The 144,179-nt window shown below is 31.7% G+C and overlaps 3 protein-coding genes and 6 long non-coding RNA genes across 10 annotated transcripts; 3 read left to right on the top strand and 6 right to left on the bottom strand.

The window, feature by feature from the left end:
• Positions 1–25,269: 25,269 nt before the first annotated feature.
• On the bottom strand, positions 25,270–29,279 carry LOC117691132 (uncharacterized). The gene is made up of 4 exons (XR_010709802.1): positions 29,058–29,279; positions 28,920–28,975; positions 27,427–27,567; positions 25,270–26,217 (listed from the first exon to the last, which is right to left on the bottom strand). It is a non-coding gene; the product is annotated as an uncharacterized lncRNA (long non-coding RNA).
• Positions 29,280–48,014: 18,735 nt separating this feature from the next.
• Positions 48,015–48,679, bottom strand: LOC136271596 (uncharacterized). The gene is made up of 3 exons (XR_010709537.1): positions 48,633–48,679; positions 48,349–48,425; positions 48,015–48,111 (listed from the first exon to the last, which is right to left on the bottom strand). It is a non-coding gene; the product is annotated as an uncharacterized lncRNA (long non-coding RNA).
• Positions 48,680–55,403: 6,724 nt separating this feature from the next.
• Positions 55,404–56,570, bottom strand: LOC117687178 (uncharacterized). Its single transcript, XR_010709476.1, has 3 exons — positions 56,524–56,570; positions 56,240–56,316; positions 55,404–56,002 (listed from the first exon to the last, which is right to left on the bottom strand). It is a non-coding gene; the product is annotated as an uncharacterized lncRNA (long non-coding RNA).
• A 5,140-nt stretch (positions 56,571–61,710) lies between these two features.
• On the top strand, positions 61,711–69,990 carry LOC105326776 (uncharacterized). 2 transcript variants are annotated; one of them, XR_010709383.1, is made up of 6 exons: positions 61,711–61,774; positions 66,859–67,096; positions 67,180–67,296; positions 67,767–67,839; positions 68,600–68,660; positions 69,257–69,990. XR_010709383.1 is itself a non-coding variant. In XM_066071625.1 (6 exons), the coding sequence occupies exons 1-5, from the start codon at positions 61,965–61,967 to the stop codon at positions 68,655–68,657; spliced, it is 558 nt and encodes a 185-aa protein (XP_065927697.1). In that variant the 5' UTR covers positions 61,945–61,964; the 3' UTR covers positions 68,658–68,660; positions 69,257–69,990. The 2 variants fall into 2 exon arrangements, 1 of the variants encoding a protein (XP_065927697.1); XM_066071625.1 differs by lacking the exon at positions 61,711–61,774 and adding an exon at positions 61,945–62,036.
• A 425-nt stretch (positions 69,991–70,415) lies between these two features.
• LOC105326775 (uncharacterized) lies at positions 70,416–83,521 on the bottom strand. Its single transcript, XM_066071624.1, has 5 exons — positions 83,088–83,521; positions 80,343–80,480; positions 79,142–79,265; positions 72,490–72,684; positions 70,416–71,059 (listed from the first exon to the last, which is right to left on the bottom strand). The coding sequence occupies exons 1-5, from the start codon at positions 83,477–83,479 to the stop codon at positions 70,826–70,828; spliced, it is 1,083 nt and encodes a 360-aa protein (XP_065927696.1). The 5' UTR covers positions 83,480–83,521; the 3' UTR covers positions 70,416–70,825.
• LOC136271522 (uncharacterized) lies at positions 74,214–77,126 on the bottom strand. The gene is made up of 3 exons (XR_010709427.1): positions 75,995–77,126; positions 75,524–75,623; positions 74,214–75,218 (listed from the first exon to the last, which is right to left on the bottom strand). It is a non-coding gene; the product is annotated as an uncharacterized lncRNA (long non-coding RNA).
• A 6,543-nt stretch (positions 83,522–90,064) lies between the features above and the next one.
• LOC109618567 (uncharacterized) lies at positions 90,065–92,382 on the bottom strand. Its single transcript, XR_002199429.3, has 4 exons — positions 92,109–92,382; positions 91,382–91,469; positions 91,016–91,189; positions 90,065–90,144 (listed from the first exon to the last, which is right to left on the bottom strand). It is a non-coding gene; the product is annotated as an uncharacterized lncRNA (long non-coding RNA).
• A 16,025-nt stretch (positions 92,383–108,407) lies between these two features.
• Positions 108,408–110,855, top strand: LOC117692316 (uncharacterized). The gene is made up of 4 exons (XR_010709668.1): positions 108,408–108,458; positions 109,101–109,164; positions 110,573–110,733; positions 110,842–110,855. It is a non-coding gene; the product is annotated as an uncharacterized lncRNA (long non-coding RNA).
• Positions 110,856–110,857: 2 nt separating this feature from the next.
• LOC105326774 (deoxynucleoside triphosphate triphosphohydrolase SAMHD1) lies at positions 110,858–119,525 on the top strand. The gene is made up of 16 exons (XM_066072152.1): positions 110,858–110,971; positions 111,049–111,128; positions 111,774–111,878; positions 112,114–112,155; positions 112,292–112,333; positions 112,646–112,687; positions 112,814–112,978; positions 113,462–113,553; positions 113,699–113,764; positions 114,100–114,304; positions 114,435–114,506; positions 114,702–114,782; positions 114,878–114,964; positions 116,707–116,830; positions 118,866–118,929; positions 119,293–119,525. Coding segments are annotated over exons 1-16 (1,350 nt in total). The 5' UTR covers positions 110,858–110,889; the 3' UTR covers positions 119,294–119,525.
• The last annotated feature ends 24,654 nt before the right edge of the window (positions 119,526–144,179 follow it).

Raw genomic sequence — 144,179 nt, forward strand, 5'->3', positions numbered from 1 at the left:
TATTATACAAGCATATCTAAATTGAAAAATTAAATTAAAAAATTAATAATAATAATAAAGAGTAGCAAACACATTTGATAGCAAGTTCAAAATTTATTAGAATAATCTTTATCACTTTGTTTAACAATGTTTGATGAAAAAATAGCAATTTGATAAAATGATTTTAAAATGGAAATTAAAGTTTTATTAAGAGCATTGGATTTGTAGATTTGTGAATTTTCTTTTAAATAAAGTGGCAATATATGGTAAAAATTAATGAATTAGCACAAAGTTACAATATCTCTATCAATTATTAAATTTTTCCACAAAGTAAATACAATTTTCTAATTAATGTAGGTGTAAGAAATGCAAGATCCACCACTGCAACTTTGTTAGAGTTGTCCCCCTTGCAGCTATTAGAAAAGTGCATTCAATTCTTTATATTTACATTCTACTGTGTTTTTCCATTAAATTTCGTGATGTTTAAATGCCTCTAAATGCAACAAGTAGTCAAAGGTCAAATTGACGAGTATTATTATGACGTCACAAACGTTGAACGCTGTAAACTGCAACGTCACAAGCGAAAATCAAAGTTCACGCTTGTGGCTGTTACTGTGGCTCTTCCATTAATATTAACTTACCCCTAGGATAAGATAGGAATTTTAAGGTATGAATCACATTTGCAGACAAGGCAAGAAGTTAAAAAAAATGTAAATATAAGCATTAAATCATGATTTTTTGAAGTATACACTCTCATAACTGCAGCGGTGTGTGCATACAAATTTTCATAACGCGCTAACGCGCGTTAATCAATTTGTATACACACACCGCTGCAGTTATGAGAGTGTATACTTCAAAAAATCATGATTCAATGCTATAATGTACGACATTTATTTATAATAACTAGCTGAAATTATTTAACAACAATGACTATTGATAATATTAAATCACCTTTCAAAATATTAAAACTACCTATATGTTCTCAACGTAGTTTTATTCTACGTGTTTCAACTACATATTCCTTAAACACCAAATGACAGACTTTCAAGTCGAATTCTCCGATTGTAAACAAACTGTGTACGATGTACAAATTCTATCTATGAAAGTAAAAAACACCTTTGTTTAATGAGCACGTATTTTTTTTTTATCATTTACTCGTTTTATATGCTTACTGTACATCAGAAAAGTCAAACAGTTGCAGTGCCCTTGACATTTTCTCATTAACTACTATAGGCCCCTATGCACTTGTTTGCATGGTTGTTAAAAAATTGGCGTTTTAAAACTTTAGAAAAAGAGATACAAGAGTGAAAAAGATGTTTAAACTAAAGTTTTGTATATACTTACACATGATATTATAGCGATATGATATCAGGATATATCATATGCAGACATCAACACTCATCATGCTGATCAGTTCATCACATGCTGACAGACGACAATTTCTCCTCTTCCTGCGATAAGTCAAACGGTACTATTTCGATGACAGCGCATTCCTCGCTGATAATTTTTTTCGTTGGAAAAATTTTCTTTTGACTTTTTCTTTTAATTACACTTAAAATATTTATCAGCGAGGAAAGCGCTGTATAAGAAAAAATGCCTCTAATGTTGAAAAAAGCCGAAATTTCCGGAAAAACTACAAACATGTATAGGTTTGACTTTTGTTATGTACGTCTAATGTCCGGTTTGACCAAAAGTTAATTCACGTGCGATTAGGGTAAGTGTCAGAGTTGATAATGGGTGGTAGATTTTTGTAATAAAATGTACTTCATTTTTCACCCACTGAATAGGCCATATTTGGTAGAAAGTGGTTTAAGTTCTTTGCTGGGTACATATGTATGTACTGTTTACATTGACGTTCGGAAATAAAGTCTAAATCTTGACAATGTTACCAAGGCTATTAAGGTAAACATCTTTTGCAGTATAATCAAACGCTGTGCTCAATACTTTTAGAACGTCATAATCATATGCAAGTTCCCGCTATATATTTAAAATGAAATATGTTTATCGTAAATATGCAGTAAAGTGTTTAGTTTGGAATCTTGTCAGAAAAAAACCCACCGAATATTGAATCAAACATCAATGAAATATCATATTTTGGTAAATAATAAAATATTCCCAATGTTATTGCAACAATAATCTTAGTCACCTGGAAGCGGGCATCCTTTTATGTGATTGCACAAACTCTGTCTGCAAACACATATCTCTTTACAGCGAAGGCCAAATGTTGGGTATCTGCATGACTCTTGACACTGATATCCATAGTATCCAGGGAAACAAATTCCAGAACTGAAATGTTTAACATTAAAACAAACGATTTTAAATGTCCTTGTAGGCATTACTTTGTTTTGATTTGTTAATTTTTTTTTTAATACTAGAATAGTCCTATTTAATTCATTATATTTTTTATGTGTAAAGGATTGATAATTTTCCTTTTCTCTTTTTTATCTGTTAATTAATATAATTTATAACTCGTTTACTTTTGTATTGTTATTGCTCACGGGATACGTTTTAGAGGTCAGAATGTTCCACACATAGATTGATATATGCAAAACGAAAATGTGTTATCCTTCTTTTTGAATGTGAATAGATTCAATTGCAAATAAATAGACCAATGAACCAATTTTTACTCCATTGTTGTCTAAAAGTTTCTAATAAAAACAACCCTTATTTTATACAGAAAAAAATATATCTTAATTTTAAACACATTAAATATAATCCCGAACAAAATATCGAAAATGTCAGTTATTTCGTAACTGGCAAGATACTGCATCTTTATTTTACTTCTTTTTTACATATATTTGTGTGCTCAAGTCTAGTATTGGTCGGAACATTTTGGCGAACCCTTTGTTGCATTGTAAAATGTTTTAAATATGCATTTAAAAAACAACATACTGTTGAAACGCTTCTCAGATTAGTACCAGTGTGGTAACGCACTTTGAAATAATTACGCACTTTGAAAAATTTTTTCAAAGTGCGTTAAATTTTGAAAAAAAATCAACGCACTTTGAATTTTTTTTTCAAAGTGCGTTAAATTTTGGACCATGTTAACCCACTTTGAAATAAATTTCAAAGTGCGTTATGAAGGTACATCAACATTTTTTTAGTATCGACAATATTAACGCACTTTGAAAAAATATTTCTATATCACAAATTCTGGAACTGAATTTCTAATTTGTTGATAGTATGATGATTTGTTAACGCTCGTTAATCTAATTTACCGTATTTTAAACGGGAATGGGGGTGGGAGGTTAACCAACGATACAGGTCAAATACCAATGGATCATTTAACTGATTACAAGAAGAAGGTCCCCTACCTCTCATTTTTTCTTCCAAAACATATGATCTTCAGAAACTTTGGGTAAACATTTAGATCGGAAAAAGCAATATGTTCTGTATAAGTATATGCAGTGTTATTGAATAACAATCTGGCCGAACAATAATTTCTCCATTGGTATCTTAAAGATTCTATGTGTTTCAACAGTAACCCTCTTTTCGTATTCTAATCAAATAAATCACTTCAATAAAAGAATGCATGTATTAACATTAACGAGCACTAAATTATTATAAACTTAAAAACAAGCATTAGGATGTGGGTTAATTTTCTCGCACTCATCTTCCAAAAGATCATATTGTTTTTGATAAACAGAACTACGGTATCATTTTTCACATCATATTTGCAAAAAGCCAGTTGAAATATATTATACAACGATCTCCATTATTCATTTATATATAAATTCGTTCGGGCATAGCCCGATATACCAGATAAGAGGTAAATTTGCTGCATATTCAAAACAAAAAAAAAAACCAAAAAACAAAAAAAGGAAAATGCAGTTGCTAAGCGATGAAGTTAATGTCATATTTGGATAATTCAAACCTCCCAATTTTTTTTCTGTGTAAATCGTCGATATTGTCTTATGAGAAAAGAAAAATTTCTCATCTAGAAACTGTTTATCAAATTAGCTGAGAATGCAATTACTTCTTTTTTAAATATATCACATTAAGCTAAACAAGGTTAAAACAATCATTTAAGGTATATAAAACTACCAACTATTTTCACTAAACCATGAATTTTTTTTTTTTCAAAGTGCGTTAATATCGACGATATCAACGCACTTTGGAAAAAAAAATATTTTTTTCAAAGTGCGTTGACTTGGTCCCAAAATTAACGCACTTTGATTTTTTTTTTCAAACTGCGTAATTTTTCAAAGTGCGTTGTAATATACCAGTATTTTTTTACATGGGGAATTTTTACATAGGAACGTATCGAGGATATTTTAAATCTTATCGTCAAGAACCATTTGTCGGAAAGGTTGACACTTATTTCACATTTTTAGGTATTCAAGTACTGTAAGCCAAAATTATGATCCCTAGCACAATGGTGTTGGTGATCAATTTTTACATAGGAATATATAAAGAGGAAAATCTTTAAAAAATCTTCTTCTCAAAAACAATTCTGCGAGAATTTTTTAAAACTATGAGGGATCTTTCTCGTGTACTGTAGGTTCATATTTGTTCAAATCATGATCCCTTGGGTAGAGTGTGGACACAATTGGAGAGTCAGTTTTTTACATAGAAATATAAAATGAGAATCTTTATAATCTCTTTCCTTCAAAACCAATGGAAGCATTCTTAAATGGTGTAGTGCTACTTTTTAAAATTAGTATTCATGGAGGGAAAGTGGAGTCACAATGCCATAATTTTTACGTAGAAAAATATAGAGGAAAATCATTATCTTTATAGGGGACTCAATGTCAAAACATGTGCAAAAATAATAACTAGACACGATCTCGTTGCGAGCAACGAGGAGGTCTTCCGTCCGATTTTTAGAAAAGAAAATGACCTTGTCTTTTATCTTCATCAACAAAACTTATCAGGAAATGCACATGTGATCTAAAAGATCGATGGATGAAGGATTATACACCCCATTGGATCCCTAGTTTTAAGGACCAGCCACATTTTATTTCATATTAAATAAGAGGTCTTTTGACCTTAGAACAGGTCTAATAACCTGTAATAAAAAGAAACCGTAGAAAAAAAAGAGGGTCTTCCTTTGTAAACGGAAGACCCTAATAACAATAAGAATAGAAGGGTCGTCCGCTGAAGACGGAAGACCCTAATAATAAATGACCGTTTTTGTCTAAATCGTATTTGAAGAGTGTTGTTCAACTTGTACTACAGTCCAGCAACCCTTTTTTGTTGAATATTTTAGCTAGAAAATTAAATAAAAAGGAGAGAAGAAATAGAGAGAAAGAAGAAATCTTGGCTCCGGCGAGATTAGAACACACAGCCTTTGCAGGTGTCTCAAAACATGGTTGACGCGAAATAATTCCCGAATTTGTCTTTGAATTTGGGGCGTTTCCGCCCGGGAGAGGAGCTGAGTTTTTGTATGAGATAAACAACAACGTGTAAGATGACTGACTATTTAGGTTTGGTAACAGTGCGAGGCCATTTGAAATATTGATGCGTGTTTGTGTCTGGAGGGGGGGGGGGGGGTGAAAAGACCCGAACTTGATTTTCGTCTTAAATAAAATCAAAAATAGAATTTTGAGGTGTGGATTTCGGATTCGGTTAACAACAATTAGGGGATATCCTAAAACAATGACTGATGCATTTTACCCATGTATTTCAGTGTTGAGAATATTTTTTCGTGTCGTTTACTATTATGTTTGACTGTTTTATTTCAGCAGGATTGATAAAATCTTTTTAAATGTAGAAATAACGAAATCAGTAACACGTAAATTTATTCGGTAAAAATTTGATGACAGTAATTTCCCGTTCTAACATTCATAAGTAGTTCACACGCTATCGTAGATACAGACTAAACGGAAAACAAGAAATGCAACAGAAATATTACGCGGCTGCTTACATCCCTTGTACTGTGTAAATGTTAAGTCCCCGTACAGGCTATACTCGCCGTTTGATCTCAGGAATTTCTCCTTAATTGTTCAATCCGCTGCATATTTGGCAAACAATAAGAATGGGGTCCGAGGTACATTTACACAACATTTCATTAGGATTGAGTAAGGGGCTCGGGAGTAAGAATTTTTTTCTACAGTACATGTCAAGCACGCCAATCTAAACTCGAATGCCCAAACATTCATATCTCTCTTAAAAATCACAGGGACCAAGCCCGTTTTAACATTAATTTCAATGTAACCATAAATAAAGAAAGGGGTCGAACTCTGACACAGATAAAAAACTACCAGCTCGCTTCAAAAGCCTAATAAATCAATTATTTTTTACAACACTTGCAATATGCGTGTATTTTTCAGAAAAATAATGTCTAAGATACACTCATGCCGAATTTCAAGTTGATGGGTCTTAAAATAGCGGAGATATACGTCATTATTCTCTCGAATTCGCCAGTTTATTTTTACTCGGACCATTACCGGTCCAGGGCTCACGATGGGATTTTGCCTCTGACAACAGCAGTATTGCAACAAGTCGAGAAATATTCGCACTAATCTTTTAAAATCTCACATCAAACGCACGCTACTTACATCCTTAAATTCCGATAAAATTCCGTAAATACTCTCCAAACTGAACTTTTATTCTGCAGCCACATTGACTTCTGACAGGCCCAGCCATTTTGACGTCTTCGAGAAATACTGATTCTGATTGGACCATCAGGAATATTAACCAATGAAATTGAGTTTAACATTTTATATCACAATGGCCGGTCTGGTCAAAAGATGTGGCTGCAGAATAAAAGTTCAGTTTGGAGAGTATTTACGGAATTTTATCGGAATTTAAGGAAGTAAGTAGCGTGCATTTGATGTGAGATTTTAAAAGATTAGTGCGAATGTTTCTCGACTTGTTGCAATACTGCTGTTGTCAGAGGCAAAATCCCATCGTGTGCCCTGGACCGGTAAATGTCCTAGTAAAAATAAACTGGCGAATTCGAGAGAATAATGACGTATATCTCCGCTATTTTAAGACCCATCAACTTGAAATTTGGCATGAGTGTATCTTAGACATTATTTTTCTGACAAATACACGCATATTGCAAGTGTTGTAAAAAATAATTGATTTATTAGGCTTTTGAAGCGAGCTGGTAGTTTTTTATCTGGGTCAGAGTTCGACCCCTTTCTTTATTTATGGTTACATTGAAATTAATGTTAAAACGGGCTTGGCCCCTGTGTTAAAAATGAACGAATAGGTCTGCATGGTCATTAATACATAAATCTAGACTTGAACTAGGTTGAAAATAAAGGTTCAAGATGAAAGATCCAGTAAAATCAGGCCAGAAAAACTAAATGATTTTGTGAATAGGAAGGGGGGGGGGGTCGGTGGGTGTACTGTGTAAATTTAATTTCCACGTATAGGCAATAAGCGCCGTTTAATCTCAGGAATTTCGTCTTAATTGTGCAATCCGCTGCATATTTCACAGACAATAAGAATGGGGTCCGAGGTTTATGTTCACGAATTTTCATTAGGATTGAGTGAAGGGCTTGGGAGTTAGATTTTTTTTATAATACATGTCAAACACGACAATTGAAACTCAAATGCCAAAAACTTCATAACTCTGTTATTAATGAACGAATTGGTCTGGTAATTAGTACAGTTATCTAGAATGGTAATTAGTTGAAATTAAAGGCCCAAGATCAAAGATCAAGTAAAATCGGGCAAGAAAAACTAAATGATTTTATAAATTGGGAAGGGGGGAGGTCGGTCGGTGACTTCTATATTAAACGTAGAATATTAAATTCTAAATATCACATATTACACAATTTCTAAATAAAATACATATGTTAGAAAAATGTATAAGCGTTGTTTGAAAGATGTAACTCTTGATTTTTTTTTTTACATCTGTTTATTCTTAGGCTCAGACACTCATAAACGGTGGTCAGTTTTTAAACCTTGTCGCAGTCACCCGTTCGTTTGTTTAGTTACGTGTATAAACTTCGGAGGTTTTTCTTAATCCCAAACAGGCAACAGATTTGTATCAGTATATAGACATGCACAAAAAAGGAAAAAGTACACCATCTTTAATAAAAGTGACTTTTAAGCGTTGACTTCCAATCAGTAAGAAGACAATCATTAAACAATGAATTTCAAATTATTTGAATCCATAGACATTATCCCGTAACTTGATATAGAATATGTATAATTTTGGACGCCAATGTACATTTAGCTTCTATCCAGTTTAATCCATGTTACCTGTACTAGTTCTTATTCAAATGCTCAAACATTTGTACTTGAGAGAGAGAGAGAGAGAGAGAGAGAGAGAGAGAGAGAGAGAGAGATATTACATAGTGTTTTATAATGTTCAGGAAATCAATATATAAGCAACCTATGTCAATAAACGCATGTATACATGCATGTGTGTATCTATATATGGGATTAAATACAAAGCAGACCTCCTTTTTAAGCCAAGTAGAATAACGCGGGTGCATTGCTAAATGTTGTGTGCATACAGTCATTGAGATGGCGGCATTTCTTTGATGCCGGTGTAATGAAGAATGATGACCCCCGTAGAATAATGACCGGGGGTCATTTTTCTACGTAGAATAATGACCCCCTAGCTGAAGAATAATTGGATTTTTCTGAAGAAAAAAGACCCAGGGGTTATTTTTCTTCATGTTAAACATGAAGAAAAATGACCCCCATAAAAAAATGACCCACCCCACCCCCCCCCCCTCACCCTCCCGTAAACATGAATAGAAATTGGTTACCCCGTATCCAAGATATCACTTTGAAATTACTTAATTTTTCACTCTGTTCAACTGATTTTTAAGTTATAAACACTGAACTTGTAAATAAATCGCTGTATATAGTTTTTCATATCCGTAGCAAGTACGCGCAAAACACTCTGACATTGCCACAAATTGATTGTTAACAGTTACGTTACTTCTCTCGTTGACATACGGCGGGAAATGACGCAAATAAAGAAAAATTCATGCACAATGAGGATATTGTGTGATAATTACCGAACAATAATCATGAAAGAATAATTGTTGTAATGATATAAGCAATATTCATTGGTGGGTGAATTGTCAATCGAAGAATGATACATGTATATATCTTTATGGAAAAAGACTAAGGGGGTAGGTAACGTAGGAATATGAATATATACTTCTTATTTACATTTCTTGGGGAAAGTGATTTTTAAAAAAATCATTCTGCGTTAGTTTTGTTTTCTTCTACGTAATACATGAACATCAATATTCTAAACATTTGTTGTAATGTTGTTTTGTGATCACGAATAAATTTTATTCTTTTAGAGCAAATTTGTGAAGAGTACCTGACTATAGTAAATCTTAATAGATAATAAACACTGATCGATTATAATAAGAAAATATTGTTTCTAAAAGCGTTGATAAGAGATTAGGGCCCATGTTAGGGGTTTATATCCCGCTTGATTTTGATCACACGATCTTTGTTGTATCCAAAGTTACCAATGCTCATACAAACTATTGAAGCATTAATCATCTTGATATTAACTTAACTTACTAAAGTATGCCGAGGATAAAGTCAAATATATTTTTTATACGAGTACTCTCAGTACTTATACGATTTTCCTTATTCGCCATTAACCTTTACTGGCGTAATGGCTGCTGTCAGTGCCTACTACATGTAACTTCAGCTTGGTTATTATGCATAATAGTGGAGTAAACTTTTCATAATTTTGGTTTCGTCATTAATTCTGGGTGATGAACTAGTATACCCAGCAGTTTGTATTGTGGAAATCCTCAATGCAAATATAATTCATGAACAATATGAAGAATATAGAAGATACGACGGCGAAGCGCGAAGATGCGAAGACGAAAGTGCTAAGTAGCGAAGGCGAAGACGTGATACTACTATCGCTTCTTCGCCTTTGCAACTTCGCACTCTCGCCTTCGAATCTTCGCGCTTTCGCCTTTTTAGCTCACCGAGACGAAGTCAATGGGATCATATGCTATACCCCCGGTGTCGGCGTCCGGAGCTGGTTAAAGTTTTAGTTGCAGCTCCTGTATCTAAGCTATTACTTGTCCTCTCTTCAACAAAATTACATGGATGATGCATCTGGACCTACTGAATCTGGTTCCTAACTTTCAGATGCTGGAGGAGGTTAAGGTTTTTGGAGCAGGTTAAAGTTTTTGTTGCAAGTGCCCTTTAATAGCGATATCTAAGTTACTGCTGGACCGTACTTCACCAAACTTGCATGAATGGCGTGTCTTATGATACTGATGCACTAGACAGGCTTGAGTGCTGAATCTGAGTTATAGGTTTCGGATCCTGGAGGAGGTTAAGGTTTTTGGAGCTGGTTAAAGATTTTATTGCAGGTGCCCTCTAATGATTATATCTTAGTTACTACTGGTCCTAAATTTATTAAACTTGTATGAATGGTGCGTCTTGTGATAGTGATGCACCTGACAGACCTAAATGCTGAATCTGAGCCACAGGTTTCGGATACTGGAGGAGGTTAAGAATTTAAGAGCTGGTTAAAGTTTTTGAAACAGGTGCCCTCTGATGATGATATCTTAGTTATTACTTGTCCTTACTTCACCAGACTTCCATGGATTATGATACTGATGCACCTGACAGGCTTGAATGCTGAGTCTGAGCCATAGGTTTCGGATGTTGGATAATGTTAAGTTTTTTTGGAACAGGTAACATGTTTAATAGATAATAGAACTATTTCAAACTTGCATAGCTGATTAAACTGTATTATGAATGAATCGCAGATGTAACTTCAGATGCAGAGTTTGATCTCCATGATTAAGGATGTTCAAAATATATATCTTAGTTATTTCAGGTCCTAACTTCACCTAACTTGAATGGATGGTGTGTCTTATGAAACAGATGCACGTGACAGGCATGGATGCTGAATCAGAGCCATAGGTTGGAGATGCTGGTAAAAGAGGTAAAAGTTTTAATTGCTGGTGCCCTCTGATGATGATATCTTAGTTATTACATGTCCTAACTTCACCAATCTTGCATGGATGGTGCATCTTATGATACTGATGCACCTGACAGGCCTGAATGCTGAATCAGAGCCATAGGTTTATGATTCTTGATGAGGTTTATTTTTCTTTGGAAAAGGTCACATGTTTTATAGATGATAGCTTGCATAGTTGATTTAACTATAGTATAAATGAAACGCAGAGGTTCCTTTAGATGCAGAGCCTGATCTCCATTATCAAGGATGCTAAAGAAATCTCCTACCTCACTCAAACCTGCTTGATAGATAGATGTGGTTGTTGTTTAATGACGTAACATGATTCCTATGATATAGTATTGTATGATTTGAAACACTATTGTTTAATAAGATACAATATAATAACATATGTTATATTGTAAAACATTATATGATACGATAAAATATTGTATCAATTTTGTTGATATTTTATGATATGATGTTGTATCATGATATTGTTATGTATAGTATTGATTATTATGATACAACATTGTATAATATTATATTGTATTATTTATTAATTATTTAATCACATGATACTATTACATATGATATTGCAATATATAATATTGCATCCTATGATATGATATTGTATATTTTATGATATTGTATCATACAGTTTTGTATAATATGATATTGGTTTCTGTAATATAGAATTATATAGCATGAAATTGTACACATGATATTGAAATATTAATAAATGTCGTATCATACGATATTGTATAATATGATATTGGTTTATATGATATATTATCATATCACATAAAATTGTATAATATGATATTCAAAAATATATTATTGTATCATATGATACAATATGTATAATATGATTGTATTATATAATATTTTAATTTATCCCATGATATTGTATCATTTATGTGATACAATGTTGTATCAAATTATATTGTATAATATAATACAATATCATATTATGTATCAAATATGAAACAGTATCATACAATACTATATCATACTATAATATTTACATTCACTTTTGTTCCCTTTATTAAATTGCATTGGTTGATTTTAGTGATATTTACGCACAACACAGAAGACCCAATCACCAAATCTGGTGCGTATGAATACATTTAGTACTCCTTCAGTATTTCTCGAAGAACAAGAACTGACTCTTCTCGCGACTTCAAACCGGATAACGACCTGATATTATACTTACGATGATAAATATTTCATTGATGTAATTATATTTTGACATTTAAATGAATTCAATTGATTATTTTCTTAGTTTACCAAGAGTAAATTCATTACATTACAGAGAGAAAACTAAAATTGTGTTTTTAGAATTTAAAATGCTGTGCACTATTTTTGTCAGCATATTTCGGCTGTTCAGTGGCCATTCCGTTAATTTCGCATTATTCGTTGAGTAAGACAGAGCTTTTTAAAAAAATAATATTTGCGGGAAGGAAATACATGTTTAAAAAACGTAAATATAAGCATTGATTCATTATTTTTTGAAAGATGAGGTCTTATAACTGCAACGATGAGTGCAAACCAATTTTCATTACGCGCTAGCGCGCGTTATACAATTTGTATGCACACACCGTTGCAGTTATAAGACCACATCTTTCAAAAAATAATGATTCAATGCTTAATTATACAATATAATAGCATATGTTTTAATGTTATAATGTATTATTGCAATATGATATTGTTTCATATAATACTATATTGTATTATGTTTTATGATATTCTATTATTTGATCAAATACAATTATAATGTATAACACATTACAATGCCATATCATACGTTACAATTTCATATCACAATTTTTTACGGTATTTTATGGTAATATTATGATATATATTGTAAGTTTGATAGGATGCAATTTTAATTTTATATTATTGTATTGATAAACATATGAACATATGATTATCATACAATTTTTTAACAGATAATATACGATATTGTTTTAAAACACAATCCATGAATATCCAAGATCATAAAGGATGGTTTTCATATAATACGATAAAGGTGGTCTCATAAAGGTGATGCCTCATAAAGGTGATGCCTCGTCTCGGTGAGCTTTGTAATCTGTGATTACCTATGTTTTATAATTGCGGAGCTCTCCATCGTTTAAAGGGTTTCGGGGCATATTTTGGATTTTTTTTTTTATAAAATTAATAAAAATAAATTATCCAGGGGGTTAGGGTCCGGACTCCCTCCCCGTTTTGCTGCGTAAAATTAATAATATTGATTTTTCCGGGGGCGGACCCCCTCTCTCCCTCTAGATCCATGCATGAGCAAGGGGTGTCGCATAATGAAATTAGAATATTACTGTGTCGGTCCACGGTAAACAGACGGCTGGTAAGTGACAGGAATCTAGAAGTGCATATGTACACATTGTGGCGGACATTAAATTTTGTGTGGAGTAGATAATGATTAGTCATAGCCAGCACTGGTAAACATATATGTTACATGTACACATTAAAATATTTATAAATATTCATAGTAAGCGCGATGGCCTAGCGCATGCGTACCAATAATAGCATGGATTAATCGGAAAACCTTGGTGAGTACGGTGCCTGTATTAAAATCTATGAAATCGACCGAGACTTGTTGAATACAATCAAAAAAGGCGAAGGCGAAAGTGCGAAGATGCGAAGGCCAGAGTGCAAGTTGGGAAGGAACGATAGTAGTATCACTCCTACGCCTTCGCACATTCGCACTTTCGGCGTCACATTTTCGCGCTTAATCGTCGCATCTTCGCACTTTTGCTCCTTCGCCTTCGCATTATCGCCTTTGCAACTTAGGTCGAAGTGGCCCTATCGGAACACCCTAGATATATGTAAATGTAATTGTCAAGATGACAACCATACCCCGATGCAATACGTCAAAATCTTGTTATAACGGAAGGATTTTTAATTTCTAAGATATACCCCTTCTTTCACTTAAACTTTTCTGAATATGAATTATAATTTCTGTTACTTTCTGTAAACTGCAGAGGAAAAATTACAATAGTGTAAAGACTATTTCACAAATAATAAACAAAATATACTAAATAACTTTAATCTACAAGGGGGTCATTGTTCTACAGGGGTCACTTTTTTTCATGTGGAGTGTGCTCATTTTTATGAAAATGACACTTATTCTTCAGGCAAAGGGGTCATTTTTCTACGTAGAATAATGACCGGGGGTCATTTTTCGGCGTAGAATAATGACCGGGGGGTCATTATTCTACGTAAAAAATGACCCCCGGTCATTATTCTACGGGGGTCATTATTCTTCATTACACCGGCAAGCGACCCAGCGAACTCTAATGCGTTCGAACTGCAGGGGCACTTCGGCGGCATGTCTTTGATGTCGGCGATGCGACGAGCGTCGGAATTTAGCGCGCTGCTGACAGAAAAGAGCTCTATATTAGTACTGAAAAGCCGCTATTATTTTTATTTATGACAAAAAGAAGATGGAAAACATTCAAATCCATCATTATAAATATAAAATCGTTAAACAAAACACAATTAAGAAAGAAAAAATAATCAAGTTGAAAAAAATGAAAAATTAAGGTTTTTCATTTCATTATATGCGAAGGGCACTGCGGCCGTTCACTCTCTATCATCTCTGAAAATTTGAAGGTTCTATCGTAAATACTTTTTGAGAAAAATCGTGAACAAGCAAATACATAAAATCTTAAATATCTCGATACCGGAAGTGACGACCAAAAAAAGCCCGTGTAATTTTCTTACAGATTGTGTCATGAACAAGACCTGAAAATTTCATGAAAATCGGCTAAAGCATTTTTGAGAAAACGTGACAGAAAAAAAAACAATAAAAATAATAGTGAAAAAGAAACAAAGCAATAACAAGAAGGTCTTCCGTTGGAAACGGAAGACCTTAATGATAATAATTAAACAGAAACAAAACTAAGAAAGAAAAACCTTCAGTGAATTATTCAGATGTATTTGATTTATCTTAGCTGTTTGAATAAGAGTTAGATCAGTTTGCTATTGTTGCTAAAATAAACGGTGTTTGCATTGGGCCTCTTCAAGTTGTCATTTGAGAAAAAAAAAACTATCCGTGATTGTACAGTTTGTTATATATTATTCCTGTTTTACATAATTTTTCATAAGATATCATGAAATTATTTTAATACAGATTGTGTTTATTAAACAATTAACTTACAGTCTGAGAACCACATCTTCAAATAATGTTAACAATCCAAAAGTTATATAAAATCCAGTTTTCATGGCACATATTCTCATAACGCTATTTTTAAAATGATATTTATTCTAAAGTCTGCACATTGCGTTCTACAAGAATTTGTTTTTTTTTTGCAAGTGTGTTGATTATCTGCAGCTACATATAAATAGAATGGCAGTATACGTTTGAGCTCTCAGTTCACTTCCTTATTATGTTTCATTTTTCTGTGAAAAAGACAAACAAAATAAAGTGTAGTCGGAAGGACAGGGCTTGTTATACCCTAAACATATAATATGATTTTATTTCGATCAATTCATGAATCAATAAAATGAATAGTTGTAATAGGCACGTATTTTTTAATGTGTGAGCAAAACCAAGAATACATCTGTTAAGTACCGTTAAGCAGGAAATAAACTCATTATGTTTTTGCTGTATTCATAAAAATAAAACCCTCGGGAAATTGAAACTAAATGTGATCTTTTTCTCTGAGAATCTCTCCTAAACTACTCATTTCATTAATTATTTCAATTACTATGTCTCTCTTCTATAATAAGTTTTATGTCTATTAGAAATTGTTGTTGTTAATCAAATTCACCAAAAAGTAAAACTTTCAAAACGTTTCAGTGGATGTGGGCGAACCTACAACAATTTTGCTTTAAGTAAAAATTATTAAATATATTAAGTTCAATTTGTCATGGAATACTTAGATACGGCTCGAGCGCTGATATACCGTTACCTAGAGAAATAGAGGATGCAACATTGAAAAAAGAAGTTCCCACACCATGAATTTTATATCATATACTTATAGATATGTCAAATGTAAAATATATAACATCGTATGGTGAATTCTTCTTGTCAACAAATTGATCGGTGTTCTTAATATATTCTTTTATCTTCCTTACTTATGTAGCAATATACTTTCATCACCTGCATATGGTGTTTTTGTCTCTCAGTTGATTCGATAGGCAAGGGCATGCTCTTCGTATGAACAGTTTCTAAGACGAAGCATGCTACTGACAAACAAGTTGATAAAACAGGACTATCAACAATCTCGCTTGAAGTCTTCTTTAAGTAAGTTCTATGGTCCATACAACGACCTTGTCAGCAAATACAATCTTCCACTGGATCGCATGCTGACTGACGTTTTTCATACTAATTGTTCTACTATAAAGAATCACCTTATTGTCTACGGACTTTTCCGATTTTCCCCAAATTACGACAAAGAGCACACGGTGGGTGTGACCGATCAGCAGAGGATGCTCAGTCCTCCTAGGCACCTGATCCTACCTCTATCTATTTGGAGGTCCATGTTGCTCTGCTTTGAATTTCTATTTCGTTTCATGGATTTTTGTTATGGTTAACGGTTTGTTATTGTCAATTTTTTCATCTTACAATGCGGAAATATATGGGCAATGTATCGATTTATTTTGACTTTAATATACACAATTATCGTAATATTAAAGTACTGTGTTTGATTAGACCAAAAACTTAATTTTCCATCAATTATAAATGTCAATGCAATAAAATCAGGTAGTATGTGTACCTTACTACCATTTCGGTGTATTTTCACTCAAAAACTATGATTAGTTTATTTACATTATCTAATATAGAATAGTATAAAACAAGACTATCCCTCAGTTTCCACAATACATTAAACATACCAAGAAAAACCAAACACATCAACATTATAAAAAAAATTCTCCTAGAACCCTATGTTCTTTTCAATTAAACAGTTATATGTCCGTTTCTCATTAAAACATCCCAACTTTTATACAGTTTGCACGAAAAACGATATGTTGTATCAAAACAAAACGATTCTAGCAGCATTTTTCATGTTAAGCATTGGTTAAGCTATTAATACGTGTTAAATATAAGGTTCAAAATATACAGGGTAGTGTTGTTTTACTCGGAAATGAATTTCTTAAACAACGACCAAGGATAGCCTGACAGAGAAATAGAAGCATGATTGCATATCTTTTAGAAAATATTTGATAAAGTTAAAGGGTACCTGCAGCCCAGCCCATGTGAAACTTATGTCATATAATTTATTTACTAGAATTCAATGCAAAGAATAAAAAAACTCGCATCAAAATCGATGCAAACATTACGGAGTCAAAGTGGCTATGTTTATCTGTTTTGAGAAATCCAATTAAGAGAAAATAGAATTTGGCGATAACGAGGCTTCAGCGGAAGTGACGTCTAAAGGTCAACAGAAATTTCCTAATAAAGCTATACAAAATAAATTCGATTTTACAGCCAAAATGATTGATTTAGGACTTATGTTTTGCCGTGTCTATTTTTTTAAGTACTGTAGATTAAGAAATTTGTATCTGTATACAATTTGTTAAAGTCAGATTTCTTTTTGAAGGATTTAAAAATTTACTATTCTCTTTTTACCAAGAATAACGATATATATAATATACATTAAACGAAGATATAAATATATCGTAGATAAGATCAACTTCATTTGAAAAAAAAAAAACGAGGAAAATATGTACATAAAACTGTATACGTACATGTACAAATGTCCTTTACAGGTCGGTATTACCGAGATATTATGCTAGACAAATTCAAGAAATCTTATCATAAACGACAGTTTATGTCAGGATTTAGGCATGTTCAACTACTTCATGATAATCTCCAGCGCATACCTCTCAACTTGTAAAGACATTTTTGAAGTCGGAGAAGGTTACCATTATGCCACTCCCAACATACTCTCCAGATCTGGACCCATGCAACGTTTTCCTATTTCCAAAACTTAAAAAGTTCTTGTCGTGCCGTCGTTAAATTCACTATTTGGGGCGAATGGTTATGAGATATCGTTAAACTCATATTAAATATCGAACAACCCTCGTGGGCCTTGTACACTAAAATGTCGATGCTATGTGTAAGGCATCTTAAACCATGCAGATTGCTGCTGAACGTCATTGGCATGTTTCTAGACCGCTATTAATGCAAAGGGTAATTTTGTCGTTTGTTAGTGAAGTTTAATTTCAATGTTAAACTTTGTATTATTTCAAAATTATTTATTTAGAAATGTTTCATATTAAATTTCTTGAAATTATTAAAAGTCTGTAACCTAAAGGCGGATATCCATTTGAAATGGCACAACGTCTGTTTGCAATCGCACATCCCTTTACATTGTGGGCCAACATTTGGATATTGGCGTGTTTGTTGACAACGATCACCAGAATAACCAAGAAGACACATTCTTTTTTAAATTTAAGTCTTTTGAACAAATAAAAATATTTTACATCAAATATGAATGTTCAAACCTAAAATAACCTAAGTCTATTTCTATTTTCGTTAAATAAATGTATTGTAACAATTATAGGCTACATGTATTTTTTGTACCATATATATCAGGGGAAGCTAATTTATAGATGTTTCAAATCTATTCATGTGAGAACCCGAATTTGAAGAGTGGAGTCATGTTGTTTAAAATCAACATATAAATCACTCTGAGTAAATGAAGGATTTTTTTTATTTAATAAAAGGCAAGCATCAACACAATATATCCATATTTTGTTATACCAACACATCGGAGATAAGCATGATTTATATAAACAAAAGCCACAACTCTTGGTAAACAACAGCAAATAACATATTTGGATTACATTCTTTTTTCAAACGGAATTGTATGTCATAATCTCTCTAGCCGAGAGCGTTTGCACGACAAGCCCCTAGCCTTACAATTTACATATACTTGAATGAAGCAGTACTGCAGAAGGGGTGTGGTAGGACATCCATGTATATTGAGGCATTGTTGCAACCACTTTTGAAATAAAACCACAATTGAAATAAGCGACAAATGGCTGCAAACAATGATCCCATTCCTCAACTCATTTTTTTTTCAGTTATGTATGCATGCGATTTCAAAGACACTCGCTGTTAATTATATTCTTGCAACCAAAAGAGAAATTGTACTTTGTTTCGGAACAGGAGCAAGTTTGGCAAGCGTCTCCATAGTATGGGAATTGACACTTTTTGTCACAACATCGTCCAATGAATCCTAATGGACAGTGGGTAAAATGATGATATAATTAACATTATTTATCTTTTGATTTAAAATCTCAAGACATAAATGCTGCGATTAAATGTTGTTTTTTTCTTTCAAATCCTTTGGTTTTTAATACTAAAAAGTGACCCTCTGGTTTAAAAAACAAGTTGTTTTGTGTTGTAAACTGAGTACGCTAAATAAGCAATCTTATTTGTTAGAAAAAATCCAATTTGTTTGAGTATACAATGTATATGACGATTGAAAAAAACATTTTTGTTTATTAATGCTAAAACAAAGATATCGTCATTGAACTAAATGTACAAGAAAAAAAAGACCATATTCTAAAAGTTTAAAAATTACCATATTTAATTTCAAATGCCAGAAAATCACGCTCGTTTAACTTGCTTCAAATCGTTATATTTTTTTCAAAATATATACGCAAAAAATAGAGTGTATAACGTGTTTTAAATTAACACGACTAATAATAAATATTGTTTATTTAATTTTTATGACATTGAGATACCTAGAGATAGGCAACCAAATATGTGATGAAACAAGGTTGAACTACATTTACGTTTCCATTTGCACCGATTTCCGAAGAAAGGAGACGGCCGAAATTCTCGATAACCATTTCTATGATAACCCGAAGTACACTCTTTTAACTTAAAGTCACTGAAAAAAATGTTTTTTGAAAGCAACAAATTATAAGTTGACACTCTTCGGTTATTTGTTCATAAAGAAAATAATATACAATATTTTTCAATTGGTTTTTGTGCTTCTTATCTACGTGTGTTAATAAAAGGTAAAATATGTGTATTTAATAATATTGTTTTGCATCAAAATAATTTTTGAATGATTCACTTAAAAAATATTCACAGAGTTATCGCTTATAATTTAACAAAATGTTTGTTCAAACAAAATTTAGAAATGTATATAGTTACACGTTTTAAAGTTGTAAAAGTTCATACAATAAAATCGACGGAAAACAGAGATCAACTTTGGCCCAATACCAGTTTTCATAATAATCGAGTTTTATTGTATGATTTACTTACATGTTATACTTTGGATTAATGGCTACAATAATTGAAACCAATCATAAAGCAAATTCAATTGCAATAAATCTTCCAATTATCATATCAGAATATTGGTTATATAGACAAATGTGTCGATTAATTTTCAAATATATATTACTTTGCATTCAACGATTTCTCCTTACTTCCTTCAGTTTTTACCAAATCGTTTAAACATAGATTATATTACAGATTTAAGGAATACTCTGCAAATCAAAGAAATCAATGATTGATTTACATGCATTTCCATAGAGTTTTCCTGAGAGAAAACATTATAAAGCTTAAGCCAATAAGCTGATAATACCCAAAGATGTTACTAATTGGTACAAGAAAATGTCCCTTATTCTAAACTCGTAAAAAGGGATAAATTCTGGAAACCGAAGATCAAGTATTTTTGGAAATTTCACGTTCCAGAATCTGTTAACACGATACATCTTAAAGGTCGCACTAACAGGACATCACTGAAAACAAATAAATACATATCAATATATAAATATAAAAACAACTCTCTTTGTCAAAGAAAAGCATGTTGAATTTTACACAATAGTTTATTTAAGTATTCAGCAATTATGAAACATTGATATCGATGTATCGACTATTTTTAAAATGTATGTGTTTACATATCTCACATACGAATAATAAAAAACAACAACAGCAGAAAAAACAACAAACAACTAAACAAAAAAATACCAATAAAACCCAAATAAAAAACAAAAAAAAAACCAAAAAAAAAAGAAAAAAAAGAAAAAAACAAAAGAAAACAAATAAAAGAAAAAGAGAAAAAAAAAAGAAAGAAAAAACAAAACAAAACGACTCCCCCCCCCCCCCTAAAAAAAAAAAAAAAAAAAAATCAAAACGAAAGCAATCTTAATTGATTCGATAGATCAATTTTGTTGGAGTTATTTAGCTTTTTTCTGTTCAAGTCAAATTATGTTTGCTTACATGTAGATGGCGTATATTAGCGGAAATGCACTTGAAACTTTCAGCTTTAATGACCTAGTAAGTCCAGAGACATTAATTTTTGAATTTCCACACCATCCTTATTCAGACTTTATCAGAAAATATTTTTTTTAAATTCGATCTTTTTTTCATAGGAGAATATGATGTCTTCTATTTTAAATAGGTACATGTATGTATATAAACAGTCGTACATGTACGTTATTTGTGATTTATGCTTATAAACTTAAAAAAATAGTTTTTATACTTGTTCATTACTTATATATTATTTAATTCAAGCCATATTTAGAATGCATGTCCACACAAAGCTATATTTTGGTTTTTATTCCTATCAAACGAGAGAACACACTGTGTTAAAAAAACCTAACAAACATATAGTTGTACTGCTTTAGTGAAAACACCTTTTCTGTTACTTAAATATGCAGGAATATATTCTATCTAAAAACGTACAGTGCTTTTTTTTACATAAAATAATATACGGATAGTTCCAGTGAATACGTGTAAACTTTAAAGACAAAAAACAGATAACTGCGTGTAAAAGATTCATTTAAAATTTTTAAAAAAATCACAACTGAAAAGAGTTGGGGTGAAAATATGGCATATTTTGACGTGAGTATGATTTAACTCACAACTTGAAAAAACAATAATAATTTCCGTTTATTATTTCTTCCTATTTCGTTAGGCTAATTATTTCCTCTGAGAAAAAAGAGAAAAAATATTTCCTGAATAAAATATCATCTCTACAATATAACCAAAAATGGATTTAAACAAAATCAAAATATTACAAACAATTGCATACAATAACTCAACTGCAATGAACCAAATGTATTCGAAGTATTGAGCCTCAATGCACGTTACTTACATGTGTGTATTATGAAATATATTGTGAATTTCATTGCACATTCAAAAATGTAGAACTTTTAAGAAATACATTTTTATTTTGTTTTTGATTAAAACAAACTGATTGTTATATGTTGTTTATAATATTATTTATGATTAGCCCATAAGTAAACATACATATACTCGATTTGACATTATTTTTGCAATCATGTTAACTTAAAACATGAATGCATAGATTAAGCCTGGTATGTTATAGATGAATAAGAAACTAGCAATAATTCAATTATATATGATGTTCCTAAACGTGATTTTCACTTTATATATACTATTATTTATTAGAAAATTTAAAATCAAGTTCATTTCCAGGGGACTGGTGTACGTTAACATTATGTTAAAAAGATCATCATGTCATATGACAGAAATATTGCACCAGTAAAGTGATATGATTGACAGAATCAATACAATTTACGTGTACGTTTTTCTTCCATATGTGTTGCCTAACTATAATTTGCTCTTAACTGATTCCCTTTTGGTTTTTTGGTACCTGTAATATTCATACAGTAAAACGAAGCGTGATTTATTCTTCCGCAATTATTTCTGCAAAACATTACTTTGCAGCTGCAATCAAAATAAAATCTAAGTACTTCCTTAAATTTATTTTTTTTATTTCTGAGTATCGTTATAGTTTTTGGAAATATGTTTCAAAAATTAATCCTTCAAACCTCGACGAATTATGCGAATTTTACAAAATCTACCCTATAATTCCTCAAGGAAAAGCATGTTAATTGAATCTTGATTTTTCATTATCACATGCATGCTGATGACGTCAAAATGCTTGATAAAAAAAGAATAAGGATATCTATAGAGCTTCAAAAATGTAGTTTTTATGAAAACTTGATACGTTCTCGTTTTTAGAAATTAAGATAGCTTTTACCTGCATTATAAAACAGCTATGTAAGTTACAGTATTCTTTATGAATTCTGAAGAATTATGAAAATTTTAAAAACTTGCATTTTTTTAACGATATAAAATCTCTATTCATGTTTATGTATGCGTACGATTGCCTACAGTGCTAATATTTTCACTGTCACTCTATAACCTGTAGATGTCACAATCCCCATTTCTGTCAAATCAGTTTTTTGTATGTGTTCCGATCACATATCAATTCTTTGAAAACGGTAAAACATTCAATCTTGTATGACGCCACGTACGACCCCGGTATATATTATGGCACCTAAACATAAAAGAATAAAGATGGAAAGTTCAATCGGTGCGGCATTGTTTTCAGTTGTTGTACTGATCGGTAATTTTTTGTCATTGTAATTATTTGTGTCATTCCGAAGGGAGGATGAATTTAGTTTCCGGAAATTATCGTATCCTGCATTGCCCGTAATCATGGAAGTTTATACTCTTTCTGTATGTAATTTTAGACATTTGTTTGTTTCTGCAAAAAGCTGATAAAGAAATAAAACTTAGAGGTCATTATGTGAGATCCTGAATTTGCAATCGATTTTGTATGGGTTTGTTTTCCGCGCATCCTCGATTCACATTATAAAGTTGATATTACCGGAACTTCTTTGTTAGGCGCAACCCTTAGCGACGTCACATTCATCTTTTGTACACTTACAGGTATTTTGAAGAAAAAAATTGCAAATACGGACATTTTTTTTTCATTGGCACAAAAAATTCTTTTGGGACACTCTGAAATACAAATAAAAACAAGAACAAAAAATGATAACTAGTTCTTTTCCGTACAGTTAATGTTTCAATTGCGGGTCTCAATATTTTTACCATAGATGTTTAGGTCATATGTCCAGGGACACCAAAAATTTAAAAAGACGGTCTTGTTTTTTGTTTGTTTTTGTCTTTTTTTGTGTTCTTTATAATAGTTTAAATCTATAGCAAAACTTTTTATCATATATTGAATTATAAGACTTGGCTTGGTCAAGAACATCATTTCATGACAAAAACATGGGTCTATCAATAAAGGAAAGTAGAGCTAAAATTTTTTTTTTTTTTTTTTTTTTTTTTTTTTTTACAAATGATAGGCACGTTTTATGAACTACATGTATGTTTTGAGGAAATGATAGGTGTCCCCTTTTTATTGATACAAGAAATGCTTTATTAAACCTGAACCCGCCACACGCAAACCTTTAACAACATGAGCCTGCATGTAACTACATGCAGGTGAACTACAACCTTAGTATATAGATACATGATATATTTCTGAGGATTGTAGGAAATAGAGTTCACACTGTAAACATACAATATAGTGATTTAAAACCAATTTAAGCAGTTACTTCCAAAAAAATGCTTAGAATATTTACTTACTTAAAAATATATCAACTTTAGAAATATATTTTAAAGGTTAAGTAAACAGGTCACTTACCAACACATATTTCTCTACTACTGTAAAATCTAAAACCTGCACAGCATGAACTTTTTTCTGCACAAAGAATTAATTTCTCAAAATCGATGTAAAGCTAAAGTTTAATAATAATTTATGCAAGAATTACAAATTATATTCCATCACGATAATAAAGTTATAAATCATACCTTCCATTGTAAAAAGCCGTGTTTGACAAAATTGATTTATAATAAAGAAATTAAACCAGAATCATTTTCATCATTATGCAGGTCAACGTTTGATATGATATGATATTAGATAAATAAAAGCTGAAACTTTCGTAACTTTCTACATGTAAAGGCTCTAAGTAGAAAAAGAGCTATTTTTCTTAATAAAGGAAACATAACCTGAAGTTAAATGACGATGAATAATAATGACAATAAAATTATACATGTTTGTTTGAAATGTTTTTGATATAAATGTAAGTGAAACGTGACATTGTTTTCCTCTTTTTATAAATCATAATCAAAATGTACCAATAAATCAATTATCGTTTACTTAGTTTTTGACTTACCTGAAACAATTGTTTAAGTGAACTTTTCCGATCACCTGCTATTAATTGTCCGTCAGTCAGTCTGTTAAACCAAATTTTAGAAGTAAATTTCATATTTACAAATTTCAAAAGAGATGCCATAACTTATTCTTAGGTGAGTGATGTCATCACTGCGCCCCTTATTAAATGATCATTTCATAGATTCATGTTGGTGGTAAAAATTAGTAAGTATTAACGTTTTTTTTAATGAAATAATCTACAGTTAGTAGATAAATAGCCAATTTAGGCTTCAGTTATATCAGCAATAAATTAAGTTCGGAAATTTGAAGAATAAAACTCATTGTTTGGATTTATCATGGGAATAAAAATGTTGAGGTCGAACATGCATCAGAAGATATGGTGATTTTGTTATAATCAGGTTTCAATAATCTTCATTTCTAGTTATCACAATCCTGTGCATGGTTGTTAACTTACTTGATAAATAAGGAGTAAGGTCATTTCAAGGACGTCTTAAATTGTGATTTTGAAATAGCGGAAAAAATACGTTTAAATAAAGGTAATATTTACTTGCATTAACAGAAGCACGTAAGTTAATCATAAAGTTTTAATTATGACATTTTATATTGATATTATTCTTTTTCAAGGGCAAGGGAAACATACGTTCGTCATGTTGCTGGTTTTGTTATAAACCCCTTTAAATCATAAGAAATTAAATACTCAACACGATGTAATGTACATGTATTTGTTACATATTTTTGTAATATGTATTAGATGTATCCACAATTCCAAACAATTAAAGAACAGGCTACATCGTCAAAAAAAATTTCAAATGCCTCAACTCTTTCCTCAACTCATTTCCTATAAAGAAAAGTACATAAATCTGAAACTCAAACCTCTGATTTGAGGCTGAGTATTGGCATGAGGAAAGTTGGTAACGGCGGGGCCAGAAGGGAGTTATTATATGCATTTACGAACTAGCATTCCTTAAAAAAAAACGTTTAATTTTATTCATAGTTGTGTGCATACGAATGCATAGAGTGGAACCATTTCCATTGACACTGTATGGATTTCAGATGTCACAACTTCCATTTCTGTCAAACGGGTTTCTATTGTTTTTATTCCGATCACATATTAATTCTTGAAAACGGTAAAATAGTGAATCTTATATGATGCTACATACAACACCAGTATGATGGTGCCTAAACATACAAGAACCATGATTGAAAGTTTAATCGGTGCTGCACTGTTTTCTGTTGTTGAATCTATCGATAATTTCTTGTCATGGTTATTCTCTGTGTTATGTTGAAGGAAAGATGTATTTAATTTCTGTAAAGTATCGTATCCTACATTACCAGCAGCCATTAAAGCTGTGACTCTTGCTGTATGCACTTCCACGCTGAAGAAATTATTTACTGCAACACATAAATGACATAAAATCAAACAGTTATATGAACATCTTTGTCAATTGTCAATATACATAGGACCCTTAAATACAAAGACAAAATATTAAATGATAAATGTTATATATCTTAATCTATATATTTGTATATTATTATACTTTCATGTTAAATACTGAAATCTGATTGGTTTAGACGCAATTGGTAATCCATTCTATTACCCTCAGTGTTAGCAACACATTTGGCAATGGGTAACACAACGAAATGTTACATGCGCTAAAATTATGCGTGTAGGGTTCGCCGTAGAATTCACTCTTTTCTATATAAAAGCTTACAGTAAAATTTTCTTTAAAATTAAGACATTCAGTATAATAAAATAAATAGTGCCTACTTGGGCGGGTAACTGTTGAAATTGACACCAATCGAAAACCATTGTCAACCTCCGCTTCGCGTCGGTTGACAATGGTTGTCTCAGGGTGTCAATTTCAACAGTTACCCCCCCCCCCCAACAGGCACTATTTATATATTGATATATTGTGGGTTGCGATATTTTATCGTTTCCTAGTGTGTCACGGTGTTGTTCTGACAGGCATTAGTAACAAATGTTCTTAATAAAATAACAAGCAAGTATTAGAGAGCAAGGTAGATGGGTTTCAATGACCTTTCTGATAATTTCAAGGTAAGATATTTATCTTCTCTCACAGTACATGTTATCTCCATGGAGGTACGTTTGCTCTATCTTCTCACCCAAATAGCAATGGATTTGCACACAGATTGACTTGAGACTTAATTAGTATTAAAATACATTATTGTTACTAATACATACATAAGTTTTGTATTTATGGCGGATTTAAGCTAGTTTTTGTTTAATATTGATCATCTTTAAGTTGTTGAGAACGACTTTACAGAACAAAATGATCAAAATATTATTTCATACGTAACTGTAAATACATGCATCATAAACTGATTACGGTAGTTGTTTGTTAAGAACAGCTAAATACAATCATTAAATCATTTTTTCCCTTGATTTATTGTTTGGAATTTGAATTCATATAATATCAATTTACAGTTTATCAAAAGAAATTTTACACAAAAATCGTTCTTGGTAGTATCTAAGAAAGGAGAACAGATTTGTTATTGTACCGGGGTATACAATTCACAGCTTATAGATAAATTTACGTATGCTTCAAAATTCACAGTGAAAGATGTTCGTGTAACTTTTACCTGTACTTTCCCATTGAACACACCCGTTGGCACTGTTGCATTCATCTTTTGTACAATTGCATCTATGTCGACAATTACTCCCAAAGAGAGGATATGGGCATTGTTTCTCGCAATTGTCGCCAACATATCCAGTTGGACACTCTGAAATTTGAAAAAATGCAAATATTATACAGGGGAGATGCAAAAGTTAAGGCATTACAGCAGTAATATCGAATTTGATTTTAAAACCACTGTTTTTTCACTTAATGGTTTACATTTTGTTCAGTCTAGCATTCTTTCGATTTTGATCAAATGGACATGTTTGAATGTGTAGTTGGCACTAAGACTATTTAAAACCAGGCAAGCCTTTTTTAAATTCAGGAGTGTAGAATGATTACGTTGAAACTGTTGTGTAAGAATAGAAGCCATCCAGTACGATTTTGAAAGTTATTATTTACATTTAATATATTTTAGCATGTAAAACGTGTAAAAAGCTACTGCAGTGATAACACTGTAACACACAAAGGGTACTGAAAGATTAAAATGACAAGTTTTATTATGACATTACAAACTTCAAACGCTGTAACATGCAAAATTACAAGCAAAAACCAGAGTTCACGCTTGTGGCTGTTACAGTGGCTCTTCCATTCACCTGAACTTACCATTTGTATAAACTGGGATTTTTAAGATATAAATCACAGTTGCAGAAAAGGCAAGAAGTTAAAAAATGTACATATAAGCATTAAATCATTATTTTCTTAATTTGCAGTTATGAGGCTATATCTTTCAAAAAATAATTAGTTAATGCTATTAGGTTGTCTTTATGCATTAAATCCTTATTTATGCATTAAATCATGATTCAATGCATAAATATAACCTAATAGCATCTGTCGAATAGTCAAACCTATTCATAGTCGCCAACCAATGTTCATCAATGTAAATAACAATTCAGATAATTTCGTAAAAAGTACAGTTTTATAGTCGTTCATATATCTCCATACCCTTAGTAATGATAAATCAACTATTTACCTAATATTTACTGAACTACTAACCGGTCATACAAAAAGTATCTGGCGTTGAGCATGTACATATTGTACTTTTCAGAAAAAAACTAGACCATGTCTTAAGCTATTTTATTCAAACAAAATAATGCATAGATATATTTAAAAAAACAATGGAGACAATGTTGAGATCATCTAAAGGTAAAGAATTTTTTTTTTGTTTACATTAAATCATACCTTACAATATGACAGAAATACCAGATAGATACTAGATTTTAAGAGAAGACATGAGTTTATTTGGTGTCCACTGTGTTCTCATTCGAAGCAAATTTGAAACATTTAGTTTACAGTTAAGTGAATTTTTATTTCAAATCACAGTTTAAAGGACGACGCATACTATATAGATACAATAAAATATGACTATGAAATAACCCTGCGATTTAATCGAAAAGTTCACGAAAACAATACGAATATTTTTTGAATTTAAATATATTTCTAAAAAATAAAACTTACCAACACAAATCTGCCTTCGACTGTCAAATCTAAAACCCGCACAGCAACCACCTAATCTATAGCAATGGAAATATAATTGAATAATTTATAAACAATAATTAACCAATTACACTTGATCTTATGTTCACCGTTTCATACCTTCCATTGCAATACGAATTGTTTTCTTGGACAAGTTGGAAAGTCCTTTGTATCAAAATGAAAAACATAACAAGTTTAATCATGATGCAAACTTGGTTAGAAATCCAGTTCTGGTAGATTCGGCACATGATAGAAACAAATACTAATTGTTGTAATTTACTAAATCACCTGTTACAATAATTTCTCTGAAAAGTCACGATCGCTTATATGCAGTGCAAAATTATACGCGGAAGTTTTACATTTTAAGTTTATATTTGAATTGCATTTCGTTCAGTATATTTTTATACTATTAAATTACGTTTTATAATATCATCATACACTCATGACGATATCAAATTATGCATTAACACTAGTAAATTTAAATTCTAAAAAATGACATTGTGGCACGGAGTATTTCTGTAAATGATTTGTAATAAACAATAAAAGTCAAGCACCATAATTTCAACAGGAATAAATTATAAAAAAAAAAATGAACACGTAAAAAATACATTATTTCAGACAAACAAACCCATTGATTCCTAGCAGAATTATGTTAAAATGAAAGGTTTGCTCAAAGTGTATGTACATAGGAGCTGAGCAGCACAGGCTTTTCACTAGTGGTCATGCATGTAGTTCGAGTTTAGGTAGTTTTGTTTATTTTGTTTTTTACTTAAAAAAGTGAAAAACGTAACTAGAAACTCTTTTCAGATATGTCCATTTCTGATATACAAATTGAAACCGAATGACGTTAGAGATTTACTAAGAAAAAATACCTGTTTTAAAATCGAAAAATAAATGTTATATTATACAACGTGACTGCATATTATTCAATAACTTATCGCGATGAATAGTAAAAACAGAATTCTATTGTTTCGGATGATGACCAAATTATGAATACAGATAAAGGGACAAAGACATAAAAAAGTTTTATATAAAGAAAAAAAAAGACATCAACATGTAATAACAAAGTAAAAAGAAACCTAAGGGACCAGGCAAAATCTATCACATTGATGGGATCGCTACAAACAGGCACGGAACAATGACTTTTTTCATATAAAAAAGAATAGGACAAAAACATTTTTTAAGTATTAAGGACTCATTGGTCGAACACTTTTTTATGAGTTACAGTTCTCAACTCAAGAGAAACATTTATTATTTTTTAACATATTTTATTTTTTTAACACAAAAAATTCTTTTAAAAATTCCGTTAAGAAGGAAATACAATGTACTATTACATGTACTCCCCTTGTTATCCGAAACTGTCCCTTCCAACCTTTAACTCGCATAACATTGTATGAAAAGATATCCTGCAATAAAATTTGAAAGCTTGTGCAATTTGGATAAAAGGTAATAATGCTTCATATTGCAAATTTCATTGAGGTTTAAGAAAATAATGCCATTTAAGTGAACCAACCATCTACAATTTCCTCTATTCAACACAGATTCATAGGGCTCTCCTTCAGTAAAACAGATTGATTTAATATTCTTTCAGAGGTCAATTGTTGTTCAACCTCCTTTAAAATGAAACCTTACTCAAAATAACATACATCTACATGATATTACCAAGCATAATCAAGCATATTAAAAACATTGCATCACTGAACTATACATGTATACCCTCCCTCTTTATTTTGGTTTTCATAAAAAAGCATTAGTTTGAAATATTTAACATAATATTATGAAACTTGTGTCAATTTTCTTGAGTTATTTCTTCGACGGGGAAATTAAATACTATTTCCTAAAAATAGGTAAACACGACGCGTGACCTAAATCCAGACAATCTAAATATTCAACCCTGAAGAACTTTGAGTGTAAACAGAAAGTGCAAATCATCACACGTATTTCTGTTGTGCTGGCTCTCGGAATAATACAAGTACAATATAATAGTGCTAGTAACTTTATCTAAAACAATCACGAGTACTTTTCTGGAAAACAAAGTCTATTTCTAAACAAGTTCTTTTAAAATGCACTACAATACAGACGTTTTTAATAGTGTGCTACGCGATCAGCTTTAGAGATTTAAAAATCCACAGTGTAATGATCTTGAAAAATCAGCCCCACTCTGTAATATTAACATTATCAAGAGGTATATTATTAAAAAGGCAAGACACAATTTTTCTTATTAAGCTTTTTAAGGACAAAAATATATAAATGGAGGAATATTGGAAAGAGATTTAGTGAAAGTATGATTTAATAAAAATAACATTAAACAGCTGTAAATTGCACTACCTTTACACTACATAAACTATTAATATGAAGATCGTACATTAGATGCAAGTTAATGCACGATCGAGAGGATAACATTTTCATCTACTACAAATTTAATAAATGTTTTTCTTTTGTTGAAGTAATTCTTTACATCATTTAGCTGACTTCAGGTGTGAAATACGTAACATGTATATATATATATATATTCATTCCACATTTTAAATAATTCTATTTGTAGTCTGTCTAAAAGCTACGCATTCAAATGATAAAAAACAAAAACATTAACTTTTTTAAGCCACAAGCGTTGAGCGCTGTTAAAGTGCAACATCACGAACGAAAAAATCAAAAATTACGGCTGTGGCTTTCACAGCGACTCTTTCGTTATAAGTTTGCAAATTATCCAACGATAAAACAGAGATTATTGAAAGATAAATCACAGTACATCAAAATGTTCAAAAATGTTAGTTTATTTTTATATAAAGCATTTAATCATTAATGTTTTTTCATAACGCGTGTTTATATACATTTGCAGTTATCAGCTAATATTATATTCCACTTAGTATCTTCTCTTATTTTATAGTTTATATATACACGACGAGACAGTAATTAATACGATCAGGTAAAACGACCTAGCTGTTGGCGTAAGAATATACGCATTTTTAACTGCTTTTAGATGCATTGTATAGCTTTTTAAATGACAACTGTAAATAATTCTTCAAGCTATAAAAAAAAAATACTTTCAATTTATATCCGTGATATATTTTTGTACTTTTGCTGTTAACTGTGCATCCATGGATTATTTCTTGAATAGACTGTAAGTAACGCTACACTGAGAAGAAACTTGTGGGCCTTGCACGGACTGACCTCGGACTTCTAGGTAGCTGTAGAGCAGTTACCATTGTACATGTATAATTTTCACATTGATGAAAAATTGACCGTTAATTCTACAGATTTCTTTTTAAAACGATAAATACCTTTATACCAGCATGAAGCACTAAAAGAAAGAATTTTATTTTTTAAAGATGCTTTGTCGGATTGTTTGACTTTAACGGTATCAAATAATTGTCCATGCACACCAGTTATCTAGTATGAAAATCATTAACTTTCACCCATGTACTCTAAAAGAATCGGTCTCCTTTCAAACATATTTTTTTTGTATTATTATTATTATTTATTTTCCTTTTTGTGATTTGCCAAATCATTTTGGAAATCGTACAACTTTTATTTTTAGCAACCCAATGTCAAAGTAGTATCATAATCATAACCGCTCTGATTTCGGTGGAAAATCTTTCATGTAATTGAGAGCGATATAATGGGAAACCTTTTTATTTCAGGTTTTTTTATTAGACAAATGCTGTATATAATGTTTGGATGCAAAATGGCTTAAAGGACCTGACAACGTCCTGCAATGTCTATTATTATACACATTCTTAGCAAAACCATTCTTTATAAGCGTACATAAAATTTGATATAAAATTATAAACCCTTCAATATATCTTAGAATTATATAGATATGTCTAGACATGTCTGGCAATCCTTATTTAATCCCTAATTATAAAACCATGCAAAATGACACCCAGACCGAAAGTAAGGTGACGTCACACTCGAACAGCAATCTTTCATGAACTTTTTGATCCCTCGCAGTGAAATTCCGAAACTAAGAACGAAAGTATTTTTACATATTTCCGGGTTTCGGTTTCAAAGTCGATAAAATAAATGAGCAATTTGTTTTTACTCTTTAACATAGACATGACTAAACTTGGACTTGCTTTTTTGCCTATTACGGACTACATATGTAAGACAAACTTAAGCAGAACTTAAGCTGGTCTTATGATTCCACAGAAGTCCTACTTATGACCCTACTTAAGTCAAAATCTTAGTATGTTTAATGTTATACGAGTCCCTGGTATAAAATGATCACTTAAAAAATATAAACCCAAGTTCAATTTTCTTTCCTAGAAAAACTATATTGGCAAAGAATTCCCCCCAAAATGACAGTACGCACCCCCGTTTTTACTTCATTTTATACTTAACATTTTAATGGTCTAGCGGTTTGTTTAAAAAAAAATTAATTTTTCAGATTGAATTCATTTTAAATTTTTAATAAAAAAAATTTCAAATCACCATATCTTAATTCAGAAGACATCAGACACAAGTTATGTGCCTTTATATAACGCTATCCAAAATGTTTAAAAAATGCTTTTCAGCTAACGGGGATTCTACCTTAGTTTTTAAATGATTGATCTTCCCTCAAAAGTAGTGTGTTACTTTTTTTTGGAAATAAATAAGTGTGCAATTTGTTCATTCCTTCTAACAATTTAAGGACATATCTTTATTGAATTAATATTACTTGAACATGTTAACCGAACTTGGCACAAAACATTTTAGCTGAAGGGAATTATTCATTATTTATAAAGGAAGATCTGTTGGCATAATGAAGGGTTGACCTTCGTTTTTACAAAACATTTTCTCAGATTTTTTTTTTAATTTGTGATAAGTATTTCTAAATCATCATCTCAAAATCCATTGGGGAGAAAGGCTTAAACTTATGTAAAAGCATTAAGACCGCGGAATATTAACTGGCAAGATTGAAAATATACAGCTTACGTCATTTTCACCTGTTACCGTCAAACCATTTGAAATGGGCGGGGACAAATTGACGCGGACGTCTGAGAAACATTGGATTGAAACTTTTAATCCACATCAGCAATTCTAACTCGCTACAGTACCGATCAGACCCAACCTAACAGAAAGTAAACCCCAACTGAACCTTTGGTTTACTTTCTGGGTTTACTCTGGGTTTACTTCGGGCTGAAATAGTAAAACTTTTTTTTAATAATTTTATCTAAGTATTTGTTTAAATTCAATATGCTTTAAATTTTATTCATCAGCACACACACACACACACACACACACACACACACACACATACTTGTATAATGTCGAAACTCACTACACCAGACTTTACACCTGAAATTCGCTACACCATGTTCTAATTATGCTATTCAATATATATTTACATTTTTGTGTAAAATAGGGATTCTATTTACTATTCTGCTACTTGAAACAAGGAAAATCTAACTCTATAAGTTCATGATTTTACACCTTATAATCACTACATTAGGTCACATGACTCACTGTGATTACACACTGGAAATTCACTACAGTGTGTAAATCAACTCAATTTACCTGAAAGTCACTACATTTAATTATGTTGCCGATTGTGGATGCAAAAAAAGAAAGGACAGGGGCGTAAAAGGCGCTGTATAACAACAACAACAACCCCCCCCCCCATGTGGAGCAATGAAGACGAACGATTTTCAATTTCAGTAAAAATATAATTTTTTGGCTTATAAGCATTGTTTATAGTATGAATGTTATGGTGTGAGTCAAAAAAATGTTTTCATTCTGTAAACATGACAAATATGGGTTTCCAAATTAATCTGCACGGTGTTTTATGCAAAAATATTGATCATATACTGTATGAACGGATTTTGACTCCATCCTAAAAGTGCTTTTAAAGGATAAGTTTTTGTAGAATAAGGGTGTTCGAATCTTAGCCGACTTTTTAAAAAAAAATTATGTTGTTTCACACAAGACATTCTTTTAATATTAGATTTATTGAAAAAATATTTAATACGCTCTAGATAACGATAAAAAAATGCGTAATGTTCATGTTCTGTACACACAATGTCGCATAATAATAGCGCTAGCACAGATGTGAGACCATGATATTCATGTTCAGAAAATAAACTAATAAAACAAATAAGATAAGTACAAAGTATAAATATATATTTGTTAATTTGTCAGAGAATGATGTTTTATACTATACATGTACTTATGTTCATTTTCAAATGTAAATTTCTTTTTATATGACTGTATATATCCCATTTCAACATTCTTGGTGCGGGGGATTTGTCGGGCATTGTACACTCTTGTCCTTTAAAACAATAATCATCCATTACTGAACACAGAGAGAGAGAGAGAGAGAGAAAGAGAGAGAGAGAGAGAGAGAGAGAGAGAGAGAGACGCATAATTTCATTTTATTACATTTCAAATATTTTTTTTCTTTACATAGATAAATAAATCAACGTTATTTACACCTGTCAATTAAAATTAATATATTCAGATCAGACCTGGAGATTCATCACGTCCTGTTCATCAAAATACTATAATTTTGCTTGAACAAAATAGGAATGTTGTATATGTTTGCTATTTTTCAGTATACAAACAACATCATTAAACAAAGGAGAGAGAGAGAGAGAGAGAGAGAGAGAGAGAGAGAGAGAGAGAGAGAGAGAGTTAAAACAGACATGCATGCAACAAGACAAAGAAAGATATGTATCATTATTAGACACACACCACAACAAGTCATTACACTTTTGATACTACATTGTTGACACACACAACATAGTCACTACATTGCTGATACACACAGCAATTTCACTACATTGTTTATGTACACACAGCAATGTCACTACATTGTTGATACACACAGCATAGTCACTACATTACTGATACACACAATAATGTCACTACATTGTTTATGTACACACAGCATAGTCACTACATTACTGATACACCCAGAAATGTCACTACATTGTTTATGTACACACATCATAGTCACTACATTGTTGATACACACAAAAAAGTCACTACGTTGTTGACACACACTATAGTCACTACATTGTTGATGCACACAGCAAAGTCACTACATTGTTGATACCGACATCAAGTCACAACACTGTCGATACATATTATAAAGAAAAAGTATTTACTTTAACTGCCTTTGTTGTGTGTGTTAAATGCTACACGCAGCTGATATAAACTTAATAAACTACCAACTTGTCCTACTTCTTAAAATAGCAAAAGTGTAATTAGTGTACTGAGAGCTTTAATCACGTCAGCAAATATTCCCATACATGAGCATACTCTTGATACACCTCAGTCCTGTTTTGGGCCAATCTTATGTACATCCATTTTTCAAGTTATACTCAATATGCATTTATTGTCAAAATTGTTGAGAACTATATATGCATGATAGTAAGTAAATTCCAGATTAGCAAGGCGGGACAGAATTTTAAACATTTCTTCGCGTATGCATGTTTTCTATATTAAAAATTATCATAGATATATTATAATAATATTAATCTATTATTTCCAATTTAACGTACATGTATATATCATTAAATACGTACGACTTAATCTAAATAAAACAGTGATTGATATTTTATTTTTCCAAGAAGCACTTTGAATGTTTTAGGAAAAAAAAATTCTATCCTTCTGACTATGCGGGGCCACTAGGCTATCTGCCCACTTTGCACCAGCTTTCTGGTCCATTATGCCTAGGGTGGGAATCGAACCCACATACATAGTCAAGAATTCATTATAAACAAGCAAGGTGATAATATTCAATAATGTAAGAAAGAATAAATTAGAGTGAAAATATTATTAAAAAAAGATTAAAGGTTTATTTGAGTGTGTTATTATACTGACTTTTAAACGTTAAAATGAAAATTATGGGTTTACTCATTGGGGTGTAAATTTTTTATTAATGAAGATTTCTTATAACTAATGATTGTAATATCATTGTAATACTGTCATTAAGGAGGAATAAGGATGCAAACATTGATCCTAAAAGATTTAGGAGTTTCATAAGTGATTAACTATACTGATTTTGTAACTTTGAAATGAAAATTATGGGTTTCCTCCTGGGGTCTAACTTAATAATTAAAGGATTTTTTTTTTAATAAACGGTGACATTTCCTTTGCAATAATGTAAGAAAGAATAAAATTAGAGTGTAAATATTATTCAAAAAAGATTAAAGGTTAACGTTTATTTAAGTGAGTAATAAACTGACATTTTAACTTTAAAATGAAAATTAATGGTTTCCTTGTGGGAGTGTAAATTTTTTATTAATGAAGATTTCCTATAACTAATGACTGTTATATTATTGTAATACTGTGATTAAGGAGGAATAAGGATGCAAACATTGATCCTAAAAGATTTAGGAGTTTCATAACTGATTAACAATACTGATTTTGTAACTTTGAAATAAACATTATGGGTTTCCTCATGGGGGTCAAACTTAATAATTATTGGATTTCTTCTTTAATAAATGGTGACATTTAGTTTGCAATAATGTAAAAAAGAAAAAATTAGAGTGCAAATATTAATCAAAAAAGATTAAAGGTTTATTTGAGTGAGTTACTATACTGACTTTTTAACGTTAAATTGAAAATTATGGGTTTCCACGTCGGGGTGTAAATTTTTTTTTTATGAAGATTTCCTATAACTAATGATTGTTATATCATTGAAATACTGTCGTTAAGGAGGAATAAGGATGCAAACATTGATCCTAAAAGTTTTAGGAGTTTCATAACTGTTTAACTATACTGATTTTGTAACTTTGAAATAAAATTATGGGTTTCCTCATGATGGTCAAACATCATAATTATAGGATTTTTTTTAAATAATGGTGACATTTTCTTTACAATAATGTAAGAAAGAATAAATTAGAGTGCAAATATTAATCAAAAAAGATTTTAGATTTGTTTGAGTGATTTACTATACTGACTTTTTAACGTTAAAATGAAAATTATGGGTTTCCTTGTGGGGGTGTAGAGTTTTTACTAATGAAGATTTCCTATAACTAATGATTGTTATATCATTGTAATACTGTCATTAAGGATGAATAAGGATGCAAACATTGATCCTAAAAGATTTAGGAGTTTCATAACTGTTTAACTAAACTGATTTTGTAACTTTGAAATGAAAATTATGGGTTTCCTCATGATGGTCAAACATCTAAATTGAAGGATTTTTTCTTTAAATAATGGTGGTATTTCCTTTGCAGTAATGTAAGAAAGAATAAATTAGAGTGAAAATGTTAATAAAAAAAAGATTAAAGGTTTATTTGAGTGAGTTACTATACTGACTTTTTAACGTTAAAATGAAAATTATGGGTTTCCACGTGGGGGTGTACATTTTTTATTAATGAAGATTTCCTATAACTAATGATTGTTATATTATTGTAATACTGTCGTTAAGGAGGAATTAGGATGCAAACATTGATCCTAAAAGATTTAGGAGTTTCATAACTGTTTAACTATACTGATTTTGTAACTTTGAAATGAAAATTATGGGTTTTCCTCATGGGGGTCAAACTTAATAATTATGGGATTTTTTCTTTAAATAATGGTGACATTTTCTTTGCAATACTGTAAGAAAGAATAAATTAGAGTGCAAATATTAATCAAAAAAGATTTTAGATTTATTTGAGTGATTTACTATACTGACTTTTTAACGTTAAAATGAAAATTATGGGTTTCCACCTGGGGGTGTAAATTTTTTATTAATGAAGATTTCCTATAACTAATGATTGTTATATCATTGTAATACTGTCATTAAGAAGGAATAAGGATGTAAACATTGATCCTAAAAGATTTAGGAGTTTCATAACTGTTTAACTATACTGATTTTGTAACTTTGAAATGAAAATTATGGGTTTCCTCATGGGGGTCAAACTTAATAATTATGGGATTTTTTCTTTAAATAATGGTGACATTGCCTTTGCAATACTGTAAGAAAGAATAAATTAGAGTGAAAATATTAATCAAAAAAGATTTAAGATTTATTTGAGTGAGTTACTATACTGACTTTTTAACGTTAAAATGAAAATTATGGGTTTCCTCGTGGGGGTGTAAATTTTTTATTAATGAAGATTTCTTATAACTAATGATTGTTATATCATTGTAATACTGTCATTAAGGAGGAATTAGGATGCAAACATTGATCTTAAGAGATTTAGGAGTTTCATAACTGTTTAACTATACTGATTTTTAACTTTGAAATGAAAAATATGGGTTTCCTCATGGGGGTCAAACTTAATAAATATGGGATTTCTTCTTTAAAAAATGGTCACATTTTCTTTGCAATATTGTAAGAAAGAATAAATTAGAGTGCAAATATTAATCAAAAAAGATTTTAGATTGATTTGAGTGATTTACTATACTGACTTTTTAACATTAAAATGAAAATTATGGGTTTCCTCATGGGGGTCAAACTTAATAATTATGGGATTTTTTCTTTAAATAATGGTGACATTTCCTGTGCAATAATGTAAGAAAGAATAAATTAGAGTGCAAATATTAATCAAAAAAGATTTTAGATTTATTTGAGTGATTTACTATACTGACTTTTTAACGTTAAAATGAAAATTATGGGTTTCCACGTGGGGGTGTAAATTTTTTATTAAGGAAGATTTCCTATAACTAATGATTGTTATATCATTGTAATACTGTCATTAAGAAGGAATAAGGATGCAAACATTGATCCTAAAAGATTTAGGAGTTTCATAACTGTTTAACTATACTGATTTTGTAACTTTGAAATGAAAATTATGGGTTTCCTCATGGGGGTCAAACATCATAATTATAGGATTTTTTCTTTAAATAATGGTATCATTTTCTTTGCAATACTGTAAGAAAGAATAAATTAGAGTGCAAATATTATCAAAAAAAGATTTTAGATTTATTTGAGTGATTTACTATACTGACTTTTTAACGTTAAAATAAAAATTAAGAGTTTCAACGTGGGGGTGTAAATTTTTTATTAATGAAGATTTCTTATAACTAATGATTGTTATATCATTGTAATACTGTCATTAAGGAGGAATTAGGATGCAAACATTGATCCTAAAAGATTTAGGAGTTTCATAACAGTTTAACTATACTGATTTTGTAACTTTGAAATGCAAATTATGGGTTTCCTCATGGGGGTCAAACTTCAAAATTATAGGATTTTTTCTTTAAATAATGGTGACATTTTCTTTGCAATACTGTAAGAAAGAATAAATTAGAGTGCAAATATTAATCAAAAAAGATTTTAGATTTATTTGAGTGATTTACTATACTGACTTTTTAAAGTTAAAATGAAAATTATGGGTTTCCATGTGGGGATGTTATTTTTTTATTAATGAAGATTTCCTATAACTAATGATTGTTATATCATTGTAATACTGTCATTAAGGAGGAATTAGGATGCAAACATTGATCCTAACAGATTTAGGAGTTTCATAAGTGTTTAACTACACTGATTTTATAACATTAAATGAAAGTTATGGGTGTACTCAGGAGAGTCAAACTTCATAATTTTAGGATTTTCCCCAAGGAATGGATGTTGATATTTTCTTTGTTTTTTGTGCAGTGAATAAATAAACGAGGGTGTAAATATTAATCAAAACATGTATGGGGTTTATACTAAGTGATTTACTATACTAATGCTTTATTGATAAGTTGAAAATTATGGATTTTTTTATAAGGATTTAAGGTTTTGATAAAAGAATTAGGGAAATATAAAGAAAAGGTACATACTATATAAACAATATGATAAACAATTTGCTGATTTCTTTTTGAATATTACAAAGTTACTCTACAATGAAAACCGCGAAAAATATATACTCAATTTTAAATGAAATGAAAGCGCATACTGTGCAGGGTGTAAATTTGAAAATAAGCAAATAAGTGTTTATTTTTTAATGATGGGGTGTTCTTTGTAAAGCATTAAGAGAGTATAATTAAAAGAATTTGCAGTTAAAGCCTTACTTTAGAAATATTGTGTATGCCCGTATTCTTTTGCTTTCGATTAATTCATATGGTCTAGATTTGTATTGATCAAAGTTAATGTTAATTTCGTTTAATTTCTTCTTTAAATACAAGTATTTAAAGCATACAACACAAAAATTGTACAATTTAATCCTTTAAATTGTTCAAGAAACTCTAAAGGAGACGTATTTTTTAATTGAGCTGCATGCAATTTGTTGAAAAGTTTAGAGGAAATTCTAACTGTTCGCGATTTTATTAAAATTTTAATGATCTACCAAAACTATAACAAAATGAGTGTTTAATTAAAACACAAACGTTAATAAAAACGCTCACTGTATGATTACTCGAAGCTTAGCCTTGTAAAAATCTAAAATAAATACATCTCAACCAACAGATTTCAAGATCAGATTGAGCAAAAGCATTTTTTCTTTACATACCAAAGGGATATATTGCTTTAACAGATATTCATAATATACACAAGTAATAATACGTTTGAAAACCTATCAAAAGTGTCAACAGAATAATAAAACACATCATTTTTAACAAAAAACACTTACATTTTCATTTCCTTCAACCCGACCTTGTTTTGAGAGGAAGTTGAATTCGCGCATGCGCGAATAAGATCCAGGGGAAAGTGTGTAACTACCCCATTTTGACACGGTAAGTGTGTAACAAAAATCATGTGTAAACCGGAAAGTCACACTAAGCTATGTTTTATATTTTCTGGGTAAAGCACGTCGAAAAATCCCGATTTACGGCGTTTTCAAACTCACTACACGGGTGCAAGTAGTGAGTTTTGAAAATATAGTAAGTCGCACGTGTGTAACCTAGTACATGTAGTGAGTATCGGGATTATGCAAACGCACACACACGCACACACACACACACACACACACACACACACTCATACATGTGATAGTTTGGTGAATTAGGGTAGATTAAACAGTGTGTGTTTTGATAATAAAAGCGTGTTACAAGTTATATGCACCAAAATTTCAAAAGTTGATAATTATAAAATGCTTTGTAATGACTAAAATTGGTTGTTGGTATTTTAAAATAATATCTCATTCCAGTAAAATTAAAATATCTACCATATTAATATTGTTCTTATTTACATTTATATGATCATGATATTGACTGATGTATTTATTCATATATATTGATTTTATATGAGGCGATTTCTAAATGTATTTTCTGAAATGGATACTAGTATACAAAAAATAAATTCCATTTTTTTTCTTCCGGATATTATTCCGCGAAAAAGTCATGTATTAATAAACAAACCACAATAAACGAAATTCAAGAACATACTTCCTCGAGTGTTACATGGAAACAAAGAGTATTTTAACAATGTGTGTAAAAATGTTATTATGTGAGTATATACTATACTTGAAATAGCAATCGTTTATATATTGAGGGTTATTACATTACAGTCAAGAGAGATACCACCGAGTATATCAATATATATTTGAATTGAAAATGTAACAAGTTACATTGCCAAAACTGTAAAGCATTTCTGTCAATATAAAAAGCGTATGTCGATTTCCATGCATGGGTACTTTTTTTCAATGCCAAACTTTCCATTTCTGTCAAATCTATTTCTAGATCATGCATTCCTGTTGCCGATAAGGACCTCTTTCAACATATTGTTATAACTACGTGAATATATATGACTCTGCGTACAAAACTTATGTCTAGGTCTCATTTAAGCCAATGTTCCGGCGAACCAATTGTTATTGTATCGTCGGCTTAAGAAACATGACTGCCCGACACTGGTATCCAACAATGCGGAGCAATCACATTAATTTCTACGAACACCGATATCAAAAGTTTGAATATTTATAAGTCGATGAATCGTCGTTTAATCATCGAACTTTGAGCCACAGTCTAATTTTTACGGTCGGCCGATCATATAAATAAGTTTGCAATTGCTGAATATTCACCTGTAACCACAACATCTTTGCTTCAATTTACTGACAAAAAAGTCTTTATCATATCGTCGTCCGTCTGGCCGCCACTTTTCGACCGATAGATGGTAGACGTTTAACGTAGTCTGTATACGGTCGTTCGTCCATCAGCCGATTTGTCAAAATTACCAGATAAACCAGTCGACCCTCGGTTGATTTTCGGTCGTCAATCGACGTATATCGGCCGACATTTAAGTAAATTCCAACTGCCTAAATGTCGACCGACCAACGATAGACATACCAAATTATTTGCCGATGGTCGGACGATGATCGAGGGCTGTTTGACGGACAATTCAACGACTGTTTCAACTGAAGAATTCGGCCACCGACGCAGGAAAAAATATAACTTGGCCCGACAAATACAAAATGTGTCGGCCAACAAAAAAATAGGTCGATGTCGGCCAAACTGCCGACTGTAGCTCGAATATTCCCATTTTGACTCAAAAACAGTCGGCCATTGGTCGTTTTTGGAATGTGACTGGAGTTTATACGAAAACACTTAACCATAAAATACTAATGAATGTGATAGATTTGTGCTATACAGTTTATTTGAATTATAGCGAGCGCAGCTCGCCGGCGCGAAGGAAGCGAGCTCTACCGGCAAGGCGTGTGTGAATAGAAAATTCGGACTAGTTGCACATTCATTCAACGGATTTTTTTGGCGTCAGTAAATCGGACCAGTAAATAAATGCCTTGTTTTAATCGTCCCAGTAATTCCCTGTAAATATGGTTTCCCATTTCACACTCTCACGAGAACAAAGTAAAAGACTATGTACATCATGCATTGTAAATAAAATAATTCCATTACATAAGACTAACAGAGTTGTCGTTCCTTCGAGTGACGTTACAATGGATTTCTTGCACATTGATCCCACAGAATTTTTCGGCGTCAGTAAATTTCGACCCACAATGCAATTTATCAATGTCGGACGATCTCACTAGACTTGATTCCTTCTCGCGAGAATCAAAGTAAAACTTTTGAGAAACAGATAAATTGTGTAATTTCAAGAATATCATGCTTTTTAAGTAAACAAAACAGTATATTTCACTTAGTTTTTTTTTTCAGGGTTTTTTCAAAGAGACAGACGACATTTGACCGACGTGAACTTTGACGTCACAATAAGGGGAAAGTACTCTAAGTAGTTATTGTAAATCTGCTGAAATTTAAATACTAAAATCTTCTTAAAATCTTGCAAAGCTAACGAATGGGGACATCTTTTTTTTTTAAATAGGAAACAGTTGTAACTTGCTCTCATTTGGATGAATGCTCACATTTATTTTATTCACTATATATTTACAGTAATTAATTTCAAGGAACGTTTTTTAAAAGGGGGCGCGGCAGCATCATTCAAAAAATATTTACAAGCAAAATGAAAAAGAAATTCTCAAAATCAGGGAAATTCTAATCCGGGTGAGGAATGGTGAGTGCGTAGTATGCATTTAGCTCTTTAACTGCTCAATGGTATCTTTATTTTCACATTTATGACATCCTCCCGGGAAGGGGGGGGGGGGGGGGGTCCAGAACCGTTTATCTTATATGATCAACAATTTTTTTAATACGGTAATTTTTTTTTTAAACGGGGGGGGGGGGGGGGGGGGGCTATATGATAAGTCAATTTTTATATGTAAGTTTAAGAAAAATGTCTGCTGCAAGAAAAGAGGAAATAAACTGCAATAAACATTATGTTAAAATCTTTATTATTCAACAACATTGTATCTGAGATAAATTCTATTTAAATAAATAAACAATCTTATAAATTATGAATAATGAAAATTTTATGGAAAAAATAGGCATGTTTATATTTCATTTTGCATTCAAATTCATTGACGTTACGTTGATACTTTTAATTTTAATGATTTATCATAATTCATTATATGATCACATGCTGCGCTCGCCCCAACGGTCGCACCGTAAAACATATTATCATTGTTAGTTTCTTGATCTTTGTTTCGTCTAGTAAAAAACGTTTATCAAAATGTTTGTTTTTCTTATAAATTACCATGTTGGGGATATGCTTATGATCCTTCTTTTTAATGTTATGTTTACCTGTTACTGTAGTTTTTCCTTGAACACACCCGTCGGCTATGTGACATTCATTATGCGATCAATCGCATGCATTCCGACAAGCATTTCCAAGAAGTGGATACTGGCATAGTTTCTCGCAAGAATATTCGAATTATCTTTAAAAATATGTTATTTTAAATTAAGAAAAAACAACAACAACAACATTTCTATTATGAAATTTTTAACTTAACAATGCATATATTTCTTTGACTGTCATATCTAAAACCCGCACAGCAATCAACCAATATTAACAATTTATTACTTTTATACTTCATAATTTGGTAATAATCAGGTAATTGTACCTTCCACTGCAAAATGTTTTGACTTCTTTTCTGTATCATAACAGAAAACACCACAGTAACTAGTTTTATCATAATGCAGACTTCAGGTTTGTTTGTTTTTTTTTTGTTTTTTTTTTTGTTTTTTATTTTTTTTTTTTTTTTTTTGGTGGGCTTTTTTGTATTGCTCTGAACATGATAGCAAAATAAATTGTCGTAATCTACTGTATTAAGTTTTAACATTTATCATTTCGCTGAAAAAGCAGACCCCTAACGTGAAAAGAAAATGAAACCAGGAAGTTGGCAATTAAAAATAGTTTGAAGTTTAATTACCTTTCATTTTATTTCTAAACTTTATCAATCTAATGCACGCCGTATAAATGATTTTAAAAATTTAAAACATTCATGATGACATTGCACACTATATCCATGTATAGAGAACCCCTATATAAATTATAAAGAGGAACACCGTTACATTGAATATGTTTTACCATATATAAGCATCTCATTTTTGCTTACAATTTGCTTTTTTGAATAACGTTAACATCGTAATACAACATGTAAGCATTTTTGCATATTGTGTTGTATATTGCTCAGGCTTACAAATATTCACTTATGCACGATAGATCATATGGATTTTTAAAGAAAAAATAATTAGTACTGCAAACGTCAATGCACAATAAAAACTAAAACTTTATTATTGAAAGAAAGTTTCATTAAAATTTACACATGAATTCAAACCTCTTTTAGATGGCAATCAAATGAAAAGAACGAATCTAAATTTAAAGCAAAGCAATTATTATATCTTTAACATCTCATAATTTTGTAAACATATCTTATCAGAACATTGAATTTAGATACAAATACGATGCTTCTTTAGGGTATTTCAAATTGTAAACACATATGTGCATAGGCGTCGGAACCCGGGGGGCTGAACATTAGGCACATAGCATCATAGATGGTTCAGCCCCCCCCCCCCCCCCCACTTTTTCTCGCAGGAAATATAATTATTCCTAATAAGGCTGAAATATGGAGAAGTTGTGGTCATAGGCATACTACCCCCCCCCCCCCCCTTTCCCGCAAGGATTAGGAATTTCATGATTTTGGGGAAAAAAATTTGGTGGGTAAGATATTTTTTTGGGACTATAGGTATACCCCTCCCCCCTCCCCCCTCCCCGGATTAGGATTTTCATGATTTTGGGAATTAGTTGTTTTTTTAAATATTTCTGAGGATTAGTCACCCCCTCCTCCCCCCCCCCCCCCCCCCCCACACACACACACTTTCAATTTGCTTCCGACGCCAGTGATGTGAGTGTCATTCATTGAATGATACGCGATAAACAATTTTTAATTGTAAGAAATGGTACGTAGGTCGTTATTTTGTTTACATATTTACTGCAGAAAATGGGGATCTCCATAATGAGTCATACGCCAAATTAAAGGTACAATGTCATGTAGTTTCGTTTTCAGCTGATACGCACGAAGATATTATGGCATTATAATTAAAACCGAAAACAAAAGAAACAGAAGAAAATTAGCAATTTAAAAGTATTTCTTTATATCAAAAGACAAAAAACGTAACTAAGAGTGTCATATTGACAGTCACGAGCATTTATAATGTACTGTAATAAAGTGAAACTGTGAGTTATCAGAGATCGTGCACTATTTTTATGTTTTTTCTGCCTACTGCAATGACTAAACACAACACACCATTCATTGAAAACACATCTGAAACACTCTGAAAAGATCTGAAACTAAGAAATCAAAGTAGGCCCAATGGCCATAAACTGGTTTACATGTATTTCTTTGTGGCAAGAATTTAGGACAACAAAACGGTGAATATTTTTTTAAAGATTTAATATCTATTGTTGAAATCATGCATCTTATGCATTTAGGTAGATCTATGTACCATATAGCATTTATATCATGAATAATTTATAAGAAAATTCCCAAATAACATATAATCAAATTGACTAAAAACAAACTTATATGAAGTTATATTGAAAAATAAGAATCTAAACGGCTTTGTAAAAAAAAATATACATATTTTAAAGCTCTAAGGCTCGTGTAATGTATTATTTTATCAAAATGTTAGTTGATTACTTGTACTTTATTTCAGGTTTTTGAAGTTATGAAAATTCTTTTGTTTAATATAACAACGGGGGAATCATAAAAGTAAAATGACAGGTATATTTTGCAGGTTCAAATATTAAACGGCAGAAAAGCAGTGAAAAGTAGCCCATTGATGTGATTGTCTGAATGTATGGTGCTCTACCCTGTACTGTTATGCTTTAAAACAGTTCAACAACAGAGCAGTTGTAAATTACACACAACAAACCCGATTTTGATGCGAACCTTATTACACAGAAACATTGGACGTTTATACATTTTACTCATAATTTCAATGATACGTATTTAGTTCATGTACATGTACAAAGAAATGTAAATAATCTATCCTTACGGGATCGGTGTGATGCATCACAAATCATCATACAGAAGTAATGTTGTCTTCCTATGGGATTTATTTTCCCTTAATATTCATGATGAATTTGTTATGTATTGCTACGGAACTTGTGATCATTTAATGGTTACATAAACTCTTGTTTTCCATGTAGCAAATGTATCTAGAAGCATAAGAGATAGTTTACCTGCCCTTTTCGGATGCGTCTTAACAGTTCTTTAAATGGCCCTGCTCTTCGACTAAAGATAATCTAGCTATCAAGAAGATTGCTGGTTTATCGGTTCTGTTGACGTACACATGTTTGCATTATCCCAGGAGCCATTAAACGTTGTTTCAACATAGAAATAATGCCGTACCTTTACTCTGAAATGAGTTTGAGATTTGGTTGAACATATGTAACCGTTCTTGGACGAATAAAACAAAACACCAAGACGATTGTAGGGTTCTATATTATATATTCTGAGCGTTACGTCGCATTAATCGTTTCACCCTAAAACAATACATAAAACATATAAGCACACCACTATAACAACACAACATTATAGACATCACAAACATGTATAACATACATTTACTTATAGGTCAATTATATCGCTTTACATTTAATCGCAATACACGATAAATCTGAATTTTATGTTAAATAATATTTCCCACTCTTAGAAACATCACTCTAATATATAGATTATATGAAAACTATTTACAATAATGAATTTCAACAAATAGTTACCAATTTATGGAACTAGGTGCACGACACTGCATATACGTAGTATCAATCAGCGGATCAGGCTCATTATATGACTTGACCTATTTATAATTTATACAATATATAAGATCTTGTCTACTATACAATCAAATATTTAAGACGTATACTGCTCACTGATATTTACATTGCACTGTAATCAAAACGTTCACTCTACACACTCATGCTTATATATTAACTTTATTTATTTATTTTAATCTAGTTTAGAATTGTATTTACTTAAAGAATTATGTTTTAAAAGAATAACTTACAGGTCTGAGTCTGTATGCTTTGTCTCAGTCTGAAACACACCTGTCTGATGGCTAGAAGTCTTGGTTGCAATTAAAGAATTACAGAACCAGAATACAAAAGAATATCTCCCGCCAAACTCTATCAGTAGTGACCAATACTGACCAATCACAAACCGTAAATATAAAAATACCTATCTTCAAATGGAATAATCCAAACCACTGAAATAAATAACCTCAACGGACTATACCATTATTTATAATAGGGGTGTTTAAGTTTACACACACTTGTTAGTATTAGTGCAGCGCAAAGAGTGAAAGATGGAAAAAATGAATGAATGAATAACTAAATAATGCTAAAAATAAAACTAAGTCAAACTATCACAAACTCCCCCCAGTTGTGAAATGACGTCCTCGTCATTTCAAACTGAGAACTGAAATAGCTATGATCATAAAAAACAATATATCTACAATTTGCTAATAATGTCTGAAATGCAACCTAATAAAATATTTCTTTCCTCTGACCGATTTGTGTTTTCTAAAATTTGCTTCAAAATACTCAACTCTTCTCTTCGCCTGTCGCAAATCTGATACAGCTGGTAATCGGCAAATCTCTTTGGCGGTCGTCTAGTTCTTGCAGATCTCCTTAACCCCATCTCATCACCAGGTTCAGAGCCATCACCCTCCTCATCTTGGGGTGCAGGGTCTTCCGCGGCTTCCCTTTCTGGCTGTGTAACCTCTTCTTCTACAACTCTAACTGGTTCCTTAGAAATCTCTATAGGAGTTCTTTGTACAGGTACCTTTACAACTTGGATCTCATATTCTGAGTCACTATCACTGATATCTAGATCTGCCACATCATTTTGCTGCTTCAACTCTGTTTCTTCTTCATTCTGTGTTGTGTCCTTCTGTTTATTGGCTCTTGGTTTGGGAATTGGTTTCTCCTGAAACTCTTGGTCTATGCATCCTATTGGCAATAGGAGGTTCCGATGAAGAGTTCGCTTCTTTCCGGTTCCATCCTCTCTCTGTACTACATAGACTGGTACTTCTTTGTTTGGCTGGCGCAATACGATGTATGCTTCCTCCTCCCACTTATCAGCTATCTTGTGCTTACCATCGAAAGCAACAACCTTGACAAGAACTCTATCTCCTTCATGAAGATCTATACCTCTTACCTTTAAATCATAATACTTACCCTGTTTCACTCTTGACCTATCAGCTGATTTCCTCGCCAGATGGTACGCTGTCTTCATTCTTGTTCTGAGGTCTTCTATGTACTTGGTAAGTGATTTTTTTTCTTGGTTGTTGATTCCGAAAGCAACATCAACTGGCAAAAGTGGTTCACGGCCAAACATCAATCTGTACGGTGATTGTCCTGTACTCTCATGCCTGGTACTGTTGTATGCCTGCACCAGGGGAGAAAGGTACTTCTTCCAGTTGGTCTTTTGGGCTGGATGGAGAGTTCCAAGCATGTTGAGTAGCGTCCTGTTGAATCTCTCACACATCCCGTTGCCCATGGGATGATAGGGAGTGGTCCTTGATTTCTTCATCCCTGTAATCAGACATAGTTCCTTGATGATATTTCCATCAAAATTTGCACCCTGATCACTATGTATTCTGACTGGAATGCCATAATTGGTAATGAAATTGTTGTAGAAAGCCTCTGCTGTGGTTTTAGCTGTAAAGTTCTTCGTGGGCACAGCCACAGCAAACCTGGAAAAATGATCTGTAATGATCAGTATATGCTGGAAGCCTCCTTTAGATGGTTCAAGTGTCAGGAAATCCATGCACACCAATTCAAGGGGGTATGATGTCTGGATTGGCATGAGAGGGGCTCGCTGGTTAGTTGGAACCTTCCTACGTAGACACCTATGGCAATTCTTGATCCATCTATCAATATCACAATTCATACCGTTCCAGTAGAATCTGTCGCGGATCAGTGATGTTACACGGTCACGTCCTTGATGTCCAAAATCATTGTGAAGATTTTTCAACACCACTGGAATCATATCCCTTGGAACTACTATCTGTTTTATGCATGCATCATCTATGGTAACTTTCCTCTTTAAGATTCCTTCTTCCATAATTAATAGATGAAAATTCCTAATAAGTGCTAGAGAATGAGCAGAGGTTGGTAGATCACTCATTCGGGGTCTCTTACCTGATTTGACATAATGCATCCACTTCTGTAATACTGGGTCTTTGTTTTGAGCTTCTTTCCAGTCAACCTGTTGAAATTGGGAAATTTCAGAATTTAACTGATTAACTAATTCTGAATCTACAGATAAATTCTCTACAAAAGGAATCTCTAACTGAATAGATTGACATAATGCTTTCATACATTCATCTGAAATAGAAGACATATCATTAGTTTGTTCAGTTAGTCTTGATAGTCCGTCTGCGTCTGAGTTCTTAACTCCAGGTCTGTATTGAATATCTAAATCAAAATTAGCTAAAGAAGCCAACCATCGATGACCTGCAGAGTCTAACTTGGCTGAGGTCAATACGTAAGTAAGTGGGTTATTATCTGTCAAGACTTTAGTCTTACTCCCTAGTAAATAATCCTTAAATTTGTCGCATACTGCCCACTTCAGTCCTAAAAATTCAAGTTTGTGAGCGGGGTAGTTTTGTTCTGGTTTAGTGAGGCTCCTACTGGCATAGCTGATGACTCTCTTCACATCTCCTTGTTTCTGATATAGAACTGCGCCGAGAGCAATCTTACTTGCATCTATGTGCAGTTCAAATGGCAGGCTGTAATCAGCATAACCGAGTATAGGTGGAGTTGCTAATGCTTCCTTCAATCTGTCAAAAGCATTCTGTTCCTCACTTCCCCACTTCCAGACTTTTCCTCTCTTCTTGCTTGATCTCTTACTATCTGTTGGTATGGGCATCAACTCTGATAAAGGTCTTGCTATCTTGCTGAAGTTTCTGATAAATTTGCGGTAATAACCGACAAAACCTAAAAATTTCCTAACTTCTTCTGGAGTTGTAGGTATGGGCCAGTTAAGAACTTTGTTCGTTTTCTCTGGGTCTGTGTCAATACCTTGATTAGAAACTATATGACCTACATACCTGACTCTTTCCTGAAAGAAATTACATTTCTTAGGGGAAAGCTTCAATCCTGCTGCCCTTAACTTGTCAAATACTTGTTGAAGTCTATCTAGATGTTCTTCATATGTTCTTGAGAAGATGATAATGTCATCAAGAAAAATAAAACAGATGTTAAGGTTCAATTCTCCAAGACAGTCTTCCATAAGTCTTTGGTATGTAGCCGGGCTGTTCGAAAGGCCAAAGGGCATCCTATTATACTCAAAGAAGCCTAAGGGGCCAACAGTAAAGGCTGTGCGCTCTTTGTGGCTCTCCTCAATTTCTATTTGATGGTATCCAGATTTGGCATCTAGAACTGTGAAGTAGGAATTGCCTGATAAACTGTCTAGGATCTCCTCAATTCTTGGAAGGGCATAGGCATCTTTCTTGGTCTTGTTGTTCAACTGTCGGTAATCCACACACATCCTTAAATCTCCGTTTTTCTTCCTCACCAAGACAACGTTGCTGGAAAATGGCGACTTGGATTTCCGGATGATTCCTGCTGTCAGTAGCTGTTGTATGTGATCTCTGACTTCCTTAAACATGGATGGGGGTATTCGCCTGTGACGCTGTCTAAAAGGTGTATTATCCGTCATCTCTATCCTGTGTTTGACTGTGGTGACGTGGCCAATATCTGTCTCACCCCAGGAGAAAATGTCCCTATTTCTCTCTATCACCTCTTTGGCCATGGCAAATTCCTCCTTTGTCAGGTTGTCTTGGGCAATATTAAAGTCTACTGCCTGGGACGTGTTGTCTCCTGCAGGAAATTCTGGTATGTCCTCCACAGTGACAGGCTGAATTTCTGCAATAATCGCTCTAGGTGGTACCCTGACAGTCCTTGTTGTCACATTGCTTACAGTCACCCACACTGTCTCTCTCTTCTGGGGATTATAGTCCACTAAGTTTGGGATGATGTCTAAATCTGCAGGAATTGCTGATTTCTCTGTTGTCTGAATAATTGCCATAGTCTGTTTATAAGGAAACATTTTGTCTGCATATCCTTCTATTGTCACTTCAGAATTTGGTTGGATAGTAATGGGATTTCTTTCCGCAGACTTGATTACTGCCAATCTGTATTTATTCTTCACTAACTCTCTTTCCCTTAATGCTAAACATCGAAATGTCCAATACCAGGGCTCATGCAGTCTTGATATCTGTAAGAATCTTTCTCCATGACATTCCTTTATTCCTCCCATTATGGAATTAAGAATGTTTGTCCCTAGTAATACTGGAACCTTCTGGTGATAATCTGTATCATTAACTACCAGGAATAAACATGTATACTGTCTGTCATCTCCTAATCCTTCTGATATGACATCTAGCTCTATCGCACCTTTATAAGGTAAATTACTGCCATCAGCACATTTCAACTCAAATAAATCTCTGATATCTTGAATTTCTACATCTTGCAAATTTTGTTCATAAAAAGATTCACAAATAGTGGAAACTGTTGATCCTGTATCTAACAATGCTGCTGTAGGTATTCCATTTATTCTTATCGTTACTTCTGTGTTATCTCCAATAATTCCTGGAACTTGACGCTGTCTATCAGTACAACCTAGCGTCCGCGTCTCGAAGCAGGTCGCTGTGAGTTTAAATCTCTTTTGTGGTCCAAGCGTACACGACAGCCATATTGTATATGTCCAACTTGTCCACATCTATAACAAACAACTTCTCCCTCATTTCTTCTCTCTTGTGGGTAATCTTTTCCTCTGTTTCTATAATTTCCTTGATATTGTTGATCCTGAAAATATCCTCCTTGACCTTGAAATCTTGAATTATGTGGTTTCTCAGTTTGATATTTCTGACGTACAACATCAATATCCTCTTTCATCTGATTCACTTTAGTGTCCATCTTTTGAATCATTGCTTTCAATTCATCCATCTTTGAATCACTGGTAACAGTCTGATGGATAGTGGCTTTCTTACTGGCATCTTTATGTCTGATCTTATCTTGTTCTACCTTCCTAATCGCCTTTCTTAATTCATCAAAGTCAATGCACTCTTTAAATATATGGCCAGTTATGTCCTTTAGGTTTTCTGCAAGTCCATTCCAGAACATGTTTCGCAACATCTGATCTGTGTTTGTTGGAACAATTTCACCATTTTGTATCACTTTATTCAATAGATCTTCTAATCGACAGCTCCATTCTGAAACATCTTCATTTTCTTTTTGAGATGCACTGTAAAACTGGGACAAAAGATTCTCATTGTCATCAACAATTCCATAGACGCTGTCAAATCTCTGCAAAATTTCATCAATGGATGCTTCTGTTCCGAGTCGCATCAGGACTCTTGCTGCATTTCCTCGAAGTGATCTTCTGATGCTCTGCAGAACTGCTGATGTCTTAACGCCATCTCTAATCAAACACTCAACTTCATAACGCCACAAATCATATGATGTTTCGCCTTTCTTATCTCCAGAAAAGAATGGCAGTTTCGGAGTGTTAGTGGTATATGATGTTGTTTCTTTTGGACTACTTGATGCATCATTATCCTGAGGCATGTCCATCTGCAATGTCCTTGGTGCCGCCCAATTAGCATAACTAATCAACCAGGATTTAAGTTCTTCTCCAGATTTTAGTTTTGGTTTTACTCCAAGTTCCTTGAAAGATTTAGCTAACTTTTGCAGTTCCTCCTGTGTAAGGTCCTCTTCTGACATGATGATTCAACACCTTATATAACTGAACTAATAACTTAAATAAGTTTCTATTCTAACTAAATTCTAAGCCGATAACCCTGAATAATCTGATAAATTAACTTAATTGGATAAATAAACTAAGTTTCTAAAATAAACTCTGAAAAAGAAAAAAATGTATAAAATGATTAACTGCTAAATAACTTAATTAGACCAATTAATAATTCTATACTAATTAATTTAAAGTTAAGAGCAATAAGTCAAATTCAATCAATAAGTTCTGAAAAAAATTTAACTAAATTTAAGTAAGTTTTAACTAAATAACTAAGTTCTAAATAAATAACTAAGTTATCTCAGTACTGCATGATTACTACTAATTACCCAATAATAAATCCTAATATGTAAAAAAAACAAAAGCGGAATGAAATAGACACGAAATAGAAGAAACCGACACGAGTTGATTAATATAAAGAAACCGACGCGTTTACTTAAATATTGAAGTCAAATAATCTGAATATCAAAACACAAAATATACCCAATAGATTTGTAAATATCTTACACCAATTGCATGTATACTTTACTCCTTACTCCATGATAGGCATAATTACCTTCGATGAAGTCAGACAGACAAACTCAATGAACTGATAATGTTAAATATACCGTTACTCTATAATACTCTAATAATCAATGATAAATGAGAGAGCTGAAATGAAGTGCAATGTTAGTAAACACTCTTTTCACACAGGGTATAGGGAGTAATACCAAGTTTAAGCTGCTGTAAAACAAGATATACTATTTATTGTGATATATTCAAATCAACCTGATTAATTCTTATCTGAAGAAGACGAACAGACCAGCCAGAACTTCAATACCAATGACTGATTATCAAATAAACACCAGACTTGCACCAAGAATTGTCAACTTTGTTTTCACCGGATGTTATTACAAAGTGTCAAGGTCGAATGTCAAAGTATAATATTTGTAAAAATTAAGATTTCGGATATTTCCGGATTTTAGTTCAAGCAAAGTTGTTATAAATTTTTGCTCTTTCGTACGTCTTTCTTGCTTTGTTTACAATTGATTTTATATATATTAAATGACTAAAAAAAATATATAGTGGCCAAAGAAATTGAGAAAATATAACAAAAAAATACACAAGTTTGGGATTGACCTACTTAAGTAGACAACAGCTGATCGCAATCACGTGATATATATCAACGTTTCAACATACAACTAGTTTGTGGTGCGCAATAGAAATTTCTTACCAATCAATGATTTAAATTCCTTATGAACATGTACACAACTTATACATTTCACAACACATTTACAAAGATTTCACAAAACACAAGACACAACACACACGAGGACGAGAATAGTAACACACGTGGATCTCCTCGAATAAACACTTCCGGTAGATGACGTCACCAAAGTGCGGGAAACTCCACGGATTGTTTTGGCGGGTCTTCGTCGGCCTGTACGTTCTCGTCTGGAATTCCGTCCTTGCACGGGAATGGGCGTGCGGGGGACGTCCACCAGATTGCCGTTGATCCTAAACCACGTTGGGCGCCATTTTTGTAACCGTTCTTGGACGAATAAAACAAAACACCAAGACGATTGTAGGGTTCTATATTATATATTCTGAGCGTTACGTCGCATTAATCGTTTCACCCTAAAACAATACATAAAACATATAAGCACACCACTATAACAACACAACATTATAGACATCACAAACATGTATAACATACATTTACTTATAGGTCAATTATATCGCTTTACATTTAATCGCAATACACGATAAATCTGAATTTTATGTTAAATAATATTTCCCACTCTTAGAAACATCACTCTAATATATAGATTATATGAAAACTATTTACAATAATGAATTTCAACAAATAGTTACCAATTTATGGAACTAGGTGCACGACACTGCATATACGTAGTATCAATCAGCGGATCAGGCTCATTATATGACTTGACCTATTTATAATTTATACAATATATAAGATCTTGTCTACTATACAATCAAATATTTAAGACGTATACTGCTCACTGATATTTACATTGCACTGTATTCAAAACGTTCACTCTACACACTCATGCTTATATATTAACTTTATTTATTTATTTTAATCTAGTTTAGAATTGTATTTACTTAAAGAATTATGTTTTAAAAGAATAACTTACAGGTCTGAGTCTGTATGCTTTGTCTCAGTCTGAAACACACCTGTCTGATGGCTAGAAGTCTTGGTTGCAATTAAAGAATTACAGAACCAGAATACAAAAGAATATCTCCCGCCAAACTCTATCAGTAGTGACCAATACTGACCAATCACAAACCGTAAATATAAAAATACCTATCTTCAAATGGAATAATCCAAACCACTGAAATAAATAACCTCAACGGACTATACCATTATTTATAATAGGGGTGTTTAAGTTTACACACACTTGTTAGTATTAGTGCAGCGCAAAGAGTGAAAGATGGAAAAAATGAATGAATGAATAACTAAATAATGCTAAAAATAAAACTAAGTCAAACTATCACACATAAAGTGAATAGAAAAGCTGCAAGGGTATTTCCATGATCTTTTTTAAGGATCGAATATAAGATCCGACTTCATAAACGTATTGATGTATCTAATGGTAACTTTGGTGGTGGAGAATATCTTGTCAATTTGTGATCCCATTTGGTTATCTTTGCTGTGTGATTTTGTCGAACATTATCATGTTGATAATGGTTTATAGTCCAAATATGACGAATGTAATCAATCCAAAATGACATATCTTTCCTCTTCTTAGAATAAAATTACAGTCAATTTTGCTATATACTTAACATGATGAGATAATCGATAGTCAGTTGAATTATACGAAAGTTAGTTACTTGTATTTGTATTGCTATTTGTATAACTTGAATTGGGGTAGTCTGGTAATCGTATGGCCCTATTCAATTTGTTCAATTTTTTGTATACCTAATTTCATTATACAAACAGAGTGTTTCGGACCTAACATTTGTATAACGGCGTATTTGCTACTAACTATTTTAAATAAGTACCATGCATACGGATTTCGTGGTTAAAATGTTTGTACACGTTTATTGTAATTATCGTGTTAAAACATCTCCTTGTTATTTTCCGTAAATCAAGTTAACAAGAGTCAAATAATGCAATTTCTAATCATTGATTTTTTTTTTCATCGGGATTCCAAACAATTTTCTTCTCTCGCATTTCATATTGCATGTATGTGCATGAACGGTACATTTTTTTCACTCTTTTTCAAAATCGCTGGATTTTATATTATTCAAATAATACTATTAAATACTGATTCCGACTGCCTTAAAGTCAATTCGTTTTATTTTGCTGTTTACATAAAAGAGGCGCGTCACCATCCAATGAAATCAAATACTCGAAATTTGATTGACAGGTTCAGCCAGATAGCCGATGTCCGATGCATGTTATGTGTGGTATTTGTACACAATCTTATCGTGTAAAAAATGCATGCTTATTACAACATCACCGCGTCATTTATGGTTGATTCATATTTTGTTATAACTGTGTAAAGCATGCTGATGTATTGTGCATTCCACAATTGTACCGATACCGAAACATCGTAGTCAGACTTTATCGGCAGTCTCCATTTTAAAACTGACTTAATTTTTTTGTTGAAAAAGAATACAATTTTGAATAAAAAATAATACAATGTATATTGTTTTCTACGAGTAAAAGGTTTGGAATGAATTCTAATAAAACAGTTCACACGGTTCTCGCACGCTTTGTTCGTAACGCTTTACAAACCTGATGTGACCCGCAATTCACGACTTCGTTGTAGTAGTAACAATGTTTTTCGTGCAAACATTTTGCTGAATGAAAGAAAAACTGAACAATTTAGATTTTTAATTCTAAAATTACAAGTTCTCAATAGTAAAGGAATAGAAAACAGGAAAATTACCAGGTAGCGGGAATATGCGTTAGATTATGAATGCGACGGCGGACGTGGGAGGGGGGGGGGGGGGGGTGTAAACATCGCGTGAGTCATTGTCATTGTAAAAAAAAATTCGCAAAAATAAAAAAAGTTATTGATAAAGGTAATCAATTTATTTAAAAACTTTATTTTTATTCAAATATGTTGGCAATTTTTATTTGATAAATATTATTAATGATTACACATGTTTTCATCAAATAAAAGTAGTATTTTACCATGCGTGATTTGCAGAGCTAGAGTTACTTCCCCATGGTGATTTGGCGGGAAAAACATCTATTTTTAGAAACTACATATCCTTACCTATCAAACGAGTACACTCAATATATACCTTACCAGGCATCATTTTTTGGTCAATTGTACATCGGATACCTTAAAATAACACGTCATTGATTAATGTTTCGTCTTGGTTGTTGTACAGTGATTTTTTTTAATCGCCAATAACGGGCAAAGTCAAAACATTTTGATGATATCATACTAAGTTGTTCATTTTATTGGATTTAACTCATCAAAGTTAAATTGTATTATCAAAGCCAAATTATCTCTATTTGATATTTGATATAAATTAGTCTGAAACCCTCGGGTCATTTTCGCATTTTAGCTGGCTCGATCTCGTCTGAACGTTATACACGTATACACGTGTATACACTTGAGGTATGACATCTCGGACTCCCTGAAGATCATTTCACCACTCGCGTCATGGAATTCGAAAGGGTAAGACGTGATGTGTTTTTCATCCTGACTTAATGCAAGTCTGAAGAATTTATACTTATATCACATATTATTTGGCGTTTGATGCGTTCATAATGTTTTAGGTGTTGTCTAACTCTCTTGATGCATTTTTTCATAGTTCGTACTTTAATTTGATTCTATATAATACACCTTCTACCAAGGGATGCCTAAAAGGAAGTTGGGCCATACGCCCATGACAACGCAGCACAGTTAAGGCTGTCAATAAACTCCGTTCAGACAAAAAGTACGGGAAATGTGCATTATGACATCACAGTATATTACAAACCTCGAAAGTACTTATTAATCTATTTATTAGTCAAATTAACATGTACTAATCTTTTAATTAAAAACAACAAATGCTACTACTTACAATTTTGATATCCGTTATATCGTACACACTGAAAAATAAGCGAGATGTCGTTCTCGCTGTACTACAAAATATGACGTCATATGCTTCAAAATGACGCATTAAGTTAAATCATTGAAGGCTATCGTGCAGTTTTATAGCGAAGAAAAATAAATGTCATACATTAACGGAAAAGTATAAATGAATATTTTGTTTAAAATTATTATTAGTAAAATGCTACCTATATAGTCTTATTTTCATTTTGTTAAAAGTATGCATCGTATAAAGAAGCCACCTCGGTTTTGTATAAAATATCGTATATCTAAAATCTGAGTACCTAAATAAATCACTTAATTGCAAGGGCATACACTTACCTGATCCCGACAAACTTTTACATGTGAATGTGAAATATTCTATGTAACTTAAAAACTTCTACGATCCTTGTAAAATCTTACAAATTAATTATTTTTTAATGAAATTAACCCTGTGACCTTCAAAATTATTCAACATACGCATTATAAATTACGGTTTCTACTAACAAATATTCTTATCTTAAAAAGTTCGCACCGGTTTTCAAAATCTACGATATAACATCAAGTTATTTCATAATTCAGTTGTGAATTTTGACATGATTATGCCCTTGCAATATTGAATTTTTTAAATGACCTCAAAACCACAAATACATCTGCTTGTACCATGCGACTGCCATATCACGTGACCACTATGAACATAAAATATTGTACTGTTATATATATATTTTAGAAATATATTGCATTTGAGTGACTGTTATTGATTTTAAAAAGGACATGCCAGTTTAACTAAAGTATACGTGTTTTCATCACAAAAATTTGCCCATATTTTTATTGACCGCCTTAACTGTACTGCGAAGGCGGTAGTCGAGGAGACAAACTCCCGACGTGTTGAGACAAATACCCATCAAGACGAGACAAACCCAACCCCCACAATCAGTGTGAAGGCGTCACACAGCGGCGAGACTACGGGGCCACAATCTGCGCCCAGCAATGGCTGGAAAATCCCGGTTGACATAAACGACATCCAGTACAGACAACTAGCTAAGGTCATATCAGGGGGTTAGATAGAGGTCTGCAAAATCTCACAATCCTATCAAGATCCACAGAGCCAGACCTGGCTTATGATGAAAACCCAATTATTGAATTTTAGATATCCAAATATCAGATTCATCTGAAATTAGTTATCAGACAAGACAAGTGGCCAGTTACAGTTTTGAGCTAGAATATAACTTGGCCAATATTAAATAAAGAGTCAGATTTCAAATGTGCAGTATAGCAACTTACTGCTGCGTTTTTGCCGCTTATAAGAAGACATATAATCGTAAACTTATAGCTTTGAACATATTCCGCCAAATCATAATTAAGTGCACTACCATCAGTTTGTACATGCCACAATGAGGCTTCACTTTTTTATGCTATCTTCACCCCGGCCTTTTTATTTTAAAAAAATTGAGGAACTTGTTTAAAATAGTTGTAGGGAAGTTGGACTTGTCATTCAGACGAGTGATGTCAATAACATTGCATCAAACAACAAAATTCAGATATCACTAAAATACTTAAAAACTGATCAGGAAAGTTAGAGATCACTCATTAACTTGCTATCAATAAATGATAACATATTTTGTCCGGTATCGTCACTGGTCATTTATGACAGTCAGACCTTATTATCACGGCACCTTCTTTTGTTATGCTAAGGGAATACCGAGTCAACCCTCCCCGTCACGGCTGCTAGATCTTTTAAGAACAAATGACGAGCTTACAAGCGTCAATATTTCAGCTTTCCAGTAGTGCTCCACGTGGACTTTTACTTCTTTATATAATAATTATGTTAAAGTATAAATTGATAGGGAATATATTTTTCCGGGTGAACTACTGTCCCAGGGTTCACCTTGGTTTCTGTATTTGCTATAATATCGATATCAAACAGCCGTGGAAATTATCGCCAATAACCTTATAAAACACATGTATTGTTTTTCTTCATGTTATCTTAATTTCCCATCACCATCTGTAAAAGTGTTTTGTCTTTGATAATATTTTTTACGATATACATATTTGGGGTACAATCTATGAAACATGTTTTTTTTCAATGTTAAAGCATTCATACATTGTAATCGCTATATCCGGGTGACTTGGCTTCAATGTCTTTGTAATATAGGCATCAATTCATGCAAGTGACCTGGAGACTTCCCAAAAATGGCGGCTACGAAGGATTCTTTTTATATCCACAGTTAATAGGAATATGAAGCTACCAAAAATGAAAGTACATTTTTATCTCGACTATATATACATAAAAGTGCCCAATGTAAAGACATTTGTAAAGTTGTGAATCTTACAGAGTTTTGCTGAGTTGGTAAGATTTTATTCTTTTCATGTCATATTTGAATTTAAACTGTGCCAGATAGTTTGGACAATGCCATAGTAAGCGGTAACAGAAATGACACCTGACACTGGCATATTTATCTTACATCGGCAGTGTTATTTGCTTCTTTTAGTATAGTAAAAATTTTAATTCTAGGTTAACCTTGAGGGTACAGGAAACTATGATATTTACTGATAATGTTGAGAAATGGAGTACATCTATTTGTTTTGCTGTTCTTACAATGATTCCACAGGTATCGTGCTTTTCTTAAGGTTAAGATCTAGTAGATGAAAAGGGGTCTACATGTTTATTCAAGATATAAAAATGTGTTTTAATAGCATTGTTTGATAAGTATATTGGGGCTTACATATTTGGTTAAAACATTAAAAATCATCCTTTAAACTGTAACGTCTTTGAAATAAGGAGAACAAATTGACAAATTTTGTCCGTTTTTGAATAAAATGATATATCTAGAATGTTTACATTCTCTCCGAAAAAGACACAAAAACAGCATTTAACAAGCTCTTGATATCCTCATCAAAATTATGTCAAATTGAATATAGGCATCGGAATTACTTTTTCCAGGATTAATTGAGAATGTCAAGAATTTTTTGTTCTTATAAATAATTCTTTAAAAAAAATTAAAGTTGTAAAGTATGGGGAAAAGTTCATCAAATCAATTATGACGTCATTATGGTTCCAACTTCTAAAGTACAATCTCGAATCATTTACTAGATTTTTACCTTAACTTAATTTATTTAACAACTTAAAACATGCTTACATTAAAATTAAAATACTGTTATAGGTAGTTTAAGTACGTGCTGCAATTTTAACGTTAGAATTAGTTTGTTGAAGTTTGAATAACAACGTAAATTATGGAAGGATTTTTTTTTTATTTGTGATGATACGATCATCTTTAAAAAGGATTAGGTATTGAGTTAGCGCAATGAAATGTTAAAAAGCAGGAACTCTTAAAATCAAATTGATATTACAAAACATTAAAAGCAAAGAAAAAAACCAAGACGACGGACGACGACATAAACTTTGATCGTTTAATTTGGCATCTAACTATTAAGTAGAAACTTAAACTAAGAACAGGGAATTATTCTGTGTTGTACAAAATAGAAGAAATGCGGTTAGAAATTGTTTTTGTTATGTAATTCTTTGTTATTTAAGGCTTTTATGTAAATGAGATGAAAAAATCTAAAACGTTACTCGGTCTCGATTCAAAAAAAAGCTCTCAATCATTCAAAAAAAAAAAAATGAAAGAGACAGGTAAAATTATACAATTATTGGACAGCTACGTGTAAGTAAAAAAAAATCAAATGCAAAACAAATCAAAAACACAAAAAACAAGATTTAATGTCCAATACATTTAACACAGATAGCGCGATGCGCGATACCGCAGGGATGCTTTGAAATACTACAGTCATGTAGTACAAAATCCAATTTTGTATTTCCCTTCCCCGTTTTAATCTAAATTAATCCACTTGATCATAAGTATATACTTGAGCAATTCACTTAACAAAATGAAACTCATATTCTTTACTTATTGCTAGCGTTATAAAGGGCTAATGTTTTTCGTTTTAACTTAAAAAATATATATGTTCCACACTCTGAGGTTTCTTAATTTATCGTATAACCTACAAATAAAAGTAAATTTAAGTAATAAGGTCATACAATGTCAAGATTGTAGAGATCAATTGGTAAAACTTAGCTTTCCTTCCAAGACAAACAGGATATCTTTTCAGAGTGTGTTGGAAAGACAAGAAGCGATTGATACAATGCAGTACCATACTGATATAATTCTTTCTTTTTTCCCCCGATTGTTAGAAACAAAGAAACAACATTTAAACTAGAAAGTTTTACGTCGGAGCATTAATAAAGATAATTTCTCATGAGTCAATTTTGCTTGCATTCATTTTACGGAAAAATCAATGTAAAGAAACAACATTCACGCACACAGACAATTGCAATGAGTAACCTCTCCGTCATCCAGACCATACCAGTTCAAGTTAAAACCTGATCATTAACCTCATCCATACCATCCTGATCCAAGCGGCTATAGCTACATGTATATATTGGTCGGTTTAATTATCTAATCAAAAGGTGTTGTTCATATCAAATTGGTCGCATCAGTCCCACCCTCTACATCCAGGATATGATTTAAAACAGCAAAGTTAATATTTGCAGTAACTCTTTGATATCCCTAACATTTGTTGAACAAGAAGTGCTCTTCCCTAGAGAGAATGAGATGTTGTTCAGTGGAAAAGTAAATTAATATAGCATTTTTATAGCACAGCTTTTTAAACCTGTATGCATACCTGAAACTGTCCATTAAAAGAACAAAGGAAACAATGTTATTTCATTGTTAAAGGTAATAAAACAAACCTTACAAAATTTAGTCGCTCTCTGGTGCTTTGCCGACAATAAGACAGCATGAAAGAGAGAGAGAGAGAGAGAGAGAGAGAGAGAGAGAGAGAGAGAGAGAGAGAGAGAGAGAGAGAGAGAGAGAGAGAAAGTTAAAGAGAGAGAGAGAGAGAGAAAGAGAGAGAGAGAGAGAGAGAAAGTTAGAGAGAGAGCCAATCCAAATTATACAATATGCATAATGACACATTAAAAGAACCCGGCTTTCAGTACATCAGTACTTTGATTTACTTATTATTAGGTCCTTGATTAAAATTAAGGTTAAACATTCATTTAGAAAGCGCAACTTTTATTTAAAAGAAATATGAAGGTAACCGACATGTTTATATAATAGTGTTGTGTTGTGCATGTGCTATGCCTAAATAGTAGTCAAGGTTTGATACATAGTGCACGGGCCTGACTACTATTTATTACATGCACAACACAACACTATTATTATTATGCCGACTGTTTTATATACAGACGTGCTTTGCTAGTAAGAAGCCGTGACGTTTAAGTGTTGTTTATTATAGTCTCTAAAAATAATCATCGGAAAAGCAAGCGTTTGTTTTATTAAAATCAATCAATTAATTTCATTGATTATTTAATCAACAAATTGCTGTACAATAAAAAAAAATCAACATATACGTTTATGTTCTTTCAAAGAAATGAGACACGGTTGACATTACTTAGAAAACTGGAGTTGTTTAGTAGACAAAATATCGTTGAATGTTATACTTGTACATTCTTTATCAAGCGTCATTTTAAAAAAGCGTTTTCGTGATGCTCATATACAATTTATTTGAAAAATGTTCATTCAATTTGTTAAAAAGTTCATTCTAAACTTTAACTTTAAAACTACCATAAATAATTATGTGTTTTGGAAAGATTAATTATATTAATTGTTTGATGTAAATTTTATGCATCTCCGTTTTATATATATAAAAACTACCGTATAAATCATCGGTTAACGTAGCGTAATGGTAACGCGTTGGGCTTATAGACGTAATGATTTTAGGCTCGAGAGTTGGGAACCCGCTGTCGGCACTTGTAAACTTCTCATTGTAAACACCTGTCGTGCTCTATTTCCGCAAAGTATACTTACGCTATTAAATCATTTGTATACTCTGCAAAATTAATAATAGTTGAATATACAGCGACAAACTGACAGGAGGCATAATAATATTCGATATCAAAGTAATTATGAATAATTTTATTCAGATATTTACAGTTTTCTAGCTGTTGACATATTTCAATGTGTGAACATATTTCTTAAGTATCTTATCGTTCTTGTTTTGTAAATTAACCTTAACCACTTAATTACATCCGCTATTATGTAAATGAAGAAATAAGCAAGCTAAGGCAATGTATACATTTAAACAATAAAATGCTTTCTTTGGTGATTCATTCGGGATATGAAGGTAGCGACATTGCGGGAAAAATACATATGTAAATTTTTCCTGTGATGATCGCTACCTTCATAACCCGCATGAATCACCAAAAAAGCATTTTATTTGTTATATTAACATCTTTCTTTAACTAATTAATAAACTAATCATGAAAAGTTAGTAAAATTCACTAAATTACTGTTAATGTACAAAAGTACGTTAGCTAAAAGAAACAGCCGAATCGTCTCCTGTGAGACTTTGAGTCTGGCATCGTCATGATTATTTCGTGCAGCCCGGGATTTTACTAAGGTCGCTGTAGGTTCAAACCAATCGATAAGCAGGGCGTGTCGATTTCAGTCCTGTCACTTTCAGCCACTGTAGATTTCGACCAATCGATAGATAGGGCGTGACACTAGATTTCAGTCTGGCTATTTATATAGAGCTATGAATTATCTATAAGTTTCCGTAAGAAATAGAGGAAATTATGCTTGGTAGATGTAAATACAACAACACAAATTCATTTGACAGCAGGAACAAACATTTTACTCGTTCAAACACAATATAAACAAGAAATGCTCTCCCCAAAAGAGAATGATATGTTACTCAGTTTAAGGGTAAATAAATATAGAATTTTTATTGCACAGTTGTTTGAACCCGTATGCATACCTGAAATTGTCCATTACAAAAAGGAAACAATGCTATTTTATTGTAAACAGTTATAAAACAAAATTGTCTACAAGTTTACCTGATACTGTTCATTCTCAGAGCAAAGAACAACATAAATTCATTTGACAGCAGGAACAAAGATTTTTTTTCGTTTAAACATATGATATAATAATGTTGGAATGAAACTAATCAAAATTATTACATGTATATTGTAATGTATATAATTGTGGTAGTGTCAGGTATATGGCATTACTAATAGCTATGATTAGTGGATTAATCCTGTAGCTGGATCGGTTGAGTGCTGGATGTGCATGTCAGAGGACTCGGGTTTAAACCCTAGCAGAGGCACTTTTTGTCTGTTACATAATATCATTTTTTTAATATTGATATATGTATCAACTGGTCGATTGACATTCAATGATACGGATCGGTATCAATTCAATCATCCTTATAGCGAATGATTTGATAGAGCATAAAAATATGTAGATAAGTATCATATTACAAGTATATGTTTTAACAGTCGTTTGTTCAATCAATGAAAACAATAGTATAGTATATTATAATTATAGCCTTATTATTACAATTAAGTATCATCAATTTTTAATTACATTCTAGGTACATGTATCAGCTTACACACAATGTGAGTACTCACTCGTTAAAGTGAACTACGTTCGTGACTGTCCTACAGACGCTGTCTCCTGGAATAAGGCGGCAGAGAGAATGGACTGTCAGTCCATCAAACAGAACTGTTCTGGGTTAAATCCACAGCAACATGTTTTCCAATATCATTGTGTCGTTAATGGTTGGATGAATGCCACCTTAGAAGTGTGTGCATTTAATCGCTCTATCTTGGGTATATACAATCTTATTTAAAATTGTTTGGTATGTATATAATACATTACTGTTTTTCCTAAATGAATGCATTTTGTGACATAGGCTATTGTACTGAGTTCAACACAAGAGGTGCGATGATACAAGATCACTATGCAACAGACTGTACTGACCATGAACCGCCATGTCCGACCAGTTACAACTCAGCTGAAGCATATAAATGTAATGTATTGATAATGTTTTATGGCAATTTATAGAAAGTTTGATGGTAATGATATGAAAGAAAAGCAAACACTTTGAATTCAATGTGTTATTAACATGTTACTATGTACACATTACAATTCCAATATTGATTAAATAAATATTAATTTCTCACATTTGGGACATATATTACTCATTTTTGGGATGAACATGTATTTTAAAATCACTTCATGCATGAATTATAGATACCCGTTTATACACATTTTATATGAAATTCAGTATGATCGTTAAAGGTCAATGTTCTGTTCATCATAAATATTTTGATTGTATTATTTGAAAAAATTGGCAAGTTTGGCAGGTAAGAGGGTAAAAGTTTAATATACATTTGTTTCGGGATATCATTATACTGAATTTCAAGTAAACAAAATAAACAATTATTTAATTGTTATTCTCTTTAATATTTCAATTTTTTTTTACTTTGTATCAACTAGATCCTACATGTTATCACATGGCACGACAAAATCGTCTCATTTCACAAGAAAATCCAGTATCTTCTACGGCAAGGTAAACAATTAATCGAAGCGCATTTCAATAATAGCGTGCAGTACAAAGTAAGAGATATAGCAAACACAGTAAAGTAGTCACTTTGTAAAAACAACTAAATTAGATAAATAGTAACGCTGATGATATATAAAAACTGACTTTATTGCTTGGATTTTATTTAATCCTGTATTTTAAGTAAGGGTTGTCGTTCCCTTACCTCTTTATCATAATCATAATAATCAAAATCCTAATAAAGACAGTAATTGATGCTTTTGATGTCAATAAGATGATTTAGCTACCCAACATGTACAATTCCTGGTATTCGCCGGAGTCGAGGTGATTAATATTGTACTTCGAGGGTAGTCATCATCGTATTGATTGAGAAAAAAAAGCTAGCAATCAGTATTTCATTATATGATTAAGCGACATATTGATTCAGACATACCAAATTGAGTGTTACACCAATACATGTATCAAGCGAAGATTTTAGTTTGAAACCATAACCAAATAAATTCAGAAACGCGATATTTCATAGGACGATCTATTTCTAGTCCAATGTAGAGAAAACAATTGTTACATTGACCTCCTACATGTATGTGACGTTCGTTTTTTTCCCCCGAAAGTTGGATATGAGCGAATCAGAGAGTTAGTAATTAATCAATCACATAATAAATAAATATATTTGTAGCCATTAGATAAACTTACTCGATTAGTCTCATTTGATTTATGACACAGCAATGCAAAACAAACCTTACACAGTCAATGTGTCTTTTCATTGCAGGTTGGTCGAAAACACCGTTATGATGTTTGCCTCGATCATTTTTGGAGTATTGATATGACTGGTATGAAATGCATTTCTTATGTTAAAGATATTTTAAAATATGTCGTATTTTCTTTTGTCTTCAAAATCACCGAAAACAATTTCTCATATCGTTTAGTGACTTGACAGGAATGCGAATCTCGAGATATTTTCATTCTATACATCTTTTATAACAAGCAATAATTTAAAGCAAATAATAACTTATACATCATCACGTCATAGTATATCTAGGATAAAAAGGACACTCTCAAATCCATGATTAACTTAATCTTGAAAAAAAAATAATATGCACGCTCTTTTACCTCCATCTCATGCCCTTTACTAGGTATGAAGTGGGTGATAACAAACGCAACGCATTCTACTTTGTACGCGGTATTATGATCTTTTACATATTCACAATGATCTCGACCAACCAAGATGAGAATGAATTTTTTGTGGATCCATTAAACATTCAAGCACTATTTTTTATAGAAAGCTTACATTTTATCATGTTAATAATTTACTTGAATAAATGGACATTGTATATAAAGTCTTATTAAAACTATATACTCTGAACGTGAAAAATGTTTTCCTTCACTATGCATGATTTATTTAGTTGCACGAGTAATTACATTTCAGCCCTATATGCATTGGATGCTACAGAGTTTAACAGCAACTGTATTGGCTTTACTGTTTGGGTTTGTACCAGTGGGATAAAGTTATCCGTCAGACAAACGATTGGCCCCAATGGATCCTGTGAAAATGTACATGATTGTATATATTGATCTGGGAACCACGTGTGCCATGTTGCTGTCAGTCATTCTAAGAGTTTCCATTATATAGATGCATGTAGGACGGTCTTCTATCCCCCGTTTTCTGTGTACGGGTTTCTCCCCGTTTTATGTTCGCCTTTCTGCACTTTCAAATAGTTTCGCCCCGTCTTGAATTCGACCAGACATACATGTAGTTTAAAGAGAGATATTTTGAGACTCAAAGAACTCGTTTCGTCTTAAATTCTCCCGCTGACACAAGGGCGAAAGGCGCGAACTTAAAACGGGGGGAATATTGGTTATTCTTAACATTATTTTAAATGTGTGATAGTAACTTATTACAACTGGTGTATATAACAACCTACTTTATATCTCCATGATCAAATACATAACATTTTGTGACATGTTTAGAACAACATAGTCCTACATCATATTAACTTTTTAGATGGGGCATAAAATCTATGAAAGCATCCAAAAACATGAACTACATGTATAACAAATACTTTTAATTTTTTATCATTAATTTATTATTACAATTGTTAAACAATGGGATCATGTTCCACGTTAAGCTCATAATCATTACACCGTTTATAGTACCGTAAATTTAGTATAATCTTTGAGAAACTGAATGATTTTTTTTATCATCTTGTAAAAAAAAAACTTTAATCGATTATACTGACATTTTATTATGTTTTTCCGTTAAATTTTGTGATCTTTAAGTGCCTTTAAATGCAAAAACTAATCACTGTGAATGAATTTACATGTAATTTACAAAAGTGATTTCTATGTTATTGGTTAACAGTGATTTCGGTTAAAAAATAAATTTCAAAGCACCATGTTTTACAATCATTCAACAAAAAAGTTGATTTTATTGTTAAAAGCAAAATTTTCAGAGGTTTTTTTTTCATGGATTATATTTTCATGCTCTACATGTAAGATTTCAACTGAACAGTCTATGTGATAACCAGTTTAAACCGCTTTTCATAAAACATCTGTTTTTACTGTTTCTTATTTACTCCCTCTGTGCTCTGCATATTATATCGATTTATTTATTGATTTAATTAAATAATCCATTTTAATGGTAAGAAAATGTAAATATAAGCATTTAATAATGAATTTTTCACGTCGTCGTGTCAATTACTGCATTCAGTTGAGCAGACAAATAATCATAAAGCGATAACGCGCGTTATTCATTTTGTCTGCATTCAATGCTATAATATTTTCTCATTTTTCAAATAACTAGCGTTTCAAATTAATGTATTTCAATGTATGTACAAACTATGGTAACAAGTAAAAGAATGTAGTATATGGTTCATGGATGAATCATACGCCACTGGCACTGTTATATTTGTATTGGTTAAGTTCTACATTCCATCAGTGAAATGAGGCACCATAACTGGGTTAAGGAACTGACTGTTTACCTAATCACATACAGATACTATCTAGTTGAAGCTCTCCCAGCTTCAAATCTTTCCTGCATCAGCCTAATAGTTAGAAACGCTTTGAATAGAATTTTGCGGTCACTTTGCTTTAAGAAATTGTAACATTCACTATAATACAATACTGGATGTTCATCATCATCATCTAGTTTCACAGATCCCGGACTATTCACAGGCATATTCCGAATTTTCTCCAGACATGGATCTTTAACTTTAAGAAAAGTTACTTGTACCTGTAAAGATTAACAAAAGTAAATTACAAAAAAAATAGAAATATTAAGGTGTCAAATTATTGTTTGATAAAATGAGTTCTAACAACTTTATTGTATACAAATTTACAATGTCTGAAAGAATATCTCAAAAAGTTATTCCAAGTTTAAACAACATGTAGTTCAAAAGTTTATTTTTATTTTTTGTACATTATGTTCAGCTATACATGTATATTTACTGATATATGTTCACTCAATGGACCCAAATACTTAGTCTACTCACGTTCTCACTTACATGTACATGCAACATGATGAAATATATTTCATTTTTTACGAATTATGTATTGAGAACATGTACTACATGTATCTTTCTAAAGTTAATTCATAATAATCATAGACTGTTAAAAAATTAAGTTTACAACAGCAGCTTTTAAATTAATAAATGTCTTTGCTGTGAGGCAAATGCATAAATGTAATATTTTGAAACTCTTCAATTCTACATGTACTTAAATGCACAATCATATAAGATGTTTAATGGATCAATTATATAATTAGGAAAACGAAATTGTATAGGAACCCTTGTAGAGTAAGCAATTATATACACTGGGTTGTCAGTATTTTTATTATATATCTGTGAATATTTTCTACGTGAAATTACAATGAATAAACATGCCATTCTACCTTTTTCTACCAGGAAATAATTTCAATGTTATTTGCCCATGATGAATAGTCATTATAACTATTCACTGGCTGCATTTGATTTCCCTCACTTTTAAACTTGGAACACCTCTTGTGTAATCTGAGTCGGTATGTAAAATTTATGATAAATTTGGACGATAGCAAGTTAGTTGTACCCTTCAACAACAGCTATTTCCCTCGGCTTGTCTCCAGGGACAAAAAACTTGCTATCATCCTCATAACTAGTAAATAGGTAACTATAATATATTATCTCGATGCTGATTAAATTTTTCATGAATTTTTTTTTAATTTTGGGTGAATCTTCCTAACTCAAAATACATTTAACCTCAACCTCAAATTATCTGCTTCAATTTAAGTTGAGTAATCATATGAAAAATGCTCTTTTCACTACATCACAAATAAAGCGTGAACCTTGTAGGCCTACCTTGTTTGTTTCCTTATTTTTCTTTTACCTACCAACCTAATCAAAATGCATGTTTATTTCTTAAATATAATCATTTTCACTTAACATTAAAAATAAATATATTTCAATATATCATTGAATTTCAAATAAGATTTCCAAATATGCATCTTTGTTTTATAGTTCTGATTCAGAAACAGATTCACAGATTCCTGTGAGCAAGAAAACATTGAAAAATGAAACATACTGGCCCTTTCCAAACTTCTAATCATTAAAAAAAATCACCTAACAGTGCCTCAGGCTTTTGTACCATGCCATTTATGGTAAATAAATTAAAATCAATCATTTTTCTTACCCATGTCTTTTTGACAGTTATCCCAAGTATTCCCTCATTTACTGATGACTTGTCCAGGTATACAAATAAGTCTCCAATATGCTGAGACCATGTATTTTTGTCAACAGTATATGAGTTTGCTGTATCCACAGATGAACTGTTCCTAAGTTTCTTTGCTGGTGGTTGACAAACTTCTTCCGGCAATGTTTTCTTGACCTGGTACAGTTACAGTTAAAAAAATCATCATACGTTTTGTTACTGCACAATTGCTTCAAATCTCAGTGGCATTTATGACAATTCCCCATAACCACAACATTCCATCTACATGTAAAACAATGTACTGTGGATGTAATGGGCAGTCATCTACATTCAAAAGGGCCAATATATTTAAATATGTAGATGTCACTGGATGAAATATCTGGTTTCAGCACTGCGGAAACCCTTTGGAAACTCTGCGGAAACTTAAGGTTACTTTAAGTTTCCGACAGGTTTCAGCACGGAAACTTCAAGTTTCATTAAGTTTCCGCAGTGCTGAAACTTAGGCTGTCCATGAATCCAAATGGTTTCCGCAACGGAAACTTACTGAAACTTGAAGTTTCTGCATAGTTTCAATCTCCATATACATTTGGGATACATATTGTTTACAAATGGTTTCCGCGACGGAAACTTACTGAAACTTGAAGTTTCTGCATAGTTTCAACCTCCATATACAATTGGGAAACATATTGTTTACAAAGGGTTTCCGCAACTGAAACTTACTGAAACTTTTTATATTTTTGCTTTCATAAAAGCTGAGCAAGGTTTCTACTTTATGTAAAAACAAAACAATTTCAAACAGTTCCAAATTTATTTTGTTCAAAAATCTGAAATTGTTTCCAATAATAAATAAAATACAGCCAAGATACAATAATTGAGAAACATCCATAATTATGGCAATTCCCTTATTAGGGACTTTTATTTAAAAAATGATAAAATTGCACAAGAAAAAAAACTCCCATGATAGAAATCTTTACATTTGTATTTTTTTCATCTCGATTAAATGCCTATAAAATCTCTCTTTAAAAATGCAACAAAGATCTTACTTTTTTAAAAATATGAATGCAATTTACAAAATAACTGCACGTACATGAATAAACAAAGAAAACTTCACTGTTACATGAACATGATACACTTGTCTCCATTTGTTTTGAACTACAATGAATATGTACACCATAAAATATTTTTGAAAAGTCTAAAGTATCCATCTTTAAAAAAAAAAATACACTACAAGATAGTAGTTGACTATAGAGGTATGACCCAGATTTGATTTGAATATGTCAATAAATTCCAAATGAGGTCAAAGTGACCCACTTACAAGTTGGGATAAACCTTTTCTTTGTTAGTAATATAATCTAATGTTTTAAAATAGAACAGGATTTGATATCATTTTTTTGATAATCCATTAAGTCCAAAGTGAACTTTTCATTTCCACCCATGATGTACCAACTGATCAGATTTTAATATCATAAACCTGTCAGTATTTAATAGATGATCCAGAGGGAGATATGAAAAGCTTGTTGGCCAATAAAAAGCTAACAATGGAGCAGTCTGTCAAATCATGTGCAAAAATATGATGTAAACATTTAATTAATTATGCTGATTGCAACACACTTCATTCCTGATGAATATTCTTCTTTACACACGGTTTACCTTCCTACATTTCACTACTTTACCTACATTAATATTTTTAAATCCAAGACATGAAGTAAAATATACATTGTTTATATATGACAAGTATTACTACATGTACATGTACTTGCTTTTTGTAGCATGAATGTATAAAATACAAAGTATCACACAGATCATTCACCTTACAATTCTCATCAATACCAGCATTTTACTTATGATATAAAAGCTAATTCCAATTATATATTAGTTACATAACACAGATTGAAATAAAACCCACATGGAAACAACTTTCCATTCAAGTAATTTTGTTACATAAAAATTGTAATACATGGGGTATATGTTGTCTTTATATATTTTCATATACGACATAATTGAATATTGTTTGGTGTATTTTATCATTTCTATGACCCATGCATTCATCTCCTAATGCAGTGTTTTTACATTTAAGATTGGTTTCTTAGTTTTTCATATATTGCTGCAAATAAAAACTAAGTTATCAATAAATGTTTAAACAAAGAAAATGGAAAAAAAAGTAGTTAACACTTATCAACTTAGAGGTGTGAGGATATATGTTACATGGAGTCTAATATTTTATGCAATATTTGCAAATATAACAAATTATTTAAGAAAATGAAAGATAATATCTGCAAGGTCTAATCAATCATTTAATAAGTCAAAACCATGTGATTTTCTAAGATTCTAGCTTACAGACAGACATTGTAATATACTGGTATTTGATCATATAAAAAAAGTACTTTTATAGTTTAAAAGTTTTTTGAAATGAGAATACTTTACAGTTAAAAAGTCTTGTTCTGCAGAGGTTTAGTCGGGTCGTAGAGATGTGTCCATTCGAATCAATAAGGAGTGTCCTTGGCTGTTGTTGATGTAACCCGAGTCGTAGTTTATGGAAATAGGCCTTTTTGGGGGACTTTCGAGCATTGTCCAGACCGGTGAAGCACTCATATGATCACATCATGGCTACAGCAGACTTAGTAGTTCTGGACAGTGGTAGCATTAAAATTCTTCTTCTTGCGATGAACTTGTTCCTTTCACTGGGCTGTACTTTATGTCTGTCTATTTATCTTAAACATGAATAATAAAGTTTCATTTAGATTTTTAAACAATAAACATAAGTCATTCAGCTTAACATGTAATAAAAGCATTCTGAATAAAATTCTGAATACAGAAGCTACTATGCAGTTGCCAGTTGCTGTTTGAACAATGGAAAAACTTATCAACAATAAGTGTGTTTCACCCCCCCCCCCCCCCCCCATCAACTCCTTTTCAAAAACTTAGACCTGGATTTCCCAAAAATTACTACAGTTAATTATAAACATCCAACACATGTATAAGTTAATGGTGAAAATAATCAATTTCAAAGCAATACCTTGCGTTCACATCGTCCAGCTGGTCAAAACATTCACCCGAATCACCGAACAGAGGATGCAACTAATCACCGGAAACATTGACTTTGTTTGCTGTCAATGCTGAAAAAGAAAAACGTGAAAGATTTCATTTTCCGGATTTAATTCATAAATTTTTGTCGTTACATTTAGAGTTTGTAAATTGTATAATGTGCGAAAGATTCATTGTTCGTCTTGTTTACCAACCAAGCATTCATATATTAGGGACGTTTATATAATTATATATGTGTATACCCTGGATAATCTTGGTTAATGGTTAACTTGGTCAAAACGTATATTTAAAAGAGATACGGTAATAAAAATTAAATTGCCGAACCAAGTTTGAAAAAATGACGCCATCTTGATTTGATGGCGCGAGATCTCGTTTACAAATGAGAGATAAATTAGAGCTTTGAAAATGTTATTGATAGTATCTATATTGTGAATTAATTTACCTTGACATGAGTTCTTCCTTTCTGCATTATCTCCTTGTTGTAGAGGCTATTAATGCTTCTCAATTCTCCATTTTACATCAGCACCTTCTTGTCCATTTTAACCTTCGCTCGGAATCATAAAGTGCGCCAATACTGACCAATCAGAACCCGCTAAATCTTGGAAAAGTGCATCTTGGGATAGTTTAAAATGAATAATGTTTAATCAAAATTATGATTTTTTACCGAATAGTATACTTTTTACATGTATATTTATTTTAAATAAGAACTGTCGGAGTCAGTATTTCCTGGTTAAATACGACAAAGTATTGGCGTGTGTTTGTTACAATTGTATTTGTAACACGTGATTAACCCCAAAAAAAAAATGGCCGACCGTTTGTTTACAAATGTCTAATGAAATTAAACAAGTTTTAATGAGACATATGTATCAGATTTTGTCTTTAACTATATTTTATTTACATGTACTGATGATTTTGCCAAACTAATATGATAGAGCCATATATAGTTTACTGACAAGTTAGTCTTGACTTGTCCAATTTTCACCGCGATTCTAAGCACGGTCATATTCTTATTCAAAATATAGAGGTGTTAAAATATTATGTTCATCACAGAGCAGGTTCTGCATGAACACACAGAAATCACAAATATAATTAGATGCCGATCAATTAACGGGGTCCGGTTAACAGCGTTCACCCGTACGGTGAATTTACAACTACGATGAATTGATGGCAATTATTTTACAGTTACACATGTGCACTGATTGGTCATGCGATGAACAGTACGTTAAGAATACTTATGAAATTAAAATACAAACGCGTTAAACAAGCCGGGAAGTAAGACGTACACGTCGGACTGATATATAAACACAATATAATTTCAATTATTTGGTATACTTTCTACATCAAATGTATACGAATGTATAATCAAATTTTAAAAATGGGATTAAAATCACGTGCACCACATGGCTAGTGCTGGATTTTAAACTGATTTTGTAAATAACGTATAACTTCAGTAAAATTATAAATAATGCTTATTATAACTTATAACAGAAACATGTGCATGTTTCATAAACATGTAACAATATCTGTGTTTACAGTACAGAAAGTAAATACAAAGTATAGAAATGCACGAATCACATAGGCGTCGAACCGGGGGGAGGGGGGGGGGGCTAAGGAGGGGGGGGGGGGGGGGGGGGCGGCTAAGTGCAAAGTAAGACTTAACCAATAGGCATAAAGCCCCCCCCCCACTTTTTCTCGCCGGAAATGTAATTGTTCCTAAATTTACCTTGAAAGATTGAGAAGTTGGAGTAATAGGCATACTAGCCCCCCCCCCCCCCCCCCCCCCCCCGACACGGATTATGAATTTCATGATTTTGGGGAAAAAAATTTGGGTAGGGAAATTTATTTTCGGAAGTATATAGTATAGGTTTACCCCCCCCCCCCCCCCCCCCCCCACGGACTTGGATTTTCATGATTTTGGGAATTAGGGGTTTTTAGGGGTTTTCCTCAATATTTCTGAGGATTAGTCTAGGCCCCCCCCCCCCACTTTCAATTTGCTTCCGACGCCAGTGAATCATGATACAGTCATACATGCAGTAAAGTCTGAAATGCATGTAAATAATTAAACAATTATTATATCAGACTCAAACTCCAAGTGGGTTTTACTTGTTATTATCAACTGTAGAATTTTTAAAAAAAATTCCTGTGTACATGTGTTGGCGTGGTATTAAAAAAGAAATGAATTAGCTCTAAACTTCAGGTTGTACGAATATTTGGTACGATTTGTAAAAATTTACAACGACTTTACATTAATTTGTTTGTTTAATTAGTTACTGTACCTCAAGGTTCATTCAAATGATAACTAAATGATTTAAGAAGGAGTCTTACAAAATAGGTATATTAATTTATTTTACTAAATAATTATAATTTACTTATCAGTTTTACTAACTCAGGTACACACAAATTGAAAAAAAAAATTCCCGCCGGGCTCCAGTTATAAACTCACGCTTCGTACTGTGTATATGTTATGTAACAGTCTTTTGTTCACTCCTGACAGAAAAAACCCTGCAATCCACACAGAATATACAGGAAAATCACAGAGGAGGTCACCTGGACAAAGAATGTATACACATGTATACACGTGCCCGAGTACCTAAGATTAATGATTTCATCATATGCATTAAACAAGATCAGACATCAGTTTTTCTTTTCAAATTCAATTAATTACTTAGTAAGGTTCTTAATCGCCTTATTTGCCACATTTGAAGATAGTTACATGTATACATATAGTTTCAGTCACGCTGAAACCTTACTATACATTTTAGTATGTACGGATTCATTATCATTAGGCTAGAATTAAACTTAAACCTTTTTGAAAATAAATGATATCACTATTGAACTTAAATCAATTTTAGTAATAGTTTCAGCAATGCGTAAACCATTTGGAATCTTAACTTAAAGTTTCAGCATACTGAAACCTAGCGGAAATGTTCTGAAACTGATTGATATTTCCATAATAATTTACACAACTTTTCACATGATTCAAATTTAGTTTCCGCATTGCGGAAACCATCAGGAATCTTAGACTAAAGTTTCTGCTGACTGAAACCTAACGGATACTTGCTGAATCGATATAATGGTTTCCGCATTGCGGAAACTATACATGAAACTTCAACTTCAAGTTTCAGCAAGGTTTCCATATAGTTTCAGTTTTGCTGAAACTTGATTTTTCATCCAGTGTGTTATTTCATGATCCATGCAACCAGATTCAGTTATAGTAAGAAAGACAACTCTTTCTAAATTGTTTTCATCAAGAATGTAAATTCGTTTGGGAAGGAAACCAATAAATACCAAGAAAATTAAGCCCCCATGAATTCTAATGATTCTACAGTATTCATCATGTCATTGTTAATATTACACAAAAAGACAATCAACAAGAAATAATCCCCACAGCATTAAATAATTTCAAATTAACAGTCACAAGAATTAGAATTAAAATACATGTAATATCATAATGTGATTAAATCCAAGAGCCTAAATTCATAGAAAACTTAAAACATCACTATAACATTCAGACTTGTGAGAGAAAGATATTATACTTGAATTACAAATCTAAAATCATTTAAGTATGTTCTTCCTATCATGTTCATACCTCACAGACACAGAGAATGGGCCTCTGAACTGCTGGATCAGAACTACAACACAGCAGGTCAGCCTTGGAGGTCACGGTTCTACCCATGATTTGGGATTTCTTGGTGCTTACAAATGGAGGTGACCTGTAAATAAATTAACAAAAAGAAAACCCATTTACTTAACATCAATGGTTGTTGCTCTTTGTCTTAAATACAAATGAAGATTGGGATGCCCTCTACCAGACAAAAGGCAGAGGGCAATGTATTTATCCAAAGGGGGTGAACATATTCAATGTTGAACACAGAATCTATCTTTATACCACAGGTGCTTGAGGACAGGATCGACCCACCTCGAGATTAGATTAGAAATATGTCATAAAAAGATAATTAATAAAAAAATAATAATAAAGTCCCAGGGGTCTATAATCTGGGGGGGGGGGGGTCGATCCTGTCCTCAAGCATCTGTGTGTACAACCTCATAACAGAACCTCCGAGGGAAATTCACAGGAAATAAAAGTTTGCAAATATTAAAAATATTACTAGAAGTTTGTTTCAGCACAGGATTAGGGCACTAAACAAATAAATAAAATACAACAGTTATGTTGATTCATGTACCTTAAAAGTTGTTGTTACACCCTTTATATAATATAGATATTATAATTAATGTACGTGTATATGTAACTGCTCTTACATGTACCAACAAAAAGTTCAACAGAATAAATTATTTATTCAACTTGTCTTATATTTATAGTTTGATGTTGGCCAACTTAATACTGGTTCAGTATATGCATATATAAAAAGTCTGACTACAATGTCACAGCTCATTAAATTCATTTGATCTCAAGAGATGGGCAACATATAATTTGTTGGACATCCATTAAGGTGTCTCTAGATTAAAATTTGTCTCTCCACTTAGTCTAGGGCAATATCCAGGTCCAACCAAGCATGTGTGGCCCTCATACCCAGTCAATAATGAATCCCTGTAAACCAACAAGTAATCCTGTTTGAAAAATGTTCAAAAAGGTTTGTGAGAGTCTGGTCCTTGTATATATTTCTCACTGCAAACCAATCATAAAATGTATCTAGTATTTTTTTTTCTCCAACTTTTCATAATAATTAGTCACCATGGACCAATTATTTATAGCAAATAGCAAAATAACACCATTGCAAATAAAAGTTGGCCAGGTTTACAGTTAATAATTATGTATCTGTAGTACTCACCAAGTATAAATACCAAATAAATGCAGCAACTTCTCAAACAAGCACTGGTATTTCCACTCAGATATTTCCATGTTGGGATCGCTTTCTGCAACTATTTGTGCTAAACAGTAGTTGAATTCATCCAGTTTAAATAAAAACCTATTGAGAAAAGGAAAACTTTAAAAGTAAAAATGCTGATATGCTTAATTGAGGGTTGTAACCAACAAAGCATCTTATTAATAACACAACCTTTAAAAAATAAAAAAAGTCAAACAGGTCTGGGGTAATTATATTAAGTTCATTCAGTTTCCATTGGGATTAATATATCTTGTATATAGGCAAACATTTAATCAACACAAATGCAAAAAAAGTTATTTAATAGAGGAAGTTTCACTTATAAATGATTTTTGAATTTTTTTCTTTGTTTATACAATAGATTTAATTGATGAAAATTCAATAATGACACAAGCTGCATGTCTGGTAGTCTTGTAGACAATTTCTAAGAAAAAGAAATATCCTTTTCTATATGTACAAGTATAAATCTATCACAAAAATATTGGTCTCTTTGTTGACCTGGGGGCCTATAGAGTCATCATATGGGCCAAAGGGCCAGTGTTGTAAATGACTCATACATCCCATCTTTCCATACATGAAAAACATTTAATATTATATAAATAGTGCCTGTTTGGGAGGGTAACAGTTGAAAATGACACCCCGAGAAAACCATTGTCAACCGACGCGAAGCGGCGGTTGACAATGGTTTTTGAGGGGGTGTCAATTTCAACTGTTATCCTCCCAAACAGGCACTATTTATTTTATTATACTGAATGTCTTAATTTTAGAGAATTTTTTACTACTTTTATATAGAAATGACATGAATTCTACGGCGAACCGTACGCACATGATTTACGCGCATGTAACAATTCATTGTGTTACCCGTTGCTAGGTGTGTTGCTAACGCTGAGGGTAATAGAACGCATTATCAACTGCGTCTTAACCAATCAGACTTCAGTATTTAACATGAAAGTATAATTATAAGGCGTTTTGGAGCAAGTGAGAATATTGGTCCCTAGTGTCATAGCATAAATGCCACACAACATAACACTAAAGGACTTATGTGTATCAGCTTTCCCCTGTTACTTATTGTGTACATGTATAATCTGGTGTTTGTATATAATTTATTTCCTATGTAGCTTATAACACAAGATCTGATTGGCTAATTAGCCGGTTGTAAAATTCCGTACATCTGACCTGAGCCGGAGGTAAATAACGTGACAATGGTACAATGCATTAATGTGACACCAAAATGCATCAAATGTGTAAATGGGATATATCTGGAAATTGTAAAAACCCTTAATTGGACATAGGAAGCAGGTTTATCATGATGATGTTTACAAAGAAAATAAATTTATTATCCAGGGCCAATCAAGGGTGTGCAGGGAATACAACCCGGGGTAAATCTAGCTAGCTTGTACACCCTTGAGTGGACCTGGATATAACTACATTTAATAACTTACTAGCCCCCAAAACAACTTATATTAGATACTTAGATTTTTACAACAGATTTATGCAACAAGTCGGAGACCTGCCTATTACTCCAATAGCTGCAAGGATTGAGGGCTGATTTAACTAAGAGCAAATATGAGATGCAGCAGCATTGAACTTTTTTGATTTTTAAATTTGTTGATCATATGATCTTTCGGAGAATTAATGACAAACCAGACCTGACCATAGTCAGAATCTGCACTCCCTGTATCTCTAGTCAGGTGCTCTACTAAATTTCGAAAATAAATTCTGGCCCAGACAATGAATCAGTCTCCCTGCCACATTTACCTTAATTACCACCTTAGATGATCTTTACCATGTTTACCCCAAAAGAGTATCCCCAGCTTTTTTGGGAGTTGATTTTAATCAACTCTCCTATGCAGTTACTCAGACAAACCGAAAGTGAAACAGTGTTTGGACCTCAGCACAAATCATTCGCAAACCAGTTTGAGCATAGGAATCTCAATATTGTATACTTTTAAAAAATATATATAATTAAAAGAAAACCAAAATCAAATACCAGTGAATTTCTTTGAATTTTTATGATTCTCCAATATAGTTAGAGCCCCCATCCATTCCTACGGAATAGTCAGTCAGTGATATTTTCTACTTTCCCAATTTTCCATGATTTCACCATGTTCACCATGCATGTTCAATGCATTCAGTAAGCTCACAATAACTGTGCATTCATTTGCGCCCTCCAATCCGCTCCATTCACGCCCACTGTTTACAAAAAGCTCACCGTTCGCTCATAGTGCGTTCACCTTGCCCTCACCCTTCGTTCAGTGTTCACTTATTGTTCAGTCAGATAAAATTATGAATTAAGGCTTAATTATGACTGTATGTATTACGTGCAATTTATTTGTTATTTTTTCCTGAAAACTGACATAACACAATGTAAGAATAACTTGAATAAATCTTTCATCTTGCGTTCACATAGCGCTTACAGTTCTGAATCACCGTTCATAAGCGCTCACTGAAGTCCGTTTAGCGTGTGATCACCATTCACTCACTGTTCAAATGGGAAAGTAGAATGTTTCACAGGGACTGTATGTACTTCGAAGCCAACACCCCACCCCTTTGGGGAAAATTTTGTTTGGATCTGTGCCCACATGAAAAGTATAAGTGTAGCTTTTGTTTGAACATTCATTCATCGACCATTTCGACATGTTTTGAACATATATCTTTTATAAAAGATATACTGCACATTAAAAAACATACTTATCCAGCAGGGGTTCCGCTTGGATGAGCCTCAGCTGTCGTTGGGTTGGCCCCCACGTCTCAGCAAACTCATCAATTGGTGTTGTGGTGTTTGGGGCAATGTCTTGTAAGGACTCGTAATTCAACTTCAAGTCGCATGCATTCACACACCTCTCAACTTCCAATCGATCATCATCGTCTAAATGAAACAGGCGCCATTCTGACCAAATGATTCTAATGATGTCCTCTAGTTTGTAACGAACGCATAACTTGTTAACTAAATGACAATTCCAGTCCGATGAACATTTAGTAAGATGTTCTTCACATAAAGTTGATGAACCTCTTTTCAAGACATCAGACAAGTCAGATTCTGCTGAAGAAGACGAACATTTTTCGTTCTCCGGATTGCTCATCTTGTTTATATTCGTGCGCTTGAATAGGTTACCAGATAGAATCGACCTTCCGATTTTTCGGTCCCTGACTTTTCGGTCCAGGTATTGGGAAATTATTACATTTTAAATGATTCAACAAAGATTTAATTTGAGATAAAGTTTTTTTTAGCTTTTTATTTATATGTAAAATCCCAATGTCACCATGTCAACCAAATAAAAAAATCAATTACATGATAATTAATCAATGAAGTAAGGCAAAACGTACGTAATCAATAGTCCAATCCACACTTTGCAAAAGTTGTTCCCCTTTGCGAAGTCAACCCAAAGGTCAAAAGAGGAAAAACTGTTCCATTCTTTATGCAACCAAATATTTAGGCGTCCTGTGAAGAAGTCTCTTGGAATTTAATTTATTCCTTCAATGTGTGGGTTGCCCCAAATTGGGGCAATTAAAATTCACAGAGGAAACCGATTTCTAATGTCAAATGACGAAGTTACAACGTGACCCTCTAAACTACAAAGGCTACTGTGGGAAATATATGGGGTTTTTCCAAAATGTGGCGGCCAATGGACATACGTGTGCATTATTAAATTACGAATTAAACAAATCTTAGATTAGAAGTAGCTAGCATTCAGAAAAAAATCTGCTTCTTTCGAATAGCCCGTATTGAAATACTATATATTTGAGAAAACATTTTACAAGTATACTACGTATAGAATATAACTCTATAGATTATAGGCTTATATCTTTCTCTCAGTCTGAATCATCCAATCAATTATAACACTGTGCCGGGTAATTATGCCAGTGCCAAGGTGGCATTTTTGCACCCGTCTAAACTACATATATTGAAAAAATTCAAGTATGCCATATGATAGACCATTGCATAAAGAGTTTACAACCACCTTAAGTTTGTCGTTGTTGTAACTCACCTGTCAGGTGAGATATTTACCTTTCAAAACTAAATTCCTACAGATAAACAATAATTATTCCATTAGTAAATTTGAAATTTCCTATCAGAATACAAGAACTTCCTATATGAATTTCAATTCCGATAGAATTTTATAAAATCCTATAGGAAACATTACTTTCATATAGGAAAGATACTTGTACCTGTTTGAATCAATTTCCTACAGGAAATACCATTTTCCTATATAGGAAATATAATTCCTAAAGGAATTTAGAAAATCCTATAGGATTCAGTTGTCAATATTTTCTTAAGGTATACGTTTACTCAGAATGAAAAAAAAATCCACTGATGATAATGAAAAACCATCTATTGAGTGTTAAAGACCTATCATGGTAGTGCTATTTTTCACATTCAATAAAGTAGGTCAATGACCTACTTTCTGAGATAATGGCCATTGAATATGTTTTGAAATTTTAAGAAAAGTCCCTAAATATTTTACAGTATGATTAAAGTTTTCTTAATTGTGAAAATAATACAAATTGCTTAATTCTTTTAAAAAAGAAATACAGTTAATGAATGGCAGTGACTCTAAACAGACACAAAGCATTAAGTTTTCATTCACAATTTTTATGAATATTCCAGTCCGAATTTCCTCTATCAGTTTTCAAATTCCTACCCTTTTTTGATTCAATTTTACAAAAAACTGAATGATGATGATACTAAAACATTTATAGCATTAAACTAGGTATATTGACCTTAATCTGCAGGCATAAAAGTTAAATGAGGTCAATGATCAAAATTTTAAGATATGGTGTCTTTTATTGTTTTTAAGCATTTTTCAATATTTTTGTAGCGTGTGCCATTCGAATATCGAAACGAAAAAGTGAGATAAAATTAACAGAAAATATGCAAAACTATGTTGACTAACAGATAAAATCTTAACTTTGAACATTACAGTTCTACCAAAAATATTTCAGTGAAAAACAAAATCTGAAAATTTTAGTCCGAATTTCCTCTGTTTTGCTAAATGTCCAACTTTGTTTGAGCTTAATTCCATAATATAGTAAAAATATCGAATGGTTTGTCAATAATAATTCATTTCATGAATACTTTCAGTGTTTAGAACAATTTTTACTCATGACATTGAGGTTTGTACCAATCCGAATTTGAGAACTCAAACCCTGAGTAAACAACGTCCTTAAGGTAAATATCTCGCCTGTCAGGTGAAACACATTAAAAACAAAAGTGGACATATACTCTCTAGAAAATGGTCTATCATTTGGTATTTAGAGATGGAATTTTCCGAAACTGCATGTTAAGCGCGTGCATAAATGGCACCTTGGCAGTGGCATAATTATCCGGCACAGTGTTTTATACGTATATATAGAATGGTTAAAAGAATCGTAAGAACAGATTGATAAGGCATAAATATATTTTCATATAAGTGAAGGTTACCATCATGATGGAAACTACATGTCAGGGTCATCGCGCACCCCTTTGTAGTTGAGACAAAAGAACATGTTTTACGTATGAGACAATAAGACCATAATTATCGTTCGTTCCGAACAAGAAATTGGGGACAACAATTCTAGAGAAAAGCAACACAATAACAGAGAACAGATCTTTGAGTAGTTTATCATTGAGATACCTCTAAAGTTATACGGAGGGTAGCAGCTTGAAGGTTTTAATTAGATATGTCTAGAGAGTCGATGGGTTTATTATGGATCAATCAAGACAGTTTATACATTTTCTGTATTTCAATTTTTTATAAATGTAAGCGAGTTCAGGTCCCGGGCCATCAAGGTTAGACGAGTTCAGTTTGGATCCCAGTCCCACTTTTGGCTGCAAGGTCCAATTTTATTTCAATTTCTGTGCCCACTTTTAAATTATGGTTATACTAAGTATGTGTATAGTATTATGCATTGCAGTGGTTTACCCGGTCAATTAAGCCATATTTCAATGAAATATGATGTACATTTTTTGAACAAAACAAACGACATTAAAAGGGTATATTAGCGTTAATTCGCCTTACATTAAAATTCGCCCCTAACGTCGAGGCGGTGATGATTGTATTTTTAAAACGACTTCGACATCGTTTTTAATAGTCTAAATATGGGTATTGTTATAGCAAATAAGAAAATAACCTGTGTACATGTTGTCCATGTACTACATGCGTATTTCTGAACTTTGTTTTCTTTATAATCGATGCATAACATACGGGTTGAATAAACCCAAATATTCGCGGGATGAAACCAAACGGTTCCAAGTCCTAAACAATCTAATGATGCATTTTGGTTTGGTTTTTTTGTATGTTCATTAAGAAATCATTTTTATTTACTTTGAAATTTTCTAACTTTGAAAGGAGATCGATTCTCCTGGTGTAGATAGGCGACAATCTTTAACTTTCTAAGATAATTGGTTTGTATAGATAATTATTTGCTACTGTAATAACCCCAAAAAATCGGATTATCAAAAAAAGAGAAACACAATCATGTATACGTATAAAGTGCATGAAAAATGAGACTGAGATTAAAAATAGGCTTCTCAAACTTGTATCGCCCAGGACCTAGTTCTCTTAACTCTGACATCAAAGAAAAAAATATGGTTTAAAATTGATCGTCGTTTTAAATGCAGGGCATAGCATTTGCCTCATTTGCCTCCGTTGCGCTTCAGTCGTGTTTAAGTTCGGGAAGTCCGGGGAATCCAGTCTTTTAATGAGGCGTTAGTTCCGATCGAAATTATGACAAAGAGAATTCTAGATAGAGCATATAACTGTCCATAAAAATATGCTATTAAATAGTGTATTGACCTGAAAGATAAATAATGATCCCGCCATTGAAATAATCAAAACTCTATGAAGAAATCCTACTAAAATGCTTGAAGACAGGCGGTATCGCATGAACCATTAGCCTCTCTCTCTCTCTCTCTCTCTCTCTCTCTCTCTCTCTCTCTCTCTCTCTCTCTCGTGTTTTTTCAACAACACGTCAATGGATCGTTCTGAAAGCAGTTTTGAAAGTAAGGTGTTTTTTTTGTAATGCAGTTGCAATAATGTGAAACGACCAATCGACGAGAGTAAATCTGCATAATTTTTTATTTTCAGATTATTGGAACTGGCATGTGAACAATAATATATTTGATGCTTAACTATGTACTGTAGTAAAACGTTTTCACTTATGGAAGCTTTAATATTTGATAAAAGTATCAACGCAAACAGGAATTTATTTTATCTAAACATGAAAACCAGCCATAACGTTCAAAACCGATCAGAGTAAAATTTACCTAAAAGAGACACTCCATTAATAAGCAGTGTTGTGATTATTCTTGGAGTCCTCATGAAGCACATTCAGAATTCATTAGAGATTTGATCCCTAGAATAAAACTTCAGCTTAACTTACCACCTCTTAAAATTTAGTTCTTCAAGCAAATGAAAATCAATCTTTTTATTGTCCAACTCTAAATCCAAACTCAGAAAATGTTTCTTTCATTGAAAGAATAATTTCTATAGAAGTTTAAAATTTGACAGTATATCAGTTTTAAAGCATCTAGTAATTGGTCCAGCTTTCAATACGCTCAATCCTTTGATTCATAATACGAAGCGCTTTGTCGAAGCATCCGGTACCATTATACATGTAGCTTTGATAAAATGACATGAAGATTTAATGGACTATTCTCCTAACCATTAGAAACTCGTGCAAACATGTATCGTTTTCACAGTTTTATTATCAAGCGCTGTCTAAACGTTACCATACGAAATGAACTATACTCTGTCCCGAGTTTTTGCTTCCACCACTTTTTGCTTGATATTTCAATAATAGTAAATAATAATAGTAATAATAGTAATAATAGTAAAAAATAGTAAATACCTTTGTGCTCAAACTACGTTCATCCACTAATATGAGAAACGTCCAGAATATCTGTTCTGAAACGCCCCCTCTACCGCTTTAGGTTTCAATACACAACCAAAAATTGAAAGTCTACGGAGATTTTGCATCGCATCAGCCATTAATAAGCCCGGATGATAACGTTACAAATTGTGCGGTGTATTTCGAGTGTATTCCGAATGGAGAAAAGATGTAAACATTTCCCATTACAAATCTCTGTAAGAAAATTGTTGTTGTTCCTGTGAAATTTTATGAGCAAAAAGGAATAATTGTTCAATGAAGATATCTTGGATATATTCCCTTTCATCGATTTCAGTTGTATTTCTTTCACAAGTATGTGTATTTTTATTAAAACTGAAAAAGTGAAGGAAGCAATAACTTGGGACAGACTATAAATAAAGGGATTACAACATGTGACCCAACAGAAAAAAAACCTATTTAATTTGACAATAACAAGGTTCTTTTTTCATTACTGAACTAGTCATTAGAGGAACGTTTGGAAAGAAACATTTCCATTACAGTAATGCAAATTTTTTTCGCGATATAAACAATAAATTTTCGGAAAAAAAAATATTTAGCTATAAGGTTTTTTACACATGAAACTCATCGTGTGATTACAAGGAAAGTTCTTCAAAGAACGGGACCCTGTGTCAAACCCTGCACATCTTTGCTCCAAAGGATTTTCAGGGTATCCAGGTTCCCAACCCCTAGAACCATGTGCAGTTTGAGAGTGATTCCAGTAAAAGGTATCACCTGACCCAGAAACAGCCAATCCAATCCAAATTACAGGTGCTTCTCCAGCTGTTACTGATAAATAAATTTAACATTTAACAATTTATATTCATTCCAAGGATTTCTTTGACCGATTCAAAACTTCAGAATTTATACACAATTTGCTAAAAGTTACCATTTTCAGAAACCCAGGTCGCTTCACCCGGATTTTCCAGCTCAATCAGGTAGGCGTTCATTCGTGCGCATGCCATCTAAACCATTTAATATAAAATAAGAGAGAAAAAAATTAATGTTTTTAATTTGGACAATGAATCTTGTTCCCGTTGTTAAACGTTGTTCTTAAAAAGTGAATAACATGCCTGCTGTGCCAAATATTTGGACAGGAACTTTTAAAACATTATGAAAAATGAGAGGATGAGCTTTTTTTTCCAAGTGCTGCATAATAGGTGTACTTTTAGTAGGTGGTACCTCTAAAATATAGCGTATTACGTCATCATTGATTGTGTAAACTTTGTTTTTCACCTAAACTTGTAGCACATTATCTACACGTACACGTAAATAGCTTGTAGCTATAGGTGAATCTTGTATTAAATAAAAATGTGTTTTTATGATTAACAATTTAACAATAGACTGCATATTTTGTTAATAATCAAATTATGACTAACTAAATAGATGGTAATAAAAACAAATATGAAATCATGAACTTAGATGATCATAAGTTTCTAAATATGGAACGATATATTTTATTTTATTCTCTATAAAAAAAAAATGAAAGTGAAAAAATTAAAATCAGACAACAAAAAGAAACAGAAGAGAAGTTATACTGACAATCATTTCTAATTATTGTTTACATATTTTACTGATTGAATTCTCTTCAAGAGTAAATTGTCATTTAGCATGGGGCGAGTCTATCAAATTTGTGTAGTTGACAATGATGGGAAATTGTAGCTCTTAATACGCTTGCCCCAACGGCCACACCATAAAACATATTACAAGTTTGAATGGATGAATGAAGCCATGAATAATGTAAATACAATCAAAGAGAAAATATGTGAGCTAAACATCTGACAAGTGATGGAAACGTTTACCTTAGCATCTATCCATTCAAAATCCCGACGCACGTAGCAGTACTGGTGTGTTTCATAAACTTCCCACGAACTGGGACAACCTTGATTAAATTATACAGTTAAATGAAGACTGTAATAATTTTAAAACGTCACTAAACTGGTATTTTGTGGATGTACAGTATGATTTCTAAAATATCAGATCTTTTTTGCTAGTATACCAATTAAAGGAATGTTTAGATATACATCATCATATTAAAAAATCACGAAAAAGAAAATCGTTTTAATCTATTAATTTAAGGATTTATATCTTAAAAGAGAAACACAATGCTGCGTGTAATGTCTTACTGTAATCAAATATTAATCATTATTGCTCGAGCATATATCTTCTGTCGATTTACTTAAATATATGTAAGTATACACCAGAGCAGATCATTAGAAACATGTATAAGCGAACAATGCAGAATAGCGAGTGCTTAAGATTTTATTTGTAACCTTGATTTATAGAGAGTATAAGATATATATAACAAACATAATTATATTTCACTTGTGTTAAGGATTTTTTTCATGGAAATTATACTAATGAATTTTGACTCTTTATTTAGAATCATATTTTTATGTACAGTAGCTGGGTGTCAAAAAATCATCTATAATATTTGTCTTAAGGTTTAGTTATCATTTGTTTCGCTATAAACTATTATTTAGTCATGGAAAATTACATGCAATAAATATAAGTGTGCCTTTAAATCTGATTTGGGTTCTATGTCTTTAAAATATAGCTTTTCTTTTAAAGGAGATCAATAAACTCTTGAAAAAGCGAGGACCATACAACCCTCTCAAATGAAAGGTAAGGAAAGGTCAGTTATTAATAGAGCTGTCATTCAGTCACTTTACCATTTAGTTTCAATTCAGCATCAGTTGCATGAATAAGAAAGTCTGAACTTATATCTTATAGTTGGCGGGTATAATTCATACCTTGTGTGCATTTATAATTAGGAATTTCCCACTTTTTGCCTGGAACACACCAAGTTGTATTTTTATCTCCAACGTCAAAAAATCCAGAATTGCATTTGTATGTTACAGAAGGTGGGTTATACTTTCGAACTGCGATGAAACCATTCTCAATTTCTGGTTCATTGCTACCACAAACTGCAACAAAATTAATTTAAAGTAAAAGTTCTGAAAATGCATCAGTTGTTGACATGAATCAGGATATACATTGGTAACAAATAACCGTGCGTTTAGGAAAACAACACTAACTGAATTAGAAACAAGATACCGAAATCAAACAATCGTTCTGGTAATTTGGTAAGCAACACGAAAAGCAATATGAAACCTCACCCATAGGAATGCACACCGATATGTTGAAGGAGGTTTTCACACACTTGGAATAATGATGGCAAGAAACAGAGCCGCACACCTTTTTAGACTACAAAAGAAGTGATTCCAATCGTGCATGTGAATACACAGCCAATATTTTAACAAATTTTTGAATTAAAAAAACAAAACAAATAAAGTACAAGCAAGAAGCGTTTATTTCTGGTTATACGTTTTAAAAGTTCAATTATATATGTTCTTCAAAGTACAGAACCGACATGTTGTATTGCAAAAAAAACGTTTTTTTGTTGTTGTTGGTTTTGTTGTTTTTGGTTTTGTTGTTGTTGATAACATCAACAAAAGCATTCTAAATTTTATAAGAGGGTTTAACAGATACAGTTTAACCTGACCTTTTTCTTCGATTTTAAGTCACGCGTTTGTTTGCATCAAATATGTAACAATCTTATAAAAGAAAATTCATATCAGTTTATTCTATCTTATTTATTTTTTTAAGTATTATATTAATTTTTTTAAATTTTAAAGTCTATTTCTTAGAAATAGAAATCGTCCAGATACATCAAAGTGAAAACCCCTTCTTTAAAAAACCAAAACATTAAATACTCTATCTTCATATTAAACAGGCTTTCATCATTTGGAATTGAATTTAGTTTTCATGTTAAGTATGGTACCATTCACACATATTTCTATTAGAAATAATTTCGCCAAAAATAAAATGCTACCAAAATTTTACCTGGTCAGCCATTTCGTTGTACACAAAATCTTCATCCGTTATCAAAGAACCAGACTTGTTTTCTTTCACGTTGTTCAATTCGCACACAAGAAGTTTGCGGTTATAATTTACAGATAGACACATAGCGTAGGCATCACATTCCGAGCAACACATCTGCATTCCTAGATTATCAATTACCATAAAAGGAGTGCTTGGTAACTTCTTTCCAAATCTGAAGTTATCAACTGTTATTGACCGATAAAAACAAATTGTTAAAACTATGAAAGAGGACACTTTTTGAAGCATATTTTGTACCGTGTTCATGAATTTCTTTTTTAAACCCAATGCCTAGCTTATTTGTAAACGCATCGTGAGTGCAGCGATTATATATAATGTTCAAAGAGATTTTGACACATGCTCGAACACTACACTAAATTATTCATGTTTTCATCTTAACTTGATTAGTGTGAGGTAACTGGATTTTATAATGTATGCAAATTTACACATTTTGAATCGTTGATAACTTCGACATAAAAAAATACAACAATAAATTTTATGAAGATTTAATAAGCTAACAAAAGAAGCTTTATTAACAAGTACATTAAAGTATGTGATAATGTTAAAATTACCAAAACCTCTACTTACAAAACACAATATATCATTATTCCTAAACATAGTGGAGTGGATTGCCATGCAAGCTAGCAAGAAGGTTTCAATTTAAATGTTTCTAATTCCTAGGCCTCTTAAGGTTTTCCATCCATATCTAAGACAAATTTAACAATTTTTTTCATGAGGTGCATTAAATTTGCATTAACTTTTATTTTAAAAAGTTGTCCGCCCTTTAGGAAAATTAAAAAAAAAATCATTTTCTGAAAATATGTATGGTAAATTATGAATTATTTTAGCATTTTCGTAGAAAGGTAGAGCTTTTGCAACTTTTTACAAAGAGAAATGTGAGGAAATTACTTGTAATAAAAAAAAATTAAAAATTCTTTTTTACCATAGACTTCAATGATAATTTCATCAGATGGTAAATTTCGAAGGTGAATCTATATTGATACATAAAACCCTTAAAATCACACTAAAATTTTGATGATCAAACATTGGGATATTCAGAACCATTCATCTCAATTCAGTAGGGAACGGATCTTAATAATGTTGCTCTTAAAACTTAAATGTTTCCTGCTTAATGAGAGTATTAGGGTACAAAAATGACAAAAAACACTGAGGCCTCTGTAGTAATGTAAGATCGTAGCCAGTCGTGCTCAATCTCGTTTTGAAATCAATTTAATATCTGGCGACGAACATCAGGAGTTTCTTTTTGATTAAAACTTACTAACATGCCATTACAGCTGCTGCTGCAAAAATCACAATCTTTTCATGATGAGTTTCTATATGAAATTTTGAGGGGAAAAAGCGAATAGCTTCGTGACAAACATTCAGTGTTCCGTACGAATCGTAAAGATGTTCGTTTCACACGGAACGCTGAATGGTTTACACGAAACTATTCTCATACGACAGTCGCAAGCTTCTTTTGTGTAGCAATACTTTTCGTGTTTGTACCTTCCATCGAACATTTTAAGAGTTACTATTATGATGTCAAGTGTTGTACCAATAAAAACTTGTTAATTGTTATAAACGTCAGGATTGTTTATTATTTACCGACGCGAAGCGGAGGTTGACAATGGTTTTCGAGGGGTGTCAATTTCAACTGTTATCTTCCCAAACAGGCACTATTAATTAACACCTACTTGGTCATTTAAATGGATCCAGGCGTGAGACGCGTGACCCGTGTCACGGGTTGTTTATTCAGGCGACACTTGTCCTCAAAGTGAAAATTGTTTGATGATTGGCCATATCGATACCTTATCTATAATTTACACGAACCGGTATGCGATAATTTGGAGACGCAGTGAAAATGAGAAATTAATTGAGACGAAAAGTTAATTTTGAACCGTCGTTAAAATTTTAGAATTATAAAACTATAGAAATTATGCTTATCAGCATCATTGGCATTATAATGATTATTGCTGAACATGATATGATTGATACAACTGGTGAAGGACCCTTACAATGGGAGCAATGGGTGATCATGTTGATACTCATTTATTTAATTTACGACATGTCGTCTCGCAGTCGGGTAGTACTGAGCAATCTGATCATAATATGATGCATAAAACAAATAATTGCAGTGTATCATGAATTTATTCAATATTTGTTTCTGTTTAGTTTTAAAAATATGCAGGTCTGTATATGTAATCTATCTGAAAACAAAACGTTGTTTAAGCATGTGCGTAAGGTTAGCACTAAATAAATGGCTTAATCATAACATCCGGTAAGACTAAATGTAAAAAACCCGTCGGTCAACCCGGAAAATTCGAACTCTTGAAAACTCGAACTCTTGATACCTCGAAGTTTTTTCTCGGTCCCGTGAATTCAAGCTTTCGAGAGTTACCTGTACATTAAATTAAAAAAAGTGTAGTTAGAAAGGTAAAGCACACCTGTTAAGGCATTCGAGAGGTAAACTTTACTATTTCGGAATACATTTATTAAAATTACTATGTAAAAAATGATTTCTGTCTAATTCGTTCCTCATACGAAAAATAAAAGCACATACACCTTAAGAGGACAAGGTTTAATCAAGATAAGCAGTATACGAACATTGTTTTTTGCATTACTTATTTATTTTTTTTATTTTAAAAAAGTATGTTGTAGTATCTTAACTGTTTGTTGTGGAAAAATAAAGATGCATTTTGCTAAAAACCATAGGCCCCATTTACCTATATTTAATACGGTTTCCCAAATTTGGCTTTCTTAAATGTAAATCTAATTTCAGATGGATGCCATTGGGAACAAATATAGGTCGGAAACGGAGACAAACCAAAAGAAAATTGAAATATCATTTTCTCTACCAAATAAAGTTGGTCAGCTTGCCAAAGCACTTGAAATAATAAAGGTATTTTATTTTGTCTATAAACTAATTACAACACGTTGTTATTATAAAAGTTTCCCGTTTCACATGATCCCTTGTATAATACTAAATAAACTATTATTTCTTTGAGGTCAATGATCAACAATTTGAGACATGGTGTCATAATGGTTTTGAAGCATTTTTCACACATTTTTTTTCCATTGATTGCATTACGACTATCTTAATGAATGCGTGAGAGAAAACCAACAGAAAATATTCAAAATTATAATGATTAAGGAATAAAATCTTAACTTTTATTATTATAATACTGCGAAAAATGTTTTGGCAGAAATTAAACTCTAAAAAACAAAAAAAAAACCAAAATAATCCGAAATTTCCTCTGTTTTGCTACAAAGCCATTTTGTTTGTGCCTAACATCATGATATAGAAAATAATAGTATCGTTTTACCCTATGTTTTCCCGGAGAACTCACAGATAATAAATTTAATTTCTTGGAGATTTTAATTATAATAGAAGATGTAGACATTTCTTTTTTTTCTTATTTCAATTGTATTCAGACAGACAGACAGACATAAAACCACTTTTTCACAGACTCTCACACACAGCAAGTTGGTACAATGTATTGGTATATACCTACATATGTAGATACACACAGTACAAATATTCTAACAAAAAGAAGAAGATTAGCAGCTACATCATCATTGTGTTAATTAAATATTCATACAGGAAAGAGAAAGATTCAGCAGTAAATAGTTTCATTTCAATATTGTAGTAAGTTTGTAAGTAGGACATTAACATTTTAAAACATTACTTTTTGTCTTTTCGCGACCTTTGTTGTCTTAGAGAAGATGCAAAAAGTTATTTATATCTAAAATTTTATGAATTATTCTGTAATTTAACCATACCAGTTCTGTATCTTTAGTGATTAACTTAGAGTTGCGATATATTCGGAAGTACTTGCACATCTTTTAACATAGTCACCCACTTTATATGTAATGCCAAATCCTTGTAGACTTTAGATATTCAACCGACTATTGAACCCTGACTAGCTAAAGGGGTGCTCTAAACGTGAAAACACGTTTTAAGAATACCAAACGTTCATAAAGAGAGTTTAAACTGCATTGTTTCTAAATAGCATAGACCAAACCAACGAGTAAAGCTTGCAATAGAAAACATATTCACAAAAAGGTATTAGACCTCAGACATTCAGTGTGTATTTAATAATGGGTTTGTTATTTACTTACACTTCTAGAGATTTAGTTGTCATCATGGGTCATGGGCTTGTAAACCACTTTGTCACCCCCCCCCCCCCCCCCCCACACCCAATATACTTTCCTTCAATGCTTAGATTCCACAAAAGCTGAACACACGTCATATACTACGCAATATATACGTCATAAACTCAAACCAGAGTACACACCCAACCCGTGAGTTAAAAGAAATCGTACAATTCAAACAAGTTAATAATCTTTATGTAACTAACAACTCAACAATCGGTCACCCATTGGTCAGCAACCTAGATCTTAAAATATGTGTCTATCAATCAACAAATGATCGAAAGTCCAAATATGCATATGTTATTTCACATTGTTTGATAAAGGATAAAGCATTTAATGGCTGTTGGATCTGATTTTAATTAACACTGTACTGTTGAAAATACCAGTGCTTACATTGTCCACACCTTCACGTGAATTCCCAGGAAGAACGCTAAGGCTTATAATCTAACCCAAATGACAGAGGTTTTTGTGTGCTGTGCACTTTACGGTACTTTCAAATGTTTCCTAGATGGTACTTATACGACTGAATGATTCTCAAAACTGTCCATTATTGAATTTGGCTAATTTTCAAGGTTTAAGGGTATATTATCCTATCAAAAAATGTCTGTTTTTGTGCAAGATAGATAATGATTGGACTAATGGAAGCTATAACACAAGCTAAACTTCAATCTTATTAAACACATACAAAAAGTCAAAGTTTCATATTGATCAAAATCAAATCTATCTTAAAGAGACATTCCATTAGTAAGCAGTGTTGTGATTATTGTACTTCTTGAAGTACATTTTACACATCTCTTAGTGATTTGATCACTGACTTCAATTAAACGAAACATCAATCTTTTTATTCTCCAAATCTAAATCAAACCAAACCAAACGTCATTAAAACAGCAATAACTATTTAAGTTTAAAAATTTCACAATTCGTCAGTTTTCAAAAATGTGACATACAAGCATTTAGTAAATGGCTCTGCTTTCAGTTATCTAAATCTTTTGATTCATAATAGTTAGGGCTTTGTCATAGCATACAGGTACGTTTTATTTTTGGTACTAGACATTAAAGCTAGCCAATACGCTTACCACTTAAAAATGGACACTGGTGTAAAAATCTTCTATTTTCACGGTTGTTATCCAGCTTTGAATTAGCAAACAACAGTTTAACTGATTTTAAATACAGTTGTAGTTTGAAACCTATGTAACAGTCAACTGATTTTATATCATCTTTTTGTGACAATAATATAAAAAAAAAAGATATTCACTGTATAAATTAAAGTGTAATATTGTTAAGCTCAACCATTATCCAGTATCTAGAAACACACTTTTTTGATTCATATTTTGTCATGTATATGTTAACATAGAACACACTATTTACTTTGGAAAACTAGAAAGCGTGAAAGCAAAAAATTAACGATAATTAGATTTTTTTTAAAATTACAGTTGAGTTTTGGTAAAATTAATCAAATTTTATTTATAACAGACAAACATAAGAGACGATAGCAAAAATGCTCATGGATTCGACAAATGTTCTTCTTTCAATCTGATTACATCGAACCGCTCCACTCCTAGTTTTACCATATTATACAATATTATACAATTAGGTACTTCTGCACTTTGAAGCAATGTGGGTTTTTGTAGGTTTTCTTTTGATTTTTCATTGCATTGGTCTTGTGTGTTGCAGTTTTTCAACACTTTAAAGACTCTCACATATTTAGCATTCGAACATTTACTATAAGAAATGAATCACATAATTGCACCTCGAGATTAAAATATATGACTATTTGAATTGGCAATAACGCGATCATGTATTCATTATTAAACAAATAATTAGAAGAACGTTTGTAAAGATATATTTCCATTACTGTGATTTTGATTTATTTCTATGTATATAAAAGAAATAAGATGATATTGTTTAATCATAAGGCTTTTTTACAGTTGAAATTTATCGAAAAATTGAAGGATACTTCTTCAATCTTACGGGCCCTGTGTCAAACCCTGCACATCTTCGCTACAAAGAATTTACACGATATCCAGGTTCAGCTTGAAGACTATGTGCAGTTTGAGAGTGATTCCACTAAAACGTTCAATCTGATCCAGCAACGAGTGCTTCTCTTGCTGTCACTGATAATTATAAATGAATTGAACATTTAAACTTATGTATATTCTTTGACCTTTTCTAAAATTTTAAATTTATTCAAAATTTGCTGAAAGATACCATATTCAGAAACTTAGGTCGTTTCACTCTGATATTCCAGTCCAATTAGGTACTAGGCGTTTATCCGTTCGAATGACATCTAGACCATTTATAGAAAAAAAGGGGGAAAATCTTTTATGTTTCTAATCTGGAAAATGAATCTTTTTCCCGTCATTAAGGTTCCTCGACACATCAAAATTTTATTTAATGGATCAATAAATAAAAAAAAAAATTAATATTACTTAACAAAAATACATTTCAATTTCTAATATTTTTTTGTACGTTTTTTTAGTGAAATAAAAAAAAATTCTTGACGAGAAACAGGGTATTTTTGAGCTTAACATTTGGTTTTGAGTGATGTGTAATATAATATTGAATCAGTAAATTTCAAAGATTGTCTTCTCAAGTATTTGATTTTTTTTTTGTTTGGAAATATTTCTAAAAATAAAAAAATTCCAACTTTATATAATTTTGTTCGGGATCAGTTTAATATAATAGGGATCGATTCGATTTCAATATTTTCAAATTGTTCTTTATTGTTACTTTTTCCTTTCATTTTTTGTTGAAGAATTGTTGAAAAACAATTGGTTTTTTTTTTTGGTGAGTGACAGTTTATTTGTAGTTCTTATAAGAGGTTAAAAATATATCTTCAGTTCTTGTTTTTCAGATGATAAATATTTTGAAGAATACTATAACGTTTAGTTGGCTGTCTTTTACATGCATTTAAAGATAAGTATATTGTATATTATTCGATGCCAAATTTTTAGGTATGAACTGGTCTATTCGCAGCTTAAACGACGTTTCTGATTTCTTTTAAAAGAATCTCATAAAATAATCGGAGACAGTTATCGGTGTCCTTTTTGTGTAATCATTTCTCAAAACCTATTCGTTATCAATCAATCAAATAATGCATCGACAAGTCGAGCAACCTTAACTGTTTTTCTAAAAAAAAAAAGATGAATTACATGCTTGTTGTGCCAAGTATTTTGGACAGGGGTTGCTGTAACATTATTATAAAAATGACGTTGAGATTTTTTAATGGTGCAGGAACGTGTACTTTTAATATGCGATTCCCCTAAAAGAGAGCATACATGTATATCATCATATGTCGTGTTCATTTCATTCCTGCATGTACGACGAAACTTATAGTGTCTACATGCATACTGAGTTTACATTTATAACTTGTAGTTATGCTGAATCTTGTATCAAAAGAGCATTTGTTTATATGATCAATAATGGTCTACATATTTTGTTAATAGTTAAGTTACGTGTATGACTGACTAAAGAGATAGTATAAAAACAAATATGAAATCATAAACATATAATGATCATAAACTTTTGATATAATGAACGATGCATTGTATGCTATTTTCTTTATAAGTAATTAAAAAGAAAGAAAGTGAAAAAAATTGAAAGTTAAATAACAAAAACAAAATAAAGAGAATAATATGTTTAACGGTGCGACCGTTGGGGCGAGCGCAGCATGTGATCAAATAATGAATTATGATAAATCAATAAAAATAAAAGTATCAACGTAACGTAAATGAATTTGAATGCAAAAAAAAAATATAAACATGCCTATTTTTTCTATTAAATTTTCATTATTCATATTTTATAAGATTGTTTATTTATTTAAATAGAATTTATCTCAGATACAATGTTGTTGAATAATAAAGATTTTAACATAATGTTTATTGCAGTTTATTTCCTCTTTTCTTGCAGCAGACATTTTTCTTAAACTTACATATTAAAAATTGACTTATCATAGAGTTCCCCCCCCCCCCCCGTTTAAAAAAAAATATAATTTACGTAAAAAAAAAAAAATTGCTGATCATATGAGAAAAACGGTTTTGGACACACCCCCCCCTCCCCCACCGGGAGGATGTAATAAATATGAAAATAAAGATACCATTGAGCAGTTAAAGAGCTAAATGCATACTACGCACTCACCATTCCTCACCCGGATTAGAATTTCCCTGATTTTGAGAATTTCTTTTTCATTTTGCTTGTAAATATTTTTTGAGTGATGCTGCCGCGCCCCCTTTTAAAAAGCGTTCCTGGAAATTACTGTAAATATAGTGAATAAAATAAATGTGAGCATTCATCCAAATGAGAGCAAGTTCCAACTGTTTCCTATTAAAAAAAAAAGATGTCCCCATTCGTTAGCTTTGCAAGATTTTGAGAAGTTTTTGGTATTTATATTTCAGCAGATTCACAATAACTACTTCCAGTGGTTTCCCCTTATTGTGAAGTCAAAGTTCACGTCGGTCAAGTGTCGTCTGTCTCTTTGAAAAAACACTGAAAAAAAAACTAAGTGAAATATACTGTTTTGTTTACTTAAAAAGCATGATATTCTTGAAATAACACAATTTATCTGTTTCTCAAAAGTTTTACTTTGATTCTCGCGAGAAGGAATCAAGTCTAGTGAGATCGTCCGATAAATTGCATTGTGGGTCGAAATTTACTGACGCCGTAAAATACTGTGGGATCAATGTGCAAGAAATCCATTGTGACGTCACTCGAAGGAACGACAACTCTGTTAGTCTTATGTAATGGTTTTATTTACAATGCATGATGGACATAGTCTTTTATCTTGTTCTCGTGAGAGTGTGAAATGGGAAACCATATTTACAGGGAATTTATGGGACGATTAAAACAAGGCATTACTGGTCCGATTTACTGACGCCAAAAAAATCCGTTGAATGAATGTGCAACTAGTCCGAATTTTCTATTCACACTTGCCTTGCCGGTAGAGCTCGCTTCGCGGCGGCGCTGCGCGCCGGCGAGCTGCGCTCGCTGATACTAACAAGGAATTTTGATTACCGTTTACAGATTTTACTAACTAAATTTGAAATACAAGTATCATGCAATTCAAGGAAGTTTTAAACTAACACATTTACGAAGCTGATACATTTTGCATGCACGGTATAATTTTTAAAAAAACAGATCAATTTCACAGATTACAAGTCTAACAAAAGTTAAAACATGCATGTAAAAAACATGAAAAAGAAACATCGTTTAACATGAACGCAATCAAGCTAAGGATTCATATTTGAATAGAGTAAACCAATGCTGCGTGTAATGTTCCCCTGTAGTGAACTATTATTTTTGAAGCTCTATCATATGTCGTCTTACTTAAATACATGCAAGTATACACCAAAGGAGAACTTGTATACAAATAAACGGCAGAAAAATTAGTTACAAAAAATATTGATAGGTAATTATTAAAGTTAAGATTTCATTCAAACCCTTGATTAGAGAATATCAAATGTGTCTTATAAACATACACTTTACTTGTGTTAATGAGTTCTTTTCTCGCAAATAATAGTAATATATGTACATAGAGTTTTTACTTATATAATAAATTGAATATTCATAGAATTAAACTTTGTTAAATTTCATGTTAAGTACCTGGTTGTCAAAAAATCAGCCATAATATCTATCTCAAGCTTTAGTTATGCTTTGTTTTGCTTCAAGCTTTTATTTAGTCATAGAACATTACACATATGTACGTAAACCTTTAAATATGGTTCTTATTTTATGTTATTATACTTAGCGTTTCCAAAAAAGGAGATCAGCACGCTCTTAAAATGGCCATAACTATACAGCCCTCTCAACAGAAATGTCACGACAGGTGAGTGAGTAGAGCAGCCATGCCATGCAGCCACAGTACGGTTTTGTTTCAATTCAACTACAGTTGTCTGTGTAGAAGATAGAGTAAACTTGTTTTTCTCATTCATGTGATGTATACTACCCGTTTGATAAATATTTGCTTTATCAAAAGGGTGATGCTTTATCAAATTCTTTCTGTCCGAACTTTTGTTGAAAAAAACCCTCGCTTCAACGCTCTAGATACCTATTTTCGAAGATTTGCTAGTACATACTTCCAACTTAACTATATCTACTACAAACAAGAGGTCCATGGGGCCACATCGATCACCTGAGCAACAATGGGCGTTCAAAAGATATTGTGCCATATGGTCTATCGGTAGAATAACAAAAAATAAATATTGTAAAGAATTCGAATTTTACACTTATTTTTGCATACACGTAATATTTGACATTGAACCTTCTAGAAATACTATTTTTTACCAGAATAAGAAAATCCTACGCAAGATATAAAACTAAACAGTTGGTAGGTGTACACTGTTAAGTTGTTAACTTCCAATTCCCTATTTTTTCGTTCTGCCCCCCCCCCCCCCCCCCCCACACACACACACACTTTGTAAAGCGATCAAAATATATGAGAGCATATAGTTACATTTTTTTCATCAACTACTTACTAGTTATTGTATTTAAAAAAAAAATAGAATAGTTATTGTTTTTTATTTTAAAAATCCTACAAGTATAAATGTGAAAAAGAAAATTGTACCTCAATGTGCTCAATTCCTCAAATTAAAAACATTCAACAATTTCATTTGTTTTCTCCATTATAATTAAATGACTGTTATTTACTTTGCGTACAATCCAGGATAATTTTCTGCTGTGATATTTTCTTAGGAATAGCGATAATTACTTTATCCCCGCAACAGAAATGTGTCAGAACTATGGAAACTGTTTTAAAGATGTCGTTTTTATTTACTCGTGTCTGAAAAACTATCAAAATTGATGTAGATTTCACATTATTTATTGTATAAAGAGGGGGCCCCAGAGAGTAGGTATATACAGAATATCATTCTTTTATTTTGTTTGTACAAGTATTTAACATACTCTAATTCATATAGAATTTCTAATGCTCAACAAAAATTTCAGCGTCAATCGTAGAATTATAAGCAAGATACAGAGCTCACAGTTCGCTTAGGTTTGAGTCATATTTTGTTCACATGAGTTTATTACATTCAGCTTAAGTTTTTGAACTTGGTATTTCCTATTCAGCATTTAAAATGGAAAAAAAGAATGGCCTAAGATTTTCGATTTGTTTTTTCACTCAAGACCAGTTGACTGGTATTTGGGGTTCAAAATCAGTTTATACAAATGTACACAAACACAGTCAAGGGTCACATGTACAGTAGGAGTAATAATGACGAAAAAAGGTTAAGTTTACAATACAATAAGTTGTTAAAGTTGGTTGCTGAAGCTATTAAACTGATTGAAACACGCTTTTCCTTTATTATCATTTTCGTAATAACTCAGATTTGAAACAGAATTAGCACCTACATTTTGAAATTTATATTTTCCTTCCCATAAGGATAATATATGCTTAACTACGTTGAATTGGACTCGGTAGTTCTTGAGAAGAAGAGTTTTAAAAATGCACCCCCTTTTTCTACAGTTTCAAGGTTTTCTCCGCTTTGAATACAGATTGGACTTTTATTTCTGCAATTTATATTTGCCCTTCCATAAGGATGCTTTGAGCCAAATTTGGTTGAAATTGGATAAGCGGTTTTAGAGAAGAAGTTAAAAATGTAAAAAAGTTTACAGACGGACAGACAGACGGAAAGACGGACGGATAGACCGACGACGGACAAAATGTGATCAGAATAGCTCACTTGAGCTTTCAGCTCAGGTGAGCTAAAAATTGAAACAAAACGGATTTTGTCATAGAATTTAAATACAAATATTAAGAAAAACACAAAACTGTTTAGCATAGGCGTTGGAACCGGGGATTGGAAGGGGGTTTACCCCCTCTCCCCCATTTTTGCAAAGTTATACATCACTGTATCCAAAGAAATGTTTTTGCTTGCTATTAATTTGATAAGTTTGCCACCCCTCCCTACTTTCAATTTGCTTCCGATGCCACTGTGTAGTTTATTAAACTGTAAATTACGTTAGCTATGAAAGCGTTCATCCTGACGGCAGTACAGAACGCTTTGATTGTGTTTATACGCAAGACAGTTAAGGCAACATTTTGCTTTCAAACATCAGTAAAAGGAGGTCGTTTGTTTTAGGTTTATTTTTTCTGATATATTAAGTATTTTTTGATTGATTTTGCAAGGATATGAGTCCCCTCAACTTTACAGTACACGTACATGTATTTACATTGTCTTCAATCCTTTTTTTTCAAATTAGTCTGACAATTTTAAATCTCTCTGCAAATAAGAAAAATAATGGACAGTTATACAAATTTACATGAACACATAGATAGGCCTACATGTCAACAGCAATTTGAACATTCTTTTAGATTTGCATGAATGGGTAAAATAACAAACACTTTAATTGTTATTTGGAAGTTTAACATGTACACTCTAAACAAACATGCCATTTCCATATTGACTCCTCTTATAGGGAAATCAGATGAAGTATGTGACATGCAATTCAGTTATTTGTATATTATAAGATTTCAAACAGTGATGATTGTAATGTTCTGAGTGATATAAAAAGCTAGTAATGACAATTAATGTGCATGCACATCTTATATCAGTTAGATGAATAGAATGTGTAAACAAAATTAAATAAATAAACTGTCATACAAGAATTTTTAGCAGAGCAGAAACGTTATTGATCAGCTGTTTATCAACTGGTCAACTAATTTTCAGAGAACAAAATCAGCTGTTTACACACAGTCTCATATTGTTTACTTACAAACAACTGTAGTTAGATTGAGTGTAGTGTGTAAAGCTTAGTATTACATGTATCTGTACAAATGCTATCAACTGATTCGATCGTGTCGATTGAGCTTTCTAAAAATTTAACGGACCGACAATAAACCTAATATATAAATGTAAACAATGCAGTCTCTTCTCATGTTTTTCACAAAACAACACAATAGGTTGATCATAAATTCACCAACTGTAATCAAACACAAAAAATAGTTACTTAATAGTTATCTAGTCCATTTTAAATACACTGTTTATCTATTTTGCATACTTGATAAATCATCAAAAGATCATTACCATCGGGAACACCAGCTACACGTGTTTAAATACACTGCCTGATGAGCGCTTTAAGACGCAGATTCACACCCATTAAACAGATGTGTTATGGATATTCTTCGTATATTCTTGTTGCTGTAAATTTACAGATAAAAGAATGAGTAATTCGTTGTTAGGTTTTCGTATGAAGTATGAAATCAACCGTATATTTAGCTAAAACTGCTGTTTTCGGTATATTTTCAAGATATGGACATACAGAGGCAGGGCATGTATAATGACGTCAGATATCATTATCCTTTCTCAGCATATCAAAGCAGTGTGTAGCTTTATCTGTTCTGCGTATACAAGAACTTACCGAAATAATGTTTTTAAGACTTTTATTCCACCACCAGTAAGCATCCTTATTCAATAATTTCAATTTCGAATCAATAGGCTATCGTTTGTTTCATAAGACATCAATAACTGTTCCTCGTTCGAGCATTTTACTAACTCAACTCAAACGGTCTGAATATATTAAAACATGTTTTATTAATTTTTTGTTATTATTTCGCATTATCAAAGATGCCTTAAGAATAGGAGTAATAAAAATAACAATACAAACATTACCTCATAATGATTTTATTGGCGATTTAGGCCACGGCTGCTTACAATAAGGGAGCCAGGCATTAAGTATTGCCTTGTTGGGCATCCCCAGACAATACAAGCAAGAATGATGAGCCCTGGGAACAGATGCTCACCTGCTTGATCACCTAGTATAGATTAAAATGCAAACACAATGTCAAATAGGAGATAGTTGAGCACTACTGGTGAGCCAAATAGATGCCTGGAGAGCTCCCACTCCTGGTAAACTTGTTTACAGCCGTGACGATTGGGTTGGTGGAAGACCAGATGGACCAATGAGTGTTTCTCTGAAATTATAACAAGACAAACGGAAAAGACTGACGAACTTGTGTATGACGTCACAGATTTGGTTGAGGTTACTTATATCCGAAAGGCCAAAAGAGCCTGAGAACACTGATAATACTAAATTCAAGGCAAGACCCATTTGAATATTGAAATAAGCATATTGGCCCTTCGATGAATGGATTTAACCCTGAATGGTTAAATCCTATTATCAAAGATGCCTTAAGCATAGGAGTAATAAACATAACAATACAAACATTACCTTATAATGATTTTATTGGCGATGTAGGCCACGGCTGCTTACAATAAAGGAGCCAGGCATAAATTATTGCCTTGTTGGGCATCCCCAGACAATACAAGCAAGAATGATGAACCCTGGGGACAGATGCTCACCTGCTTGATCACCTAGTATAAATTAAAATGCAAATAAAATGTCAAATAGGAGATAGTTGAACACTACTGGTGAGCCAAATAGACGCCATTAGACTATGCCAAGGTATAGGCTGCGCCACCAGTAGGGAAATCCCTAGACCGTTGAGCTTGGACCCAATAAAGGATAAAGTCAATTTGAGTAATTTTTTGTATAAATATTATAAACAAAATAATGAGATGTCAAAAATCCAAATGGCACTCATGCCACGAGAAAATGAAATAGCTTGCCACAAGATATTGTAATAAAGGCAACATCAAATACTTGATCTTATCATGTGACCAAGACAATACCACAAAATGATACTAGGTGTGAAATTACAATACCATAGACCTTCAATAGTCTATGAACAAATAATCTATGACCCAACAATTAGTCATAGCGCAGCCATGGCCCATTTTGCTCAACTCTAGGTGACACTTTGACACTTGAATCATTCAAAAATGCTTGCAATGCCTGTTTCAATCTGTTCAAAAACATGTCATTTCCTATTCCCGAAAGGTGGAACTTATCTTTGCAAAACATGCCTGTGTTGGCTTTATGTAATTCAGGGTACCTGATGTACTTTCACCCAACCTGATTTAAAGAGTAGCCACATAACTATTAATCCGCATTCAAGTTCTCTCCATGGCCAGCTTATTAATACCCCCCCCCCCCTCAACTGAAGGCGTGGGAGAATTTGGGACCGTATAATTATGGTGGAAGGTAGTAATTTGTCATGCAGGTCGGCTGATTTAGCGTGCCTATCACCTATTTTGGCCCCTTTGGAAGCGGGTATGTTGTTACCACCACAATGGATGACTAACATATGGGATGCATTTCGTACCTTAAGCAGTGTTCTAACTTTTGAACAAATCTCTTCCACCCTCATTCCCCCTTTGCCATGCCAAGATATGGTAGCGTTATGGCGATCTAATATCCGAAAGGCCAAAAGAGCCTGAGAACACTGGTAATAAAAAATTCAAGGCAAGACCTATTTGGATATTGAAATAAGCATATTGACCCTTCGATAAATGGATTTAACCCTGAATGGTTAAATCCTATAATATTCAAAATAAAACATATCAATATATATTTAAAAAAATAATAATATGCAAATGCCAAAATACTACAATAGGATCAAATTTGAATGTTTTATATATTTTTATTTTTATTTGTGTTATACATGTTTCGTTTTCTCAACAAAAACTTTGCTCATCATGTTTTCCTTTGGATATCAAAACAGCTATCATTTATGATCGCTCACTAAAACATGTTATTTATAAACCGTGAACTAAGTTGAACAGAAGTTGATTTTTCATTCGGTACACATAAGCTTTAAAAAAATATACTGCTGTACATTTTAATAAAGTGTACGGCTGTATACTCTTTATATATTTTACACATGTCAACAGGTTTTGAAATTGTTTAATCGAACAGAATCTATAAATCATACTAAAAAAAACCTTGAACCAGTCATGCAGCATATTGTAACGTTTTGCCAGGTTTACATAATTCACGTTTATTAATCACTCTTTGATCAAATATAACTTCTATTCCAACAATAAATGTATCTATTAATCGTTAATCATCATGTTTCTGTTTTAAGAACGTCCTATATTTCATGTCGACTTTGATCTGTTTTAAAGTAGATAACACTATGATAAGCACATGTAAAGTAGCCTATCAAAGTACATGTCAAAGAGCAGTCACTATGGACATATAAGTATTCCTAACTTTGTATAATATATCATTGCTGTTAGATTGCGTGATTAATTTCAAGTCCTAAAAAATGGTCAAATCCTGGTACCGGGAACTGATACGTTTTGATTGGAGACTCTAAAATTTAAGGTAATTTGGTGGTGATGTATTTTATGTATTTATGTTTAAAACATATCAAAGGAAATTTAAGAGATTCAAAACAAGATCATCATGTTAAGAATATATATAACTTAAGACAACGTTTTAAGGCTTACTCTGTTTACATTTGCAATATTCAAACAAATAATCATTTTTTATGGATCGCTGTCATTCAATAAAAAAAAACCCGCCACCCCTAACCAAACCGGGTGTAACGTAACATGTGTAGCCGAATCAGTGTCAAAAGGTTAAGAGAATCGGAAACCCTGCTTGCTTGTGATGAAGCACTGAATTGAAAAAAAACCAACAACAACAATTGATATCCTTTTCTACATAGATTTTTAACTTTTTTTAAAATAACTATTTCTCGTTGATTTGTATACAAAATGTACTTTTTTATTTTAACAATCTTAAACAAACAATATTAGATGGCTTTCACTTTATGAGACGTAGATCATTGCTTATGTATTTTCCTTTTAATTGAAATATAAAGATACTCAATGAAATAGTACCAATCTGAAAAAAAAAATCATTAATTTACCTCTAAATATCATTTTCTTTCAAATTTAGAAATAATGAGTAACATTAGAATGAGAATAATTTTATTTGTTTGATATTTTGTATTATTTTTAGCGTTTCAACGGAGCAGAGCGTTGTTCCATCATCCACATCTACAAAACAGATAATGGAAGCTAAGGTATTGTTTAGATAATACTACTATGAACTATAAAGTTGCCGTTTAAGTGTAATCCACCTGTATCTCAAACGACCATGCAGCTCAGTTCCGTTCGTCATCGAAAGCAAGATTTTTTGTCTTGCCGAGATTAAAGCTTTGTTACTGTCAGATGTCAGACAAATTTTTTGCCAAATCTTTGACGGACTCTGTGTCTTTCAGAAATGTCTACCTTTACCTGAAGTCAGTAAAATATTGCATTACAGAATGACCAAATTCTAGGAAACTTTTACATAACCTCTAATTTCTTTTTAATATTTTTGACCCCTTTTCAAACATTTTCTCGGCAGTGATTCATGACTGGATCTATTGCGATGACTCCGATTTTTTAAATTATGTAAAGGTTTGTGTTTATACCGTTTGAAAGTATTAAATAGAGCTTTTTTAAAATTACCATCATGAATAATATACACATCTCATATCGAAGATCCCTCGTAAGTTTAAGGAAAACGTGTTCGATAGAACAACAACAGATAGACTAAAAAAACCCAGACAACTTTCAGTAACGAAAGAACATTAGGAGATCAAGAGTATCGAATCCGATCTTTATTAACATTAGATATACATCTTTTTTTCTATAACTTTGGCATATAGTTCGCATGTTACTTAATCTGTTGCTGATAAAGGTATTGTAATATCATATAAAGTTAATATGCGTAAATATTATTTTCGCATGTTTTACATCGATGTTCTTTTGTCATATTTAATTTTCGTTTCAGTATAATGTTTTGTACTTGAAATTATCACAACAATAGTTTTGTAATCCATTAATTGATCTTAATCTATTAATCTAAGACCACTGATATATTATTGCAGAATTCCTGCCATCTATATTTGAAAACCTGTTCATCATTTCAAGTGTACTAAATAATGTTTTATAAATTCAATAATCAAAATCAATCGGGTTTTATATTCTGTTATGTAAAATCAGCAACATCCGTGCTTCTTCTGTATGGGTGCTGTAGATCAATTGAAATAATCAATGAAATTTTAAAACAACGACGACTTGTTAAAATTATTTTTTTCGTTATTAAGCACAAAGTATCAACTTTTTTAAGTGTCTGTTGATATACTGATTTTTATTCTACAACATCAAGTGCCTGATAGTTTACCGAATTATTTCTTCGTTATCAAGTGCATATTGAATAATCGTTATCTCTTTAAGTGGTGTTTGCTGTGGGAAATACAGACCATTTGAGATTATTTAAAAATCCCGCAGAGCACAGTATGCTGTTTTATGTTTACATAAACGATAACGATATAGGATTCATAAGTACAACAGACATGTTTCAGCATCTTCCAAATGCCGTAAGTTTATACAGTAATTTAGGGAATAAAAAAGTTATAAACGTATGTTCTTTTTTATAAACAGATAATAAATGACCCTATTTGGGGACCTATAGAATTACACCCACTATGCATTAGGATCATCGACACTCCACAGTTTCAGCGACTTCGATACATTAAACAGCTAGGCGGTATTTCCTTTGTATATCCTGGCGCCTGTCACTGCAGATTCGAACACTCAATTGGGTATTAAAAGAAGGCAGTTTTCTATCTGATTTGGAATTCGATTTCATCGAATGAAATTTTTTGATGAATACCACCCTATTCTGTTTTTTTTTCTATATGAAACTATAGAACATCATATCTAGGAGTCTTGGTCTTGAACTTCAGAAGAATCTAGCCATGCTTGATGAACCTGATAAGCCAGACATTACAGATAAAGAGATCCTCTGTCTGGAAGTGGCTGGACTCTGCCATGATCTTGGTCGGTATTCTAAGGTATCTTAATTAAAACGTCGAGTCAGGCAATTTTTTGATGGTGTTTTCATTTTAATCTTTCAGGACATGGTCCATTCTCTCATTTGTTTGATCAACTATTCATCCCCAAATTTAAGAAGCCTGGTGATCAGAAAGCTTGGGAAGTAGGCAATATATTTATATTCATTTTCTAACAGTGCAATAATTTATGTTGTAGATGGAGCTAGCGTGACCATACAAAGATAGATATTAGTAACTGCAATGAATTGCTTGCCTATTTGGATTTCTAGTTTTGTTTCTCTGTGGCATCTGATTTATATATACAATAATTGGTAAAAATTTCTTTTTTCGGGCTTAATTTAACTTTAAAAAGTAGGAGTATGTTTAGCGCGAACCCCGTTTTTGAATGCCCATCGGTATATTCAAGCTGTTTTTTAATGCGTTTACTTTAGATTTCTCTGTCATCACGTCTTTCATTTATATCCTGGCATGTACTCGCTTCTAAATTAAATCGTGTAAAAAAATAAATCAAAACTTAAATATAATGAGTTGTATTTAGAAATACTAGTTTGTTTTAATGTAGAAGTTTTAAAAAGTTCTTATATGTAATGTGTTAACCATCTTGATTCCTATATGCATCAAAACAAAGAACAAGAGTACTCCAAATATGATTTAAAGAATTAAAATCCAGATTGAGATCAGAAATGAATATAATGAAACAAACTGGTATAGTGCATTGTTACATTACCAAACTGATGTTTTATAAGCAATGCTATTTGAATCTTTTACTTTATTCTTCACGTAATTAGCATGAGGACGCAACACTGAACATGCTCGATTCTATTTTCAAAAACATTACGTGGAATGATTATCTAGAAGACGAGGATATTGAGTTCATTAAAGATCTTATTAAGGTATGCATTGATATTGTTTTTTATACGATTGTTGTTATTGTTATTAACTCAACAAGTAATTACATAATCTCAGTTACACATTAAATGTTTAACTTAATTCATTGTTGCATATCTGCAATAGATAAAATGTTGATCAATTTATAGATGCACATATACTATGAATCAGTTGGGCTATATGTACATAGTAAAAAAAATTAATGGTACATGTGGGTTTTTGAATTTGCATTATATTTAGAAACCAGATGAAAAGGAACAAAACAATCCTTCCCTGAACGAGGTAATTGTTTTTAGTGTTATGCACATTTAATGTTACAATTCAGATATATGTGCATGCGTGTATCTAACCACAGTAAACCTTGATTTGATCACACAAATATGGTACATGTGGGTTTTTGAATTTGCATTATATTCAGAAACCAGATGAAAAGGAACAAAAGAAACCTTCCCTGAACGAGGTAATTGTTTTTAGTGTTATGCACATTTAATGTTTCATTTAGATTTATGTGCATGTGTGTATCTAACCACAGCAAACCTTGATTTGATCACAAAAATATGGTACATGTGGGTTTTTGAATTTGCATTATATTCAGAAACCAGATGAAAAGGAACAAAAGAAACCTTCCCTAAACGAGGTAATTGTTTTTAGTGTTATGCGCATTTAATGTTACATTCAGATGTATGTGCATGCGTGTATCTAACCACAGAAAACCTTGATTTGATCACAAAACTATGGTATATGTAGGTTTTTGAATTTGCATTATATTTAGAAAACAGATGAAAAGGAACTAAAGAAACATTTCCTGTACGAGGTAATTGTTCTTAGTGTTATGCACATTTAATGTTACATTCAGATATATGTGAATGCGTGTATCTAACCACAGCAAACCTTGATTTGATCACAAAACTATTACGTATTTTGGACATTTTATCACCAGATAATTGCCAATGGTTTAAACAAGATCGATGTTGATAAATGGGACTACTTTTCAAGAGACTGTCACATGCTGGGGCTTCATCACAATTTTCAATGCAAGCGAAGCATCAAGCTTGCAAGGGTGGTCAAACATGGTGAAGAATGGCACATCAGTTATCCAAAATCAGCACGTATTTTATCATTTAGACTATCTATTTATAATACTTTTGAATTTTGAATAATTTGAATTCCTTATGATGTAAAAAAAAAAACATTTACGCACAATGTTTACTGTCAAGGTTTACCCTTTTTAAAAATATGTCAGAAGAAGCTTTGGTTTTAACTTTATATTTGCAATTTGTGAGTCATATTTATGGGCTGTTGGAATAGTATTACCTGTTTCATGTGTTTTACACGGTTTGTTGTAGGCATATTATTACCTGTTGGAGGTTATCAAATAGTCTGATGTTAGAATATTACAATCTGTTTTATGTTTTATATATGGTCTGTTGAAAGGATATTACAACCTGGTTGATATGTTTTAGATGCAGTTTGTCAATGAAATGGTACAACTTGTTTGATGTTTTACACATTCCATTGATCTGTTGTAGGAATCTTGTTTGATATGTTTCAACTTCTTTGATGTCTTCTTACATATGATCTGTTATAGGAATATTACAACCTGTTTGATATGTTTTACACACGGTATACATTGCATCGTCAAGCTTACCATCATCCCGTGGCTAAAGCCGTAGAAATGATGTAAGAGATCATTTCATAAATACTCATATAACTACATTATCAATTATGCATAATAAACTATTTTTCTCATTATTTTGCTATTCATTTATAAATGCAGCTATAAAAACAATCATATTTTTCTCATATAAAAAGACACGATTTTCAGGATAACGGATGCATTTGTAAAGGCGAACAAGTGTTTGCTGTTTCCACCAAATGAACAGAGGTCTAAGTAAGCTTCAGAGAGAGAGAGAGAAAGAGAGAGAGAGAGAAAGAGAGAGAGAGAGAAAGAAAGAGAGAGAGAGAGATATATTATTGATAATTAACCAGTCTGTGAAGAATATTAAGAAATTGTTACATTTATCCTCATAGAAGTATACAATTATTTTTAAAATATGTAAATGTTAATTATCAATTGAACCATAATAAAACAAGGCCTAATTTAAAGTATATTTTATTTCATAAAGACTACCAACACGTTTCCCTTATTACATGAACCAGCATCCAATCTTGAAAATTACTATTGTTTGAACAGGTCTGTAACAACATTGCTTTTACATTTTCAAGTCAGAAGACTCTGTCCGAATCAAAAGATGATATGAAAGCATACCTATGGGTGACAGACGATGTTCTTAATCAGATAAGATTTCTTAATTCGGATGATGATGAACTTAAAGAAGCACAGCAGATCATCAATAGGATTTTCCAACGAGATTTGTACAAACTCGTCGGAGAAAAACGAATTAAATGCATCGATGGAACTGTCTCACCAGTATGTTGATAAATCAAAATAAATTGTTATTCAGAAATTGAAAGAAAACCATACCGGTTGTCACTCCTACAATTTTTATAATATCTTGCAATAAAGTTATATTGACATTTATAAAATAATTGCTTTAAAGGGAGATCTTAAAGAAGGAATAGAAAAAAGACTTAAATCTAAAAAGATTGAAGGGGATTTTTTTGAGATAATGGTGAGTGTATCCATGTAATTCATAAAAAACACAACTAGGCCAAGTATTTCTTTAATGACAATACTTTCTAGGTTGTAATGAATTTCTCTCTTACATCATCTCTGTAATTCTCTAGCTCTCTGTTAAAAAAATGAACTTTTTGTTTCCAAAATATAAAATAAAGATTGAAAATTACCATAATTATTAATTATACAGGTTGTGACCTTTAATTACGGGAATGGAAATAAAAACCCTTTGATCAACGCGAAATGGTATCACAAAGTCAAAAGAGTTAAGGTACCCTTAAAATCATGAATTAAAAACACTGTGTCATTTACAAACATACATGCATAAACAGTTACTATAAATTTGTTTCTGTTTTTTATCGACAGGAGTCGGAAAGTGGAGAAAAAGACGGAAATAAATCTACTCTTTATCAAAACATTGAGAGCTCGGTCATTTATGAGAATGAGGCATATGTATTACCTCATATCTGTTTTCTTTAGTTTAGTTTGAAATTGACAATTTCATTTTTATCATAGCTATTTATCTGACTTGAATTTAAGGCGATGACATTATTTGCTTGGTGGGGCATTTTGATTTTAAAAAGTGTAAGCTATATCGTCTCAAAATTACATTGATAAGGCAAGATTTTGTTATTGATATGCCAGTTTTGACAGTATTTGATGTTTTAGGCCAACATTAAAACTATATTTGTTTCCCCTAACCCTAAATTTTGAAGTTGATTTGGTGGATATTATGATATTTTTTTTCTCTTAGGACGTAATGTAAAAAAACATTATAAATTAAACAGGTAAAAATCAATCATTTTTAATTAATCACACAACTGAAAGAAAATATGAGCTGTTGTAAAATAAATTTATATACTTGACTAATTGAATGTAAAACAAATTTAGTATCGATTTCACAATTTGATATTGTTTATCTTACATTTAAAAATGTATGTTTAAATGACTAAATGTGCATGAATAGATTCATTATAACTTATGTTGATTTACGTATTAACATATCTTTCAATATCATTTTTATAATAAACAACACGCTTCAAGGTATCAATCAATACTTTAAAATTTTGATTTATAAAATGTCTAAAAGATTTTAAAACAATAATAGTTGATAAATTTAAGGTAATGTAACAAATATAAATATTTGTGAAGTCATATTTAATTACTCTACAATATCAGGGAGACTATCAGTATCTAATACAGCATAAACTCCAGGAATGATGATCTACACAGATTCAACTTTAATTGAAATTTGATCAAAATTTGAAAAAAGCAACTGCGTACAGTTTTAAAAAACATATCCAATTAATCAACATTAATTCATTTGATGTATTGATATTTCTTGATGAAATGTTTTGACATTTGTTTGACAAAACGACAAATAAAATGATCTTTGTACTTCTGTGTATTTTGAAGGTATTTGTCCAGACATTGAACTCAATTTTTCGTTTTTAATTTGTTGTGAAAATGATCATTTTGATTTTTGAGATAACTGTAAGCAGATGTTTTATGATTTTTAAAGCATTAATTTGGCAGATTTTTAAAACTAATTACAAGTTTTTAACTAATTGTTTTATCAACACAAAATGTAAAAAAAAACATTGAAATTTTCAATGCATAGTAAGCTACAGTAAATATGTTGCATATAATCCACATTTATACCCATAAACGATAGGACAATTGCCAATTATTTATCACAAAAGTGATTCATTGAGGATTTTGAATTAAATGATCATTATTTCAATATCTCTGGGGCTTATTTACACGATCGTAAACTTAAAACACAGGGCGACTTCAACTTCTTTTTCTGATGAAATTCCGGCGAGGTTACCGTTCATAAAGCGATTTTTCGCCCATGTTGATAATCAAGGCTAACAAAAATATTATAAAAAGAAAAAGATGTGGGTGTCCTAAAAACGAATTTGGGTAAAATTGGGAAAGTTTCTTTAAAAGAATCTCTATTCAATGTGGTTAAAAAAAGATCAATTTGGCAGGGTTTTATTTGGTCAGTTGCGTTAGGGAAAACATATGTAGTCATTATTTTGGCCTTACTCAAGTTTAGAATGCATCAGCATGTTAGAAACTATAAATTGATTTATTTTTTGAAAGACATTTGTAATTTTTAACTTAATATAGTACCTTCAGTAAAAAAAAAACCGTAATAAATCAATGTATTTTGCTTCTTTCTGTTGTAGATATCAGACATGTTACCTAAAACATTTGAGCAAAAATACCTACGACTTTTTTGGAAGACAGCTAGAAGTGGAGATAAGTTGAGATTGTATGAAAAAATCTTGCTCGAGTTTTCTAAAATAAAAAGTAAATAAGATTTTTTTATATCCCATGGTAACAAGCGTATCTCTTTTTTGATATTTACATATTTTAGAGCAGTCACTTCATGCATCATTTTCAAGTTTTATGCCATAAAATTGTATTTGATTTTTACCATTGCTAAATGCATGCAATCCCTATGCAAAACTTATTGTAGGAGATTTTAATGTCATGAAATGATGTAGGTTGTAAGAAATATGTTTAATTCGGCTGTACTAATAAACACCCGTAATATGAATACTTTTGCTAGTAAGTTCTTTTTACAAATAAATTACCTATGACCGAATGACATATATCTACAATTCAATCAAAGTATCTTAATATCAGTTGTCTGAATTCATTGTATTTCGTCCGTGTGCCTTTTACAAATCTTTTTAACCTCTTTGGCAAATTTGTTTTCAAAATATATAAAAATAAAAATATAAAGGAAAAATAGTACAGTAAAACTCGTTTAGTACGAACACGTATATAGCGAATTCTCGGATATAGCGAAGTATTTGTGTGTCCCCGATCAAATTCTTAACAATTCTTTGCAAAATTTCACGGTTATAACGAATTCGGATATAACGAATTTACGGTTATAGCGAACTGATTTTGAGTCCCATAGAGGTAAATAATAACGAAATTTAATAATGTTATAACGAATTTCTTTACAGTTAGAAAAGTTTTCACTACCATTTAGCATAATAGTTTGAATGAATTTATTTTTATATAAATTTTTCAACTATCAATCCGATTATAAAAGGATAAAAGTAATGTAATTCTTATTTTAAGCCTCAATCAGCAAAAATTATAGTCTGGTGAAAGAAAATATGTATATAGTGAATTCGCTATAGTTACGCGGGTATGATAAGGCAACTAACAGCGATCAAATTCCTCTGATCGATATGACGTCACAATAAGCAGCATGATGTCATATTTTACTCAGAAACATGTCGATTTTAACTTTATCTCTGGTTTAAATTATAAAAACTACAGGCATAAAACATCACTAAAAACTCTTCTAACTGAATATATCTTTGATTTTTCTCTATTACGTATAATTTTCATTGATGACGTCACAAGCATGTTTAATAGAGAAGATCATGTCGGGAGACAAATCATCGGAATGCAGTGTAAACAATGCCGAAATAAGACTTATTTAATACAGATACCTAAGATTTAGATGAGTGTCAGTTAGGATATAATCAGGATAATACAGGCATGGATATTTTGTTTAATCAGCGAGTGTTATAAGGTAAGCAGATCGACATTTATATGGCTTGACCAGCCTTTCCTCTGTCAGTGTGTACAGAAAAAGGCAAAAGTGTAACACTACCCCGGATATTATGAAAGATGACTTTGTTAAATATCAACGGTGTATGACCTAAACTACTTGAAAAGTGCTGCTAGAATCCTGTGAATTGTTGTTTTAAATGAAATATACGTAATATTTTCAATGAAATTATAGAAGTTGAGAGGGTTTCCGATAAATATTTACAATATTTATTTTATGCGATTAACAATAGGATTCTAGCAGTAATACTAATAAACCTGAACTAATTGACGATCGAATTATTGTAACAAACAGACAAATGAACTTCGGGGTAGTGTTACACTTTTTGATTTTTTGTTAAGGTAAAAAATTGATCTATTTATAACTGTCACGTGATACCATGGCACGGCAGCTTCAAAGATCGAATCGATTCCGAAGTAGAAAAATAATATCTTGGTGAACACGTTCACTTGGTATTAATATAACACACTGTTTTCATAAAAATAAACAGTTTTCAAATAGATCATAATTTTGACGGTCATTAAACTAAAAGTTGCCTTAACCTACCCGCGTATTATTACGAAATCGTTATACGGATATAACGAAGTAAATTCATTGGTCCCCAGGACTTCGCTTTAACCGAGTTTTACTGTACACCAAAATGCCTCTTTAATTAATTTTTAATTTATCAAAAAAAAATTTCTTTACAATTACTTTGTTGTTGTTTTGGATTTTATATTTTCTTAATATCTTAAATTTCCTTTTAAGCCTTTCAAGACCAAAAACGCAATAAAGTTGAGTTTGTTGATACCATCCTTGACCGACTACCATGGTACGTATCTTTTAATAATCATTTTAGTTCAAGACAAATATTAATTATATTCTTTAGCTTGTTTCTTACTTTTACAAAGTGTAGGCTTTGTTTTCTTTTAAACGCGTTCACAATTAATATCAATATTGATCAAATTTTTAAACATAACGATGTCATTTAATAATGCTTTAAAAATTCACTCAATTTGTGTGTCCTTATTCAAAAGAGATTATTTTATTAAACAGGATTTTTATAAATATTCATTCAATTTTATAAAGATTAATAACGATTTTATATACTTAATAATATATCACACGTAAATTTATTCTTTTTCGAATATTCCATGATTTATAAGAAAATATACATTTTTGTTTTGTTTCATAGATCATCAAATACAGAAGTTTGACTTTTCGGGGAATCGTTATGACGATAAGAAACTGCATATAACCATATGCTAGGGGAACAATTCTTTTGTTTCAAACAATCAATTCTTGTTGGTATATTGAATCATGTGATCAGACTTCAGCATGTTTATTTATATATTCCTTTACAATATATTGCTTGAAATATATGAAAAAATCAAAAGATTTTTGTATAATGCGAAAAATGGCATATTTTATTTTTATTAATGAGAGGCATATAAATTTTATGCACATTATTATGTATGAATGCAAATAAGATGCCTAAGTCCATTTTATGAATTTGAAATTAAAAAGAAATGCAATGATACTGGTTTTTCATGTTTTCTAATACTATATATAGGTCAACGTCCTCGCTATAAAAAACACCTTTACTTACTTTCTCCAAACAAATGAGACTTAAAAACGCTATTTCGAACTAGAATATGTCCAACAACCTGAAAAGAACGACAAACTTAATTCCTTACCTCAATAATGATGTTCATGAAATAAATGTTTTAAGTTAGAGTTATTAAAGATATGTTAAAATCAGTCAAATAAAAAAAAAAAAAAAAAAAAAAAAAAAAAACAAGACAAAACATAAAAATCGAGTTAAATTTTCAGTTGGGGTCATGTCAGGAATTATTTGCATTACATTTTTTTTTCACTTGAAAACAACAAAGAATAGCACTTTTTTGAAGAAAAAAATGTAAAAAAAACCCCCAGATTTTAAAATTCAATTTAAAATATGATACAAACGAAGGTACGACAAACTTGACAAATTTGTTTTGTCTTTCTACAACATCATATCGGTTATTTAGATGTGATCCCCCAAAACTCACCGATATAAAGAATTTCCTTTTCAGACATGGTCTATATTTTTACATCTAGTGAGTATTTTCTCCTTTAATACTTTTGAAAACCAACCTGTTCATAACCTTTTTTTGAAAATGGCAATGGTGAAATATATACAATCTAGTTCGAGCAAATATCAGCAGCCAACGGACTGCATGAAATAATCATGATGACATTGGACTCAAAGTTTTATAATACTAGTCTACGTTTATATGTTTTTGTTGTTTAACGTACTGTTGAACAGGAAAAAGTACTCTCGCTTACTGTTGCCGATCAATTTAGCAATTTGTTAATAAGGTGTGAACATAAACAAAATATGGTTCATCCGGGCCATGAAAGTTACAATCATTGCAGACAAAAATAACCTTATGGATTGACTCGGGTTATGCCATTTACTGCAATAAAAAATCTTTTAAACTACGGCTAACGCCAATCAAGATACAGGGTGTTTCACAATATAGGTCACAGATCTAAAGGCAGAAAGAATGATAACAACACAAACTACAAATTAATTTAATATATCATTTTAATCAACAGATATCAAAACATCAGTGACTTCGTAGTATGAATATTGTCCCGATATTTTGCAGTACATTTTTGTATCATTATTTCAGGTAACTATGTTTATCCAAAGTATTAAAGATTAATATTTAATTTTATGCCTGACATTGTTTAGATGTTTGACATATGTTGTGAAACACCCTGTATGTATCGTATGCCCTCTATGTGTATGGATGATCTAATAGATGAATGCTAACTGCTATAAAGGTTAATGCATAAAGAGCATTACGTTGTTGAGATAGATCTCATCATTTAGTTGTAATTTATTTTAATAGTAATGAAAACAGTCTTAAGAATAAAGGTTTTAAAACAACAGTATAATATTCATGGCTTTTGGTAAGCGTACAATGTTTAATTTTGTGTAATTCGTTCACAACATATATTTGCTATAGTTTGCAATCGTCGCAAAGCTTTTGATCATTTTACGTAAATCAGATTTATTGTCTTTAAAGGATTCAATTTATCTTTATCGTTTATAGTTTATATCAACTATTTGTTAATGAAAGCACCGTATGTACATCTATTTATCATTTAAAAAATACAATTTATACGTGGTATTTTATTTCATTTGGAGGTAAATAAGAAATAGAACACAATAAACTAACACACATAAATGAACAATACGCTCACAAAATAAACGAATGTGTGGCTATGCTCACATGCTATGGCGCATGCAGCTATTACATTCTATAAGCCATAGAAAGTGGTATAAACTAACATTGTAATTGAAGAGCAAAAATAAAATACCCGACTCGATAAATTTGTGGTGAATAGTTTATCTACCACCTGTTTATCTAAAAAAAAATTGTTTTAGAAAATGCATAAAACTAAACTATTTTTAGCTCTAGCAATTCAGTTACATCTCTCTGTTGATATTGATCCTTCTTTTGCTGTAATCGAAGTCCTTATCAAAGAAAAAAAAAAGAAAAAAAAACTATCGATAAAGAAGTTGTTGTGGATAGTTTAATGCCTATTTACAATGTAACAGTAAAACGTTTTATAAAAAAAATACTTAAAATGTATCTATTCTCATTTAAAGGTCATATGAAACGATTTTTAACACTATGATTTTCTTTCATGAATATAAAGCTTGGTATAAACAAATGTTAAAATACATGATGTAAGATTTTTTGGCCTTTGCATTACTGAGAAATAACCGTAAAAACTGAGCACCTGAAAAAATTCTTGCCCGCTTATCGTTCTTGATTTTGAGGATTTATGACGTCACAAAGACCCACCGATGTAAACAATGCATTAAAACTAGTGTAATTTTACAGTTGTTTATCGATTAAATTTTTATTAATTTTTGCATATATGAACGTGTCTTTCTTTTCAAATGAGATCATTTGATTTCGTAGTAGCCTACAGATGACTTAGTTTAAATTGGTCGTTAATGAATAAATCTAATATCAGCTTCTCACAAAAGTAAAATCATGATGAAGATCCCGTACTGGAGTGGAAATTTAACGAAAGAAATGCTCCAACATTTACAGCTGATTAATGAATTATCCTTATCCTTTTGAAATAGAAACATCATTTTCTTCTTCGGTACGTATAATGATTGAGCTACATTTAAAGGGAATTAAAGCATTTAACGTTTTAAAATCAAAACACCGCACATTCAAGTACACGTTTCAAAAACAAAACATTTGAAGAAATTTCTCATAGACTAAAAATAATTAAATGGTAACATATTTGTGAATTTGAAAGTGAAACAAACAATATAATCGTGAAGCGAATGAGGCACAATGAGGCCTACAAGTTGTTTAGAAAAAAAAATCTTAATGAATTGCATGAACGTGTAAATGGGAAAAAACGATCAGACTTATTTTTGAATTTGTCAATTTCATTAAAAAGATCAAAATAAAACATATAAATATGCTTATATTAAAATTATATTATACTTGCATGTGGATCTATGAAGAAAATCATTTATTCTCCCTGCAGTCTCGAAACTGAATATCATTATGTACACGCTATTACATGTAAATAAAAACGCACACGATTTCATTTCTTGAGAGAAAAAATACTGACGTGGTTGATTATTGTATAATTATACAAGTCTTTATATAAAATAGTATTTTTTTCCTTTTAAAATGCTGCAAAATGACATGGATATTTGTATTCACAACATAGCTTTATAAGGCGATTGGGTCTTACTGACGTCATAAGCAAGGGAGGTAAGCCGCGTAAGTCAATGTTCCTTTTCCCGATTAAGTAATTTTGATCGACTGTGGCGCTCACATTTTGCATAAAATATCCAAAAAACAATGTAAGTCTTATTAAATAGGCACTTATGAACTCATTCCCGTATATAACTCAATATGGTCAGGATATCGTTTCATATGACCTTTAAAGCTTGTCAGTTACATTATGCATCTATATGTATTAGTTTATATTAATTCCTTCTTTTCGCTGTCATCCTAATTTTTTAAAGAAAACTTAAATTTAAGATGTGTCAGAACCTAATGGGTTTTTTAAACCAGTTTCCTTACATTTAAGATAATATAATGTAACAAGGTATCGTTTTTTTTAATTTCCGTATGGTTTTATAAAGGAAAAACTATCAGTCAAACAACACAGGAATGTAAATATTGTACTTTTTTTCCGGTTGAGTATTCCTGTACCTATTAATTGAGTGTTATGAATAGAATTTTGTAGTGTTAAGTTATACTACATAAAAAATTTATTGAAAATTAACAATACCGTTGCATTGTACGTAAATTATACAGCATAATGCATAAATGAATATGCTACTAAATATGAAACGTGTAAGCTATTGGCACCTGGAACAAGGCAAGTGTGGATATAATAAAGCGCTCAGTGTTCATCAAACAATTGTGTCTAAGCTTGGGTACATGTAATGGTCAAAGCAAAACTACCTGCCTGCGTTATTTTAAGAAAGAATACATAATATACTTATATGCATGTGTCTGAGAACGAGTTTATCATTTCTCTCATTTATTTCCAACTTTTATTTTTTGAATAACCCTTTTAGAAGAACGAAATTAATATATCAAATAGGCAAAAATATAAATCTGATTATAGGGGCACCCACTTAGTTTAAAGTGTCAAAAATGCAACAAAAACACCGACGGGATATATTTAAAGAAGTATGGGACTCACGATTTTGAATCTACCGCGCAACTCCGAATAACGTAAACCAATTCGCAGTCGTTAAATCTGTTGGTTAAATTCTAAGGTATTTAACAATAAAATATTTATTGTGGAAAGGATTTCATAGTTTCTTTTTAAAATAAAACGTGAACATAAATGATAATAAAAGTTAATTTAACCCAAATATCTTATTTTACGACATAAATATCGGTTCGGTTTTCGGAGAGGAACGTGGATTTGATTTTGAACGCTGAAAAGACATAAAGGTTGCTAAAGCTCAGAAAATGGATGGTCTAGTCACATAGTGTGCAAACGAGGACGCTCTCTTGGGCAGACCAATCACATATTCCCAGTTAACACAACAACGTTTTCACAACGTTTTTAAAACGTTGTAGAAATGTTACCAAAACATTTTTAAAAACGTTATTACAACGTATATCTGTGTGATTTTTGTTACGTTATAATAACAATTTCTAAAAACATTTCTAAGAAATGTTTACAAAAGGTTTGAAAGAAACATATTCTAAAAATTGTTTGTTATCATTTAGGGAACGTTTTTTTAAATCATTTTCATTTCCTTATGAAACTTTCTTTCTACTTTTAAAACCTAAGGTTTTTAATACAATAGTTTTAAATGTTAAAGACATAAGCCTTAAACATTTTCATACACAACAAAACAACATCATTTAAAATATTCCAAATGTATACTTACAGAACTATACTTCACAAAATGAACGAAATAAATCCACAGTATAATCCTTTGTCATTAAATATCAAGATTTCACATCATCCCAGTGGTCACAGTTTCACAATTCTCGAATAGTTTTCACACATTTCGATTCTTATAGTTGCAACAGTTGTGTTTTACTGTATTTCTTAGCCCTGAAACAAAAAACAAAAAACAAAACAGAAAAAAAATATCTGGTCAGTGGAATTGAATAATTGAAATTGTTTCTGCTGTGATGCATATAACAAGTTCAATCAACAATTGCATGTAGTTTATTTAAATAAATTTCAAATACCTTTATGCTTGATACTCCATGAAAGTCATATCTTCGGCTAACATCACCACAAAGAAACCAAACTACTCACTCTGGAATGGTACATTGTAGTCAAGCTCTGGGTGCAACCCTCTGGTAAATGGTAAAATATAATAACTGTATTTAAAAGTTGAAAACAACATGGTTACCACAAATGAGTTGCGTATTGTTAGCATATGTACACATGTATTGCCAATTAAATAACACAAGCAGTGATATGATATGGCTTAGCGCAAAGCAGTTAAATGTACCTGTGCACATTACCCAAGTAATTATTCTGCATTGAAAGATAAAAAATACTTACATTTACCGAAAATATCACCCATTATAAATCCTTGCTGAAAGCTCAAGTGAGCTATTCTGATCACATTTTGTCCGTCGTCCGTCTATACGTCCGTCCGTCTGTCCGTCTGTAAACTTTTAACATTTTGAACTTCTTCTCTAAAACCGCTTATCCAATTTCAACCAAATTTGGCACAAAGCATCCTTATGGGAGGGAAAATATAAATTACAGAAATAAAAGTCCGAAGAGAAAACCTTGAAAATGTAGAAAAAGGGGGTGCATTTTTAAAAATCTTCTTCTCAAGAACTACTGAGTCCAATTCAACGTAGTTTAGCATAAATTATCCTAATGGGAAGTTAAATGTAAATTGCAAAAATTAAGTGCTAATTTTGTTTTAAATCTGAGTTATTACAAAAATAATAATAAAGGAAAGGCGTGTTTCAATCAGTTTAATAGCTTCGGGTTCGGCATCCGGTAAAATGGGTAGGTAAGACTTGGCCTGGGCAAAACAAAAGATTGACACTTATTAATCTGCCAATCTCATTAAAATTTCAGGATATTTGATGGACCAGTATATTTGTATTCGCTGTAAATATTGCTGCAAAATAATGCGTATTTGGAATTGACGATTGCCGATCTGCCCCGGCTTTTATTTTGCCACGGCCCGGGTTTGCATACCCACTTTACCAAGACTCGTATTCCATACTTCTAAAACAAGGTTCTTTGAATAAAGCAGCCATGACATTATACGAAAAGAGGTCGATCTGATTTATGATGAATTTGCTTGTTGTGCAACAGTTCGCGTATGAAGGGAAATTTTTGAAACATGCAAAATATATTGGTGCCGATTTTGTGAAGTAAATTGAGGCTAAATATTTCAATGCGTTGACAGTTTTCATACATGACGTTGGTGTTAGCTTGTTCTGATTTTCGTTTCGTTTTCATTATTTATGCTTTGTAACCTGGGAACTATCGTCTGTATTTCATGATTTTTACGTATCAAATCAAACAGAGACTTCGGTAAATCAAACAGTTAACTGTTTACCTGCGCAAATTAAGCAAAATCTGATGTATCAAAAAAGTACTGAAATATAATTCATTCTATCGGTAATTCGGCATTATCTTTACATAATGGTTGATTAATGCAATAGGTTTTGTTGAGATGCTCGGCATTTTCTCGAGTTTATTCAGTTTAAATAGAGTTTGATATCACCGACGGAAATATGTAGGTATATATATATATATATATATATATATATATATATATATATATATATATATATATATATATATATATATATATATATGATTCATATCGAAAAAATAAGTTGTGTTCTTTATTTGTTATAGTGCATGTTGCTTGTGTTTAAATGTTTACAATTTCTATTTATTAACCATATTTGAGTGTTAAGCTTCGAACTATAAGCAAGATACAGAGATTTGCTCACAATTCTATGTTTGTACACCTATCTTAAAAACTAAGAATTAAGAAAGTAAAAAAATTGTCAACATTTATTAAGAAAATTTTCAAAGTCTGTTCTTCCAGCAACCAACTTTAACAACTTATTGTATTGTAAACTTAACCTTTTTCGTCATTATTACTCCTACTGTACATGTGATCCTTGACTGTGTTTGTGTACATTTGTATAAACTGATTTTGAACCCCAAATACCAGTCAACTGGTCTTGAGTGAATAACAAAATCGAAAATCTTAGGCCATTCTTTTTTTCCATTTTAAATGCTGAATAGGAAATACCAAGTTCAAAATCTTAAGCTGAATGTAATAAACTCATGAGAACAAAATATGACTCAAACCTAGGCGAACTGTGAGCTCTGTATCTTGCTTATAATTCTACGATTGACGCTGACATTTTAGTTGAACATTAGACATTCTATATGAATTAAAGTATGTTAAATACTTGTACAAACAAAATAAAAGAATGATATTCTGTATATACCTAACCTCTGGGGCCCCCTCTTTTTACAATAATTAATGTGAGATCTACATCAATTTTGATAGTTTTTCAGACACGAATAAATAAAAACGACATCTTTAAAACAGTTTCCATAGTTCTGACACATTTCTGTTGCGGGGATAAAGTAATTATCGCTATTCCTAAGAAAATATCACAGCGGAAAATTATCCTGGTTTGTACGCGAGGTAAATAACAGTCATCTGAATATAATGGAGAAGACAAATTAAATTTTTGAATGTTTTTTAATTTGAGGAATTGAGCACATTGAGGTCATGCAGGATTTTTTAAATAAAAAACAATACTTATATATTTCTTTTTAAAAATACAATAACTAGTAAGTAGTTGATGACAAAAATGTACCTATATGCTCTCATATATTTTGATGGCTTTACAAAGTGGGGGGGGGGGGGGGGGGGGGGCAGAACGAAAATATAGGGAATTGGAAGTTAACAACTTAACAGTGTACCCTTACCAAATGTTTAGTTTTATATATTGCGTAGGATTTTCTTACTCTGGTAAAAATAGTATTTCATGAAAGTACAGTGCCAAAAATTACGTGTATGCAAAAATAAGTGTAAAATTTGAATACTTTACAATATTTATTTTTTGTTATTCTACAGAAGGACAATATGGCACAATATCTTTTAAACGCCCACTGTTGCTCAGGTTAGCGATTTGGCCCCATGGCCCTCTTGTTTTCAAAAATTCTGACCCACTTAGATAACAAATAGCGCGGAAACTGTATATCTGGGATCGGCTGCTTTCACCCTGGCCATGGCACCCCGCTGTGACATTCAATTAACTCGCAGTAAACACATTGCCCTGCACTCTAAATATTTTTAAATATTTTCTGCAGTTAGATGCATGTTTAATCAAACTGAATGTTTATCATGTTTTATCTTTTTAATATTTTAAAATAAAATAAGAATACAACAAACAATATAAATATGAAAATCAATTATTCTGGGTTTTTTTTAAATGATGATATTTAATATACAGTGTTCTTTAATGTGATTATTGCTTAACTTTAGTTTTGTCCGTAGCATGCATAACTGAGGTATGCCAATCTTTAGCATTTAGAAGAGAAAAACAATTCGATTATTTAGATGTTTAAAAAAAGTTCTGCAAACATTGCCGGTGAATGTTTTTATTATGATGTCTTATAACTTTTTCATTCTGTATGATAAGCAGTTTTCTGAAAAAGTTAATAAATGCTTTCACAAGAACTATAAATATCACTGATCTCCTCTTAAAACGGTGTAGTCTGTCAACTCCTACAACCAGATTATCTACTTTTTACCATAATATTATTACTTCATTGAAAATATTAAGAAATTGTATGAATGAAATCAGTCTAAATCCTAGTGCCTATGGTTTAACAATTATACATGTATTGAAAACAAACCAATATGTTTCTCAGAGTGGTATAAACATGGAATAAAGTTTTTAGAGGATATTTTAAACAACAATGGTACTTTCTTAACTTTGAAGAGTTTAATGAAAGGTTCAGATATAAACCATCCTTTTTGCAATATACAAGCCTTCTTTCTTCAATTCTAATTAAATGGAAAAAAAACTGTCAAAAAGGAAACACATATTCTCTCAAGTGAACGGGACAAACACTACACTTTGAATATTCAGGACAAGCTTGTACCTTTATGTAAGCTAACTTGCAAAGATATTTACTGGATTTTGCTCAACAGCTGCAAGGACTCAACCCCCTGTATTCAAAAATGGTCGGAAATTTTTAATTTAGATATTCCTACTTCTGATTATAAAAAAAATATTCAAATTACCTTTCCAGTGCTGCACACAAACTAGTATACAATCTCTTCAGTTAAAAATATTACACAGAATAATAGTACATAACTAGATCTCGTTACGAGTAACGAGTAGGTCTTCCGTCCGATTTTGTTTTCATATGATACGATGAAATATCGATATTCTCTGCCAAATCTGCGATCTTGGCGAATCTAGGTTTTTTGTCTCGAGACCGAAAACGGACGAACAAAAGAGTTTTATGAAAATAAAAGCTAGGGTTTTTTATACATATGTTTAGTGTACACTACTGTTAATCATAGCAGATGAAACACCAAAGATAATCAGTTAAACTTGTGAAAAAAATGAATTGTTTGAACTCTTCTGGTGAGTACCGGAAGTGACGGTTGACAAAAGAAAACCCGTTAAATATATCTTCAATCGATTGTCTATCATTTATAAAAGTTTGTGTCTCAATCACTTACAGTGACTAAAATCTCGCTGGTATCAATTTTGTAAAAAAGGCTAAGTACCAAAGATATTTGAAATCTTGCTTGTTTTCAAGTTATCTGTAATATAGTTTACGAGTGTCTTGGCTCCTCATTTAAGGGACCAGCCCCTTTTTCTTGAGTTCAATCGAAAGTTCTCACGAATACTAACATTTTTTGTTCTTACACCCATCTAAAATTGTTGTTCATTTTTGAGATACAAATGATTGAATATTTTAGGGGCCAGCCCTATAGATCCTTAATGGGGACAGACTTTGGAGTTTTGATTAGTGGAATTGATTAGAATCATCAATGCAAACATTTTCTTTTCTACATTGCCTAACAAAATATGTCTCCTTCTCTAGATATATTGCATCAAAGTTTAAGTACTTTCGCCCCTTAAAATCCCTAATTACGTCATAAATGGGTGTGAAAATGATTTTACCTGATAAATATTGCTACAATCAACAACTTTGCTTCTATATTGCATTACAAAATTTTGATCGTTTTTAAGTTATTTGCAATAGAGTTTACGAGTGTCTTGGCCCCTAATTTAAGGGTCCAGCCCCTTTTTCTTGATTTTGTTGGAAAGAACGTTTAATTATCTACTATTTTTGTTATATATATCTTAACAAAATATCAACTGATAAAAAGATACAGATGAAAACGTATGAAGAATTTGAATGAAAACTCGTACCCAATTTTCGTGCCTAGGCGAGCTCCAAGAAATGGCGCCACTGGCGTAAAACAAAATAATAGTGCACAACTTCAGACTATAGACTACCTATCCTGAAAATTTCATAGTCATATCTCTGATAGTTTCTGAGATCAGCTCTGCACAAAATAGGTCGTAAAATGTACAAAATGGCCGATAAATCGGTACCGGAAGTGCCGACAGGAAAAATCTCAAAAACGTATGAAGTTTACCTCAAGACTCATCTTCTCTGAAAAAATGGTCGAAATCGGTCGAATAGTTTTCGAGAAATCTCGTGCACAAAATTTGTGGAAAAAAATAATAATAATAATAACTAGATACGATCTCGTTACGAGTAACGAGTAGGTCTTCCTTGCGATTTCTGTTTTAAATCATACCATGAATATTCGATATAATTTCAGAATTACCCCCCCCCCACACACACACACACTTTCAGATAATGTATACAAATGCCTAATTACGTAATAAATAGGTGTTTCAATGAGTCTTCTAGATAGATATTGCTACATTTAACAACTTTGCTTTTATAATGCATTACGAAATCTTAATCGTTTTTATGTAATTTGTAATAGACTTTACGAGTTTCTTGCCCCCCCCCCCCCAAAAAAAAGGGGGCCAGCCCCTTTTTCTTGATTTCTTTGAAAAGGTCTTAAAAATACTAACAATTTTTGTTCTTACACCCATCTAAAATTGTTGATCATTTTTGAGATACAAATGTATGAATATTTTAGGGGCCAGCCCTCTAGATCCTTAATGGGGACAGGAATTCGTGTTTTGATAAGTGGAATCGATTTAAATCAAAAATTCAAACATTTTCTCTTCTATCATGTCTAACAAAAAATGTCTACTTCTCTAGTTATATTGCGTCAAAGTTTAAGTACTTTGGCCCCTAAAAATCCCTAATTACGTAATAAATGGGCGTGGCAATAATTTTTTCTAATAGATATTGGTACGATCAACAACTTTGCTTCTATAATACATTACAAAATCTTTATCGTTTTTAAGTTATGTGTGATAGAGTTTACGAGTGTTTTGGCCCCTAAATAAAGGGGCCAGCCCCTTATTTTTGATTTTGTTGGAAAGAACTTTTAATTCTTTACTTCTTTTGTAATATATGTCTTAACAAAATATCAACTGATAAAAAGATATAAATCAAAACGTGTGAAAATTTTGAATGAAAATTCGTACCCAATTTTCCTGCCCAGGCGAGCTCCAAGAAATGGCGCAACAGGCATTAAACAACTACATGCTGCACAACTCCAAACTATCGTCTACCTATCCTGAAAATTTGATATTCATATCTCTTATGGTTTCCGAGTTTATAGCTGCACAAAATGGGTCGTCAAAAATTACAAAATGGCCGACAATTCGGTACCGGAAGTGACTACGAAAAAATAAAGAAAAATGTATCAAGTTTAGATCACGCCCTAACATCTGTGAAAAAATGGTTGAGATCGGTCGAATAGATTCCGAGAAATCGCGTGCACAAAATTTGGAAAAAAATAATAATAATAAGAAATAATAATAAGAAACAGTACGAAAACAATAAGGTCTTCCGTTGGAAACGGAAGACCTTAATAATAAGAAACAGTACGAAAACAATAAGGTTTTCCGCTGGAAACGGAAGACCTTAATAAGAAATCGTACGAAAACTATAAGGTCTTCCGTTGGAAACGGAAGACCTTAACAAGTCTCTTTGTAATATGAAACTGATACCAAGTCCTAATTGTAATATTTGTAACAAAATTGACACAATACAGCATAGATTTTACCTATGCAACAGCATTCAAGTATTTATGAAAGATTAAATATATTGGTGGCAACAACATATAGAAATTGTGAATCATTTGACAATGAAATATGTTATTTTTGGTTATGATATCAACAATATTCCACTAAATTTTTGTATTTTGCTTGGAAAATGTTTTATCCATTTAACTCGTTCAAAATCACGTGGCAGACAAGTTCAGTTTACTGTTTTCAAAAACTATCTGAAAAATAAAATCCATGCCAAAGAAAGTTACCTATGTTCAACAAACCAAATGCACATTTTTTTTTTAGAAATCTGGCAGCCATTACTAGCCGGATTGTAACATTCATAAAAATGAGTAATTGTGAATTTAGATTTTGAATGTACCGAAAATTATGGTTTAAGATTTGAAGTTTATTAGATCAGATTACTTTCCATATTGTTGATCAGTCTGTGTCCTTTTTTCCTTTTTTCCCTTCTCTCTTCATTCTAAACCAAGGAGCAATATTTTTTTCATGTGTTTCTTTTTTGTTTGTTTTTTTTTTGTGTTTTTATTTGAAAAAAAATCTATGCAATGATTTTTATTATATAAATTGCATATATACAAGGGTGATGTATGACCTACACATGATGAATCTCTGCCATTCAGTCAACTAAAATGTGACTGAATGATTATTGAAAGGTGGCTGAATGACATAGCATTCAGTAACCTTTCCAGACCATTCAGTTAACATTCAGTTGACTGAATGGCAGGGGTTCATCCTCTGCTAATCCCTTCTATTGTACAATGTCTAATATTATTGTCATGTACTATATGGTGATAATAGATAAAACAATAAAATTATTGAAAAAAAAAGTTTTCTGACAATAAAGAAATATACATTTGAAATACCAATACAATGAAATCAATTTTGGTCAGCCATTTCTAATTGACAGTTTTGTAAAAATTATAAATAAAACATTTTTATAACATTATTAGAAATATTTTTATGCTAAATACCCATAACATTTTTTATAATGTTTTTACAACGTTGTCAAAACTAAACAAAAATGTTTTTAAAATGTTGTATTGATAATGTTTTCTTATAACATCCTTACAACAAAAATAAAATGGTTTGAAAACGTTCTAAAAATGTTTTTATAAAAACGTTCTTGGAAATCAACCTTACAACCAGATTAAAATGTTATGAAAACGTTTTGTGCTACCTGGGTTTTGATATTACAGCTGAATAATTCTCATCACAGATGGAGGAAGATGACTTGACGCCAGCAAAAGCGATCTGTCCAGGTTTGACCTACATTTATTGATAGAGTAAAAGTATTTGGTAATCTCAGCGAGGTTAAGTTAGTCGAAACTGAATATTTTTGACACACGTTTCTTCAGTTTTTCAGTTTTGGCGAATCTTGCTGAGATTAGAGTAAAAGTAAAATTGGTATGGGCATCATCGACATTTTCTTATGCTATGCCGGTGTAATCTACTGGTGCTTGCATGCATTGGTCTCTGCTCATGACTGTGTAAGATGCCTATACCTATATAAGTAGGCATCGGACATATTCGTGAGTAAAGCCCCAAGCACCTGAGGTGTAATTTCATCATAAAAAAAATAATTATAATCATGTATACAAGTTTTTGACAGTATGGTTCAATACACATATCAGAACCCAGTAGAACTCTTAATGTCTTTCATTATTAATAGTTAATTCTAAAATATATCATACTTTGTATCATGTTGTTACATGTTTCAGAAAATCAGATGTTTCGAGTAGTCGATTTTCAATGCATGAGTTCATTCCAAGATGATGTTAAACCACACATACGGAATCTCCTTTCGTCTCTGTGCATAGCCATTAGTCGAATTACATGTATGTGACATCAAGTTTATATTTAAGCTACAAGTAGAAACTGCATATGATGACAACTAACTATTTGTATCAGTAATTTCAGATGCTATGTCTGAGTGAGGTTAACAATGATTCAGTTTAGATAAAAAATGTTAACTTACAACTATTATGTGTGGCGTTAGGTGTTAAACTATTGGAAACCCATGACGTCAGGAGATGTATTTTAAAATAGGAAGACAGATTGAACACTTTAGGAATTGATATGTGTTATGGTATACACATATTGACAGCAACATAAATGTCAATAAGTGTGAAATAAGTACAATTTTTTAAATTTAAAACTCAACCTCAGATGGTGTCTTTTTTCAGTTAAAACAGTGTCTGGAGCTTTTGTGTGACTTTCAGTCTTTTCACAATAATGCTCCCTCAAAATTTACTTTTTACAGCCCCTGCCCTTCTTCATGTGGACAGATTTGCATGTACATATTTGTGTATCTGATTGGAGAACAACTAATTTAAAAGTGAAGATTTTAGAAGTCAGTGTCTAATAACAACTATCCCTCTTCCAGGAGATATAATATGTTTGTTAAATCTGAGTTAACCTTTGTTTATGCCTTTATAATATCAAGTACATATGCATATATTTTATTTACTGATCAACTTGGCAACCAATTGGTGTTCCAATTAATATTCTCTCATGATGCAAACATTTCTGATTATGTAACTTAATATTACAGATGTTGACCATGGAGAAGTTGTCAAAATGTCTGATTGTCTAATTCAGTGGAGGAGTTTGGTAGAATTAGGGATGTAAGCAGATATGCATTTAAGAGAGCTCGATGGTCGTGGCCATTTTTAGACTGTATTGATCTCCTAAAGAAGAAAATCTATATATAAAAAAATATGCTGGTTGGTAGAAGAGAGAGGGAGAGTGGGAAGTCATAATAGTTTGTCAGGTCTTTGATGAATTACATTAACTACTTTCGATTGGTATCTCTGTAATTGGTTAAATTTTAATGGATTTCAGGGGGTATACTTTTTCATATGAACAAATTAAAACCCCCATAAAGAGAAACCCTCAACCCCCTTACCAAAAAAATCTTCATTAATTTAATTCATTAACTGTGCAAATTAATCCATGAAATTGCATCCCAATGAACCTTTAATGAATGATAACAATTCCCAAAAATTAGACCTCACAAAATTCAATGATTTGACAGCAGGGTAAAGGTTAGCTGTAATATTCTATATATTGTTGACTGAAATCTATAGTCCCAGAGATTATCACTGTGCCATTTATTTTCATTGATTTTATCATGCTTAATATTCCAAGCATGAGTGTGCCAATTGAAAATATGTCATTTATTAAAGATAATTGTTTATTTTATAAGTAAATTCTAAAGTATGTAATTTTTTTTTTATGAATTTTTTGTTTGTTATCGTTAAGTAAAGGAATGTACAAGATAAAGATTAGTATATCATTTATAATGAGAAATATTAAGGCTGATCTATATTTAATCAAATCGAAAAAAATAAAATGAATTGTAGTATTTTGAATAGAGATCGAACTGTGCTCTTGTCCGCTTCAATATTTATGTTAGATATGTAAAAAAAATGTTGAGAGGGTTGTTCATTTTGGAGCGATAATTGTCAGCTTCATTATTTATGCTAGATTGGTAACACATGTAATAATGTTGAGAGGGCTTTTGATTTGGGTGTATTATTTGTATAAGTCTGTTGATTTATTACATATGCATGTGAGGAGTTAAATGTCCAGTATAAACTTGATTAGTATAAAAAAAAAATCATACCATAATAATAATATGGTTGTAACCGTAATGGATGTTGCTCTACCGAATGGCTAAAAATTAAATTCGCCCTTTGTACTTTGCATAGTGTATATGATGTAATGCTGATGTCGATCCATTTATATGTTTCAGAGTTGAAAAAATAATTATAAGATACATGTGGCAAATCATAAATTGAATATTTATTCGTTTATACCCATTATGATTATTTTGTTCCTATTTGATATCCTGTTATAAGGTGCAAAAAGTTTAAAAAATTGTACTTTAATAGAGGAATTTCAAGTCAAACAGAGGAAATTTGGGATTTAAATAAATATTTTTGTACTTTTTTTCGTGAATTTTATAAAGTACTAGCATTGTAATAAAGATACCATTAATTGCCTGAGTGTTTATTGAACAAAAAGTTGGTATTGATTATTTTATCTACATTAGAATAGTGTTTAAGTGAAAATGGCGCAAAATTGAAAAAACAGACCAGAGAAAATTCAGACTGCAATATCTTTTTATCTAAGTCATTAACATATGAGTTTCTCCTTTTCCAGTGAAAGCATAACGTTTGAACATTTTATTTCAGTTCAAAAATAAGACTTTCGATTATATTAAAATATATCTTTGACCATTTTGCATTAAAGGTCAACACAAAAAGCAACAAATTAGAACAATGCAGAGGAAATTCGGTTGCAGTTTGTAAAATACTGAGGAGGCGTTGACAAAACATTTTTGTAAAAAATCATTCTTTTGTTAATGTGTTATGAATCGCATATAAGAAAAATGAAATCAAATAATTGCAAACTCTGTAGCATTGCTTCATCTCTGTTGCAAGCGGTGTATTTCAATAAGCCGGAGTATTTCCAACAAGGGTATGTTTGGGTACCGTTACAATGGAAACAAACATTTTAACCTATCAATTTGTTTTTATATTCTGTTAGAGAAAATACAGTGATAACTGTTGAAGCACGTTTTATAATTTTTTAATTACTTTGGTGTCAGTCCCATACTTCCTTAAAAAGAAATCCTGGGCATTTTTTTTAAATATGAATTGCTTCTGAGGAAGGTATTCTTTTGTGAAAATCTAGCATTTTCGAAAGATGTTCATCTAAGATCTTGCTGAAGAGGTAAGTAGGAATTTGAAAATATAATTACTAAGTTGCTCTTGTAAAATTATATTCAAAACACAATTTTATTTTCAATGAAAAAAATCAATACATATAAAAGAGTTTTAAAACATAGCATTGAGTCTAAGGGAATATTCCTGAACGACCCTCAAAAGACCTGGCAACAGTGTTTTACTTATAACTAAATCTTATGTCAAATTCAAAATTTGATTTCTCATTTCAAAGCGATACATTCTTTTTTTGACGAGAGAGAGAGAGAGAGAGAGAGAGAGAGAGAGAGAGAGAGAGAGAGAGAGAAAATAATACGTGCGCTTGGTTTAACAGATATATAGACAAAATGACATTAAAACTGTATAAAACTGTAAATTTGCGGTTAATTTGTTTCTTTGCAATACGCTGCTTAACTACAAGATTAAATCTGCCCATGACTAGTGGCATGGCAACATACACCACAGCATACTATTAGCATAGCATTGAAATCTCATAACATAGCATTGGTATCTCATGTCATTGCATAAAATCTCATAGAATCTCATTCGTCATAGGATACGATATGCTTTGAACTCGGTTTTAAAAGTTTTTATTTATAAGAATAAATATTCACATTGCAGATTAATGGTAAACTTTGGCTATTTATCATTTTATTTCCCAAAGTTTGGATTTCTTCTGTGTACGGAGGGTGTTTGTTCAAATATCATAGCATAGCATACCATGAAAAACTGACAATAACAAACCGTCAACCATCCCAGAAATCCATAAAAACGAAATATAAATTCAAAGCAGAGCAACACGGACCTTCAAAAGATATAGAAGTAGGATAAGGTGCCACGGAGGAGTGAGCATCCTTTGCCGACCGGTCTGACCCGCCGTGTGCCCTCTGTCGCAATCGGGGGAAAAACCGGAAGAGTCCGTAGACAATTAGGTGATTAATTATAGTCTAACAATTTGTATGAAAAACGTCAGTCAGGATGCGACCCAGTGTATTTGCAGACAAGGTCGTTGTATCGACCATAGAACTTACGAAAAGATTACTTTAAACAAGACTGTTGACAGTCTTGTTTAATTAAAGTGTTTGTCATTAGCTTGCCTCGCCTTAGAAACTGTTCATACGAAGAACATGCCCTTGTGTATCGAATCAACTTAGAGGCGAAAAACACCAATACCACACCATATCAATATCCCTTCTATTTCAAATTTGTATAGCATAGCATACAAATTTCATAGCATTTCATTGAAATCTCATAGTATATCATTAAAATCGCATAACATAACATGACAACTAAGTGTAAAATATATGCATGAAATGACTGTATTGCTTGATAGCAATAAAAGTGAATCGAATTAAACGTATTTGACAAACAACATGTAAAATGTCGATCAATTTGTATCTAAAACTGTTTGAAGATTGATATTTCTTTGATGAATAAGGAAATGATTTTACATTTTTATAAAGGAAAAAGTTAATATGCATATATTCACGAAGAGATTTGCATGCATTTAAAGTTCCTTTTTTCCAAAACAAAACATGCACTGGCCATAGACTTCAGTGTAAGACTGTTAATATTTTTGGTGGATTTTTTTTATTTGATAACGACTCCAAAGTCAAATACTAGCTTTGAGTATTAAACCACTTATTTATTAATACACTGAATACCTCAATACAATAGCATAACTCTTAATGCAAAGTGATAAAATCATTTCAATAATCTTTATTTCAGCATACTCTCTAGAAATTTTAAAAAACATGGATCATACTATATAATGTAATCGGTATCGTATCAGGTGCTACGATGTAAAATATAAAATTATATTCCTTCACCAATAATAAATACATTGTATTTAAACTAAATATGCATGCAACCATTGATTATTATTTCATCACTTTGGTTACATGTAGGCACACCTTCAAATAAAACAAAAGGTGTTTCAGACACCTAATTTCTGATAATATTTCTGATTTGTATTTTCTTGCAGGATTATGATGCACTACTAAGGTGTATCCAATCCAATAACCACAAATGCAATTCAATTCATTCACTTCCAAAATTAATTAGATACAATTTGCAATGCATTTATCAAAGATATCGTCATTAAAGATTTTCTTTTCTTGGTCAGTGAATAATCAATTTCTAGTCAAGTCTATATTTCTTTGATTTTCGATAAAATGATTGCCCCAAAAACTCCATCAGATGCAATTTAAGATTATACTCAAGGTATGACGTGCGGAACTAGGCACATATGATATATGCTTTTAATATGTAAGGGTTTTTTTCATCATTTCTCACTTACAATGCGTTTTGAATTCGAAAATCCATACCGACCATATACGACTCTTTTTTATATAAAAACACAGCGTACCAGATGCTTCAATGATCATTAAAAAAACGGAAATCAATTTTTCAACATTGAAACTATTCTTCACGATCCATTGAACCTTTCTGTCAATTCTTTGTTCTGCTGTATAAAAATTGGTATCAGCTTACGTAAACCATTTGTACATTGCGAACAATTTACTTTGAATTCGATTACTTTACGACTCAGATTTTTTTGTATTTATACAGGGCTACATGTATTATTCTAAATGAAGTCAATACAATCTATATTACAAAGCAGCAAATACTTTTATTAAACACAACTATTTTTAGGTACATTTGAGACAAACGAAATATACAGTAGTTCGGGTATGACAAAAAACAAAAAAATTAATTGGCAAATGTGTGATACTAATAAAAACGGTGAAAGATAAGCACTAACGACAACGTTTGTAACTTAATGATTCACATAGCTCTTGACAGCGAAGTTATATTAGTATCTCAACAATCTGCATGTCACCTGCGATTTAGAACTTTCAAAAATGTTAAGCATAATGCATGTAGTAAATGGTTTAAAAACTAATCTGTATCATATCATTCTAGTCTATGTATCGCTATGCAATTATCAATTAACAAGTCAACTGTGATCATTGCAATGTAGGCTTATACTAATCGCCGACTGTAAATTGGAGAGGGTTGGCCTTACATTTAATAATTCGCAAACTATCAGTTTCATCCGAACATACATTATTTAAGATTTCGTCATCCTTTGCCTTTTTAGCACGCAGGTATATATATATATATATATATATATATATATATATATATATATATATATATATATATATATATATATATATATATATATATATATATATATATATAATCAAAAAAGAAAATGAACAGTTCCAAAGTTTCTATTCACTAGCGCTTTTTGGATTTACATTTACATTGATATATTGATATCACCTTTCACTCATTTTGGATTATATATATATATATATATATATATATATATATATATATATATATATATATATATATATATATATATATATATATATATATATATATATATGTACATGTATATATATCCCATCTCTTTAAAACAAATTTATCACAATCACGTGACAAAACTCTTTTTTATCAATATGAACCTAACTTATTTCGTTATTTGAAACATATTTACATGTATTATAATTTGATTGTTTTAATGTGTCAGTGTACACCGTTGTGTATCATTCACAGGGATGATTCGATGATTCATTGCAACTATTCACAATAAAGACATAGTTTATCATCATGTAAGTGATTGTTCAACAGTAATGTTTTGTAAACTGTAATGACAGTTTGAATGCAGTACTTATATCGTCATTGTTAACGAGTAATACATGAATCATTAATTATTGTGCCCATGAGAAAAGAGCCTTTATGAATTTTTATCACAATTTCAGATTTTTATTGATTTATACCTATATTTGTTAGAAGATTAAAGTTATGAAGTTTCATGATAATCCAATAACTATAAATATCTTTATTTGGCTTTTAAAGTTGTTTTTTTTTTACCTATGGCGTTGTTTACCTTGCGACGTTACGTTATGATTTCATCAACGTCATTTTTATGTTAGGTATATAGCCCCATTGTTTTATTTGTTAATCACATCGCTGCTTTTGAAGATATCATTACTAAATTCTTTTTTGATTCCTTATAAATAACTTTAAATTCTAATAATGCATTTATATCAATGTATATTTTTTACACAATCCATGCACATTGAAAATGACTGTAATTGTCACTAAAACTGTGAAGTCTTTTTAACGCACATTCTTGTTTTCTGAATAAATAATATCTAGTCTTGTAACGAACTACTTTTATAAACCACATGTACAGTTCAAATAATTTTTCTAAATTATTCATTATCAATAACTATGTACATGGCATTTTTAATTTGCATGGTGTTAATATTTGCACATTGGACTCTTAAGCATATGCAATATGTAAAAAAAAAATTGCCAAAAGTAGATCTTTCTTTTTCTCATTTTGCTTTAACTTTTTTATTTTTCTGTACATTTACACATGATTGACACTTAAGTGTTTTCATATCAATCGTTATAATTTTTTTACTTTGATTCTTTTGTTTTGAATTCTTCATGGCTTGCTTAATTCTAGGTTGCTTTGATATTTTTTAATCCTTAATAATTTGAATTACTTTCTTTTATATTTACTCTTGTTCCTTACTACATTGATATACCAAAAAGTGTCTTTATTACAAATTAACGTGAATTCAATCAAGTCGTTTAAATGAAAAGTCGCATTTATAAGCAAAGCGGTAGCGTATTTGCTGTAATTGCTTCCCCGTTCCGATTTATGAAAATGCGCAGCAAGCTTAGTAAGATTGTGGGACCTTTCGCTCTTAGAGACAATTCCCGCCGGCCATTTTGTTCCTACGTGCATCAATAAAAGATACACCAAGTTCACCAAGTTCTAAATTAGTTTATATTCATATAATAATAATCATCTTAGCAAGCTTGTCATGGATCTTGAGAGTTTGAAAATTAGCATAGGCATCTGCAAAACTAAATGAGGACTCAGCTTGAAAGTAAGCATGATAATGTGCGATACAGATACATGTACATTTCAATAAATTCTTAATTGTGTTTAAGTCAAAATTAAAGTCAAAAAAGAAAATAATATTTATCAAGTCAAAATATGAAATGAGATATGCTCTTTTTTGAATTCAATTAAATTTGTCCAGGATCGAACCGTATGTTTCTTTTATCTCACTCTTATTGCCATAATTAAAACTCTTCAACGTAGTTAATTTTGTTTCCTTCTCATGTGTAAATCAATATGTAACGTTGCTCATATTACAGATTTTCATATTTTACGCGAGCACTTATTCCGCATTGTTTCCGTTTTGTGTGAAATTGCAAGAATATAAAGTCATGGAAATCTCGAGCACCAAAATTTTCATAAAGTTAACCGACAACAGTTTACTGCATGTATGACAAATAAAAACGAATTTAAAAAAAGTTGGTTCTATTTTAATGGGAGTGATATGGGAATGATATTGTACAATGGTATCGAATCGTGAACCTTGATTAATTTACCCTCTCCACTAGACATTGCTTTTACTGAAATCTCTCGTGGCAGTTTCTTAATGATTTTGAAACTCCCACTATTTTTGTCAAGACAAAACTGTTCATTATTTGGATTATAAAGTTCCTGAAGCAATAAATTAAAATGTGATTTTGTCAAAGATTAAAATCGGGCACAAGTTTATTACTCTTAGGTTCAATGAAAACTATAGTTTACGTCTAAAGTTAATTAGAATGTAATGTCTCAAAATGTGTACAGATGTTTCTACCATAAGTTGGCTCATTTCTTATATATGGGTTATTTGTCGACACGTGATTAAACACACACGTTAATACAATGAGTAAGCTCATTTGTTAACATGGGGTATTTGTAGACACATTTATTTAAAATATTAAAAACTTCTTTCATGTTTTTGAGCGTCCTCTAAAATTACTAGTATCTTATCTGCAGGAATGCATCTACGTGTATTTAAAAAAAAAACTGAGCAGGTTATATTATTATAGCTATTTACAATAGATCTTGTACGCACAATTAACATGCATATACCCTTTGTCATTTAGGAACTTTTTCCGAAGAATTGGGTAAATACCCCCCCCCCCTCCAAAAAAAAAATATACAGAAAGAAATCAGGCTCGCAAAACTTCTGGAATTTAAATTTGAAAAAAAAATGAAATCAATTATTAATCATTGTTTTTTTTTTTTTTGCACGGACTCCAGTACATGTACATCGCTAGCCAACATTAGTGATCACTGAATCGCTGCACAAATAGGTTCTGTAAACGTTACTTCAGAAGTAAATTTGGTCTTTAAAAATGCATTTAATGTTTTATTATTATACACTACAATAAACATGTACGCTTTTTTTAGAAAACATTTTGATCACACAGAGAAAGTAGCCGATTAAATGTTCGTGGTCAATGTTTCTCTGATCATTTCAATTTTGTTGTACTCAAACAAATGAAGAGTTGAAATTTTTTTATTTATTTTCATTTTTTATTCTGAATAATCCGCACTTTATAAGCACCTATTAAATAATATCGCTATTGTGCCTATATATATATATATATATATATATATATATATATATATATATATATATATATATATATATATATATATATATATATATAACTGACCGAACAGTTACACTAACCAGGAGGAAAAAAGCGGGATCAAAAAGTAAATTGGTGGTTAAATTGTATATATCTATCTTCGCAACAAATAAATGACAATCGTAAAGTTAACTTGCGTCTTGCGCCTAAATCTGTATGCAAAACATTTTATAGTTACATGTAAACATTTTTTTTTTTATAACATTCAGTTAAAACAATTTTCAGAGTGTATATAAAATTTTTATGAAAGGGATGCATTGAAAAAAGTCTGAATAATAGACGGACTTTAAAAGAAAACCTCACGAAATGGCAGGAACAATTTCTTTTAATTCTTTTAACTTGAATATCTGTAAGTTACAGTACAAAAAATGATGAAGCTAAAGTGAAAGTTTATAATTCATACCAAGAATTTAGTTTCGTTATGAATTTATCAAATTTCATTTATCATTATCTATTTTAAAAAACCAACAAAATGACTTATTAAAAAGCTTAACGTTACAATTTGAAATAATATCATATTATATCAATTGATAAACGACTGGATCTACAAGAAGTATCAACCTATGGACTAAACACCTATTTTTGATAATAATTCATTCACTAGTCTATTTGATTCATATTTTAAGAACACTCATTAATATTGAACAAAGTAACAACTTGAACATCTCATTTAATATCAGTTTCCCCGTGTGGAGCCTCATGATATTTTCTACAGAAGTGGGTTATCTTTCTTGTTTTCTGAAATGCTTTTATAAACAGTGATCAAAATATTTATCTTGTAATAAAAAGGCTATGGGTTTCACCCAGATTGTTACAGTTCTTTGTGGACCCGAATCTTCAGAGCCTGTTTATATGAAAATGGAAGACCTACATGAAGTTTAAATCGGTCGGGCAAGTAAACAGATGCCGACGGGCTGGTCAACAAGTTATAATCGGTAGCGAAAACGTGGTGGTGATTATTATGATTTCTCAATAACTGGAAACTCTAAAATTATATTATATTCAAAACATTCAAAATCAGATTCAGTACCGCAAGTTAA

The sequence above is a fragment of the Magallana gigas genome, chromosome 9 (assembly GCF_963853765.1).
Source record: "Magallana gigas chromosome 9, xbMagGiga1.1, whole genome shotgun sequence".
Taxonomy (NCBI): Eukaryota; Metazoa; Mollusca; class Bivalvia; order Ostreida; family Ostreidae; genus Magallana; species Magallana gigas.

Coding starts and splice junctions, on each gene's coding strand:
- LOC105326774 (XM_066072152.1), top strand. CDS start 110,890: ATGCTTGATGAACCTGATAAGCCAGACATTACAGATAAAGAGATCCTC. Junction 111,879..112,113: donor TCATTAAAGATCTTATTAAG/GTATGCATTGAT, acceptor CATTATATTTAG/AAACCAGATGAAAAGGAACA. Junction 114,305..114,434: donor TCGATGGAACTGTCTCACCA/GTATGTTGATAA, acceptor ATTGCTTTAAAG/GGAGATCTTAAAGAAGGAAT.
- LOC105326775 (XM_066071624.1), bottom strand. CDS start 83,479: ATGAGCAATCCGGAGAACGAAAAATGTTCGTCTTCTTCAGCAGAATCT. Junction 80,481..83,087: donor GCGGAACCCCTGCTGGATAA/GTATGTTTTTTA, acceptor TTTTCTCAATAG/GTTTTTATTTAAACTGGATG. Junction 71,060..72,489: donor TAACTGTCAAAAAGACATGG/GTAAGAAAAATG, acceptor TAATCTTTACAG/GTACAAGTAACTTTTCTTAA.
- LOC105326776 (XM_066071625.1), top strand. CDS start 61,965: ATGATATTTACTGATAATGTTGAGAAATGGAGTACATCTATTTGTTTT. Junction 62,037..66,858: donor TTCTTACAATGATTCCACAG/GTATCGTGCTTT, acceptor ATTACATTCTAG/GTACATGTATCAGCTTACAC. Junction 67,840..68,599: donor CCAGTATCTTCTACGGCAAG/GTAAACAATTAA, acceptor TTTTCATTGCAG/GTTGGTCGAAAACACCGTTA.